The sequence below is a fragment of the Chenopodium album genome, chromosome 27 (assembly GCF_948465745.1).
Source record: "Chenopodium album chromosome 27, dcCheAlbu1.1, whole genome shotgun sequence".
Taxonomy (NCBI): domain Eukaryota; kingdom Viridiplantae; phylum Streptophyta; class Magnoliopsida; order Caryophyllales; family Amaranthaceae; genus Chenopodium; species Chenopodium album.
This window is the reverse complement of record NC_137860.1, coordinates 4385141-4529319: the sequence shown is the minus strand read 5'-3', so window position 1 is coordinate 4529319 and position 144179 is coordinate 4385141. Positions and strand designations below refer to the sequence as shown.

At 34.1% G+C, this 144179-nt stretch overlaps 6 protein-coding genes and 2 pseudogenes across 16 annotated transcripts; 5 read left to right on the top strand and 3 right to left on the bottom strand.

Annotated features, from left to right (window-relative positions):
* Positions 1 to 25868: 25868 nt before the first annotated feature.
* Positions 25869 to 30858, bottom strand: LOC145620438 (ribosome biogenesis protein WDR12 homolog). The gene is made up of 13 exons (XM_081675114.1): positions 30655 to 30858; positions 30428 to 30528; positions 29834 to 29940; positions 29437 to 29472; positions 29248 to 29333; positions 28905 to 28972; positions 28668 to 28778; positions 28460 to 28585; positions 26786 to 26929; positions 26579 to 26687; positions 26330 to 26466; positions 26208 to 26243; positions 25869 to 26122 (listed from the first exon to the last, which is right to left on the bottom strand). The coding sequence occupies exons 1-13, from the start codon at positions 30809 to 30811 to the stop codon at positions 26030 to 26032; spliced, it is 1311 nt and encodes a 436-aa protein (XP_081531240.1). The 5' UTR covers positions 30812 to 30858; the 3' UTR covers positions 25869 to 26029.
* A 25011-nt stretch (positions 30859 to 55869) lies between these two features.
* Positions 55870 to 79688, top strand: LOC145621383 (E3 ubiquitin-protein ligase PRT6-like). 9 transcript variants are annotated; one of them, XM_081676123.1, is made up of 19 exons: positions 55870 to 56269; positions 57706 to 58815; positions 63757 to 64865; positions 65069 to 65209; positions 67038 to 67281; positions 67374 to 68075; positions 68590 to 68784; positions 70451 to 71082; positions 72330 to 72381; positions 72456 to 73098; positions 74233 to 74441; positions 74524 to 75056; positions 75777 to 75881; positions 75983 to 76049; positions 76217 to 76294; positions 76519 to 76587; positions 76698 to 76783; positions 76903 to 77006; positions 79364 to 79688. In XM_081676123.1, exons 1-17 carry the CDS (start codon positions 56192 to 56194, stop codon positions 76770 to 76772), a joined length of 6042 nt encoding a protein of 2013 aa, XP_081532249.1. In that variant the 5' UTR covers positions 55870 to 56191; the 3' UTR covers positions 76773 to 76783; positions 76903 to 77006; positions 79364 to 79688. The 9 variants fall into 9 exon arrangements, with proteins under 9 accessions (XP_081532249.1, XP_081532247.1, XP_081532246.1 ...); XM_081676121.1 differs by having other exon boundaries at positions 79301 to 79688; XM_081676120.1 differs by having other exon boundaries at positions 76893 to 77006; positions 79301 to 79688.
* Positions 79689 to 81039: 1351 nt separating this feature from the next.
* LOC145619581 (pentatricopeptide repeat-containing protein At2g03880, mitochondrial pseudogene) lies at positions 81040 to 84282 on the top strand (annotated as a pseudogene).
* A 347-nt stretch (positions 84283 to 84629) lies between these two features.
* Positions 84630 to 101906, top strand: LOC145620837 (E3 ubiquitin-protein ligase PRT6-like). 2 transcript variants are annotated; one of them, XM_081675553.1, is made up of 18 exons: positions 84630 to 85271; positions 87172 to 88257; positions 89451 to 90526; positions 90713 to 90853; positions 91068 to 91311; positions 91406 to 92146; positions 92431 to 92616; positions 94897 to 95531; positions 96787 to 96841; positions 96916 to 97558; positions 98597 to 98805; positions 98893 to 99425; positions 99723 to 99827; positions 99929 to 99995; positions 100131 to 100208; positions 100456 to 100524; positions 100805 to 101124; positions 101679 to 101906. In XM_081675553.1, the coding sequence occupies exons 1-17, from the start codon at positions 85218 to 85220 to the stop codon at positions 100877 to 100879; spliced, it is 5997 nt and encodes a 1998-aa protein (XP_081531679.1). In that variant the 5' UTR covers positions 84630 to 85217; the 3' UTR covers positions 100880 to 101124; positions 101679 to 101906. The 2 variants fall into 2 exon arrangements, with proteins under 2 accessions (XP_081531679.1, XP_081531680.1); XM_081675554.1 differs by having other exon boundaries at positions 101676 to 101906.
* A 6975-nt stretch (positions 101907 to 108881) lies between these two features.
* Positions 108882 to 114825, top strand: LOC145620652 (xyloglucan endotransglucosylase/hydrolase protein 31-like). Its single transcript, XM_081675356.1, has 4 exons — positions 108882 to 109200; positions 109910 to 110010; positions 110665 to 110882; positions 114224 to 114825. Exons 1-4 carry the CDS (start codon positions 109008 to 109010, stop codon positions 114582 to 114584), a joined length of 873 nt encoding a protein of 290 aa, XP_081531482.1. The 5' UTR covers positions 108882 to 109007; the 3' UTR covers positions 114585 to 114825.
* A 4562-nt stretch (positions 114826 to 119387) lies between these two features.
* Positions 119388 to 123748, bottom strand: LOC145620394 (UDP-galactose/UDP-glucose transporter 5-like). The gene is made up of 11 exons (XM_081675068.1): positions 123494 to 123748; positions 122893 to 123006; positions 122622 to 122714; positions 122446 to 122511; positions 122210 to 122308; positions 121458 to 121537; positions 120695 to 120807; positions 120315 to 120403; positions 120082 to 120168; positions 119923 to 119991; positions 119388 to 119846 (listed from the first exon to the last, which is right to left on the bottom strand). Exons 1-11 carry the CDS (start codon positions 123593 to 123595, stop codon positions 119730 to 119732), a joined length of 1029 nt encoding a protein of 342 aa, XP_081531194.1. The 5' UTR covers positions 123596 to 123748; the 3' UTR covers positions 119388 to 119729.
* A 2473-nt stretch (positions 123749 to 126221) lies between these two features.
* LOC145619580 (putative methionine--tRNA ligase) lies at positions 126222 to 133597 on the top strand (annotated as a pseudogene). Its single transcript, XR_014108169.1, has 16 exons — positions 126222 to 126372; positions 127582 to 128077; positions 128931 to 129308; positions 129408 to 129551; positions 129649 to 129739; positions 129834 to 129940; positions 130022 to 130136; positions 130602 to 130720; positions 130826 to 130891; positions 130989 to 131117; positions 131217 to 131351; positions 131445 to 131534; positions 132737 to 132774; positions 132886 to 132948; positions 133262 to 133382; positions 133451 to 133597. The product of XR_014108169.1 is annotated as a putative methionine--tRNA ligase (transcript).
* A 4920-nt stretch (positions 133598 to 138517) lies between these two features.
* On the bottom strand, positions 138518 to 141636 carry LOC145620560 (putative glucuronoxylan glucuronosyltransferase F8H). The gene is made up of 3 exons (XM_081675253.1): positions 140725 to 141636; positions 140313 to 140563; positions 138518 to 139465 (listed from the first exon to the last, which is right to left on the bottom strand). Exons 1-3 carry the CDS (start codon positions 141403 to 141405, stop codon positions 139006 to 139008), a joined length of 1392 nt encoding a protein of 463 aa, XP_081531379.1. The 5' UTR covers positions 141406 to 141636; the 3' UTR covers positions 138518 to 139005.
* Between the last annotated feature and the right edge of the window lie 2543 nt (positions 141637 to 144179).

The following is a 144179-nucleotide window of genomic DNA, read 5'->3' as shown; positions in this document are numbered from 1 at the left end:
ATATGACGGCCACAAAACCTGAATCAGTGCTATTCCCATCATCTTCCTTGTCATTCTTCTTTTCACTTTGTTGCTTTTTCTCGGACGTGTTGTCTGTCCGCTTGAAGGTGAATTTGGACTTTGTCACATAGGGTTTCAGCAGACCTTTGTCGGCCAACTTATCCAACAGTCTCTTCAAGTTGATACACTCATTCGTGTCATGACCCACATCCTTGTGGTAATGACAATACTTGTTCTTGTTTCTGTACTGGGCCGAGCCTCTCAAAGGCTGAGGCTTCTCAAACTCAAACTTGTCTTTTATCTCCATCAAAATGGAGTAACCATCCTTGTTGAACTCATACTGAGGCTCGTACGTCTTGCTTTTCTTTGACTTGGGTTGCTTGTCATCAGCTACCCAGATTTCTTTTCTTTTGTTTCCTTCTTTCTTTCGACCGGCCGAGTCTTGCTGAGAAGATTGCTTCTTCTCAGCCCCCTTGGCCGGCTGTTCGTATTTGGTGAGCGAACAAAAATCCGCAGCCTCAATATAGGCTTCGGCCTCCCGCAATACACCTGCGTATGACCGAATCTTTTTTCTTACCAAATCAAACTTAAAACCATTATGCCTTAATCCCCGGAGAAATTCTGAGTAAGCCATTTCGTCCGGAAGATTATGAATTTGGGCTTTTTCTTGGTTAAACCTTTGGACGTACGAGCGTAGTCCTTCATTCTTTCCTTGGACAATTGTAGCCAAGTTGAGACTTGTCTTTCTTGGTGGGATGTTGTATGAGAAGTTTCCCACAAACAACAAACTGAGGGTGGTAAAGCAATTGATGCATCCGGCTGGAAGGCTGTTAAACCAGTCCTGGGCCACCCCTTTGAGAGTGGCCGGGAAGCATCTACACCATGTAGCATCATCTACACTTTGCAAGTACATCAAGTTCCTGTACGAGGTAACATGCTCTTCTGGGTTGCCCGTACCATCATAGGCACCCACTAGTACACTCTTCACTTTTGCTGGTTGAGGGGATGCTAGTATGTCTTGCGAAAACGGAGGCGGCTTATCTCCCAAATTCAACAAACGCATTTGCCAATCAATAGGCTGAGGCTGAGCGGACGTTCCAGCCAGGTAGGGAGTCTGGCCGAACATCTGACCATACGGCCCATATTGCCCAAAAACTTGGGGAGTTGGTTGTATCAACCCATTGAGTACTTGAGGGGGCTGATATTGCAATGGCTGAATTGGACGGGGAGTAATAGTATGGCTCTTGCTGGAAGCAGCCGTGTTGGTGTATTGGGAGAAAGATTGGTTGGAGACTTCATCCGGCATGGTTGGGGTAGAGGCCGTGTCAGAGTATGCGGCCCTCTCCCTTTGCCTGTGCCGAATGTAATCCCTTGCGTCTTTGAAACGCTGTGACGGCTCAGTCTCAACTCTTTTTGGCTGTCTGCCCCTCCCCCCAGCCGACTGTGTTTTCGCCAGCAGGCTTGAGAAGTTGGTCCGTGGGACTCGGGGAGACCTTCCATGCGGACGGCGGAATGGGGTGTTACCAGCATCAGTTGCGTTGGTCTTGTTGTTGGCTTTCTTGGAAGTGCCTCCTCTCCCCTTTTGCTGGGTAGCCCCCAACTCCTTGTGAAGCCTAGTAAGCTCGGCCATTAGGGTAGCTGGGGTGACAGGAGGTTGTTCGGCCTCTTCAAATGAGGCAGTCAAAGGATTGTTTGAATGTATGGTAGTACGTATGTCCTCTACATATCCATCCTCGCCTAGACGAGGTCCAGAATTAGGTGTCTGACCATCTATTGCCATAACGGACGAGTATCCCCACTGACGGCGCCAAATGTTTCGGGGTTTTTTGTGATTCCCTCGGATACTGGTCACGCTCTGCTGACAAAGACTCGGACACCTGCAAAATAACGAATATTCCGGTGATCGGAATATTCGCCTCCGACGCTCAAGTTAGTGAACGGAAACGAAAAAGGCTAGAGAGAGAAAGTAGAGAGAAGTTGGAGCTCTTTAGTGCTCTTGTATTAATGTCACCTCAAAATCCACCCCTCCCATCATAAATGATTGGGGTATATATAGGGGTGAGAGAATGTGCCCCCTAGGGTTTATGCCCTTAAATCTCGTGACATGATTGGCTGCGCAATCAGAGGTCGCCACGTGTCGTGGGGGGCGCCGTTTTACGGCTTTCAAGGTTTTCTCGGGATTTGGGCCTGAGGTCATCAGGGCCCTTTTCTCTTTCTGATTGCAGTATTGGGGCATTTAGAGATGGCTGACAGGTGTCACCATGACAGGTGGACACGTGTCTCACTCTCATAGGGCCACGTGTCGCCTGTTTATTGGGCCACGTGTCACTATAAGATTGGGCCACGTACCTGGGGTATTTTTACCCTAAACACAACCTGTCGAAAGATCTTATGATTACGAGCCAGCCAAACAGCCTAGAAGAAAGACAAAAGAGAAACTAAACCTCCTAATTTTTGGAATGCCGTTAGGCCAAAACCAGAACTACAGATCCATCAGTAAAAGGCTTGTCATGCTGAACTGAAAAACCTTAATAAACTTCTCAAAAACATGAAAGATGAGTGAGAAAGGAAGAGTCAAGGTGGAGGTATACAAGTAAGAATTGACTACAAAATTTGCAATTTTATAGAGGGAGAAAGAGATCAATTTCAAGAGAACGCGATATTAGGAAAGAGTATGAGAACACTTACAGAGAATCAAAGTGAGGAGCAATTAAGGGTAGGATTAGTAAAAACTTCCAAACCATAAAAAAGAGTTGGCTGAAAAAGGGCATATTAAGATGGAACCAAGATGGCTATGAAGAGAAAATGATCGATATAGGAGAGAGAGAAAAATAACAAAGAAGTTACATAACATTAAGGACAAAGGAAGAGAATTTTAAGATGAATAAATGAGGGAGGGGGTGCAAGCGAGAATTGACATTAAAATACTAACAAAACCATTAAAATGGGAGATAGTGTGATAAAGTGAAAAACACTTTTACAATCAATTTGAAAGTAAAAACGAGAAAGAGTTATTGAGTCTTATTTAAAAACATTTATTAGAATATGGTTTATTATTTCATGAAATAACAAATTCAAAAGCAAAAAAACAATTAAAGATTTTGGAATAAACAAAACTGTAATAGGCGACTCATATAGGGGGTGAAAGGAGGTAGGAATCAATTTAATTAGACGTTTTCAAATTTGCAAAATCTTAGAAAGGGGGAGATAAGTTATGTGAGCTAGAAAGCGAATCATATAGGGGGTGAAAGGAGGTAGGGACAATTACTTATATAAAGGTTGGCACGTGTGACTTGTGTGAATTGTGAGTACTAGCAGCGAGCCAAATCTTTCCAAAATTGGGCCGCCCTACAGAAAAATATTGTGTATTAGCCTTGTTAAAAAGTTTGTGAATAAATGTACCCGATAATTAAATTAATCCCTTTCTCCTATAATACTTAAGGTTGGCATGAGTTGACTCGACCTGAAAACTTCACCCGAATCTAATCTTAAAATAATGATTTTGTGTTTACATTTTTGACCCGATATATATTAAATAGGTTGACACGAACCCAACCTGAAATTTTTTCTTGAAACAAAACAATTTATTGATAAAAAATTATACGGCATGAACAAATGAAATCTAAATCAACAAATGCATAAATTGAATCAAATAAGAGTTTCCTAAAAATTAATTGAGTTAGATTAAGGGCTTCTTCTGATTTACTAAACTAAGTTAAGCTAAATTAAACTGAATTGATTGGAGCTGAACTGAACTGAACGGAACTGAATTGTTTGTGATAGAAGAAAATTAAAAATTAAATTGAACTGAACTCATTGAAGCTGTATTGTACTGAAATTAAGCTGAAGAGAACGACCCTAAACTGAGAATTTTAACACGAAAAAAACCCGAATTGACCCCAAAAAAATTAGAACATGTTTAGTTTATGGGCCAGATCCACATGTGACTAAAATGTTTGGACCCATTATGCCTCATATGTTATTATACTTCGTATATAACAGCTCTAGTGACCAAAACCTTTATTTTCATTTCTCTTGTTTTTGATCAATACGGCGTTGCGCTGATGAGTCTAATTTATATATATTTTATTCCCCGTCCTACGGTCATATTTGTGCTTATTTTAGCTCTACGGAGCTATTTTTTATTACTAATATACGTTTTCTAGTGTTTTTGTAGAGTTGGTATTATTTTGCAGGAATTTGCAGAATTATGACAATTCCCGAGCTTATTAAACCAGTACGAAGATATTGGAGTCGGATCGTATTTTATGACTGTATATTTTAAGTCCAAGGCCGAGTTAAAGAAATTTAATCCGGTGATTAAGGGCTCGATATATGAAGTGGTCCAAGATTTTACTAAGCTATTATTACGGGCCAACCAAGGAAGGAGAATTGAGCCTAAATTAGAAGCCCAACCTCAAGTCTACGCCAAAGCTCCTATCGACAATGGGGCGGATAGCTTCAGTAGTAGCATTAAGTCATTTCAGTTATTGGGCCTACACAATTGGGCCGCTGATTGGATTTACTTGCTAATGAGTGATTATTTGATTAAGCGGCTTTTGTTTACTTTAGTTGATAGGAGTTTTAGTTGGAAAAGGATTCTTTTTCTTGCTTATAATAAGGAAGTAGTACGTAGGTGTTAGGGGGAAGGCTTTCATTAGGTAGTTTTAGTTTATCTTTTCTTTTAGTTTTAGTTTAGTTTTTCTCTCTTTCTCTCTCTAACTTTTCTCTTTTTCTCTCCTCTTAAACTTTTAGTATTAGTTTCTCTCTCTACAACTCTTGGTTTAATTTCAGTTATTTATTTTCTTTCCTTCATCATGTCTCCTTTAATTGCTTTGTTTAGTTTAGATTTAATTATGTGTGAGTAGTTTTCTTTCTAGGGTTTATGGGGATCCAAATAATTAATATGAAGGGTTAATTTATTATTGTTAATTATCAATGCTAGACTAATTTCCTATTGATTGACTTAATGCTCTGTGACTAGATTAGGCCTGATCTTTTATGCATGAGTTTGACAATATTGATTCGAGATTCGAGATATGAGAATTGATATTTAGGTCTAGTTTCAATAGGTAGGTTAATTTATAAATGGTTAAGTCGAGATTCGAGAGATGAGATTTAATACCGGTAAATTAATTCTGTGATTGTAATACGTAGCGAAAGCCCTTTATAATCTGGTTAATTGATGCATTGATGATTGATTATTATGTTTTACCCTGGATTATTATTTATTGGTGAACATATGCCCTAGGTCTTTAATTTACTCTTCCCTACTTTTACCCTTCGTAGTATAGTTATCCCTTTTACAATAATATTTTGGTTACTTAATAATTTAGATTATAATAATTAATTAGGAATAGAAAGACCAGTTTCCCTGTAGAGAGTATATTTCAGTTTATGAGCTTAGGTACGGTTGAAAATGAAGAATTTTAGTTATTTTTGGCACAAGACATTTTTTGTTCAATTATAAGGTAATTTTAGTTTGGGGCATTTCTAGTATTGGGTCTGTTCGGGTCAATATCGGGTCTGTTCGATTCAATTTCAGGTATTGGTCGATTCGGGTCAAACACTTTGGGTCAATTACAGGTCGGGTCAACTTTGGGTCGGGTCAGTTAGGTTGTCGGGGCAGGATCGGGTCAACTTTGGGTCGGGTCAGTTCGGTTGTCGGGGCAGGATCGGGTCAACTCCATTTTCGAGTCGGGTCAATTTCGGGTCATTTTAATTTTGTGTCAATGTTTTTGGGTCAATTTCGGGTCATGGGGCTACATCATTTCATTTCAATTTATCCAGTTTCATATATTTAGTGTAAGATTTTTTTTTCTTTCTCTAAATAAAATTCGTTCTTCCAATTTTACTGGAACAAATTCTTTTGTGTATTGAAACTTTTATAAAATCAAAGATTTGATCAATTTTACTTTATTTGTTACAATTTTTGGTAAATTTTTATCAAATTGGGCTAAATCGTTAACCTAGGTTTTAGATAGTTAATTTTTTGGAGATTTGATCGATTGATGATAATTTTATTTCAAGAAATGGCGGCATTGGTTAGAGCAACAATTATGCGTAGGTTATGGTCAGATTATTAAAATCAATAAGATTAACATTTTACAAATATAAATAAATTTATTAATGTAAATCATTATATATATATATATATATATATATATATATATATATATATATATATATATATATATATATATATATATATATATATATATATATATATAAGAGCACATGCAATGATAATACATATGAAGCATTTTAAGTTATACTAAATAATTAATAAATTAACAAATTACGTGAAAATATATATAAAGGCTAATTTGAATATAATGACCTTTATAAACCACTATTTGATAACCATCTAAATTTTGGGTAATGATAATTATGTTTGGTATTTGATTTAATTATTGTTTGTTTTTAATAATTACCAAATCCGTACATTAACGCAAAAGATGTTAAGACCGATGATGATTATTGTGTGTTTGGAAGGTTTTGGGGTTGGGGAATACGAAGTATCATGAAGACAATATTCAGGTTTTGGGATACTTGTTCAACCCTATCAAATTCTTAGTAAAGTACTACGTATAATACTTTGTTTCATTTATATTGACACTGTTATTATAAAGTTGTGTTTACACAAAAATTTATGAAATAAGTGTTAATGTACATATTAATAATAAATCATTTTTTTATTATTTGCTAGCGAAGTGGATGAATTTCTAAAGCATTCGTATCTTTAATTTTTTGGACGAAGTGTATCAAAATTAGTGTTGTTTTTAAGCTCGAAATAGTAGTTGTAGGTATAAGCGGATACTTTGGCAACATTTTAAAAAACACCGAACTTTTGTTGCAATTTCGAAATTCACTTCTAAATGATCCGCAGTTGAGGAATTTTCAAGTTTCAGTGAACAACAAAAACACACAACACCCACTTTATAAACCTACGAAAATGGATTGTTGCATCAAGTTTTTGGGAGATACATTAGCACATTTCGATAGAATGTGCAGGATATGTTTAAAACCCATTAGATTACTTTCTAGGTTTTACAAATTGGAACATTTTTGTTGATTTTTTATCTTTTTAATCATGTGCTCTTTTACAGAGACATAGAAGTTTGAGAGACCGAGTTGAACTGATCGAGTATTATGATGACCATTATACAGAATTGATGCATCAAAATGTATAAAGGTTTCAATGACTCTAACAAAAATCTTATAATTGCTATATGAAATTATTTGAGGTATGCAATTGTAGAATTTAAGGGATTTTTTTTAGGTCACTGAAGTTATTCATGTTGGGGTTTTTTGAGATTTGATTTGCATGCTGGGTTTTATGTGAGGTGATTGTGTTCATGTACGGTTACTGTTGAATTTTAGTTTTAGAAATATAATTTGTTAGAATTATATGTCCTGGTAAAATTTTAAATAGTATAATGAAAAGTGTATGATTATATAGCTCATATGTTGAAAATTAAAATGTGTTTATTAAATTGAATTTAGCAGGCCGGGTGGTGTGTTATCTGAAGTTTCTCTCTAATTTGAAGTTTGAACTAAAGTAAGGTGTTAGCAATTATCTGATATATAATTATTAGTTGTACAACTTGAAATGTGAATTTTCATGTAGCACGGAGCACCCAAGACAAATTAGCCACTCATTGTTGATTCTTAATAAATTTCTTTTACTTGTATGATACTTTGTCAGCAACATTCTCTTGATCACTAGATTGTAATACTTGTCATTGCGGTGCTTGTGTTGTTGTTACCATCCTATCTTATGTATCTTGATCTATTGATTTACTAAACTTGTGTTGGATATTATTTTCTATAGATATGCATAGATATAGATAAATTGCATTTGTAAAGTTGTTTTGCATTGTTGTTCAAGGTTTTTGCGTATTTCTATCATATGACTAATTCTTTTAATTAGATAAAAATCGTTAATATCTCACTCTTTTTCAAGTTGATAATTGAATATATCTTGTTATCTAACGTAATGATAATAAAATAGTGTTCTCGTATCAACTTTTTATATAATGCTTGTCTTGTTTGCTTTTAAAGGTTTTGGAGAGATGACATCATTTCGAAGATTAGTAGTTGCATAATCTAATCAAGAAAGCTCATTGGATAAACTTAGACTCATTTTGTATATGAAAAACTTCAATGTTAGAGCTATTTTGTATAAGAAAAAGTACTATGTTTTAATTTGAAGGTACGGTATTGACAAGCAAGCTCGTGTATGAATGATTATATATCAATCAATTGAAATATTTCATGATTGATGAATTAGTAGTTGCATAAGCTAATCAAGAGACCTCATTGGATAAATTTAGGCTCATTTTGTATACAAAAAACTTCAATATTAGAGCTATTTTGTATAAGAAAAAATACTATGTTTTGAAGGTATTGACAAGCTTATATATGAATGATTATATATCAGTCAAATGAAATATTTCAAATTTATTGCACCTAATGAATTCTATATTAATAATGTCTAAAATAGATGTTATCTAATGGCCAAAGTCTATAATTATAATAATAAAAAAAAGCCACATAGTAGTATTTTGAAAAATAAATGTTACATAAGGTAATTTTTTGAAAGAAATATTTTATAAGGTAGTAATTTTTTGAAAATATTATGCTATGAAAGGTATTTTTTGAAATTTTACTAAATTTAAAATTGGTACGCTAAAATGCATTAAGGCTATTCGATAATGTCCTCAATAATAATATACTAAGGCTACTCAATCATGTACTAAGACTGTTTGATTATGTCCTACAACACCAAAGGAGAATAATGTTTAAAATGTATAGTTTAGGCCCTAAAACCTAATACAAGTATCTAAGTTGTGTATGTACTTATACTCTCAATTAATTACATCAACAAGAGGTTAATACCAACCCGCAATGATTTTATTGTCAATTGTTTAAAAATTCGAACAATTTGTAAAATTTTATAAATGGAACATGTTAGATGTTTATTATCGAAAATGAATAAATTAAAAGACAATAAAGATAAAATTGTTAAGATACAATGAAGTGAATGTTTAAATATCAATCACATCCACAACAAAAACCTAAATATATACCATACCAAGAAAATCTAGTAATGTATAAAGTCAAGTATTAGCCCTCTAGCTTTTTTTTTTTTTAGTAGTGTAAAAACAATGACAAGTACAATGACCCGCCCCTCCACATATCTTGCAGAATTTAAAAATTCCATGATACCTAAAATTAACCCAAACGGTATATCTCGTTGAGGTAGGAAGAAAACAACCTGGGATAATCGAGCGAGAAGGATCCAAGAGCATTTGAATTCTAATATCTGGCTGACCGGCTCTGAAGGAACATCATCATTTTGGAAATCCATTGATTGAATAGATCCTACATGGCAAAGAGCTTCCACCCCCAATTTATGGTGGAGATGGCTCAGAGGAAGACCTTGTACACATACCCAAAGCTTGTCCATGTTGAAATTGAGATCATTAAGTACTAAACCCATACATCCCTTGCGAAAAGTAATAACCCTCCCTTCCATGGTTGCAATATGGTGCTGAAGTATAGCGAGAAAATCCGTGTCATTAGAGCATAGGAAAGCATAATACTTACCAATCTTTTTCATCTTGATTGGTCCTCGTTTGACCCACCTATGATTAACAAGATCTTGTACTACAAGTAACGATGAGGAGGAGAAACCAAAGAAACAACCAATAGCAGACCAATCCCAATTAACATACTCACCGAGCCTAACAGGTGCTGGACTGTTTCTCAAAATACCCATGTTTAAAGTACATAAACTTGCATCTAAATACCAAGAAGAACGAAGTTTGTGTTTGGCTAATACTCCAAAAAAATGCAAGAACAAAGACCACTTACCACTCGATATCCTAGTAAAAAGGATAGCACACATGGTCGGTAAAGAACTAAGTAGAATAGGTCACCTGCTTGCTTTCCGTTTCGCACCAGCTTGCTTGCCGCTTCGCCGTCGCCAAGGATGTAAACAGGGGAATGACAACTATTGTGAGAAAGCTTGTACGAAGAGGAGGAAACCAAATCCTTTTAATAAACAACAGAGAAGGTGAATTAATGGGGATGGATCTTGTAGATCGAAACAAAATTTTTTGAATAAATGAGGAACCCTAGAAAATCACTAATCGTGAGAGAAGAACTCTAAATTTAGAGAGAAAAAATCAGCTGCTTGCTTAAATGTTTAGAACTATAAAAGAATATTGAATTTATGGTGCATGCTTTAGGTAAGTTAGTTCTCCTTTAGTAGTTGTATATTTATATGTGAGGTATAAGTGTATTACTATAAATAGACATGCTCATTTGTGAACTAATCATCTCATGAAATAGTAATAATAATATCATCCTTCACTATCTCTCTAATATTGTTCTACATTTACTTTACTAGTGAAGTGTCATTATTTAATTTCTTGTTACTACATTACCATATTTCATAATACAATATTAGCACTAGCATCCTGACAGGTATATTTATATTTGTTTTGAAATTAGCCAAGTGATAATTATTTCAATAAAATTATATTTGAGAAGTATGCTCTATAGTTGTCCAAAAATGGGAACCTCTATATTAGAAACTCATTAAAGAAATTTTTATCACATGATTACCCTCTTCTAAATTGAAAGTTTTATTAATTTCCTTAATAACATCTACTTTACTTTACTTTGTTCGTTGACCTCATATATAAGAAAAAATAGTAGTAATTTTTTTTAATAACTAACATTTTTTTTTTTAATGTTGCATGACAACTTAGCACTACATGTGGTTCTTACATTTTGTACATACATAGTTAGTTTCAAACATAAAGCAATACTATTCCTAATAGCATTACTCGTAATTTCTGCTGTCAAATTTCAAACCGAAATCGTTTAACTGCCCGAAACAAACCGACCCAAACGAGAATCGAACCGATTAAAAATCGTTTTTTTGAAATCGAAAACCGACCCGAACCATATGTGAATGAACCCAAAACCAAACTGATCCGAATAACGTTACCGAACCCGTTAGTGAACCGAACCAGATCTAAACCGAACTGAAATCAAACCGAACCGAAAAGGAATCGAACTGTGTCTAACCCGAAACCGCTTTCAACCCGGAACCGTTTGAACCGGGATACAAAACCGTTTACACCAAACCGTTAACAACCCGCAACTCGTTTGCACCGAACTGTATATTAAACGAACCGTTTATAAACCGAACTGCTTGCAAACCGAATCGTTTATCAACTGGATCGCTTATAAACGAATCGGCTACAAACTGCTTACTATGAAGAGAATATTAAAATCAAGTAAATAGGTCCTTTAAATGAAATTAAATTATGCACACATGTTTACTACCGATCGAGCATTAAATAACCAAACTAGTTATAAAGTGAACCGAAAATGAACCGAACTAGTTATTAACTAAACCGAAAAAGAACCAAACCACTTATAAACTGAACCGAAAAAGAACCGAACTAGTTATAAACTGAACCGAAAAAGAATCGAACTATTTCTAACCCAAAACCGTTCCCAACCCGAAACTTTTTGAACCAGGATAAAAACCGTTTACACCGAATCGTTATCAAACCGCAACCCGTCTGCACCGAGCCGTTTACTGCCCAAACTGTTTACAACCCGAACAGAATTTAAACCGCTCAAGAATAAACCGAAACCAAATCGAACCGATAACTATTTAAACCGAACTGAAACCGACTCGCGAAATACTTAAATTGATTTCAAACCGACCCGATTTAATACTGAACCGATTTCAAACCGAACCGAACCCGAACTGGCAAACCGTTTTGACAGTGCTAGACTCGTAATAGTTTACATGAACAACAATATTGTATAAACTTATGAGATTAATATTATACTAACTTTGCATGCTCATCATATCACTTGGTAAGACATACTAGCAACAATATATTAGACTCCACCAATTCAAATTACTTTATTCATTATATTTAAGTGATTATCTTATTACCTGGTAACATCCAAGTATGATGTTTATAAAATATATTTTTTTGATAACTAATGTCATTTTACTTTGCAATAAACATTTCCACTAGTAATCCACCCAAATCCCAACAACAAAACTTAAATTAAAGAAAATGATGTATCATTTTATTTCAACGATATATTATATTTATATTCAAACCCTCGTCCTTTTAGATATGTCAAGGGTTTTCGGACCACTGTAGCTTACCTTTCAGTGTGATTTGTTTAGACTTATAATCTATAAACTCCTGATTTTTAACGTGATAAATTTCTTACCAATATTAAATTATAAACAATATATAGTAAAATGATGTATAATACATTGGTTCTATCCTCTATAAAAGGAGGATTACCCAACCCATTCTACCACATAATCCTTATCGTATCTTTCATTTCCCAAACACTTAAATAAATAAATAAAAACACCTGAACAATTACAACATATGTATCAATCGGTTTTTTCCGTACATATGATTGCTTTTAGAGAAGAGCAAATTTAGAGTGTTCAATTTTATGCTGAAGGCCATGCTCAATCACACTTGAGGACTGAAGCAATGGAAAGAGATCAACTGGCTTAGCAAATAAGGTATGATACAGTTGGTTTTAATAAAGTAAGACTTTACAATTCAACCGGTATGTATGTGTTTCAAGAATGGGTAGGTTGAATATCTTGACATAATTTGTTTTGTTCTAAATTGGTAAGATACAATGTTAAAATTGTGTATCATCCATCTTTTGAAAATTTGTCTTCCTTCCTCCCTTGTGTAGACACCCAAATGTGTCTCCCCAAAACCAAACCCAGTGATGAGTACCTTTCACGTCGAATCATAATCGAATGAAGCGAAAGTGCAATTAGTCTAAGGTGCACCCTTGTGCACCTTAGATAGGTGCAACAACGTAAAAAAAATTAACACTACGCTTTACAAAATGAACATTTAGTAAACAAATATGAACTTTTAGTAAAAAAAAAAGTATGAACATGAAAAAAAATGAACATTTAATAATAAAAAATGAACACATAAAAAAAATGAACATTTAATACTTTTAATGCATATGTTTCATAATCATATTATTTTTTATTTCTTTAAATTTTATGTTCATAATTAAATGCATTATATTCATAATAATATTTTATATGTTCATATATAATTTCAAATATTCATAATGTAAAATATGTAGTGTTGTTCATGATATATTAATTAAATCTGTTTATGCATATGTTGTCTTTCTTAAATGTTTATGTTCATATTTTTTTTACGTATATGTTCACCTTTGGAATGCTTATATTCACTTTAAGAAAATCAATGCTTATATTCATATTTTGAAATGTTATGTTCACTTTCTGAAATGTATAAGTTCATATTTTTTTATGCCTATGTTCACTTTTTGAAAAGCTAATGTTCACATTTATGGAAACCTATGCATATGTTCATATTTTGCATGATTATGTTCAAATAAAAAAAAATGCTGAAAAATTATATAAAATTCAATTCGTTAGAATTAAGAAAATCATATACTACCTCCGTTAACATTTAGTTGCAACTTTGGAATATTTTATGTCTCTCAAATAATACCCCAAAGTTACAACTAAATGTTAACGAAGGTAGTATAACCTAATCAATCGAAGTTAATCACAAAGTCACCACATAAGAAATCGAAAATCACACATTTTTATGCCTATGTTCACTTTCTGAAAAGCTAATGTTCATATTTTTTATACCTATGTTCACTTTCTGAAAAGCTAATGTTCATATTTTGCCGTTGTTACACCTATTTCTAGGTGCATGAGTGTGCACCTAAGAATATGCGGCGAAACTGTGAAAGTTCTAGTGTTGCAGTTAGTTTTTATTAAATTTCTCTCTTTCTATTTTTGAAAACCTGCTCTCTTTTATGAAAATAGCCGATCCAGTTTAAATTGGTCCATGATAAGGGTCCAATAATAGTGTAGTTGGGTCGGGCTCGAAAAGATATTTCCAACGATATATTATAAGCCCAATTCCGATAAATAAAGAGGAAGTTATGGCCAAAATACTAAATTGGGCCCGATTTTTGAACTAATGTACGACCCCATGATCTAGAGGAGGGCCCAATGCTGATTATCATTCCTAAAGCAATTAGGATTGATTATAGTCTTCTAGAATGTTCTAGAAGGTTCTTTTCAATCCTAAATGAATTAGAATTGATAATTAGGTTTTAGAGTTTTACTTGGAATAAAAGTGTGTTTTTCTTTTAGGAAAAATTGCCCGGAATAATCCGACCTTTGGCTCATCCGCTTAAAATAATCCCACCTATTGATTATTTTTTAAAAAAATCTGAATTTTATACCCAATCCGCTCAAAATGGTCCCAACCGGTCATGTAACATGTAATAACAAGTTACTTGACACGTGTCGCCCTATGATTTGTCAAAAAAATAAAAATAAAATAAAATAAATTTTAAAATAAGTTAAATGTTCTTTTTATTAAAAAAAAATAAAAATAAGATTAAGTTATTTAAATACCACCACCAGCCCAAGCCTTCCCTGGCACCCCTAACACCCCTAGCTCCGGTCACCCAGACCCAAGCCTTCCCTACCACCCCTGGATCCGGTCACCCAGACCCCCGGCGCCGGAAGTGTGCCTAAACCCCCTCCCCTGACCCGCAACACTGACCATCCAGACCGCCTCCCTCAGAGCTGACGCCCCCCTTCATCCTCCACCGAACCACCAACCCCCTCCCACCGTCACGATAACAACCACTTCTCCATTAAAACCATCCCCAAACCCTCGAAAACCCCATACCCACCCCAATCCTGGCTGCCCTCTCCTTCCCCTGTTCCGATTCCGCCAGATTTCTCCTTCCCCCGTTTCAATTATGACCTCCCCGGCGCGATTTCGACATTCCTCACATTGCCCCGCCAAGATTTCAGCCTCCCACACTTTCCCCTGCCTCAATGTCGCGCCGCTCGACCTCAACACATCTAGCGTGGTGGGTTTCGATTTTCGAAAGGATTTTGGGGTATTAGTCGGTTTCAGGCGGCGGTGGATTCGAGTTTGGGTGGAGCGGTGGTTTCTGGTGTGGGTGGGGTGGTAGTTCTAGGGTCTGGGTTTTGGTGGTGGTGGGATGGTGGTGGCTGTGGTGTGGCTTAGATGGTTGTTTTTTTTTTATTATTTTTTTTTAATTTTTGTATATGATTTTAATTTTTTATTGTTAATTTTTTTTTATTTTATTTTGGACGAATCAAGTTATGACACGTGTATATTAAACTTAATAAAAAATAATAATTTACCTCTTCAACCGGTTTCTGGTCACCCGGGACCATTTTGAGCGGATTGGTTATAAAGGTCGGATTATTTAAAAATAATCAATAGGTGGGATTATTTTGGGCGGATGAGCCAAAGGTCGGATTATTCCGGGCAATTTTCCTTTCTTTTATTATTGAAGTAATTTAGAATTGAAAGTTAATTAATAGTTTACTATTCAAATTTAATATTGGCTAAAAGGTTTTTTTTTTTTTAAAAAAAAAATAATGATTAGAGAGTTAGAGTAAGATTATAATCATCACCCGCTAAGCATCTGATCCACTCGTTTCACCCGCGGATGACGGATGGATCGGGTGGAGCGGACGGTGGATTCGAGTGGAGCTCCATCCGACCCGAATCTAGCTAATCCATTGCCATTCCTAGTAGCTTCATGATGGCACGGTGGAGAAAGGGAAGAAAGAGAATGGCAGTAAAGAAGGAGGAGAAAGATGAGTTTAGTTTTTTTTTTTTATAGAAAAATTAAATACAAAATCACAAACCAATTAAATAGTGATACGTGTTACTTTTAACTTGCTAAACCGGTAAATAACAGGTCATAACTTGTTTTGAGAAGATATCGCATAAAGGTTGTATTATTCTGAAATAATCAAAAGTTTAACTTGTTTTTAGCATATCGCTCAAAGTTTGTATTACACTTGACAATTTGTCCATGTTTAATTAGAGGAGTTGATGAATCAATAATTAATTGTGATGAATCGCTCTTTTTTTGGTATATAGTTGAATTTATGTTTGGTTTTTTTTTTTCACAATTTAAGTGATAATTTTTAGGTGCTCCTACCTAGTACCTACTTAGTTCAATAAAATGCCTAAGTGAAAGTTAATTGCATGATTGTTTGTATATGTTTACGGAATTTGTTCTTGTATTGATAAAATTTAAGTAGAACACATTGTTTAATTCAATTGATTTGTTAGTGAATTTATGACAATAACACTAGGTTGATGAATATGGCACCGTGAGCATCAATTGTCGTCGGCTCTTAAAACATATGAATCAGTTGTGTTAGCTAGTCAAGTATCACAAGACTTTTATGTGGTTGATAATTCTAATGAGGGTTCTCATGTATGCTGTGAAGATACAACCTAGAGACTTTTCTTAAATAATATCAAAGCTAAATGACGACACAGTAGAGATAGATGATGAAAATGAGAATTTTCAATTAAACTAGGGCAGCCAAAGCACATGTTGCGCGCGGGGTGGCCAGCCCTTTCGGCTTAATTTTTCTTGGCTTATGTTTACACTTGACATGGAGTTATTGGACTGATAAAAGAATATCTTTGTCGAGGGATCTTGTTTTGATGTTGAAGGATATTTTGGAAAATCTTATACAATAGGCTGCACCTTTATTCTAGTAGAGGAAAAAAATAACGTGCTAACACTTTATATAGGAATCTATGATACTAATATATCTTTTGAGCTCATTCACCTAATTAGAAACAAGGTACATCATATAGCAGTACATGGTACATCACAATACATTGTAGTGGCATTAATATATAATAGTATTCAGATACACATGATTTCACAATGCTCAAAACTTAATAGATAATCGGAAATGAACTTGGACAAAATAATGATTCTAACAATTTGGTTTTGCAATATAATAAGCTTTATGCAGCCTCATAATTCCTTTGATAATTCCCTTAAATTCCTTCTTGTTTTCATCCTTTTTTCACCGTAGTCAGTTTGGTTTCCTTTCTTACAAGTATATCTATTTCGGCACACTCATAGATTAATTTTATTAGTTTCAATGTTTTTTTAAACACAATTATGTATTAGTCGTTAATTTTGACCTTCACAAAATAAAGAAAATAAAAACCTACCACATAAAGCAACAACCTTTCGTTGTCCCATGATTAATATTGTCATGTAATTATACCATAATCCCAAGAGATTAAATATAGAAAATTTTAAACTTTATTATTCAATTCTCCATTTAATTTCTAACTAATCGATGGGTCTTAAGAAAAATTACAAAATTATACATGGAGGTAAAAAGGTAAACAAATATTTTGAGGGGTATAATGGTGCATACACTATTCATAAGAACAATATCCTACTTTTTATAAGGCAGGGATGAGCCTGAGCGATTTCTTCCAGATTACTTTCGTTATGATTCATTTGCCAAAGGTGGTACGAGTTATGGCAGAATTTGAGAAGGAGAGATCATGATAGTTGATAAAATTGAAATTAAAAAGAGGGGAAAACTTAAAATGGGAAAAAGTTCCAAGAGAAGAAGAACCTAATAATGATCAACGATATTGCCTTTCCACCAATCAACGGATAATACCTGTATTAGAAGACCAAGCACATTTCAACAAACTTAAAATGATAATAAGTAAAGATTGTTGTAATAAAGTATGAGATCTTAATACTTTCCCATCATTTATACGGTACACCCGGAAGATTGATATATACTCCCGGGTGTACCGTATAAATGAAAAACAATCATCAAAATAAAATCAAAATATATATGAGTGTATGATACACCCGGGTGAATATAACAAATTCCACTACAGCAGAGCTAAATTTCTACCGAGACAAATAATAAAATAGCTAGATTTCAACCACCAGACAAATAATAAAATAGCAAAATTTTTACCATTAGAAGTTTAGAACCATCAGGACAAAAAATAAAATAGCTAAATTTCCCTGTCCTCTCCTCCAACATCAATAAAATTAAGAACCTTGCCTTAGAACTGTAATGCAGAATTAACTAAAAATCCATTAACAGATAGGTTCGGAAAATGAAAAAACTAAAGTATTTAGAGTAATAGAGATTAGAGAGAACAGTGAGGACAGTGACACACCATGCTCCATGTTGCATTTCCTGTTACAAGATCCCAAATTATAAAAAATCAAGGCACACATACAATACTATGAATAACCAAGATATGTTTTGAGAGTTTTGCAAGGGAAATTCCCTGAAACGATTAATTTCTCATAGTGTGAGGAACAAATTTTGTTTCTCGCCATGAGAAACTAGAGCATCCTTTTTTCAAACGACAAAAAAAGAAATGTTTTGAGCGTAAACATACAAGAAACTTAGGTCCTTTTCACTAAAATAAAATTATTTAATCTGATTATGTTGATTTTTTTACTAATTAAAGATGAATTTTGGACGGGGAAACCCAAAAAAGTACTTGATCCCTTTTCCAGTTGGGATTTCTTTCCTTTAAATCTGCATCAAGAGGGTATGCTGGAGTATACGAACATGAAATAGGCTCAATTGTGTTATTTTCCAAATTGAAGATGCCGCGATCATTATGCCAAATGTCTCCTTCCCAGTAACTCTTAGAAGGATCAATGAAGTAGATGAAATTAGGGTGTAAACCTGGGTACTTACTAGCACGTAGAGAAAAGGACTGATCGTGACCAATAAACACACAACGGTCTTCTAGTGCTGTCAAACGTACTAGCTCCCTCTCAGCAAATCGAACTTTGAAAATGTCGAAGTGCATAGTCTTTATAGGGGATTCCCGCCCCTTTGGAGTATTATTGACTAATAAATGCCTGAGAATGAGCACGACATCACTAGAATCGCTATCATCAAACGTTGTCAAGGTATAAACTGTATGACAATTCATTCTCAAGTCATTGAGCTCTTTGCTCTTCTCTTGTTTAAAATGATCCTCAAGTTGAGTTACAAGATCATCATAGGAGAAATCACACACTTTTTGCCTCTCATCACGAACAAAGTCGTACACCTCAAGCCCAGACTTATTCAAAACATAGAACAAGTTAGTAGTATTGGAGGAATCCAGCCGTAAATTAATCCTCTGCGGGAAATAGTCGTCTCGTACTTCAATCCAATCTTTATTAGACTCGGGAGCATCCCAAATGCGTAAGCAAGCCAGAATTGAATAGAGGCTGTTCCATCCAAGAGCGGTGATCACACAATCCACATGGCGTGGGTCTGAATGTGAGAGGGCCAGATGACGAACTTGTGAAATTCCCGTATAACTCTTGATCAAGGAAGGAAGACGGATGGCGTTCATATCCTTATCACTGTAATAGGGATTTGTTAGATAGATGGGGTGACAATTGTCCTGGGGATCCTCGAAGGCCAACCATTCCCCGATGGATGCAAGGCACTTAGCTGTGTCGGGTATACCAAGACACTCCCTTCGATTTAGTCTCACCACTTGATTCACTACAGGGCTATAGAACGAGTCCACAATACACCCGGTCTTGTCATCTAGTTCTGGAGTGAGTTTTAGCCATGGAATTCTCGGGTTTGGCAGACAGTTTTTACCATCCACCACCTCTAGTGATGATGATGACAAGATGCTCAGATTGGCTAGTTGTTGATGTTGAGATAAAAAATGTTTGGTTCTTGCTACTCCTGATATTGGTGTAATCAAACGATGACAACCAAGTGATGTTGTCAACTTCCTCAACATTCTGACATGACAAAAATAGGGAGTTAGAAATCAGTTCAATCCAGAGCTAATAATAATAACCAAGAAAAAATAAAACTTGGATACCTTATTGCCATTTCAATTTCCAAAAGCCTGCAAAACAAAAACCCAACCAACAATATCACTCATAAAAATCATGTTTAAGTCTGACATTATAAACCCTAAAGAAAAACTTTTGTATACTTTTGTCACTTTTAGTGTCACTTTTGTCAAATTTATCAATGAAGCATAAATAACTCATATATATAAGGATAACTTTTATGCATTTTAGTGTAATTTTTACGTATTTTATCGTCACTTTATAACGGATGTTCAGTATCCGTTTTATTTAAAAGTTTGTGAACCCTAAAACACTGTAACACGTTAGCAACCAACGCGACTTGACACAATAATCTCTAAAAATTCTTCTTTCTTAAGAATACGAATAGCAAAATTCTAGTACTTGACAGCTCGTTATATAATGCTTGATAAATTGAATGAGGCATGGGATTTTCCCGAGGACCGTTTTGCCCCTCTTTCGCCGGTGATTTCTCTGACCACCATTAAGACGGCCCTCAAACCGACAAATATAACTGATATTTCTTCATTATTACTACTCCGTATTTAAGTACTACTCCATACTACGTACGACAAGTAGCACTGTCAAAACGGTTTGACAGTTCGGTTTCGGTTCGGTTTGAAATCGGTTCGGTATTTAATCGGGTCGGTTTGGAATCGGTTTAATTGTCTCACGGGTCGGTTTTGGTTCGGTTTAAATAGTTATCGGTTCGATTCGGTTTCGGTTTATTCTTAAGCGGTTTTAATTCGGTTCGGGTTGTAAACAGTCCGGGTAGTAAACGGTTCGGTGCAGGCGGGTTGCGGTTTGTTAACGGTGCGGTGTAAACGGTTTTTATCCCGGTTCAAACAGTTTCGGGTTGGAAACGGTTTCGGGTTAGAAACAGTTCGGTTCTTTTTTGGTTCAGTTTATAACTGGTTCGGTTCTTTTTCGGTTCAGTTTTTAACTGGTTCGGTTCTTTTTCGGTTCAGTTTTTAACTGGTTCGGTTCTTTGATTGTTTAACCACTTTAACGTTATTCATATCGGTTCCATTTCAAGTTTACTAAATTACGGTTCGGGTCGGTTTTCGGTTTCAAAAAATAAATTGTTTATCGAGTTGTTTGGATTCGGGCAGTTAAATGGTTTTGGTTTGAAATTTGATAGTACTTGCTAACCTTTTGTGTTCACAAGTTTTATATAAAGTCGCGAATCATTTCATATTTAGGCATCATATTATAAACAAATTCTCATTGATTTTATAAATACATATTATGTTCTATTTCAAGTTTAGTCATACTGATCTTACTAGTTTATTACGAAGTAGATTATAAGAGTTAGTGTATTAATGTATTATTGTTTTACAATTAGGTTATTATATGCTTCTTATTTAATCATTTTTATACTACGCATAGTATCATAATCATGATTTGATGAGTTCTTGTGAAATGGAAGTTTGCAATTTGGTAATTCGATACTTGACTAGTCAACAAGACTGATAATTATGACTCGTTTATCATTATATATTTTCTTGAAATTATGAAGATATTACAAAGTGCTTTGATTTGTATAATGAAAGAAAACACTAATGATTGATTAACAAGGTAATATTGATTAGTTCAATCGATCATATGTACACATTATTAACACATGGCATCTAACCATCTCATAGTTAAATATTCGTATCATCGTTATTCATATGTATTAGTACAAAGTTATAGACTCATTACTTCATTAGTGATCTTTTTAAATTTATCTATTTATACATTTCATTAATATAACGTTTTTATAATTTTTACGTGTATGAAAATAAAGATATACTAGTAGTCTAGTAGATGTTTTAATACGTGTCTTGGGCACTGATCCCGATCAAATGGGGCAAAAAAATACTAAAGAATTGAGGGAATAATATTTTTGTAGATGAATGTACAACACACAAACACACACGGATCACCACTCTCAACCATAGATTAAAAAATCAATGGTTAGATTCTTTCTCCTACAACACACACGGATCACCACTCTCAACCATAGATTAAAAAAATCAATGGTTAGATTCTTTCTCCTACAACACACACGGATCACCACTCTCAACCATAGATTAAAAAAATCAACGGTTAGATTCTTTCTCCTACAACACACACGGATCACCACTCTCAACCATAGATTAAAAAAATCAATGGTTAAATTCTTTCTCCCACAACACACACAAATCATTCTGAACCATAGATTAAAAAATCAATGGTTAGATTTACATGAAACCCTTTTGAAACCCTTTCACTCTCACTCTCACTTTACCACTCACGGGCTCACGACGCCTCTCATTCTCATGGGCTCAGCGCCTCTCCGTCTCCCTCATTCACGGCGGACCTTAAAGCTGTCCTGATTCTGCCTCTCTCCCACTCTGCTCAACACTCTCTGTCTCTCCCACTCTCTATCCTCCATTGAAGCAGCTTCTGAGGTAAGATCGTTTTTCATAATCTAGGGTTTAATCAAACTATCATTGATTTAATTTTCAGTATTGTCAATTTAGGGTTCAAATTAGGAGGGGTTCGTGAAGTATTGTTTATAATTACTGAAGCTATGAAATAGTACAATGAATAATTTTGTTTCTAGGATTTTACTGTGTTTAATTTAGATTGATATACTTAATCCAGAAGTATTTTATGTGAATTTTATTTAGCCTAATTTGATTCGTAATTGAGTCAAATTTGATTGTTATTGACTTGCATTATTTTTTGGGCCCTAATCGAGCCATTTTAATTAATTTGAATTCAGCCATTTTAATTAATTTGATTTCAGCCATTTTCTAAATAAAAATAAAAAATCCAAAAAAACTTACAAAAAATTGGTTCAAGGAAATTACTATGAAAATGGATCTTTTCTCCTTGTAACATGGCTCAGGGATGGAAATGTATGAATTTGAATTAACAAAATTAAATAATTGACGTCCTTTAATCTTTTTTTTTTTAAATAGCTTTTTTTCCTCCTGCCTCCCTTCTGCTCACATATAGCTTTTCTTTTTCCTCAAGCCTAGGCGATGCTACATTGGGGTGAACGTCTGCTGATTGCTTATTGCTGTTCTGATGTCCGCTGACTGCTCTTCCATTATACTGACTGTTCTTTGCTGTTCTGAAGTATGCTGACTGCTGCTCTTCTATACTGCTCCTGATTGCTTCTGCTCTTCTATTCTGCTGCTCTCTGCTAGCTGCTGTTCTTCTATTCTGCTGCTCTCTGCTGCTGTTCAGCCATGTATGCTGTTCTGTCTGCTGTGTTCTGCCATCTCATCTTGTTTAATTTCATCTGTAATGTTCCTGTGGAAAAAAATTGCTAATGGACTTTGCTTGGTTTTGGGATTGTTATATTGAAGTGTTGTGTATTGAAGTGTTGTGTTGTTTCTTCTATTGCTTCAAATTACTTTTGCTGTTCTGATTTGCATTTTACTTCTTGTAATGGAGATACATGCAAATGGAGGAGGCAGCAGTTGTATATGTAATTTGAGAATAAAATTAGTTGAGTTGCAATCTGAATGTTCAGTAAACAATTTGTGCAAATTAGTCAATCTCCTGTTTTCTTTGTGTCCCAAGAAATGTGCGATGGTATGTAGCAGCTAGCTTGATTTGCGTCCTTTATTGTCTTTGTGTAATATTCAGCTAGCTCGCAACTGATGAAGATTATTATTTCTGTTGATTGAAGAGTCTTAGGCCATATAGCATGATTTTAGGGTGTGTAATTGCTTCAACCCGAAATAGAAAGACCAAGAGGAAAGGTTGAAGCTTTCATTGATAACAAATGATTTTTTACAAGTTAGCAGCTTTAGGCTGCAAGTCTCCACACTCACTTTAGCTCACAACTCTTAAAACACAAACATCACCATTCTACTGCTATACTACTTCCTTTTTATAATCAATCAAACCTACTGTACATTCAGTTCCATGCTGTCACACACTCACACCTCTTAGTAATCTTTTAATTAGTTTTGTCTTCTTTTGCTTAAGGATAATCATATGTACACAAGTGTTGCTAATCAAGTAATCAGTGATTATCCTTAAGACCTTAATGAATGATTTGCCTTGCTATTTAAAAAAAAATATTCTAAAATTTCTAATATTTAATCCATTTAATTATATCCCTGTCAAAAAAAAAAAAAAAATTAAAAAAAAAAAAAATCCATTTAATTATATAAAAAAGTTTGTAAACGGTTCGATTTAGAAGCGGTTTGGTTCATAAACGGTTCGGTTTATAACCAGTTCGGTTTACAATCAGTTCGGTTTTTAAATGGTTCGGTGCAAACGGGTAGCAGTTTGCTAACGGTTCGGTGTAAGTGGTTTTTTTGCCAGTTTAAACGGTTTCGGGTTGGAACCGGTTTCGGGTTAGATACGGTTCGGTTCTTTTTTGGTTCGGTTTTCTTTCAGTTCGGTTTATATTCGGTTCGGTTTGTTAACGGGTTCGGTTCTTATACGGTTTAACATTATTCGGGTCGATTCGGTTTCGGGTTTACTAAAATACGGTTCGGGTCGGTTTTCGGTTTCAAAAAAATCGGTTTTTAATCGGTTCGGTTCTCATTTGGGTTGGTCGGTTTCGGACAGTTAAACGGTTTCGGTTTGAAATTTGACAGCACTAACGACAAGTATATACCTTTTCTTCTTCTTCTTCTCCTTTTCACTCTAAAAAAAAAAAAAAAAAAACCAATATTACAATAGTCTGAAGCCTAAATTGATTATACCGACAATTAAATTAACGATTAACACTAGATTGTGAAATTGATATTCAGTCATTAATAAGAAATATCTTACCTGCTTCAATGGAGGAGATTGGAGAGTTGCTTAGAGAGAGGGGGAAGGGTGCAGGTGCAGGTGCAGGTGCAGGTGCAGCGAGGGCAACGTAAACGTGAAAAAGTTCTCTAGGGAAAAAAAAAAGAAATTTATAAAGGAGTGCCAATTTAATTTTTTCGACCAATATTAAAACAAATTTATTCTCCGTTTTATTTTTCAGCTAGAATATCATATCATCACCTATGTAAAAATACCAAATAATAAATAATACTCTCGTCAAATAAAAATTGTTATTTACTAAACTAGATGAAATACAATTAATCTATGACCTATTTTGTCACGAAACTTGTGATAGAATATTGCGTGCACTTGATTGATCACAGAAAATTATCTAGCTCGTTGTTTTATATCACAAATACTAAATAATACCTCTTGTCAATAAAATAAATAAACAATTCTTTATACTATCTCCATAAATAGTTATTTGCAACAAACGAAGTCTATCTGCGTAGACACTTAGGCAAAAGTTTAAAGCATGAATGTTGAAAATTAAGGGCATGTGGTTAACTATTAATCATACCAAAATAAAACATAATTAAACAAAAATCCAAACCACCGAAACCCAAAACCACCACCAAAACACAAAACTTAAAAATTTAAAGCATGATTACTGAAAATTTAGGGCATGTGGTTAATTATTAATCCTACCAAAACAACAATTAAACAAAAACCCAAACCACCGAAACCCAAAACCACCAGAACCACCATTATACGATAAATTGTGAGCTCTATCCGTCTATAAAAACAAAGGAAACGCTCAATCGAGGGATCAATTTCTATGTTAATTACATCACTTGGAGTCATCATTATAATACTTCAGTAAGTAAAAAGTAAAATTATAATTTGAAGGTCACCTTGGATAATATTGATTGATGCTAGATGATTGAAAGATCAGACACTTGTTAAGGCAAAAGTGGGTGGTGATGCTGACATAGAGCGCATGGAGTATGCTATTTTTGACTTATTATTATTTGCTTACAACTTAACCTTATACAAGCATAGCCTGATCTAATTAAGGTGATGAATTGTGTGTAATGTTGTTGAATTTTGAACTTCCAGAAATTTTTCATTTCATCTTCCAGCCCCCAATAGTGGAGGAACTACCTTATGTATCTCTGTATCTTGTTTTTGCTGAAGTTAATATACTCCATAGCAATCTCCTTGTGCTAATACTACGAAAGATTTTGACTTTTTAACCTTGGCCAAGTAATGCTATCAAGTACGAAGTATTTAAGAACAATGAATCTTTGATTGCCAAACCTGGTGCTGATCAATTCATAGCAAACTAAAATTTCATAGCAAACTATTAAGTCTTCAACAAAATAGTATCAAATAAAATGGATTCTTGATGTTATGTGAAAAGTTCCTTGCATTGATTGTAACTACATTGAGGACTGGTTACAATTAATTACCAGAGGGAACTAGTACAAATCATCTACATCACTGGAATTTCTGAAGAGATACACATCTTAGAATCTGCTCCCCCACTGACAACGCTATTGCCTTTCCACCAATCAACGGATAATACCTGAATTGGAAGACCAAGCATATTTCAGCAAACTTAAAATGAAAATAAGTAAAGATTGATGTAATAAAGTGCGAGGTCTTATTACCTTATCATTGTGTGAGTCAATCACGGACAGAGGCCACTGCATGACAGAATATGTTACTTGGTAAGAACATATCAAAGGAAACAAACATGTGTAATGCATGATAGAAGAATAAGTAGAAATACCGCTGTCCTCAGATCCCATAGCATTACTTTCCCATCATATGATGCGGAAACTAAATGAAACCAAGATTTTTTGTGCCATTTGCAAGAAGAAATCCAATTAGTATGCGATGAAAACTGATACACAGGAGCTAATGTCCCTGCAAAAATAGATCTCAAGCTGAAACCAGAGAACGGGAAGAGAAGACAGATATGGACACATACACAGTACACAGTATGATTCGCGAACAAACAATTGATCAAGCATTAAACCTGGTCTGCGAGGATCCCATATCCTTAATGTGCCATCAGAACCACCAGCTGATACTAAAGCCGAGCTCTCCCCTCCAGCATCAATACAATTAAGAACCTTGCCTGAGAACTGTAATGGAGAGTTAATTTAAAAGCTTTTAACAGATAGTCGAAGCATATAGTGCAGAAAACTAATGTTTTAGAGTAATAAAGAGAACAGTGACACACCATGCTCCATGTTGCATTCCCTGTTTCAACATCCCAAATTCGGATGGAATGGTCCCAGGATGCAGAATAGATAGTTTCATCATGTGCCCAAAGAACAGAAGATACACAATTAGTGTGTCCTACCAATGTAGATACAGCTTGACCCTGAAATCAATATAAACTATGAAAATGTGCACTTTTGCTATTTTACAGGCAAATACTCTTTTGTTGGTAACATCAATGCACAAAAACCGATGAGCTAGTATCATAACAAGGTATGACTCTTTCTCAATAGACGTCGGAATTATTTTTTTCAGCCATGTCGCAATTGAAATTTGTCTTAATACAATCTTATGTATAATGCAATTATCCATCATATACAAATCAATAACCAGAGCTTCAGCCATTAGTCATTTTACAATACTAAATAAAGCACAAAAAAAAAAAAAAAAAAAAAAAAAAAAAAAAAAAAAAATTCTCAATTGTTTATACAAGATCTAAAAATTGTCTTTAGATCAAATTTCAAATAATTGACAAAAGTCTCTCGTAACAGAAGAGGGAGTACCAACAGAAGCTGAAGAAAAATGAAACTTTACCCCACTTTACCCCAAAGGAAGACTTGAGCTAAACATTAAGAACATCCCCCTGCACCATCCCACCCCAACTTTTTGGCAAGTATTATTTTGAAAATTATAAATAAACCCTTAATTCCTTAAATGGTGATACAGCCAGCCAACCCCTTACATCCTCCTAGATAAAATAAAGTTGTGTTCTACTATTAATTCATAAGGGCTTTTACAAGCCATAGACAATGTGACGAACACTAGATACCGCATACTTAGTGTTTCCAGTGATGAGGAGGATTCACGAGATCTCAAGTAGCCCGATGCTAAAATCAAAAGCACCTACTGAAATATTTAACATCATAATTCAAACATTGAACACAAGGATACAAGCATATACTACCAGTTGCAAAATTGTCAGCAGAGAGAGAGTGAACGTATATGGGTGTAAGAGTTCAATTAGGAATAAAATAAGGCGAAGGAGCAGAGCATTTAGTGATCTTTAATAGGGCCCAAAAAGGCACATACTTTGAATCCATACCCAATTCACCAAGGTATCATTCTGAGCATCCGATATCGTACTCGACATAGAATCAGATCATGTAGCATTATAACCCGCCTAAAGTCCTAAAGTAGTCTCTGAATCTTGGATCATTGCCTAACCCATGTTCCAAAATTTAGATGGCAAGTCATCAATGAATGAGAATAACACTAATTTTAGGAATGTATAAAGTTGACGCATTGCACCTATAGTTTCCATATGATGAAATAAAGAATAAATAATAGCTACATATTGAGGTCACCAAATTACCCATTCAAACTCTAGAATGATGTGGAGCGAAGTGTCAAGGTACTTCCCTCTCAAAATGTAGCCTTTTAGCCCGCTTAGAATGATTTCAAGTTCTTCAAAGGGAAGTCAAAAGAAACACTATGATTCAAAGAATCCAATGAGTTTTTGCAACAACCCCCATTACATAATAAAAACAACATTTTCCTAATCCTTAAAGCAGTGATAATTAACCAGTGCATCATAATGAAGAAAGAAAACACCCAATGAGATGAAAATTAAAAATCCATTGCCAAAACATTCTATACAAAGTCACAACTGTGATACACTGAAAACATTGTTTACCTCTGATAATGATTCATTTACAACACCGCTCTTTTTCCTCTTTTTAATAGAAGCAAGATCATCATCAGCATCAGAAAGATTTGCCTGCCACAGATTAATTGTAGAGTCCCAGGAACCAGAACACACCTAAATTTGCAGCAAGCAAAAATAAGCATCGATGTCATTCATACACCTGTCAATAGTTTGTATACATCAAAGACAGAAATACCATATTTCCAGATTGCTGCGATGAGACACATTCAACAGCTGCACTATGCCCTCGTAAAACTTTTGATGCAGTAATGGTTGCAGGATTATTTGTGGCATTTTCTGCATCAAACTTTTTAGGAAAAGAAATAAAATAGTTAACAAGGAATCTTTATTAAGTTTCTACGAATTCTTAGTTTACAAATAAATAAAATTAATAATAAAAAATAAAAAAACAGAGCAGCACTGTCTATATTACCTGCCAAAGCCTGAGCGATTGATCCTTTGAAGCAGTAGCCACACAGATGTTATTACCATTATCAGAACCTGAGAAAAGCACACTGATGATTACTAGATGTACCCAAAGATAATGAGACTGCATACACAGAAATTCATAGACCAGTAAGTTGGTGTTTTTTATAAAGCCCCAAAAGCATATATTGATCTAGTATTATGACAAAAACCTTTCTCTAGAGAATTACTTTTAACATAGTCATATGAAAAAAAAAAAAAAAAAAAAAAAAAAAAACCCAATGATAATCAGATTATCACACCATGTAACAAAGGTTCACGAGTAAAAGGAAAAAATTTCAGTCACTTGCCCTTTCCATTGATAATACAAAGAGAAGTTAGGGCACCAGTGTGTCCTTTTAACTTATGAGTACATGTCTCAGCACCCGTCCATAGTCTGAAAAAAAAAATAATAAAAAAAATCCACAATCAATTTTTAATACAAAAATGCATGGAAAAAAATTAGAAACTAAATCAACAGCTGCTTCCAACAATAGTACCTTCCAAGACCATCATAACATCCTGTCAAAACAAACCTGCCTCAGAAAAAAAAAAAAATGAACACAAAATCAGGAATTGAATTATAATAATCAACAAGGCACTCATACAATACTTTTTATTAGATTACAATACAACAACAAAGTGAAAACTGAAAAATATCGCAGAGTGTAACTGGTCTTAAGAAGTTAAAAACACGAGCATAGCTAGCATGACAAGAGAAAAGGCGAAAGGCAACATTTTCTTTGTTTTGGAATGTCTATATGATACATCCTCTTTAACTATAGCCAAGATACCACCAAAATTTAAATAGCACATATGAAATCTAGTAATAGGGCACCTAGCTGCCACAGGGGCAATGCAATAACCCAGACAAACACTATGAATCCGCATATCTACCTAGAATCGGAGCCATCAATTGCACTGACCCAATCATCATGTAAGCATGGCTCTTCTTGTTTGCGTGGTACAACAGCCCTAATGTATTCTATCTCCACAACTTTTTCCTGCAAAAGAAGAAAGAATACTAGTAAACACGACATAATAGACATAGCAATTCGCTAACAAACAACACCTTTCAGCTCCCATGAAACATATTTTCTACCTTTCAGCTCCCATGAAACAAATTTTCTACCTTTCAGCTCCCATCAAACATATATTCAACCCCATGTACACTAAATTTATATAAACTAATCAAATTCCACCATAACAAAGAGGCATTACTGGACTCGATTTATGAAACCCATCACCGAAAAGCAACCAAAACAGAGACAAACTATATTTATATGAATCTATTCTAGTCCTTCTATCTTTTCTTTCTTTGCTTTATTCTTCCTGTATTACAAATTGACGAAGAATGTATTTTGTTGTTTTTAGAATAAATTAAGAAAAATTAAAGTATACTCATATAATTCAATAACCACTTAACCCTGCAACCCTGCACAAACGAAAATAAAAATAGTTTATAACTGAAATGAAATTAAAATTTCTCACCGCAGAAATGCGCTTAGCAAGAAGAAACTCTTCAAGCGACAATCGAACCAACTCGCCATCAATTAAAAAATCGAAAGGTTCCGGCTCCCAATCAGAATCAACTATTAAAATTCATCACAAATTAAGCTAAAATCAACAATCATACCAACTAAAATCACACATTAAGCGACTGAAAACCTTCAATTAAACGAAGAAACAGCAGAAAAATGGAACAGAGGAGTAATTACCGGCTTTGAGAAGATTATTGACGATAGAAGAGAGACCGAAACGAGTAAGGTCAGAAGGAATAGCAATGGCGTTTGAAGGAACTTTGAAGTGTTGTTCGAGGTGAGTTACGAACCGAACTTGCACTCTCTTCACGGTTTCGTCTGTCTCCATATCCATGGCTGCCTGAGTTCTGGAAGAGAGAGAAAGAGGGGTTTTAATTAGGGTTTTAGCCTTTTTCTTACATTGTTTTATTTGGGGTTTAACCTTATTAATTGAAGTAACGGTGAAATACCGTATCTGCCCTTTTGTAAAAAAGTAAGAAATAAATAATTCTTTCTTGTACAAATGATTTCATAGAGATCAAAAGAAAGCTTTTGGGTACTCCGATAATTGTTGTGTATATTTCCTTCAGATTATGCGGGAATTTATAGTACCCTGTATGAATAGTGTTTGCTCGATATATTAAACATGCAGTGAAATGTCTAATCGAGCATGAGATTCTGAGCGGCAATATTTACTCTTGCATGGGAAACTAAGCACTGATATTTGGCGATATCATTAATCTGTTCATATTACGCATACGATGCGTGTTACAACATTTCTTAGTTTTTCCTAATTTTTCTCTCATCTATGTGTAATTGTCACTCTTACCGCCATTTTCATTCCCTTTTCTTTGATTTTTTATGTTATGTGAAAAAGAATGGATTTTTATCATCTAGGTTACTTGATTACTGATTGTTTTTTTAGAAAAAAAATGGGTATTTGATTTGATTATTTCGTAGGAAACTAAATTGGTTTTGTTGGATTTTACTTTTTTGGGATTTTTTCAGTTTAGGTTTATGTATGATAGTGAGGTTGAACTGATCTTTTGGGGTTTTAATTTGTGTTATTAGGGTTTTGTAAAATGGGTGTAATCTCTAGTATTTATAAATATATTATAAATGAATTTTTTTTATTTTATTTATAATATTTATGTGTGTTTTTCCGGGATTTAAGTATTAAAGTTCCAAATTATTTTTGGGTTGATAATTGATTTTGTTATAAAAGGATTTTTAATTGTCCATTCTACAATTTATGCCATACATATTAAACAAAGCTAGCCCATTTCATTTATCTAATTGGCCCATTATTTTTTTTATGAGGCCCAATACTCCTACTTACCCTACAACCCTCTCTCCTATAAATACCCCATACATCCCCAAATTTTTCCCCACACAAAAGGTTAGTCTTATTTTTTTCCTCCTCTTTATTTTCTTTATTTTATTTTTCCTTTATTTTCTTTTTCCTTTTTCTTTTTTTTCTTCCTTTCTTTTCCTTTTCTTTTTTTTTTCTTTCTTTTCTTTTCCTCCTCCTTCCTACGTGAGTTTGCACTCACCTTGCTGCCACCCTTATGCCGCCAGCCACCACCGCCGCGCCCCCCCTGCCGGCCCAGTCGTGGCCCACCTCACTGCCCCCTTTCCTCCTCCTTTATTTTCTTATTTTTTGTTTAATCTTCATATAATTAGTTTTGGGTTTTGATTTCTTAGTGTAAAGATTATATTTTTAGTATTAAAATCATGTTTTTGATAGCTTAAACCTATAATTTCAGATTTTAATTGTGTTATATATTTTCAAATTTTATAATTTATAAACCTAGGGTTTTAATTTAATCAAATTGGGATTTTAGGGTTCTAGTGAGCAATTAATTTGGGGCTTTTGTTCCTATTGGATTTCTAATGCATAATTAACCATAAAAACATGTTTTAAAGGAAGTTTTAAGGACTTTTAATGTAAATTATATTGCTGGAAATTTTTGTAAGTATTAATTTGTGATTATTGGTTGTTTTCTAGGAAGTGATTTTTCTCTAGGAGACTTTTAAGTAATTAAAAGTGGCGTAAAGGATTGTTTATACGAGGTACGTACATGTCTACTTCGTTGCAAGTAGTATGATGTTTAGGTACCAAAGAAAAGAACTTAGTTTCATGATTAGAGAACACTTGGATGGAAATTATTTGGTTATACATTTGATTAATTCATGTGTTTATGTTTATGAGGCATGTTTTGGTGAATCAATTATGCTTGTATGGAATTATGGATGCAAGTATGTGGAATTATATTGGATTAATTGTTTGTATGGAATGTTGATACAAACATATTTTATTGGATTGGTTTGTTAACCACATTTGGATGATTAAAGGATTGGAATTTAATGGTTTAAGTGGAATGAATTTATTAATTATTCCACAAAGTTATTATTTATTTATTTATTACTCAATCATGACTTATTAGTATGTTGAGTAAAGGTGGATTAAGCCGAAATGGCTAGGTGAGTTGACTATGTTCAACAATTTTGGATAATTTGGAAGTTTAATGGAATTAAAGGTCAATTTGTGATGTGATCACCATTGTCCTAAATAAGATTAAAAGTGAATTGATGTATGATTGTTATGTATGGTCTACTTGAATGAGTCGGATATTAATTAAAATTGTAATCACGTAAAGTGAAACATGGATGAGCAATAAAACTCTAGAAATCGTGCACTTTTAGAGTATTGACAATTATGGGTTGGGGTACACGGTGGTAGCCCGTGGCTTTTCGAGGCTTGTTTGATCAACATGTCCTCTTCTCTTTTGGTATTTACATTTTATTTTATAATGAAAGTTAGATGGGATCCTAGACTAACTTTGTGAGAATGGAGTTGCGCCCATTCTTGCATCGCGCTAAACTTTTATTTCAAAGGGTCATTTGGGACCAAAATGATTTGGTGGATTGGACAACCTCGTCTATTGCTTACTCCAAACTAAATTAATTAAATTAAATATAAAGAGTCAAGTGTTTGGAATTAGTTAGTAAGTATGTTGAGTCAATTGAATTGTTTAAGTGTGGAGTCTTGATTATTGAATTCACATTGTATGTTTATTTACTTTAATTAATTGAGCATGCTAGGTTTGGTACGTTGTAGCTTGTATGTACTCAGCTTTGCTGATTGCGTGCTTTTGTGTGTGTCTTTCTTTTGGTCATGGCCTTCGCCTTTCAATGACCCTGTGATGTTCCAATTATTACACTTGTATTATTAGGGAGCAGTATTGCACAAGTTAGCTTGATGATGTGAAGTTCGGGGATTTGACATACGCATTGTCAAGGGATTGGTGTGATTGAGAGTATTCGAACTTTGTGTTGAACTTATTTATGCTTTGCTATTTCGTTTATGTTTTGGGATTTTGAATATTGGTTTGGTTTTAAATAAGGGTCTTATATGGTTCCAATTTGTAAGCTTTGACTTATTGATTTCCTAAACTATGTTATTTTAAAGACTTATGTTTGGTTTTCCGCTGCAATACTTTGATAAAGCCTTAACGTTTTAACACGTGGCGGTAGCATGCCAATGGTTCTCCACTATTTTATTTAAATTAAGTGGCTTGGAAAAGGGAGAATTATTGGGGTGTTACAATGGGTGATACAGAAAGGGGTAATATTGATTTGATGGGCAATTTGTTTGGTTGCTCTGCCTCTGGTGAGCGGCTGGTGCCTGCGGCGCGAGACGGGAGGGTCATGTAGGTGTAGGTATGTATTTTTTTATGTAATTTCTTTACATATTTTCCAGAAGTTTACAACACCGAAGTTTAGTTTATACGACGTAATTAGACTACGAATAATATAATTGCTTCGTTTGGCTGATTTTCTTCTAAAGTTTCTTTTGAATCATCTTTTTTAACAGTTATTATTAATGCTAGTAATTTACAGAAAATTGTTGTATAGGATAGCTCCCGCTGAACTATCGCCCAGCTCCCAAGGTGCGCACTCATCGCCGAGAGACAACTAAGAGGGGCTCACCAGCCCGATGGAATCAGCCCGAAGAGCTAACCAGGGCGAACTCTCCACAAAGGAGATCGTACACCTATAAATAGAGGGAAAAGTACAACGGAAAGGTGGTGAGACACACAAGTTATTACACTCTCTACATCTCTCTAAGTACATTTTCTCTCTCTAAACACTCTTTAACTTAGGCATCGGAGGGGGGTTCCTCGAGCAACCCCCGAGGGCAGTTTACGTGTGTTGTCTTGTGTAGGTTGTCAACGGGACCCAGCTCACCCAGCAGAACTCTTGGATCCACACCTGGAACAAGTGTGGTCATTGAAGATTTATCATTAAGGTAAGACTTACAAGCTACAAGAGACCTTGATCATTTTCTAATTTTAGGTATTGTTATGTTTTTATATTTTTTCTTTCATTAAACGTTATAAAAAATGTAAAATAAACAAACTTTTTAAAAAAATGTCACAGCTTGATTATGAAAGAAATGGCTAATAATTTGTTTTTTGGGTCTATATAGAATCAATTTGAGTTGAAGCTGATTTATTCTTTTGGGAATTCGGAATAAAAGGCATTATTTTTTTCGTTTTTATCATCATCTTGGGTATTTTCTCATTTATTTTCTTCTGTAATGTCTTTTTTGTTATCTACTTCACCTTTTTTAGGGTAATTTTTTCTTAGAATAATTCATTTGGTTTAGGGGTTTTAATGGAGGTTTGATTTGGAGAATTTTGGTTAGAAATCAGTTTGATCTGAGGTAATGTTGATTTTTGATTTTGAATGTGATTTTATGGAAAGATTTGAGTTTTATCATAAGCTGTGATATTTATAGTGATTTCTAAGGTTGGAAATTCTAAATTTTTTTGCAGAAAATTTGGTGGTAAACTGGAATATCTTGAATTCTAAAAATGTTCTTGTGAAACTTTGAATACTATATGGTGATACATTGTACATTTGAAATTAAAGTTGTTGTCTCTTGTATTTGAAAGTGAAGAGGTCAGTAATGCTATTAGTTAATTTGTGTAAATTTATAGATTTAGTTTTTTTTTTTTTTTTGACAAGAAGTTCTAACAAAGCAAAAACAAACAAACAAAAACTTAAAGACTAAAAAGACCATAATAGCACACGCCGACGACGAGCCTCAACCGCCAACCAGTGGGCTGGAATAATCCACTGACGAGGAACTTTGGGAAGCTCACAAGCAGAGAATCGTGAAAGCAAAGTCCTAATATCCTGGGGAGCCATAGGCAGGAAATATTTCGATCACTTCTATCCCGAAGAAGAGTAAATTAAATCGAGCAATTAGTGTAGATTAGCAACCGCCTAAAACCACGATGGTCTGCAGCTCGAAGAGCCCATAAACAAGCTTGTAACTCGGAATGGAGAGCTGAAGAACAAATTAAAGCCCGAGAACCTCCGCCTATCACAAAGTCCGAACCAACATCTCGATAGATCCAACCTACCCCTGCACTATTGTCCTGAACATCCCAGGCCCCATAAAAAATTAAGCAGGCGTCGAAAGTAGATGCGAGGGATCCTTGTAGACAACAAGAAACAGAGTTTACCAAGGCTCCATGATGAGGTCTCACAGAAGAATAAATAAGAGAACAAAATTCCCGAGCCGAAATACTCCTAGAAATCCAGTCTTGCATCATATGAAAGATCACAGCTGGAGACAACACAGCTTGGCGAAATATTTTATGGTTACGAGCCAACCAAACAGCCCAGCACAAGGAAACAAATGAGACCAAACCCTCCCAATTTTTATCACAATGAAAGTCTTGAAATAGTTATCTACCTATTTTAGATCTACATTGTCAAACTATCACTCTCTATTGATGTTGGTGCATTTTTGTGGTACTACCCACGTAGAGTGGTTCCATTAGTTTTTCTTTTATCATCTTATCACCTTGTCACTCTTTCATTCGGATAAGGGAGGTTGGGTGGTTGTGGCTCATATTCCTTTCTGTTTTTTTTCTTTATTTTCACTTTTGAGCTACATCAAGGGTACTGATGTCTTTTTATAGGTTCCATATGTTGTGACTGTTTTTGAAAGTGTTAACGATGATGGACTGCAATTAGTCCTGGCCCTTCAGTTTGAGCATTCGGATATATCACGCCTATCTTATTTCCTTGTGCAATACTGTACTATCTTGCCCTCTTTTTTCTTCAATGGATTATGTTGTTTGGTTAACTTTTGGTATTACGTTATACATGCTATTTTGTAATAAGATATGTGAAATTGAAAAGTATGGTAGTGAGACATGCTTTTGGATGATTGCATTGTTGGTATAAATAATAAATGCCTATGTAATACTTATGTTAGAAGCATTTACTTTAGTGCTATTAGCTTTATTATTTATCTCTTGATCTAAATTTGTCACCTAATGATACATAGCTGAATTCTTTTCATGGTGGTTTTCATTAATATACCATACTTTAAGCAATTTCACTAAGTTCGATTTTTCTATTATAGATCTGGAATGCGAATAATCTATGTAGGATAAGGTAAAGATGAGTTATATGACTAACTCTTGGAATGCGTTCTTATAGGACCTATCGATTTCGGTAACTATAGCTTTGATCACTACAAGAAAATTGTCTTTCCGTAACGATTACTTTATAGCGATTGTACATTCGCTACGATATGCACATTTATTTGTGAAATGGTAGAGGAATCTGTGTCATTTTACAATCGACATAGTAAACCCAAATGAAATCGATACAAAAAACATAATAATATATATTCACCTTTTTATGCACTTTCATAAAATTGTGGAAAAGTGCATCGTTTACAATCGCCACTAAAATCCATTAAGTGATACGAAAAGCCTTTTTTTACACTATATTTTATAATTTTATTTGGCAAAGAGAACATAAATTATGTCATATCTTATTGAAAAAACATTTAATATTAGAGCTTGAGGTTGCATGTTCGAATCTTGTATAGATCATGTGTTGAGATTTTTTTTAAAGAAAATGAGTTCAACATTTGTAATGATTATAACTGCTACAATAATCACCACGATTGATAGTAGTCTTCCGTAGCGATTAATGAGGACAACCCCAGCAAATTAAAAGTGAAAAACACTATTGAAGGCTATGGCAATGGCAGATGTTGAATAGAAAGGCTATTCGTTGGGATTATAGCAATTACAATCAATACCAAATGTTAAAATAATCGCTACGAAAAGGTAATTTTCTTGCAGTGGATCTTTTGGTCATTTCTAAACTTCTCATTCTTATTCTTAGACTTTATGAATTTTAATCCTTGGTGGTTTGTTGTAACTAAGAAACCCTGTTTGTTTGAAGTTAAAATGATTGATTAACGAAATAACAAAAACTCTCTCTATTACGTAATAATTGCAATAGTGAGGTAAGAATATAGTTTTAAAAACCTTAGGGGACTAGTTTCTATAATATAAAGTCCGATCTCTAGTTTTGATGTACACCTAATGTGGGTGACTGACAGGATATATAAAAAGGAGATCATCAAGTTTTGTATTTGTATTACCAACAAAATATAGCATCAAATAATAAAGTATAATCGTTTATATTAATAGTTTGCTCATAATGAACATTAGAGTGATTACTGTAACGATTAAATTGTTGGAGCAGATTCAACCAAAATTGCCAAAATAAAATAATGAGTAATTATAAAATAAGAATATGTATAGTTGTTAGGTTGATTTATCTACGAGTTTGCCTTTAATAGTTTGTTGATAGTAAACATTAGACTGATGACCGTAACTATAATTTTTAAGGAGTGGATTCTGTATAGTTGTTGTTGGGAATCGAACCACTGTCTCCCGTAAAATGCTTTAAATCCCTAATAAACCACACTAAGCCATAGTTAGCATGTATCTATATTTGTTGCAGTATATATTACTTATGAAATATTTATTTGTAAATTTGAGGCCCCAACCAAACTTGGGCCCTGTGCGGAAGCTGCACAGGGTAAGGCCCGACCATGGTAGTATGTATATTTAAGGGGGAAATAAGTAGAAGTTTAAGTTCTAAAAAGTCTTTTGTTTGTGTTAATTTGTGAGAGGTGGAAGTTATTTGTACGTTATTAAAAAAATACACAAAATTGAAGGAATGAAGATTTGGAGTGTTAGATAATATAAAATAGGTATACTTTTGTTAAAAAGAATATATTTTTTAACATTAATGGGTCGTTTGGTTAGGGGTATTTATCAAAGTGAATGAGAATCAATTGCCCCTTTTTCTCTTTGTTGTTATTTGTTTGGCATTTTTCATCATTCCCTTCACTCTCTCTATTTCCCTAAATCATTTCAACTTGATTCCTACGACTCTGTTATCCCACATAAAGATGAAACATGTTGCAAAGAATTCTGAATGTTTGTACTTAAACATTCTTGGTAAGTAAATGTCTAACATGAACCTAGACTTGATATTAGACACACGATCAATAAGCTCCCGAGTTGATATAAGTTTCACGTAATTTGTTAATTTATAACTAATTTAATAAAATATATTTTATTAATTTTTGATGTTTTAATGACTAATTTTATTTCAACTTGCAAACATGAAGCATCCTGAATTATAGAATGAATTTTTTAGTTTGTTTGCTAGATGGTAATGAATTAGTATATAAATTTACAAAAAAAATTAGGGTTTGTTCTCATGGTAATACTAACTTATATCAAATTTAACATTTTTCTAAAATTCTCATTTCCCTTAATATCTCTTTTCACAAATTTTGTATGTGTCACATACACCATGTGGCCAGCCACAATTTTATTAAAGAATACATAAGTGTTCTCTTTCATTTATCTCTCTCCTCTTTTCTTAACTTTTTCTCCAAGCCAAACCACACATCACCAACAAACATATTTCTACTCCACCCATTTTCTCTCTCCTCTTTTCTTAGTTTCTTCTTCAAATCAGACCACACATCACCAACAAGCATATTCTACTCAACCCATTTTTTCTCTCCTCTTTGCCAAATTGATGCAATTAAAGCCCGAAATTGTAGAATTTGGGTGTTAAATTGCTGTGAAAATTGCGATTAATTAAGCTTAAGAACATCAACAACATTTGAAGTAGTGAAATCAATGAGAACCAGAGAAATTTGAGCTCGTTTTCTTCGTGGAATCTTCGATCGAACATTCTTCGTCAAAAAATCAGCAACATAAACAACAACAGTAGTATGAGCAGATTATAGAGTGTTACTTGTCCAAAAAAAAAAAGTGTTACTTGTAGGGTGTTACTGGTTTAGTTAGGAGTTACTTGTACGGTGTTACTGGTTTGGTCAGGGGTTACTTGTAGGTGTTACTGGTTTGGTCAGGGGTTACTTGTACGGTGTTACTGGTTTTGGTCAGGGGTTACTTGTAGGGTGTTACTAGTTTGGTATGGGGCCTACAAGCAACTCTTGAATAAGTAACTCATACAAGTAACCTTGAATAAGTAACTCATACAAGTAACCTCTAAAGTAACCCATACAACTATACAAGTAACCCTTGAATAAGTAATCATACAAGTAGCCCTTTAATTAACCCATTCAAGTAACCTCTGAATAAGTAATCCATACAAGTAACCCCTGAAGAAGAAAAAAAAAACAAGTAACCCCTAAAAAATACAAGTAACCCCTAAATAAGTAATCCATAAAAGTAACCCTTGAAAAAAAAAAAAGTAACCCTTGAAAAATACAAGTAACCCCTGAATAAGTAATCTATACAAGTAACTCTTGAAAAAAAAAAAAAAAAACAAGTAACCCCTAAATAAGTAATTATACAAGTAACTCCTGGAAAAAAAAAAAAAACAAAAAAGTAACACCTGAAAAACACAAGTAACCCTGACAATACCAGTAACTCCTACATGCGCGTGAATAGTAACCTCTAGGTCAGTTATTTTTGCTGAATTGGCAGCAGGCCACATGGTGTGGGCTGCTGCACCAAAAAGGCACCGATCTCTTTTAAGTACAATACAAAAAAGAAATGTTTTCTTAAAAAAAAACCTTAATTAATAATCGTCTGTAATGCCCCGTATTTTTAAGTCGTTTAATAATTATTAAATATGGATTTTCCGGTATATTTTATCATACAAAATATTTATATGATAGTTTTATACCTATATTTTATGATGATTTTAATTATACGAGTGAAGTTAAAACTTGTCGTACCCAAATCAAATTTTCAACCGTTAATAATTTGTACCCGATTCAGACGGCAAAATACCAAATTTATCATTTCAATTCATATATGTAGTACACTAGTACTACACAAAATAGTGCCAAGAATGCTCTATAAATAGCCATGGTGATCAAGCTACTCCACTCCACTCCCTTGTTCAAGTTCCTCTTCATACCTTTTCTCACTAGCCCCAAATCTTTCCTCCAAAACCACTACCACCATCGCTGCCATCATCTGTTGCCCTCGGTCGCCGACCACCGCAATCCCTCCTTCCATTCTCTTTCCTCGGCCTAGCCGCAGCCGAAGCCGCCTATAACGTTGTTGTTGTTGTTGTTGCTTCTTTCCTTGTTTTTCTTGCTCACTATAAACTTCTTCCTCCCTATTTTCTTGTTATTTAATTGGGGTTATGGTTTAATTACATGACAACATTAGTCGCTCGACAATGAAAGGTTGTTGCTTTATGTGGGAGTTGTTCTTTTTCTTTATTTTGTGAAGGTTAAAATAACGACTTATACATAATTGTATTATATATTTTTTTAGCATATTGGATTAATTAGAGAAGGTATTTTTGTAAGTTCATTTACAATCTAATTTTTAAGGTTTGGAAATGATTTTCTTAATTTAGTTATTGTTATTTTTTAATCATAGGGTAATTACATTCATGCAATCATGTGGCAATTAAAACAGATCCAGACATTATGACAGGGTAAAGTCGTATCCCCTAATCAAAAATAATTACCTAATTCACTAACTAAAGTAGATAGGGAAGTAGGGTCGATCTCCACAGGGAAACAAGTCTTTTTACTCCTAATTAAATATTATAATCTAAATTATTTAAGTAACCAATATTAAAAGTTGAATATGAAACTAAACTAAAAAGAGTAGGAAAAGGGAGAAAATAATATATAAAAGGATCTAGGGTATAGGTTCACCAATAAATAATATTCTGGGGCAAAATAGGGTAATCAATCATTGACATTGCACAAATAACATGATTAACAGGCTCTCGCAATTTATTAACCAACATAGACCTAACAGGCTCTCGCAATTTACTAGATCTAAGTTCTTATTGAAAATAGTCTTTAATATCAAATTAACATCTGCTCGATTCATCAATTTAATATTGCTATACTTTTACAAGCCGCAATTGTAAAACATTAAAACAATCCAATAAGAAATTATCATGCAAAACCAACAATCAATAATAGTCAATCATCAATGCATCAATTAACCAGATTGTAAAGGGCTCTCGCTACTTATTACAACCACATGATTAATTTATCGGTATTAAATCTCATCTCTCGAATCTTGACTTAACCATTTATAAATTAACTTGCCTATTGAAACTAGACCTAAACATTAATTCTCATCTCTCGATTCTTGAATCAATATTGTCAAACTCATGCATAAAAGATAGGCCTAATCTAGTCACAGAGCATTAAATCAATCAATAGGAAATTAATCTAGCATTAATAATCAACAACAATAATTCACCCCTTCATATCATTTATTAGATCCCCATGAACCCTAGAAATTAAACTACTCACACATTATTAAATATAGACTAAGCAAAGCAATAAAATAAATCATGATCAAAGGAATAAAATAAATAACTAAATTTAAGGGAAGAGAAATCGTCACCAAAGTAAATCTGGAATTAATCAAAGAAATAAGAACAAAAGTTTAGAGAGAGATTAAGAGAGAGAAAACTAAGTAGAGAGAGAAAGTCTAGGAGAAAGGATTAAGAGAAGAAGAAGAAGATCCCCCCAAAAGAAGAGACAATCTAAAAACGTATTACGGAGGAGTATTTATACTCCGTACAAAAATCCTAAACTGAAACAAATTAAAACGACGTTAATCGTCTCCTAAATAAACACGCGCCCGATCGGGCGAGGCACCGCCCGATCGGGCGAGGCACCGCCCGATCGGGCGCGCCTTTTTATCTTTAATAGCTATCTCGCGCCCGGCCGGGCGCGTCACCGGGCGCTCCTCCCGCCCGGCCGGGCGCGCCTCCGGGCGCCAGCCTTTTTGGCCGGGCGGATCATTTGGGCCAATATTTGGACTTCGATTGGGCTCCAATTCTTCGGGCCAATCTGGGTTTCCTCTTTGGGTCTTGAATACTCGGTCCAAATGCCCCGGTATCACCTCTACCGAGCCCTTAATCACCGGTTCGATGTCTCTAACCGGCCCTGGGCTATAAACTCTGGTCGTGCTTCTCCAATGTTCGTGATTGCTCCAAAATATCTCGGGAAAATACTCCAAAAGCATAAATCCCTGCAAAAGTCAACCAAATCTACGAAAACACTAGAAAACACCAATTAGTAATAAAAGTGGCTCTAAAGAGCCAAAAACACTACTAATTATGACCAAGGGACGGGGGTAAAATACAATATAAAATAGACACATCAAACTCCCCCAAGCCAAACCTTTGCTTGTCCCTAAGCAAAGATCTCATCAATGAATCAATAAATATGCTTCACCCCAAAAAGTAAAAATCAAGCACAAACGATCCAAGGTAAATCAAATAAACACGCTTCAGAGTCAACCAATCAAATCCATCCAATTACCTTTCTTCCCTAACAATTGTCAAACAAAGCAAACCACAAGAGCATATAGAATTCAAGACTAGTGCTCACACACTCGACTCTCATTTATGTGGCGAGTAAAAGATGTACTCGATCGCTCTCCATCCAACCTTTTATGTGAACAATGCCCTCCCAAACTCACACACTCGTGTGTTTAAAAAGATAAGCACTCAACCTAATAGTCGACTCGGAATATGTCAAGTCATAACTCGCATTGATAAACAACACTTTCACATCCACACAACTCTATGCACAAGGTCAAAAGGTCTTTTAAAGCTTGTAATGTAAGGCTAGGGTAAAGGGTAGGATAAATTTGGGAATATGTGAGAGAAAAGCCTTGCTACAAGGGAGCCATATCCTAATAAACCCATGACCAAATATAATGATCATACACATCTCCAACAAAACTAACTCCAACACAAATCCACCAAATACTACTCCAAACAACATAAACAATCCCAACACTCACAATTTCACTCATAAAAATATGATAATATGGAACTAGAGTGAATAAACAAATTTTGAACTCAAAACTCAATTATTTACACTGAAACTCAACTTCTTTCTTTCTTTTCTTTTGATAAACCTTCACTTAGACAATTTGTACATTAAACACTTTTTTTTTCTTTTCATTTTTTTTCTAGAAGTTCACTTTCTTTTTTTTTCACTTTTTTTTTTCTTGAACTTCTCTTTTTTTTTCTTTTTCCATCACACTTTTATTTTTTCAAATATATACACAATAAAACTCATCAAAACAAAAATATGATCAAGAACAAATAACTTCTCAAACCCACCCAAACTGTGCAAATAATGTGCACACTACAAACTCCCTCACCTCACTCACTAATAGCTCCCCCAAGCCAAGCTTGGGACTAGTAACCAACGGGGCAAACATGGCTTGTAATGTGGCTAAAAACAATAAAAGGGCACAAGCAACAACATGGGTAGCAAGAAGGGAACAAATGTATCTAAATAAATCTGAAGGCTACCTAAAAGAACAAATGCCTTCGTCCTCCACATGTGCATAATATTGAGTCATGAAACACTACTCATAGTTGCAAATCAATACTCAAATTCATTGACATACCAGGAACTAAACACACATTCCTAACCAAATCAACTAGTCAAGCACTATATTCACAAGTAGTTGGACAAAATTGACGCATGTTTAGGCATCCAAGCAATTAAACTTCAAATCATGACCAACAAGTCCACAATGCTTATCATCAATAACCAAGAATCAAAACAAATTTTCTCAAGTATGGGGGCATAGAGAAGCATGATTTACAATTCATTGGAACGTATTTTTGGATTTTTTTATTTTTTCAATTTTTTTTTGTATTTTTCTTATAGGAAAGCAATAAAACTACACTAGGAAAGCAGTAAAACTACACTAAGCATACCAAGAGAGAGACTAGGAAAGCAGTAAAACTACACTAAGCATACCAAGAGAGAGAGTGAAAGATATACCATATGAACACGAGAACCTCCCCCCAAGCTAAATCAGACAATGTCCTCATTGTCTTAAGGGGAAGCAAGTATTCAAGGTGACTACTCTTCATCATCACCACATCAATGTCACCAAAGCCTCAATATCGCAATGCATCTTTTTAGAACAAAGTTGGGCAAGAAAGAAACAAAGTGTTAGTGGAAAAAAGATAAAAATTGAATCAGGCGCACTATTCTGATCATAACTTTTGATGTATAATTGATAATTCAATGATTCCAATTGAATTGGAAAGTAGACTTGAAGAGCTTTCCAACGATAGGTTACACGCCAAAAACGGATAAGAAACGCAAAAGTTATGGCCTGTCAAAGTGGAGCAGTTTTGCTGATCCGCTCTCGCGCCCGGTCGGGCGCCACTCCGCCCGGTAGGGCGCCACACCGCCCGGTAGGGCGGTATAAACCCTCTAAATTCTCTTCATTCTCGCGCCCGGTCGGGCGCCGTACCGCCCGGTCGGGCGGTCGAAATATCCGTACTCGTCAACTCTCGCGCCCGGTCGGGCGGTCCTTCGCCCGGTCGGGCCCGAGGCAATGTTTGGTACGAGAGACTCCTTCTCTTTTTTTCAAATTTGACTAACTCTTTTCCTTCTAACCTGTACAACTCAATAAACTCATTAAACTCTCTCCTCTCTCCTCTCACAGGAAATAGAAAGAAGACTAAAAAAAAACAAGAAAAATACGGGTTGCCTCCCGCAAAGCGCTGGTTTATTTAGGTCCCGCACGACCATACTCCTTCTCTCAATCGGAAGAATTCAATGCCTTGAGTAACTTATCAAACGCTCCTGCAAACATTTCATTAAGCACTATATAGGGCTTAATAGCAAGCACATTTATCCCTATAAAGAAAAAGTTAGGAGCACATAAAGAGAACTCAAGGTAGAAAGAAAAATCAAAAGAGGGAGATAAAAATACACCACAACCTTCTACTTCCTCCGCTAAAAATTTAGAATTAATAGAACGAACATGGAGGTAGTCATTGTCTTTATCATCCGATAATGACTTTAAAATTTTACCCTCACAAATAACCTCATCATCAACAAAGGAATTATCAACCACCGTTTCTACAACTAATGATTTTTCAATCACCGATTCGTCAACCAATGATTTTTCAACCACAAATTCTATAACCGATGGTTCTTCATCCTCAATAACATTCATATTATTATAGTGTACATAGACTTTTTCATCAAGAGCCTTCCAATAACTTTCATTAGCAACTAATCGTTTCCGAATATGATCATATGTATACGGAAAGACTCTAAAATCATCCGGAGCACGCACAAAAAACTCACTATAAGGGCATTCAGGATTTTCATGACAAAGACGTTGACAACTACAGTAGTTAGGTGCTGCATAAAAATTATATAATTCTTGTAGTGACATAAGCATGGATATTTTCAACTCATAAAAAAAAAAAAAAATTAAAATTAAAATAATAATAATAATAATAAATTAAAAATAATCTAGACTCTAATATTAACTAGAAATAAAAATAAAACCGTTTCCCCGGCAACGGCGCCAAATTTTGACAGGGTAAAGTCGTATCCCCTAATCAAAAATAATTACCTAATTCACTAACTAAAGTAGATAGGGAAGTAGGGTCGATCTCCACAGGGAAACAAGTCTTTTTACTCCTAATTAAATATTATAATCTAAATTATTTAAGTAACCAATATTAAAAGTTGAATATGAAACTAAACTAAAAAGAGTAGGAAAAGGGAGAAAATAATATATAAAAGGATCTAGGGTATAGGTTCACCAATAAATAATATTCTGGGGCAAAATAGGGTAATCAATCATTGACATTGCACAAATAACATGATTAACAGGCTCTCGCAATTTATTAACCAACATAGACCTAACAGGCTCTCGCAATTTACTAGATCTAAGTTCTTATTGAAAATAGCCTTTAATATCAAATTAACATCTGCTCGATTCATCAATTTAATATTGCTATACTTTTACAAGCCGCAATTGTAAAACATTAAAACAATCCAATAAGAAATTATCATGCAAAACCAACAATCAATAATAGTCAATCATCAATGCATCAATTAACCAGATTGTAAAGGGCTCTCGCTACTTATTACAACCACATGATTAATTTATCGGTATTAAATCTCATCTCTCGAATCTTGACTTAACCATTTATAAATTAACTTGCCTATTGAAACTAGACCTAAACATTAATTCTCATCTCTCGATTCTTGAATCAATATTGTCAAACTCATGCATAAAAGATAGGCCTAATCTAGTCACAGAGCATTAAATCAATCAATAGGAAATTAATCTAGCATTAATAATCAACAACAATAATTCACCCCTTCATATCATTTATTAGATCCCCATGAACCCTAGAAATTAAACTACTCACACATTATTAAATATAGACTAAGCAAAGCAATAAAATAAATCATGATCAAAGGAATAAAATAAATAACTAAATTTAAGGGAAGAGAAATCGTCACCAAAGTAAATCTGGAATTAATCAAAGAAATAAGAACAAAAGTTTAGAGAGAGATTAAGAGAGAGAAAACTAAGTAGAGAGAGAAAGTCTAGGAGAAAGGATTAAGAGAAGAAGAAGAAGATCCCCCCAAAAGAAGAGACAATCTAAAAACGTATTACGGAGGAGTATTTATACTCCGTACAAAAATCCTAAACTGAAACAAATTAAAACGACGTTAATCGTCTCCTAAATAAACACGCGCCCGATCGGGCGAGGCACCGCCCGATCGGGCGCGCCTTTTTATCTTTAATAGCTATCTCGCGCCCGGCCGGGCGCGTCACCGGGCGCTCCTCCCGCCCGGCCGGGCGCGCCTCCGGGCGCCAGCCTTTTTGGCCGGGCGGATCATTTGGGCCAATATTTGGACTTCGATTGGGCTCCAATTCTTCGGGCCAATCTGGGTTTCCTCTTTGGGTCTTGAATACTCGGTCCAAATGCCCCGGTATCACCTCTACCGAGCCCTTAATCACCGGTTCGATGTCTCTAACCGGCCCTGGGCTATAAACTCTGGTCGTGCTTCTCCAATGTTCGTGATTGCTCCAAAATATCTCGGGAAAATACTCCAAAAGCATAAATCCCTGCAAAAGTCAACCAAATCTACGAAAACACTAGAAAACACCAATTAGTAATAAAAGTGGCTCTAAAGAGCCAAAAACACTACTAATTATGACCAAGGGACGGGGGTAAAATACAATATAAAATAGACACATCAAACTCCCCCAAGCCAAACCTTTGCTTGTCCCTAAGCAAAGATCTCATCAATGAATCAATAAATATGCTTCACCCCAAAAAGTAAAAATCAAGCACAAACGATCCAAGGTAAATCAAATAAACACGCTTCAGAGTCAACCAATCAAATCCATCCAATTACCTTTCTTCCCTAACAATTGTCAAACAAAGCAAACCACAAGAGCATATAGAATTCAAGACTAGTGCTCACACACTCGACTCTCATTTATGTGGCGAGTAAAAGATGTACTCGATCGCTCTCCATCCAACCTTTTATGTGAACAATGCCCTCCCAAACTCACACACTCGTGTGTTTAAAAAGATAAGCACTCAACCTAATAGTCGACTCGGAATATGTCAAGTCATAACTCGCATTGATAAACAACACTTTCACATCCACACAACTCTATGCACAAGGTCAAAAGGTCTTTTAAAGCTTGTAATGTAAGGCTAGGGTAAAGGGTAGGATAAATTTGGGAATATGTGAGAGAAAAGCCTTGCTACAAGGGAGCCATATCCTAATAAACCCATGACCAAATATAATGATCATACACATCTCCAACAAAACTAACTCCAACACAAATCCACCAAATACTACTCCAAACAACATAAACAATCCCAACACTCACAATTTCACTCATAAAAATATGATAATATGGAACTAGAGTGAATAAACAAATTTTGAACTCAAAACTCAATTATTTACACTGAAACTCAACTTCTTTCTTTCTTTTCTTTTGATAAACCTTCACTTAGACAATTTGTACATTAAACACTTTTTTTTTCTTTTGCTTTTTCTTTTCATTTTTTTTCTAGAAGTTCACTTTCTTTTTTTTTTCACTTTTTTTTTTCTTGAACTTCTCTTTTTTTTTCTTTTTCCATCACACTTTTATTTTTTCAAATATATACACAATAAAACTCATCAAAACAAAAATATGATCAAGAACAAATAACTTCTCAAACCCACCCAAACTGTGCAAATAATGTGCACACTACAAACTCCCTCACCTCACTCACTAATAGCTCCCCCAAGCCAAGCTTGGGACTAGTAACCAACGGGGCAAACATGGCTTGTAATGTGGCTAAAAACAATAAAAGGGCACAAGCAACAACATGGGTAGCAAGAAGGGAACAAATGTATCTAAATAAATCTGAAGGCTACCTAAAAGAACAAATGCCTTCGTCCTCCACATGTGCATAATATTGAGTCATGAAACACTACTCATAGTTGCAAATCAATACTCAAATTCATTGACATACCAGGAACTAAACACACATTCCTAACCAAATCAACTAGTCAAGCACTATATTCACAAGTAGTTGGACAAAATTGACGCATGTTTAGGCATCCAAGCAATTAAACTTCAAATCATGACCAACAAGTCCACAATGCTTATCATCAATAACCAAGAATCAAAACAAATTTTCTCAAGTATGGGGGCATAGAGAAGCATGATTTACAATTCATTGGAACGTATTTTTGGATTTTTTTATTTTTTCAATTTTTTTTTGTATTTTTCTTATAGGAAAGCAATAAAACTACACTAGGAAAGCAGTAAAACTACACTAAGCATACCAAGAGAGAGACTAGGAAAGCAGTAAAACTACACTAAGCATACCAAGAGAGAGAGTGAAAGATATACCATATGAACACGAGAACCTCCCCCCAAGCTAAATCAGACAATGTCCTCATTGTCTTAAGGGGAAGCAAGTATTCAAGGTGACTACTCTTCATCATCACCACATCAATGTCACCAAAGCCTCAATATCGCAATGCATCTTTTTAGAACAAATTTGGGCAAGAAAGAAACAAAGTGTTAGTGGAAAAAAGATAAAAATTGAATCAGGCGCACTATTCTGATCATAACTTTTGATGTATAATTGATAATTCAATGATTCCAATTGAATTGGAAAGTAGACTTGAAGAGCTTTCCAACGATAGGTTACACGCCAAAAACGGATAAGAAACGCAAAAGTTATGGCCTGTCAAAGTGGAGCAGTTTTGCTGATCCGCTCTCGCGCCCGGTCGGGCGCCACTCCGCCCGGTAGGGCGCCACACCGCCCGGTAGGGCGGTATAAACCCTCTAAATTCTCTTCATTCTCGCGCCCGGTCGGGCGCCGTACCGCCCGGTCGGGCGGTCGAAATATCCGTACTCGTCAACTCTCGCGCCCGGTCGGGCGGTCCTTCGCCCGGTCGGGCCCGAGGCAATGTTTGGTACGAGAGACTCCTTCTCTTTTTTTCAAATTTGACTAACTCTTTTCCTTCTAACCTGTACAACTCAATAAACTCATTAAACTCTCTCCTCTCTCCTCTCACAGGAAATAGAAAGAAGACTTAAAAAAAACAAGAAAAATACGGGTTGCCTCCCGCAAAGCGCTGGTTTATTTAGGTCCCGCACGACCATACTCCTTCTCTCAATCGGAAGAATTCAATGCCTTGAGTAACTTATCAAACGCTCCTGCAAACATTTCATTAAGCACTATATAGGGCTTAATAGCAAGCACATTTATCCCTATAAAGAAAAAGTTAGGAGCACATAAAGAGAACTCAAGGTAGAAAGAAAAATCAAAAGAGGGAGATAAAAATACACCACAACCTTCTACTTCCTCCGCTAAAAATTTAGAATTAATAGAACGAACATGGAGGTAGTCATTGTCTTTATCATCCGATAATGACTTTAAAATTTTACCCTCACAAATAACCTCATCATCAACAAAGGAATTATCAACCACCGTTTCTACAACTAATGATTTTTCAATCACCGATTCGTCAACCAATGATTTTTCAACCACAAATTCTATAACCGATGGTTCTTCATCCTCAATAACATTCATATTATTATAGTGTACATAGACTTTTTCATCAAGAGCCTTCCAATAACTTTCATTAGCAACTAATCGTTTCCGAATATGATCATATGTATACGGAAAGACTCTAAAATCATCCGGAGCACGCACAAAAAACTCACTATAAGGGCATTCAGGATTTTCATGACAAAGACGTTGACAAGTACAGTAGTTAGGTGCTGCATAAAAATTATATAATTCTTGTAGTGACATAAGCATGGATATTTTCAACTCATAAAAAAAAAAAAAATTAAAATTAAAATAATAATAATAATAATAAATTAAAAATAATCTAGACTCTAATATTAACTAGAAATAAAAATAAAACCGTTTCCCCGGCAACGGCGCCAAATTTTGACAGGGTAAAGTCGTATCCCCTAATCAAAAATAATTACCTAATTCACTAACTAAAGTAGATAGGGAAGTAGGGTCGATCTCCACAGGGAAACAAGTCTTTTTACTCCTAATTAAATATTATAATCTAAATTATTTAAGTAACCAATATTAAAAGTTGAATATGAAACTAAACTAAAAAGAGTAGGAAAAGGGAGAAAATAATATATAAAAGGATCTAGGGTATAGGTTCACCAATAAATAATATTCTGGGGCAAAATAGGGTAATCAATCATTGACATTGCACAAATAACATGATTAACAGGCTCTCGCAATTTATTAACCAACATAGACCTAACAGGCTCTCGCAATTTACTAGATCTAAGTTCTTATTGAAAATAGCCTTTAATATCAAATTAACATCTGCTCGATTCATCAATTTAATATTGCTATACTTTTACAAGCCGCAATTGTAAAACATTAAAACAATCCAATAAGAAATTATCATGCAAAACCAACAATCAATAATAGTCAATCATCAATGCATCAATTAACCAGATTGTAAAGGGCTCTCGCTACTTATTACAACCACATGATTAATTTATCGGTATTAAATCTCATCTCTCGAATCTTGACTTAACCATTTATAAATTAACTTGCCTATTGAAACTAGACCTAAACATTAATTCTCATCTCTCGATTCTTGAATCAATATTGTCAAACTCATGCATAAAAGATAGGCCTAATCTAGTCACAGAGCATTAAATCAATCAATAGGAAATTAATCTAGCATTAATAATCAACAACAATAATTCACCCCTTCATATCATTTATTAGATCCCCATGAACCCTAGAAATTAAACTACTCACACATTATTAAATATAGACTAAGCAAAGCAATAAAATAAATCATGATCAAAGGAATAAAATAAATAACTAAATTTAAGGGAAGAGAAATCGTCACCAAAGTAAATCTGGAATTAATCAAAGAAATAAGAACAAAAGTTTAGAGAGAGATTAAGAGAGAGAAAACTAAGTAGAGAGAGAAAGTCTAGGAGAAAGGATTAAGAGAAGAAGAAGAAGATCCCCCCAAAAGAAGAGACAATCTAAAAACGTATTACGGAGGAGTATTTATACTCCGTACAAAAATCCTAAACTGAAACAAATTAAAACGACGTTAATCGTCTCCTAAATAAACACGCGCCCGATCGGGCGAGGCACCGCCCGATCGGGCGCGCCTTTTTATCTTTAATAGCTATCTCGCGCCCGGCCGGGCGCGTCACCGGGCGCTCCTCCCGCCCGGCCGGGCGCGCCTCCGGGCGCCAGCCTTTTTGGCCGGGCGGATCATTTGGGCCAATATTTGGACTTCGATTGGGCTCCAATTCTTCGGGCCAATCTGGGTTTCCTCTTTGGGTCTTGAATACTCGGTCCAAATGCCCCGGTATCACCTCTACCGAGCCCTTAATCACCGGTTCGATGTCTCTAACCGGCCCTGGGCTATAAACTCTGGTCGTGCTTCTCCAATGTTCGTGATTGCTCCAAAATATCTCGGGAAAATACTCCAAAAGCATAAATCCCTGCAAAAGTCAACCAAATCTACGAAAACACTAGAAAACACCAATTAGTAATAAAAGTGGCTCTAAAGAGCCAAAAACACTACTAATTATGACCAAGGGACGGGGGTAAAATACAATATAAAATAGACACATCACATTACTATCAAACATATTGGACATCAATGATATCAGAGTGCGCCTCTTAACGAAGGTGATTTAAGTGCGAAATGCATTAAAGTGGAATATAGTTCGCAAAACATATAGCTTACTAACAATCTCTCTCTCCCATAGCCGAGAGACTTTTCTAACTATTACATGCATTGAGGTGGGAAAACTCTGCTCTATTTGATACACTTAATTTAAAAAAAAAAAAACTTAGCTTGCATCCCATATGGTTCGGGCTTCATAAGAATATTAGGTTTTATATGTACTGTTACAATTTTTAGATCAATTCCGTAATATAATTTTCATGGGTATATTTGCCTTTTACTTTTTAATATTAACATATAAATTTATTTTACATAAATATGTTTAGATTTATTATTTGTCAATTTTATTCCTATCTTTATGTGTATTTTTTAATTTTTTTATTCTTATTCTTATTCTTATTTTAAGCATTTTTCGTTGTTATGTCAATGATTGTAACACGAGCTTGAGAATAAAACTATCGAGTTTTATTATATTGTTATGTATGATTTTATTAATTTTAACATGCCAATTGTTTTTGGATTAATAGTTTTATTGTTAGATTTATCTAAAAAAAATTAAAATAGCAAAAAATAATGATAAAGATCACGTTATAAAAACCGTGCATCGCACAAGCTTACATCTAGTAATTATTGTTTTTGGGCAAAAAACCTTGATTATCTAATTAATATTAGTAGGTCTCACACGAATGAAAAAATAGAAAAAAAAAGTTACAGAGTAGTTGATGATAATTTCACAATATTTTAGTTAACGAAAAATTATAAGGTGATAACCAATAGATATCAAAGTTACATTAAAAAAAATTCTTAAACATGGTACATGTACATTACAGATTAGATTTTAATGTTGACTGAAAAATGTATTTACAATTTTGTAGGCACGAAAAAATTATATAAGTGCCACATTGGATATTATATGGGTCAAAAGTCAATTTATTGACTAGATGCTAAATTGACTATTAATTAAAATTAATTAAATTGGGTGAATAAATTTAATTGGCCCATTTTAGTTATTTTAATTAAATTATTTATATAATAGTTAAAACCCAATAAAAATGGATTATGATAATCAAGCAGGCTCACCTCCATTGTACATCAAACCCTAACCCTAAGAGTCACTCACTCTATAAATAGAGCTCTCTCTATTTTAATTGGGGAGGGGGGAAAAACCTAGAGGAAAAATAAGGAGAATCAAAATACAGAGAAATTCTCTCAAATACTCTAAACCTCTCCGGAGAAAACCTCTCAAACCTAGAAGAACAACAAGCATTCGACGTGCCGTTTTACTCTAGAAGATCACCCGTGGAAGAGATCAAGCCTCGACAACCCTCAACACGAAGGAAAGAAGGAATTCAAATCTTTAAGAACACCAGTTCAACCTCTACATCAAATAGTCATTGATCGAGGTTAAGCCTCGTTGTCTCTCAATAAAGAATTCAAGTCGAAGGTCTACATCAACATAAGTCAAGGTTCTGCATCAACTGTCTTCGATCGAGATCAAGCCTCGACGACCCTCGATCAGGAGTCAAGTCAGCCCGTGAAACACGTTCAAAGTCAAAGTGGAGATCGAATTAGAGGATCTAATTAGAGATTGTACCCCAAAATTATCAAATTAATAAAATTAACACTTTGTTGCATTTGTTTTGAATCTATATTTTGCAGATTTAAAATTTGTGTTTACAAGTTTAAATCCGATTTTAGCTTCAACCTCTACTTTTGTGTATCTTTAATGATATTCAAATTAATATTCACATAAATGCAAAATATGGACAAATGATGTTAAGTTGTTAACCATTGATTTTTTGGTCTTGAAAGAATGTTAACCATTGATTATATCACACGAATGTAAAGATAGACAAAAGTGAAAACCGATAGATTTAAAAGATTCATAGTCTCATAAATAACAAAATCCTTAAACACATTGAACGTACATTATAGATTATATTTTAGCGGTGATTGAAGATAAACACGGTGTGTTTACAGTTTAAATCAAGTATTAACTTCAACCTCTAGTATATGTATCTTTATTGATATTCTAATAAATACTAGTAGGCCGCCTCACATGAATGCAAAAATGGATAAATGATGTTAACAATTGATAATCTCACAACATTTTGAAAAACATACTCCCTCCGTCCACGAAAGAACGACCCATTTGGGTTGATTACACGGGTATTAAGAAAGTTAAATAAAAATAAGTAAAAGTATATTAGAAAGATAAATTTACATGACGTTGAAAAAAAAATAGAGAGAGAAATTAATAAAATTACATGAAAAATCAAATTTTTATATGGGGAAGCTAATTTTGCACAAATATTGTTGCAAATTGGTGGGTGTTTTAATGTAAATGGGTCATTCTTTTTGGGACTAAAATTAGGCCAAATGGGTCGTTCTTTCGGGGTCGGAGGTAGTACTACGTAAACTGAGATATCAAACGCTAACAAGAAGTCCTTATACAAAGTGCATGTACGTTATAAACCATGTTTTAGCCTTGAGAAAAGATAGACATAACATGTTCACATTTTAAACCAAGTTTTAGCCTCGAGAGAAGATTATTCATCTATTCCCTCCATCCCTTTATTTTGTGCCTACTTCTCAAAAAACACGATAATTAAGGAGAATGGTGGAAGTTGTAGAATATTCTATTGGAAAGATAAAAAAGTAGAAAATATTGTATGAGAAAGATAAAAAGTACCCCCTCCGTCCCTAAATTACATTCCTCTATCGCTCTATTATGTGAGGAATAAATGCTAGAAAGAGGAATGTAATTTAGGAACGGAGGGAGTAGAGAATATTGTATGAAAAAAAAAGAAAAAGTAAGTAATGATCTTTTGACTTTTGGGTATATGTGTATTTTGTATGAAAAAGATAAAAAGTTAGTATTGACTATGTGCTATTTTTAGAAATAGGCATAACATTTTGGAACACCCAAAAAGAAATATTATTGGACTAGTACTTAATTTTAACTCTCTAAAACCTACAAAAATCCTCCTAGAAGGACCCAACCCACCACAACCCACAAATACAAAAATCCAGAGAAACCCGAAAATGAAGATTCGTTCAACTCCCACAAACATTTCTCTCTTTCCTTAGTTTCTCTTAACCTGCAAAAATATCATCATCAATAACATCAACATCATCATTATCAATCCATCTTCATTTTTACTACAACCACCGCATACGGTTGTTGTTGTTGTCGGCGACAATCTCTGTCACCGGCGAATCTTGTCGGAAATTGGATGTTTGGAGTAAAAGCAATCATCAATACTGGGTAGTGACGGCTCCGAAACTTGTCGATCCGGCAACTGTTGTCGCTGTGTTGATTGGCTACTTAAGCTTCTCAAAATGGACATCGATTCGCCTTCGCCGTCTTCGTCTTCGTCTTCGTCGCCGTCTCTTTCTCCTCGTCATCGGATTATTCAGGTATTGCTTTTTCTTCCACTTTTTGTATTTTTGGTTTTATTAATTGGATGAATTGGTTCAAAAATTCAATTATTTTTGTAAATGGTATGATAATGTTGCGCTTTTTTGGTCAGACTTTGGGGTATTTTTTAAATTTGTATTATTAAAGTACATTTTGGAATAATTCTATAGTTAGTCATACCTAATTTAATTAATTATGGAATTTGAAGTTGATTTTATTATTGAATTTGAGGAGTGATTTTGTAATTAATTAGCATATATTTAGCTGTTTTGCTGGCTGCAAGTATCGTGCTGAACCGTCATTTATTGGCGTCAAAGGTTGTGGCTTTCAGTTTCACTGACATTTGTTGATATAATGGAAAGTATTTTTTTAGCTTGCTTACATAATTGCCATTGGATTCTCTACTCGACACGTCTGTTGACATAAGTTAGAGTTTGTATCAATAAGTAAGGAATCAAGGCGGTGTAGTTGATATGTAGGGCTGATTGTAATCGTGCACTTGCTTACGAACATGATCTAACATTCTGGCAGTCAATGATGTTGTAGTGAGATTTTAGAATGAAACGCGGTCTGGTTGTTTTATGTACCATGATCAGCGACAATGCTGAGGATATTTTTACTGAAATGATGTGGCAGTTTGTCTTGTGTCCAAATTTTGGTGCTTTTCGGTGCATGTTTCTTCTCACGCATTTTAGATAGAACCTTGGGATTGATTCTTAGGTATGTTAGACATAATTTCATATGCTAGTCATGTTTGACACTTGGACACACTTTAATGTCCTACACAATAGATGCAAAAAGCTCTATGTGGGTACTAAAGCTAAATTTGCAATTAGAATGGGGCGGAGCTTGGAGATGTTAGGAAAGAGTGTCTTCCATAAAACCTTTTATCAAAAATATATTTGTTTAAACAAAGATAGTGAAAAGATTTCCCCTAAGCGATGATGTAGTAATGTTACCTTAAAGAGGATTAGGTAAGAGTGAAAGGGGGAGTGCTAATCGCACTATGATGAGAAAGTCTTTGATGCATGAGAACTTCAAAGAAACCAAATAGGCAACTATATCCCATGAGTGTCAACATGAAATTCTTGTGCTTTGAATTTCTCTCTATCAAGCCATTGGCACAACACTCAATAATGATCCACAAACGCCGAGTGTCATAGGTTTTATGCAACACATGCATACCTATACCTAAGCTGGTATTTGCTCGTGCTCGTCAAATTTGAAGAACATCAATTGAACTACTATTTCTGTATTTCACACCCAAGAAAGATGTGCTATTGTGACATATTCAGCTCTGTTTAAAAGAAAACATCAAATTATCTCTGGCACAATTACTTGCACACAATTGCTCACACACAACTTCCTGTCTAGTATTTTTGTACGCTCATCTCGATTTTGCATTCTTTAAAATTGTTATTGTCTTCTGTGACAGAGACTGGCAACAATTGGAATTCCTGATGAGTATCTTAAAGATCTTCAGCCTGGTTTGGTTCGTTTTATAAAATTCAACAAGCACCTGTTGCCTGATATAGTCTCAGCCATTTTGCCTACTGACACAGATATTGAAGGAGTGGTTGGTGAAAAGAAATTTGGGTCTAAGAAGGCTCTGGATCATCCCAATTTGAAAGATGTCTATTACGAAAGCATGATTTGGCTAAAATGGTTGATGTTTGAGCATGAACCGAGTATTGTTCTGAAAAACCTGGCTAGTTTGAATGTTGGTCAGCGTGGTGTGTGTGGTTCTGTTTGGGGGAGGAATGATCTAGCATTTCGTTGCAAAACATGTGAGCATGATCCAACCTGTGCCATCTGTGTTCCATGTTTCCAGAATGGAAATCATGAGAATCATGACTATTCAATCATATATACTGGAGGGGGTTGCTGTGATTGTGGTGATGAGACTGCCTGGAAACGAGAGGGCTTCTGTTCAAAGCACAAAGGCGCAGAACAAATACAACCTCTCCCAGATGAGATTGGCAATTTAGTTGGACCAGCATTAGATCTTCTTCTCAGGTGTTGGAAAGGTAAATTATCAGTTGTCGAAAACATGTTGAGAGGGGATTCAGTCAGCAAACATGACACCGAGCCAAGAATAGTAGCTAATGCGTTTTCCTATGTTGTGGTGGAGATGCTTCTTGATTTTTGCAATCAAAGTGAAAGTTTGCTGAGTTTTGTTTCTAAGAGGTTGAGTGACACAGTTGATTTACTATATATGTTGGCAAGAGCTGAAAGGTTCTTAGGTGTTGATGCCACAAAGAAGTTGCATGAGTTGCTATTGAAACTTCTGGCTGAACCTATATTTAAGCTTGAGTTTGCTAAGGCATTCGTTGATTATTACCCTGCTCCCGTGGCCGAGGTTCTAAGGACATCGAGTGATAATGTTCTTAAGAAATACCCTCTGATCTCAACATTTTCTGTGCAAATTTTAACTGTGCCAACGCTAATACCATACCTTGTTAGAGAACGGAATCTTTTGGCTATGCTTCTGGAATGTCTGGGTGAAATTGTCTTTTCTTGCTGTGGAGAAGATGGTCAGTTTCAGGTAATTTGCCTTTAGTATATTAGATTTTTTGAGTTTTGTGCCAGCCTTAGCGTCCGATTACCTCCCGCTACGACTGCGGGGGTGTATTAGCTATGTAATTATTATGATGCATTTACTATCTTTAGTATAGTCCTTCCCTAGGTTTAGGTATATTTCACTAGGTGCTTTGTATATAAACTATGGCAATCATAATGGAAAGGCAGTATATTCCTACAATATGCATCGTCATATTAGCCTGGTTTATTTAGTGTAGAATAATGGCCATGCTAGCTTTTTTGTATAATTAGATTTAAACTCTTTTATTTTTGGGGACAGGGGAAGTTAAGCATTGAAAGCTCATCAGGATATGTTTCATTAAATGTATCTTGTGCCAATAGATTCCTATGTTTGGTATAAAGCCATTATTATTAAATCTTATTAGCTAAATCTTCTAATAAAGTAATATGATATTGAAAATTAAATTATTAAAATTTAAAACTACTTACAAGTTGAAAAACCCTTAGTTCCTCTAGATAGTAGCACTACAAGTGAGGCTAAGAACTTTCATGGAATAAATTTTGTGGCTGCGAGTTAAAGAGTAAGAGATCCAAAGCAAGATCACCAATTTGCTTTTGAAAATAAAATAGGAAAAATTGACGAATATTATAATCTTTGCTGGGTTTGTCATAAATAAAACCACCTTTTGATAATCCCCAATAAAATGACCTTTGCACATCATCTTCAAAAAATAGGATAAAAAACCGGTAACTTTTTTAATAGGTTAAGGAAAGACACATGTCACATTATGATTGGTTAGATTTTTAATTTCAATTTTAACATATTTCTTTTTTAAAAAATAATTTTAATTTTAACAATTTTAACTTGTTTAATAGTTTAGTAGATCTTGTTGGCTTGTTGCTTGCTTCCTTATTTACACCTCTAGCTCATCAGAAACCCTTTGAAACACGGCGTGTAAGAGGAGAAAAGGATGAACCTAATGAACAACAAAGTCATCGGCAACCAAATACTAATTTGGTGTTTTATCCATTCAGATTGAAGCTCATAGAGAGAGGGAGAGAGAGAGAGGTTACGTGAGATCACAGGGGAGAAATAGTGAGAGAGGAGAGAAGAGTGAGGAAGTGGAGTATGAGTGTATGACTGATAGAGGAGAGAGAGACTAAGAATGGGGGTTAGGGTTGTATTTAGTTTATATATTAAAGGCTTGAAGGGTCTATGTGAAAGGGTGAGATGAGCTTATATATTTGGCCCTAAAATTCGGTTTGGCCAAAATCGAATCCAAACCGAAAATCTAAGGGCTTGTTTGGCATTGTTTTTTGTTTTTATTTTTATTTATTTATTTTTTTTATATATATATTTTTTTTATATATATTTATATGTATAACACAAAAAACCAAAAACAGGAAACAAGAAAAAGGTGTTTTCACTTTTCTATTATCAGTTTTCAAAATTTTATGATTTTAATAAGTTAGACTAATTTTTGATTCATTATATGACATATATCATATGATTTTAAAATACAAGAAACCAAAAAACAAAAGATCACAGTGATGCCAAACGAACCATAACTTTAATTTTTCCAATATGATCCAAACTGTTTTTTTTTTATAAAAATTCTAATTTGTTCATTGAATACTATTACAGTATTACCCTTACTCATCATGTTATACATAGAACTATTGCTATATATATACTCTCAATATAAGGTTGCTACTTTGTTCCCCTACACTTCATTTGGCCAATTGAAAGCATCCCGCTTATGTTCTCAAGCCTTTCTTCTTTCAAGCCTTTTTGACCTTTGGAAGTAATCCAATGTTCTCAAACATCAAGCCAAAGTTGAGAAAGTTTAAAATATCTTTTTGGACTATCTAATTACATCATTTGTCGTTTAAATTTTACAACCAGTTGTTGCCCACTATTTTTGCTCCTCTAGTTGTTTTTAGTGTCATCTATATTTTAACATTAGAAAATTTCTTAACTCATGCGTACTTATTGGCTTTAATCTGGGACCATATTATCATTTGTTTTGTTTATCGCTCCAAAAATATCAGAAGTAGCTGCATTAAATGCAAAAACCAGCAAACTACCATTTTTAATTTAAGTGGTTATCACATACTCCAAAGATGCCATTTCTTTTCTTTCTTTGTATCAATGTATCTTTGGGATTAGTAACAAATTCACGGCTCTAAGCCCCTTTACATCCAACGGGTTTGCCTCTTATTTGACCCAAGCTACCCCCTCTGTCGAGTTCAATGTTACACAATCCACCTCTTCCTCATCAAATGTCATCAACATCATATTTTTATATCTTGGCATTATTAAGAATTAACTTTAGCTTAAGCCGTTAAGCATTTTAAAACATAAAGAATTTCACCTCCTCCCTCACATGCTCGGGATATGAAACCTTCTAGGCTTCTACAAAGAATTGCTTTAATAGATGTGCCCCTCCCTTTGTCACATCAACACAAGTTCTATAATGCCAAATTATCTTTTTCTATGTTGTGGCTTGACTTCCCACTTGCTAGCCGGATTCAAATCTGATAAATTGTGGAAGATGTTTTGGATTCGTCATGCATCTTAATAAATCAATAGGATTTAAGCTAATACAAAGGAACTTTTGTATTTTACCACTCCTCATAATACCACCATTTGATTTATCCACCTGTATTTATTTATTTATTTATTTTAATACCTCCCTTTCAATTAAAAAAGTTACATTTCATCATCATTTGTAAAATTCCGGTCATGTTTCCGGCTGTGGGGCCCACTTTTATAAAAACTGTCCCTTTTTCCACTATTTCCACTTTCCGCTAGCAAAATTGCCAAACACTGATTAAACATATAAAACCTAATAAATATTATTACTTTGCAGTAATAGTTGAACTTTAAGAAATCCCCAATTTCATTTACATAAACCCTAATTTCTCTTACCACTCAAATTGACTACTTCACTCAACAACTAAGCAATTAAAGGAGCAATTCACCACATTTTCAATAACAATTAAACTAGGGTTCGTTTGGCATTGCTCTGGTTTTTTGTTTTTCAAAATCATATGATACATGTCATATAATGAATTAAAAATTAATCAAACTTATTAAAATTATGATAAAACAGAAAAGTGAAAAAACCTTTTTCTTGTTTCTTGTTTTTGGTTTTTGGTTTCAATAAAACTGAAAACGAAAAACGATGCCAAACAAGGCCCTTATAATTGGATTGCACATGATTCTCCAACAATGAATACAAACTCAAACTCCCTGCAATGCGTGCTGCCAATGAATCACCTCTACTACCATTGCCGCTGCCGTACACCCCAAATTTCTGTCGCCGCTCTAATGTTGCAATTACTGATTATTGCAGTTCTAATGATGATGATGATGCTGTCAGCTGTCCTAATTTATCTTCTCTCTGTTGCTTCTGCTTCAACACACAAAAGTTCCCTGAAACATCCAAACCATCACAACCCAAAATATCACACTTCCTATTTCTCCCATTTAAAATAAAATTACTTTTAGCGCTTTTGTTCTTTGACATTTCTAGAGTTTTGATGAGATTAAATCTCCCCGTCTTAGGTTAGTGAGAGAGAGAGAGAGAGAGAGAGAGAGAGAGAGAGAGAGAGATCAATTTCATTAATGTATGGGAGATTGAAGGAATTGACAAGAAGATCTAATGTTGGAGGTTGAGTGAATTCCATGGAGGTTAAAGTAGGGGGATTTAGTAGTGAATTAAGGAGAAATCATGGAAATAGAGGTGTAAAGAGGTGAGAAAATTTTTAAAAAGGGCTAGGCAATGGGTGTTCAAATCGACTTTTTTAATTGTATTGGTGATAATTTTTTTAAAAAAGAAACGTGTGGTTAAATCTAAAATAGGTGTTTAAACGGGTGGCTATGTACAATTTTTCTTGATATAAATTGCGGAAAAGAAAAAGAGAAGTAGTGGCAAAAAAGAAAAAAAGTACTACCACTTGATTATTTCGTTTGACTAATTTACTGTAGATAAGTAGTTTAAAAAACCTATGAAAATGATGAGTGGTCGTTAGAAAAAGTTAGAGAGTGAAAATTCGGTGGGTATAAGATAAAGTAAGAAATAGAGTGTAAAAAGTAAGGCCCTGTTCTTCTTCACCTTATTTTGCTAAATAGAAATTATTTTTACTGAATTGAAATTAATTTTATTAAACTTAAATTATTTTTACCGATTTCTATTATTTTTCTTCGTTAGAGTTATTTATTTTACTAAACTGAAATGATTTTACCGAACTTAAATTATTTTTAGTGAACCTCCCTTATTTTTTCAGAAGTGAAATTGTTTTCTTGAATATTTTTTTTAAGGTGAAGTGAATGGAGCCTAAGAAGGAGAGGGTGTAAAATGGTGGGTTAGTGTTAGATAAAGTAAGAGAGTAAGTTTGAGAAGGTGTAATTATTGAGGTGTAAGATGGGTATGATGGTGAAAGAAGTGTGCCAGCGATGGGATAAAGTAAAGTGAGTAGAACTTAAAAAACAATAACCATAAATGGAAAGCGAGTAGGACAAAAAAAGGTAGTAAAATATACAAATAGAAGTAGAAGCAGGAAAGAAGATAAAAACTGGAAAACAGAAGAGAGGAGAAGCAAAATCGGAAAAGTTAAGGAGAAGAAAATAGGCTGATAAGAAGAAAGAAATGATATAAAAATCTAGAGAAAAAAAAAAAAAAAAGACAGGAGATGAAGAAAGGAAAAATATGCCTGGAATCTCTGTCTTTAAAGGATGGGGTTTTGCTTAGCTGGGTGAGTATATGGCTTTTTAAAAGTAATAATGTGTTTTTTTGTCAGTTAATTGCCTGAATGTTCTGCATCTCTCAATATCTTTGTTTTCTTGAGGGATGTTATATATATATATATATTATAAAAACCAGCTAGTAGACATTGCTTTACATTTTTGCATTCTCATGCGTTTGGAAATTTTATGCAGTTTAACAAGTGGGTTGGTGTGTTTGATACATTTAGCCGTGTGATGGATGACATAAAGTTTGTTGTAAGTCATTCTGTGGTAGCCAAGTATGTGACACATGAACGACCAGACATTGTCAAAGTTTGGTTGCAGATCTTGTCTTTAATGCAAGGCATGAACCCTCAAAAGCGAGAGACTAGCATCCACATTGAAGAAGATCCTGATAATACACACCTGCCTTTTATTGTGTGCAACTCTATTGCTAGCATTCATTTGCTTCTAGTGAAGAGTGCTTTCTCTGCTGCTGATAGTGAAGATATGGATAAGGAGGCTTCTGTTGATAAAGAAAAATTAGATACTGATGATGGATATAGTCAGAGACATGCTAAAGTTGGTAGACTTTCTGAAGAAAGCTCCATCTGCAGCTCAGCAGCTGACAATAGTACATCAGAATCTTCATCACAGAAGTTTGATGTTACTCGTAATTTTGTAGTCATACCTGCTGTCTTGCAGTTGACATGTGAATCAACAAAGGCTATTGACGGTTGGTTGGCAGGGAGTAGTGTTGTATCTCATGTTAGCAGTGACATTTCATGTTGCAAATTATCAGCGTTCAAGGAAGCCTTGTTGAGTATCAAGAGGGGAACATTTGTTTCAGGCCTATCTGAAGGCCCCTCGGTGATAAGTGCCTGTCCAATGGACACTGGGGATATTGAAAAGGATGTGAGTAATATGGAAACAGGAACATCTGTTGATAAAGATGCCTTGTCTTTGTTGAGTTTATCTGATTGGCCAGATATTGATTATGATGTAAGTTCACAAGAGATATCATTACATATGCCCTTGCATGGATTACTGTCTTTAATTTTGAAGGAGGCTCTTAGGCACTATTATGGTGAATTTGTACTGACAGATAAGGGTGACTTCAGTTATCTGAATCCTTTATCATCTGATCACCTTGATTTCTTCCGAAAATTACTTAGAGGCTGTCATCCCTATGGATTTTCTTCTTTCATGATGGAGCATCCACTGCAAAGCAGGGTATTTTGTTCCCAGGTTCGTGCTGGGATGTGGAGGAAAAATGGTGATGCTGCAATATTGTGTTTCAACTGGTATCGTTCTATTCGCTGGTATGTTTTATAGTTATCAAGCTATCTAACACTATACATTAATTCTTGATACGGTGTTTCCTTGCATAAGTTGCTGGGTTTGGCTGTGAGAGTGTATGCATATCAGTATATAGGCAGACAAGTATTGTGCATGTATATGTAGGAATTGTGTGTTGCCACTGCTTGCTCATTTGTTTGTCAAAAATTCCCTTCTTTGTTTGCAGGTCTGATCATGAGCTGGAGCTTGATCTATTTTTACTGCAGCTATGTGCTGCATTTGCTCCAGCTGATCTATATGTAAGAAGAATCTTAGAACGGTTTCATCTGTCCAATTACCTCGCCTTGGATCTCAAGCGTTCTAGTGAGTATGTCATCTCCTCAAACCTCGTAGAGATTTTTTTTATTTTCTGAAGCACTTCTTTGGAAATGTTAATGAACTTGTGCTTTTTAATTATCCCTTTATGTCTAGAGATTCTTCTTATACAACTAAATGATAAAGGCCTTTTTCTTTTCATCTGATAAATAAAGTTTCATGAAATAATTTTAGAACCTAGGTAATTCCAGACAAGGTGTTTTCAGGTGAAATGAACACAGCCTGTGTGGCTAAGCCTGCTATAATTATATGACGTTTGGTGCAATTGCTTGCATACCCCTTTTGTTGTATACGTAATTGTAAAAATGAGCTGAGAGCTCAAAACTCTTAGCGAATGCTTGAGTTCAGCTAAATCTTGATGTTTGTTTATCTAGTAAACAAAAATTTGGTCTTTTGTGTTGACGAACTATATTACTGTTTAAGGATTATCTGATTATCTCTGTTAACATGGGGGGTGTAAATGAGCTGATAGCTAGTCTCAAAACTCTTAGTGAACAACATGAGTTCAGCTAAATCTTGTTTATGTTCGTTTATCTAGTAAGCGCGCTGAACTTGAACATATTAAAAGCTCGTCTAATAACGGGTTCTGTAGGCTAATTTTGCCTACTTTGGCCTTGGGACCCCGTAAACTAAGAAATACTTGTTTATATATGTTCATGAACAACTTGTTTTAATATGCGTTCATGAACTATTCGTTTGTTAATGTTTATGAAATAGCTTGTTTACTTTTGTTAAGAGAGTTCATTAGTTTTCAATAAAAAAATAAAATTGAATGATTATACTACTATCATTTTTAGATATAATCATATGTAGATGTGTTTTTCCATAATATATTTGCATCAAAGGAAATTTTCCAAAATTAAATGAGCAGTAGGATAAAGATCTTGTTATAAATAAAAATAAATACCTGATTATTGTATATATGTGTTAAATAACTTTTGAGGCATGAAACACAATGTTTGTTTATGAATAATACTTTTTTTTTTTTTTTTTACTAAACAAAGCATGTTTAGGAACTAAGCTCATTTGTGATCTCAACTCAATTAATAAAGGAGATGTTTATGAGCATAATAGTTACTAAACAAACCGATCTTGAGCAAAACTTTAGCTCTGGCTTATGCTCCGTTAATTCAAATGAATATGAGCATGAGTAGGATATTACTTGTTTCGTTTATACCACATAAGTTATTATGAAGAAACTAAACGACATGTTGAGTGAAAAGTTTTGTTCTTTGTGTTGCCATAATTTGTCATTACTGAATACCAATAATGAGGCTTCTGCCTGGGAAGAGTGAGGGAAGCTAGTCATTAATGTGTGCATTTTTACCTGTACAGCTGGATCTTGAATTTATTTATTTTTTTTTTTTTTTTTTTTTTTTTTTTTTTTTCCGGGTAGATCCTTAATCCCAAAGGCAGCTGACCAACCTATTGTATAATGACCTTTAAAATGGAAGGAAATATAGGTTAATTCTGTGAGACATTTGATTTAAGCCATTGTAATCTTGAGCTAATTTATTGCTTGTTCAATACTCTTTTCAACTTTGTTAGAATATGTGTTTTATTCGTTGTCTGTCTAAGCCTTTATTCAAGTATCACTAAGGCTTTCAAAAGTAATACTGCAGTGATAAATCAGATTAGCACATTTTTATACCTCTTAACTTCAAAATGATTTATTATTCTTGACTTACATCATGTATGACTCCACTTGGGTCTTTTGCTTCAGTTTAGGCTTGTTTTGTTCCCATGCTTTGTTGCTTAATAATGATGCTTATCTTCTCTTATTAATCAAATTGGCTTACTTTTTACTGCCATATTTGCAGGTATGAGCCTGTTTTAATGCAAGAGTTGCTCACCCTAATAATACAGATAGTCAAAGAGAGGCGATTTTGTGGACTGACGGCATCTCAGAGTCTGCAAAGAGAATTGGTTTGCAAGCTTGCAACTGGCGATGCTACTCACAGTGAACTTGTGAAGTCTCTACCTAAGGACCTATCAAAACTGGATCAATTACAAGGGGTCTTAGATAGAATTGCTCAATACTCTAATCCATCAGGACTAAATCAGGTTTGCCTTTTCTTCCTGTTCTTTTCCCCTTTCTATTTCTGTTTTGTGTCTATATATTTGACGCATCCTTGCTCATAATCTATGTATTTCAGGGAAAGTACTCTCTGCGAATGCCATATTGGAAAGAACTAGATCTGTACCATCCATGTTGGAACCCTAGAGACTTGCAGGTTGCTGAGGAAAGATACTCTCGTTTTTGTGGGGTTTCTGCCCTTAGTGCTCAATTGCCTAAGTGGACCAATATTTATCAACCATTGATTGGAATAGCTAGAGTAGCTACCTGCAAGACTATTCTCCAGCTCATTCGGGCTGTCCTCTTTTATGCTGTCTGTACAGATAGATCAACAGAATCACGTGCTCCTGATGGAGTACTTATAACTGCGCTGCACTTGCTTTCTCTAGCACTGGATATTTGTTCTTTAGAGAGAAATTCTGGCCATCAATCTACTCAATGTGGGGAGTGCAGTCTGTTTGTAGATGTTGCAACTGAGGAAATTGAAGTGGATTTGCATGATGTATTTAGTCATCAGAGTTTACTGTCACTTCTGGTCATGTTGATGAGGATGCACAAGAAAGAAAACACGGTCAGCTCAATAGAAGCAGGGAACTTCAAAATTTCTTCCCTAGTAGAAATTCTGCTGAAGAAATTGGCTGACCTAGACTATAAATGCGTATCGAAACTTCAGCAGTTTGCTCCTGAAATCGTTAATAAAGCTGATGACACAGTGAGCAATTTAGCTTCTGACGCTGAGAAGAGGAAGATGAAAGCCAAAGAACGACAGGCTGCCATATTGGTTAGACATCATGTCTCTTCTTCCTTTTCCCCTTAAATAAACTTGCACTTTTCTTCTGGTTAGGCACTGAGATGAAGTTAATCATGAACTAAGTTTAATTATGGTCAGAGAGAGGTTAAATACAAGACAAATGTAAGAAAGGGAAAAATTTACTACATTGAGATATGTGGAGTTTGTTTTGGGACCTTTTAAAAAAAAATTGTGTAGTTTATTTAGGGAAGAAGAGGGGGGGGGGGGGAGAGCAGTAAAAGTTCAATTTCAGCACTTTTGCATGTTAAGATGCTGATTGCTGAAATTGGGCGATTAAGTAGTGCAGGAAACAAAAGTCAGCTTTATCAACAATTTTAATTTGTACAACTTTCAGTTTTAACGTTTATTTTCACAAACTTCACTTGGATACATCATTGTATAGACCTACATACTCTCTTGACTTTTTTGTATCACTTTACAATAAAAGTCTCTGGTGAGTTGTGATTGTTTTTCATAATATGATTTGCCTTGGTTTGCTGCGCAGGCAAAAATGAAAGCTGAGCAATCTAAATTTCTGGCGACCTTGAAGTCTTCAGCTGATGCTGGGTCAGATGATGCCAGTTTCGAGAAAGATGAGCATGCTTCTAATGTACCACAAGATTCCGAAGAAACACATGTCTGTTGTCTTTGTCATGATCCTAATTCTAGAAACCCAGTATCTTTTCTTATTTTGCTTCAGGTATGCTGATTTCATCCTCTTTTATTCCTTTAAGTGTAATAGAAGTATTTTATTTATATCTTGACGGGATTATTTAAAAATCAAATTAATTAATTTAATTTAACAAAAGGGCTTGCTTGGGTGGGTCAAAAATCCTGTTGGAAAATTAACTCCAAATTACTTCTCCCTCTTTTGGCTTCTTTTTGGGGTTGAGGACGTTGGAGTATCTGTCAAGTCCTCCTTAATTATAAAACGAGGAAGAAAGAGACAGTCGTTACATGTTTTTGGGTCAATTCTGTAAGCTGTGCCTTTTAAGCATTATGGCCACCCTACCCCACATTTATACCACTAACGTTGGGCATATCAAGAGAGAGGCGGGTTTTATCTACTTATTCGTTTTCCTCTTCTGGGGTGAGGGAATATTTATAGGATACACCCTGTCAGATTAATTGATACTGAAATCTTTCTAGCGAGATTCTTTTATTTTTGTCACAGCTCCATTTCCAATGTGTTATTATAGATCACTCTTTGTTTTATTTTTCCTGCCAGAGATGCATTAGCCCCAAAACTTTCTCTTTATCCTTCCAGGAAATAATTTATTTGTTAAACCCAAGCTAAGCAATTGTCTAGTTCTAGTGGATGTCCTCCTAATCAATGATGCCAGTTAATCTCGAAGAATCCATATTGATTGCTGATTATTTGTCTAGGGAACTCATTAGTCAAGGGCCATTTAAACATTCCTCAGCAGACCCGGTTTTTTCCCTTGACCTTAGCAAACTTGTTTCAAATCCAGGACTACAGTCTTTTATTGCATATCCTAATAAGTTTTTGGGAAAATCTCATTGGCAGCCCCTTAAAAACAAAGGTAACTTATGCTACTGCAGCTGGTGTTTCTACCTTTCTGGTGACAGAGGAGAGTGGAATGATGGTGAGTGGCAGAGAAAATGGTTGGTGAATTTGGGTAAGGCAGAAAAGAAATTCACTGTTTTTGGGAAAGTAACATCCTCACCATCTCCTGTGGCTACATTATCAGAGGCTGCGTGGGGTGGGCGGGATGGGCATGGAGGAGGCAACTGTGGTGGTGGTGGTGAAGTTGATGGCGTAGGGTTGAGAAGAAATTGAAGACATGGGGGTGGTGGCATATGGAGAGGAGATAAAAGGGAGGAGAGGTGGCTGGTCAGGTGGGGCAGTGTGGTGGGTTAACTGTTAATGGTAGTGGGGATGGGGTGGGGATAAAGGAGAGAGAAGGGGTGCTGGGTGGGGTGATGGTTGTTTGCATTGAGGAATTGTTTTCTATCTACAAATATGATAAAAAGCCATATTAATGTCTTGTGTGACATTAAACAAAAGCACAAGGCCATTTCACATTATATTATTGTTATTATCATTATTATTATTGTTATTGTTATTGTTATTATTATTATTATTGGGGGGCGGGGGTCGTGTGCTATCTAAATTAATGTCCAGAAAATAAGGGGATATGAAAGAGAATTTCCCTGAGTTTTTTTTTATCATGACAATTTCTAGACACCTGCATTAGATTTTTTATTTTAGTTTTTTTCCCTTTTTTCTAATTGGTTGCTGGCTACAGTATTAGATATTGGATATTGTCATCTATAATCTTCCATATAATGGTGAAAACACTAATACTTAGGTTTCCTTTTTTTTTTTGGGCAAAATTTAACAGAAATCTAGGATTGTAAACTTTGTTGATAGAGGTCCTCCTTCATGGGAACAAGGCCGGCAGTCTGATGGGCTGGATACGGCTAGGGTTGCTAATACTAGCTCTGTGGATAGTTTACCATCTTCTCAGTTGGCACAGTTAGTAGAAGGTGCTGTAGATGAGTTTGCTGCTCAGGCTCACCCTGAAGAACTTCATGCCTTTACAGATTACCTCAAGTCTCAATTTCCCGATCTTCGAAAAATAAAAAACCCTGGCAAATCTACTGAGAAGAAGGATAACACTGTATATTCCCTTGAATCATTGGAGAAAGATTTATTTTGTACTATTCACAAAGAGATTAGTATTATTCATGATTCTGATTTTATAAGGGATGGTGACGGATCCTCTTCGGGTAAGGATGCTGCAAACTCATCTTACCGGGACTCCCCATTGGTAGCAAAATATATAGCTTCTCTTACAAAAGAGTCTAGGGATCCTTTGCAAAACAACACTTCCCGTAGAGTGGAGCCTGCTGTGCAGATTTCATCTTATGATGAATTTCGCCCCTTGGATTGTGATGGGATTCATGTTTCCTCCTGTGGCCATGCAGTTCATCAAGGATGTCTTGATCGTTATTTGTCATCATTAAAAGAAAGGTGAGTTCTGCTGACAGTTCAACTATCTGAGTGATTACTTTTTTCCCCTTCTGTTTCATTTTTCTGGTAATATTCTAACTCATGCATAATATACCTTTTGCTGTGTTTTTTCTTATTCACTTGTTAGAAATTTTATATCTAAGACGTGTTTAAAAATGCTTTTGTGTAAGAACAACAAAATTAATATAGGAAAAATGATTTATTATACTTTCTCGTAATTTAGCTGCATCACTTTGCAAACTGCGGACTCTTAGGCAACTTTTGGAGATGAGAGATAAAGAGTGAAAAAACGGACCCATGTGACAGGAGAGAGATAGAGTTTATTCACTAAAAAGGAAAGTGATGCAAATAATTTGAAACTTCCGTTTTAGGAAAGTGATGCAACTATAAAGAAACAGAGGAATTATATTTATATTAGGACAGTTACAATGAGAGCATCCATTGTTGCTCAAGGCATTAGTACAATGAACATAAATTATGTCAGCACAATTGGAAAAGTTCCTTCTAGATGAGACGAACCCACACTTCATGTTAGGAGAAAGTGGACCTCAGCTCCTGCCTCATTATAGCTGATTCGCTGCCATTACAACAGTGGGTGACTCATAATGGACTGTTTGCACTCTGCAATGGATTGACTATCCCTCTGTCTGAGGTATACAATATTGGTGATCCTCTAGATGGTGACAACCAATCTAGATGAGACGAACCCGCACTTGCTTCTTTTGGTGGTCAATTTTTATCCTCTGATTTCTTTTGGGGGTTTGTGATATGATTTATGGATCTGGTTTGAAAAATCTCTGTAGTATGTAGCTGTATTACCTGGCCACATGAAGGTTATATCTACTATGTATATTGGGAGACAACTTCAGTTGGTTTTCCTTATTTTGTACTGAACTCATGTTTGTATATCTGTATATGTCAATGGTTGGCTATAGTAGCAAATACACATACACACACATGTGCACGCACGCACACACACTCACACATTCACATTTCAACTCCTCTTTACCTGTATTTATTAGTGAAGTGCTTTAAATGTACGTTTCATTGTTCTCTTTCTTTACTCGTTTTTTGTCCCTTATGGTTTGTGCATTGCACAACCAATTTTAGTTCATGGAAACAGTTGGTGAGAGTATGGTATATTTGTGTGGTGACAGTTTTCTTCTCTTTAATATCTGGTCATCTTCTTATTCTATTAGTCAAGTCTATTTAGTATTTACAGCTATTTTGATTATTTTGTAATGCAGACTTATCAGAAGAATGGTATTTGAAGGCGGGCATATTGTTGATCCAGATCAAGTACAGTTTTATAAGATCTTCTGTACTGTTTTTCTCCAGATTTCTGTTATCTTTCACTTATCGCTTTTTTACAGGGTGAGTTTCTCTGTCCAGTATGTCGTCGCCTTGCAAATTCTACGCTACCTGCTGTGCCAAGTGATTCTCATAAACTTTGGGAGCAGCCTGCGAATTTCAACATCTCGACAGTGCATCCATTTGGTTCTTTGACTGAGTCAAAGAAGGAGAATGGTTCCTTGCAGCTTCAATACACCTTGTCTATTTTACAAACTGCCGCTTCTGCTGTTTCAAAGGGTGAAATACTTAAGGCTTTGCCGATGCAGAGAAACCGAAGGATTAGGCCTAATCTTGAACCTGTCTTTCAATTGTTAAGTGGAATGTATTTTCCAGATAAGCAGGATACAGTTTCAAGGTCGGGGAGGGTGAGCCCTTCTGTTCTTATGTGGGCCACTCTCAAATATTCTCTTATCTCAACAGAAATTGCTGCTCGCTGTGGAAAGAGCTCTCTTAATGCACGAAATGGTCTAAGCTCTCTGTATGATGAATTTAATTCATCTGGTGGGTTTATACTTCCGTTGCTGCTTAAAATCATCCAGAGTACTAGAAGCAAAAATTTGCCTGATTTACTATTAAGATTTAGAGGTCTTCAACTCTTTTCAGAATCCATTTGCTGTGGCCCAATCCATGGTAAGGGCTGCAGGGAAGGTATTAGTGGAGAAGGTAAGAGAATTCCTTTCAAATTATATGTATATTTCTTTCATTTCCGTATTCATCTTAAAACTTGAGTGCATTCCCCTTGCCTTTTTGGAATTTTATCTGATATAAATCATATCATCAGTGAATACTTGTCCCCCCCCCCCCCCCCCCCCCCTCTTACATCATAAAACTGTATCTGGAATCAAGTGCATTGCTCTTGTGTTATTCTGAAGAATCAGCGCTGGCGTGGTGCCTAGTGTTGTGTGTTCATGTGAATTAAGGATGTCGTAAAATAAAAGGGGTATAACCTTGTAAGTGTTAAAATTCTTGGAAGAACCAAAGCTTACAATTCATGTAGTTGGACTTTGCATATCTTGCAGACCTACCTGCAAGTTTGTGCTTCCCTTGTTGGAGATTTAGGTCTGATTTTTGATGTTTTATCTGGCTTCTGCTTATTTTTAGTTTAGAAAGTACTTTTTCTTTGAATCCTATTGATGATCTTCCCAAAAGGATGTTTGATTTTGTACTTCTGTTATTCCCTGAGGTAGAGGGAGCTCTCTCTCTCTCTCTGATCTGCTTGGTGGGTTGGGGGGGGGGGGGGGGGGGGTGGGGTGCAGGTATGGTTGTGGCAGAAGTGGTTCTTACACGGTTCCGTTATTATCTTATGGACATATATTTTTTTTTCCCAGGACATTTCAATAACTTAAAAAAAAGTGTCAACCCATTTTAGGGTGGTATTGTATAATTTTAAATTTTAATTAAGCCTACTCATTACTTCTGACCCATGGCCCTTCTTTGCTTGCATTCTGCCTTCATTGATTTTAAACTTGTAGCTTTAGAACCAATTAGGATATTGACCCTGGGGCAGGGGTAATGTTTCTTGATACTGGTAACTTTGAAGATTTTTCACTAATGATTCGTTTTGTACTGTGTAAAAGCTAAAAGTTGACGCCTTCTGATGGTGAGAGGCATTGTACATGGTACTTGATGTGGTCAATTTGTCTCTTGTGACAGTGTATTAAAATATCTATATAACTCTTTACTAAAACTCTCTTGCTCTTTTATGAAAAGTTAACTGCTCTCATTTTCTCAACCTGGTTCTTAAATTACTGAGCTAATGTCATGAACATGCTTCATCTGATTTGTTTGATTTTGCAGGGAAACTTTTGCATTTATTAAAACATACGAATGGGGAGATGGAATATCCTGACATGCAATTTTGGGACCAGGCTTCACATCCTGTTCTTATCCATGATCCTTTCTCAACATTGATGTGGATTTTATTTTGCCTGCCCTATCCATTCTTGTCATCAAAAGAGTGTTTCTTATCTCTTGTGCATACCTTTTATGGTGTTTCTATCATTCAGGTAAGATATTTTAAATTAACAATATAGGTGCTGCAACCTTTGATTCAGCATGTTCATCTCTGAATACTTTTAATCTCTGCAGGCTATAATCACTTACTGCTCGTATTCACAATGCAACGTTACTGATTTAGGCTTCCATGATTGCCTGGTTGCTGATATTGCCAAGTTAGCTGGAAAATCTGCCGCTGCAAAGAAATTTTTTGTTTCAAAATATGTTGATCCTTCTTGTCATGTCAAAGACGTGATTGATAATTTAAGCTTACCATATCTACGAAGATGTCTGTTGTTATGGAAACTTCTGAAGTGTTCTGCACTTTCACCTTCCCTTTCAAGGGTTGGCGACTTTGATAAATCATTAGATATCTCTGATTGTCAGGAGGCCACTGGTATTGTGGGGGATAGGGATGAGATTAATGAATTACGCAACATGTTTGGAATTCCTCCGATGGATATTGTTCTTAAAGATGGAGGTTTACGTTCTATGATGTTAAAATGGTTTCATCATTTTTCTAAAGAGTTTGAAGATCAATGTTTTCAGCGTGTTCTGCATTCAACTCCAGCTGTTCCATTTCAGCTGATGCGTCTTCCTGTTGTTTATCAAGATCTTGTGCAGAGGTACCCTTTCTTTTTGTTGCTTTATTATAGTTTTCTTTTGCTGTTTTTATTTACAAACCCCTGCTTACTCGTACTCATGGAAATATTGAAGTAAACTCGTGTCGTTCTGTAGCGGATTTTGGAGATGCCATTCCTTGAACTTCTGCAATAAAACACGTCTTTCTTGCTGTGTGTCCCATCATATAGTGGTGACTTGCCGTGTCAGAATGTTTTTTCCCCTGATATGTCTATTCTTTTGTCAACATTGGCCAAAATTACATAACTAATTATGTAAGTAATAAATAATTACCAAAATAAATTAACCACTCATATAGTGATAGGTTTGGTTATATTATGTTGTTAGAATACAATGTAGTATGAGGCTATAACCCATCATTGTGAAAATTTTCACACACCATGTTGGCCGCATCCGTTACAAGCCACTTCTACTACAAAACTGTTACCGTGATCGTGACTGCATCTTCAACTCTTTCCTTGCTATTACTATTATGCTAGTATTATGCCGTTATGTAGTTATTTTCTACTAGTATTTTACTTTTATCATAATCGGTGATCCTGTTGAATCCAGCTGTTGAATTAGCATTAAGTATTTATGTAATTTTTTAATTTATTTTATCATAGTTGTTTTTCCTGTTGAATCCAACTGTTGTTTATGCCAATGTGTATGTTTACCTCTGCTTTATGCTAAAGATCTTAATCAATTGACGCCTTCTCATTCAGGTACATAAAAGTTCGATGCCCTAATTGTGAAACTGTGCAAGAGGAACCTGCTTTATGCCTTTTGTGTGGTAGACTGTGCTCTCCAGCCTGGAAGTCCTGCTGCAGGTCCAGTATTTATTTTTCATTCTTACTGAATCAGTAGTCTTGAGTTTTATATATCAAACTGTTATGTTATGGCTGCTTTCTGATATTATTGCTCCCTATAGTGAAAGTGGATGTCAAGCTCATGCAGCATCCTGTGGTGCTGGGACTGGGGTGTTCCTCTTAATCAGGGTAGGGGTTCCATGACTTTTCTACGCTATGACATATTCATTGTTAAAGTTGTCTTCCTATTTTCGAATTGCTCCTTTTTATATGGACTCCATGCCTATCCACCCCCCCGCCCAATTTTTTTTTGTGCCGTGTAGGCTGCTAACTTATTTTCTTACCTATGTGAATAGAAAACGACGATATTGCTTCAGAGAAATGCACGCCAAGCTCCTTGGCCCTCGCCTTACCTTGATGCTTATGGTGAAGAGGTACTGGAGATTTATTTGCTCAAGTTGCTCATATAGTTTCTCTTTGTGGAATACATTCACTCACTTTATGTTGATGTTTGGATTAAACAAATGTTATCTTGGGCACATTTAGTTCAGATAAATAGGCTGTAATAAGCTGTATGTATTATAAATCAAGAAATTTGCAATGTAGAGGACTTTTGGGTGATCATTATCTTAGCTCTTTGAACTATTTTACTTTGCAGGATGTTGAAATGCATCGAGGCAAGCCGTTGTTCCTGAATGAAGAACGTTATGCAGCTTTGACATACATGGTGAGGGATGAAAGTCTACTATATATTATTTGATCTTTGATAGTTTTCCATCATGCCTTATTACAACAATTCAATATCAACTTTTGGCACACTAACACTTTTTCATTTAGGTGGCTTCTCATGGCCTCGATCGAAGTTCTAAAGTTCTTCGTCAAACCACAATTGGCACCTTCTTCATGGTTTAACTCTCAAAATGGTACTTCAAAACTCTAGGTGTGATTACTATCCTGATTTGTGTAATTTTTGAGTTATATTTGTTTACTGAAATTCATGATTAATGTCAGACATGTGTCGTGTTCTGCAAGAGCATTGTAGATGATATGATATTAAAGAGTAGGAGAACAGGAGATGTAAAGATTCCGCAGGGTCCTTATCTACTCAAACCCTTGACTTGCAGAGCCCTCGTGCTGGTCAATCATGTAAAGTTCTTCCATTTTTTTCATTTCCGTATCTTGTATTGTTTATTGTTTATCTTGAGTAGTAGTTGTCGTAATTGCCCGTAAATCATTTGCTATGTTTCATGGGAGCAGATGTTCCAAATGCCCTAATGCACGAGTCTTGGGAATAGCAATCATTAGTGTTTCGAGTCCAACAACTACAAAAGGTGTAGTTGTAATCTGTTAGTTAAGATGATGATGAGCTAGTTTACTACTTGCAAAAATGACACATAAGCTTGCCTTGGGGTGTGGTATGAGGCAACCCTCTTCACTGAATGCTAGTTTCAAGAGAGAAGGTAAAAATGAGGAAATACAAGTTAATCTTTATGATTGACATAATATGTTAATCATAAAGGTAAAATTGACAATTCAATGAATTAATTGGGATATGTTTGTAAATTTGCTAGGATGTCTGTTAGTTTAGCTTCTTCCTTCCCTTTTCCTCTTTTCTAGTACTTTCTCTCTCCTCGCTCCTCTAACTCACATCAACAATGGTTCAGCTCCAAAATTTTCAACCTCATTTCTTCACCACCACAACCACCATCATAACCACTGACATTTGCTATCTTATCTCCTTTCGCCGCCGACATCACTTTTTTTCTACATTTTCAAAAATCAAGCTCAATTGATGGTGCTTCTATGGAGGACATAGTCACCCTTACCCTTTGGGGTTGACCATGCCCTTCATTTCATCTTTCATTCATAGGGTTTTCGTTTAAAATCAGGGAAGGTGGGTGTAGATTGGGGAAGCTTCAACGGTGGTCGAGGTTGGGGAAGCTTTAATTTAATGGTGGTTAAGGTCAGGAAGCTTCAATGGTGGTCGAGGTCGGGGAAGCTTTAATGGAGGAAGAAGCAGAAAGCTTTTTAATGGAGGGAATTTTAATGGTGGTGTTGGTGAAGTAACGACAAACGGTCGTTAAATTAGCGTTATCTTCACTCATAAGGTGACATGGAAACTGTTCTTCAATATTACAATTATGCCATTAGATTGACGAATTTCGTCAATCATAAAGATTAACTGAGGCTGGCTCGATAAAAATGAGCATGTTAAGCTCACATTGAGATGGTTGACTAATTTCTGTCATGGTGAGGAACTGCTGATTATGAATAGGGTGTGATTTAGGCTTATGGCCTGTAGCCAAGGGTGTGTGATTGCGTTCTCCTCACTTGAATTTTACTTATCAGTACTTATAAGCCCTTGGTATAGCTTAACCTATTGGCTCTAGACTTTACTTACGTGAACTTGTAATTGTCAATTGACATTGGGTAGTTAGATTGTAATTCTTACACGTTATAGTTAGATTGTTTTCCAATTGTTAAAGCGAATCCAAACATCAAACTACCAGTTTGGTGGGAGGTAATGATAATGAGATATGAGTTATTTTGTTGATATGTTTGGTAATGATTCTTCAAGTCTCATACTTTTCTTTTTATCATATACACTTCATCCTCTTTTATTTTATTTTATTTTTTATTTTTTTTTTTTTTTTTTTTTGGAAATAATTGCACCATTAGAGTTTCTAGCTTGCTTATGCAAGAGTTTAGCCATTACAATCTTTAATTATATCATTGTAAAAATTATATTAACTTGCTATATTATGACTATTTGTTCTTACATAATCACAAAAAGATTGGTATGTGTGAATTGTGTAAATGTCCAAGGAGGAAGTATGTATTTTCCCTCACTTCTAGTCACACATCTCTAAATGCTATAAACGGTGATGAAAATTTATGAAGACACATACTGGGGAAAATTTTGTTCACACTAATATTGCATTAAGTTTTTAAACAGACAAATTGAGATATTTAGTTAACTCTGTAATGGAGGGAGTTTTATTTTTTCCCTTTTGATGCTCGATTCGACTGTTATTGAGGATGGCCTGCTAGTCTGGGATTTTGGAGTTTTATTTAGTGCTCTTTCAATTTCGGTTTCTGCAATGAGCGTATGCTACCTCATATCTTCTTCTTCTTCTTCTTCTTTTTTAGTTATTTATTTATTTATTATTTTTTTTTTTATTTTAATTTATTTATTTTTATATTTATTTTTATTATTGTTATTTTTTAAATTTGTATCAACTATTGATCTATGAGTATTATGGTGCTGCACGCATTCAATATTTTTTATTATTATTTATTTATTTATTTATTTATATCAATCAACCTTCATTTTTAGCTTAGAAGATGTTTGTTGTTACTGTTCTATTTGTCTTTCCTTTTACAGGGACCTTCTGCTTATTTGTAGTTTTTTTTTTTTTTTTTTTCATCATCTATTGCAGTATTTATGCAACTCGTAAGCTTGACTTTTATGGATGCTGATGGATGATTCAACGATGTGGCAGGGCTTAGGAAGTTAGGATTACAGCAAGTGAAGAGATGTTAGATTTAATGTCTCATATATGCCACTGTTGGTTTGTTGTAAAAAATGACTTGTTACATATGCTAGCTTTTATGCTCCCATATAAAGTTATCTCATTTTTTTTTTAATATTATTTTGTTCATTTTTAATTGATGTTAATCTTGGCTTCTATGTAAATAATTGTGCATAAGAGGATCTGCTTGGCTGCTTGCTGTCGAGTATGTTATTTTAGTCACAACTTTCAGTATGTTCATGTATAAGGATCTCTAACCTCTTCGATTCTTTAAGCGCGCTTTATTTTCTTTATCTATTTGAAATGTCCCATCTTATTAGAACTTGCTGTAGTTATAAATTGAATTTCACTAATTCTTATTGACTCTTGTCGGAATTTATTTTCCTGGAACTTGCGGTAATAAGGTGAATAGAGTAGGGCCTTAAAAGAATCCTACTTTTAATTTCTAGCAATTCGCTAGTCACTCCTATAGTCCTATTGTTCCAAGTATTGGTATTATTAATCTTTCCTTCGCAATTAATTTTGGAAATCAGCATAGTTATACTATTCTTAAAATTAGAAGGACAATATATGTTATTGATATGTGTCACCCTTGACACTCTTCATTATGACTTGGTGCCACATGAGTAATGAACTAATGACATGGTAAGTCTACGAAACCTTGTTTAAAACTTGAATACTTACCATCTAAGCTCTATTAATAATGTGTCTTTTTAATCTTCTTAACAACAATTATCTTATTATTAGCAATAATTATGTTATATGCACTAATAATTTATCATTAATTTCATTACAGCCATTACATGTTACAGTATTTCTTATCGTTTTATAATTTCACTAACCATATAAAAAGTTTCTATTTATAGCTTGGTTTGTGCGATTGCTTGATTTTGTTGTATTGTTACAGTTTCAAACTAATATATATTTTTAACCAATTTAAACTTAAATAATGTTTACTAACAATAGCAATTTTATAACGATCAGGACGTCATCCGGGCCAAAAGCTAACTATATTAATTCTTGTCATAATTGCTGATATTATGTACTTGTATTTATGTATTAAAAGACATTCCTAAGAAATTTAGGTGTCACGTGGCACCTTCCTCAATCAATCGAGTGTTTCATTTACGTGCTTAAAAATATAGCTCTCACAAAATTTGAACTCACGAACTTAAGTTTTAAAGTATATTGTTAACCACTAAGCTATTACCATATTATATGTCATTCTAATATTATTAAATTAAATATAATTAAGGATTTTAATCATGAAATTAATGCAAAACTTTAAAATTTTGAAAAAGTATTAGTACAAACCTGTTATGTGTTTGTAAACATATACTGTAGTATAATAGTTATTTGTTAGCTGTTTCAGTGCATTCAATAGCTAAAAAGCTAATTATTGAATGATTTAATGTCAAAAAACTCATAAGTGCTTTTGAACAGAAAAACCTTACCAAACCCCCAAATTAGCTAAATTGGTCGAACACTTTTTTTTTTTTTTTTTTTTTAAACACCATGATCAAACCTCTAATAAAGGCTGAATAAGCTAAAAACTCTTTAAATGAGTAGTGACCAGTGATTAATACTTCCCGCCAAACAACAAAAAATTACACCTTATTTTATAAACCTCAATCATACATTTGCCAATGAATTGTTATAGAACAAGATCAGTTGTATCACTTCTTCATCCCCAACTTCAATCCTCTGTATTTTCGATATATAAGCGTGCATTTCATACATACTTAGACCAACATACAGGAGATAAATTCAACAATACAGATTTACTTTCATGGCTTTCTTATCACCCAAACCCAGAAATTTCTCAATTTTATACCAAAGGGTTCTCAAATATTACCAACCAATTCATTGGGAAGGCTTTGCATTGTATTTGCTTCAAGGGTTTGATCCCTTTTAGCATATTTCATTCAAATACTTTGATTGGTATGTATTCGAGATTCGGGTGTATTGATGCTGCCCACCATGTGTTCGATAAAATGCCGCTTAGAAATGAGGCTTCTTGGAATACTATGATTTCTGGGTTTGTGAGAGTTGGTTTGTATGTGAAGGCTTTTGAGTTATTTTGTGAAATGAGAAGTTTTTCTGACTTTGCTTCAAATGGGTTTGTAATATCGAGTTTGATCACTGGTTGTAGTAGGTCGAATAATAATATGATTTCTCAAGCATTTCAATTACATGGTTTTGTTGTTAAGTCAGGATTATTGGATGATGTCTTTGTTGTTACTTCTATGCTGCATTTTTATGGAACTAATGGGTTTTTGATGGAGGCTAAGACTCTTTATCAGGGCATGCCATATAAGAGTGTAGTTACTCGAACTGCGCTGATGGTTGTGTATTCTGATAGTGGACAACCTCAGGAAGTTATTGATCTGTATCAGCAGATGAGGGAAGAAGGGGTAGGCTTCAATAAGAATACATTTACTGTGGTGATCAGTTCTTGTGGGATGCTTCAGAATCCAAATTTGGGTCTGCAAGTTCTTGCACATGTTATAAAGTTTGGGTTTGAGTCAAATTTATCGGTTTCTAATTCTCTTATATCGATGTTTGATAGCTTTGGAAATTTGGATGAGGCATCATATGTGTTTGATTTGATGAAGCAACGTGATACAATCTCTTGGAATTCAATAATTACAGCATATGGTCATCACAAGCTTTGTGAAGAATCCCTAGGATACTTCAGGCAGATGAGTTTTGTTCATGATGAGGTGAACTCGGTTACACTTTCCAGCTTGTTATTGGCTTGTGATACTGTTGATTTCGTAAAATGGGGCAGGGGAATTCATGGTCTTGTAGTCAAATATGGATTTCATACAGATGTTTGTGTGTGCAATACTCTTCTTACCATGTACTCTGGAGCTGGACAGCTTAATGATGCCGAGTTGATATTTACTACAATGCCAGAGAAAGATTTAATCTCATGGAATTCAATGATTACATGTTATACCCAAAATGGAAAATCCATGGATGCCTTTCGATTTTTGAGTAGGCTTTTGAAGGCAAGGGCATCAATAAACCAAGTCAGTATTGCTAGTGTGTTAGGAGCATGTACCAGCCAAGAGTTCCTTCCTGAAGGCAATATTGTCCATGCTATTGCTGTCAGTTCTGGCCTTGCCAATAATTTGATTGTTGGTAATTCATTGGTTACCATGTATGCAAATTTTGGTTTGACAATTGAAGCCCAAAAAGTTTTTGAGACGATGCCTGATCAAGACACTGTCACATGGAATGCTTTGATTGGAGGATATGCTGAAAATGAAGAAGCTGATGAAGCATTTATATCCTATAAGTTAATGAGAAGAAGAGGCTTGCAAGAAAATTACATAACCATAGTGAATCTTCTTTCTTCGTTTTCTTCTTCCAGTAGTCTGTTGATGCGTGGAATGTCTGTTCATGCACATATTGTTTGTACAGGTTTTGAATCAGACGAGTATGTGAAGAATTCTCTTCTTACTATGTATGCCAAATGTGGTGATCTTGACTCAAGCAGTGTACTATTCAGTATATCCAGGAACGTAACTCCTGTCACTTACAATGCCATAGTTTCTGCTAATGCACGTCATGGCCGGGGAGAAGACGCATTGGAACTGTTCAAAAATATGTACAATCTGAGGATGGATTTAGATCAATTTACCTTTTCCAGTGCTTTTGCTGCTGCAGCCAACTTGGCAATTCTGGAAGAGGGTAAAATGCTCCACGGACTGACTGTTAAAATTGGGTTGGACATAGATTTGCATGTAATAAATGCTGCAATGGATATGTATGGGAAATGCGGGGAATTGGATGATGTCTTGAATTTACTTCCAGAACCATTTAACAGGTCAAGGTTATCATGGAACATTTTAATTTCAACTTACTCAAGGCATGGGCTTTTTCAACAAGCAAGAGACACTTTCCATGAAATGCTTGATGTAGGGATAAGACCTGATTATGTGACTTTTGTCTGCCTTCTAAGTGCGTGTAGTCATGGGGGCCTTATTGATGAGGGTCTTGAATATTACTCTTCCATGACAAGGGATTTTGGAATTCCACCTGGAATTGAGCATTGTGTATGTGTGGTTGATTTGCTTGGGCGATCAGGAAGATTCGCTGAGGCTGAGAAATTTCTGATTGAAATGCCAGTATCTCCCAATGGATTTATTTGGCGGAGCTTATTGGCTGCTTGTAGAGTTCATGGTAATGTCGAACTTGGTAAAAAAGCTGCACAGCAGCTTATACAAATGGGACCTGATGATGACTCTGTATATGTTTTGTATTCTAACGTATGTGCATCAAGTGGGAACTGGGAGGATGTGGAGAGTATCAGAAATCAAATGCAATTGGGTAATGTAAAGAAAAAGCCTGCATGTAGCTGGGTCAAGTTGAAGAACAAGGTCAGCTCTTTTGGAATGGGAGACAAAACCCACTCTCAGACAAAGCTAATAGATGCAAAGCTCAAAGAAGTCAAGAAGCTGATTACTGAAGCAGGTTATGTCCCTGATACAAGCTTTGCTTTGCATGATACGGATGAAGAGCAGAAGGAACACAATTTATGGAACCACAGTGAGAGACTTGCTCTTGCATACGGGTTAATTAACTCCCCAGAAGGCTCAATCCTCAGAGTATTCAAGAACCTTCGTGTCTGTGGTGATTGCCACACTGTTTTTAAGTTTGTTAGTGCAGCAGTTGGCAGGGAAATTCTGTTGAAGGATCCCTACCGGTTTCATCACTTCAAATGTGGCAAGTGTTCATGTGGGGATTTTTGGTAGCCGGGATGCCATTGTATAGCTGCATAGTAGCAAATACACACACACACACACACAAACATTTAAACTCCTCTTTACCTGTACTTATAAGTGAAGTGTGCAATGAACTGGTGTTAGGGAAGAGGGGCAATTTAGGGAGTAGCTTGAAGGAGAACTTAGTTAGTTTGTTAGGGAAATGCTCTGTAAATATACCTAATTAGAGAGAGATAATCATGTCGAAATGTTGAAAGCTTTGGGTTAGCTTAAAAGGCTAAATTGGGAAAGAATCTACCTCTCAAAAGTGGAATTATCATCTTCTACCTATGTTCTACCATTTATGATGCCCAAGCTATGGTAATTCACAGCAGTCTATTAAATGTACTTTTTGTTGTTCACTAATTCACTTTCTTTACTTTGTTTTCTCTTTTTAGCTCATTTTAATGTTATGTACTTATGTGCATTGCACAATCAACTTTTAATTTTTTATTCATGGCAAACAGTTGGTGAGAGTATGGTATATCTTTGTGGTGAATTTTTTTGCTTTATTTTTATTAAACTGAACTTTTTTTTTTCTTTTTTTTTTTTGCTGAATTTAACTAATTTATGCTAAATTGGATTTATTTTTATTTAATTTAAATCATTTTTGCTAAATATTGTTTAAATTATGACATGTAGTCTATAGTTCTATACACACCCATAAGTTTGTTTGTTTGTTTATTTATTTATTTATTTTTTCTAATTTTTTAAAATTTTTTTTATAGAAATGTTAAAAAAAGAAAAAGGAGTAAAAGTCTTCTCCCCGCCAAATAAACATTCCAACTCTCTTGTACCGTCTTTTAGTCTCTTTCATTAGTCATTAGCTCATTACAGTGATTCAGGTCATATATTATCATCACCAATATTCTTGTTCATCAATTTGGTCGTCAACTCATATATAGTTGTGGTATTATCATCTGAATCTGTTCATAACTTCATTCCCTTCAATTCTACTGCGATTATCATCGGAGGTTGAACTTACTATCAATTGCCATTGATGACCAACTGACGCCGGAATATCTTCGATTGAGGAACTTTGAATTATTATAATGGACATCGCTTCGCAGTCGTCCACTCTCTCTCCTCGTCATCGTATCATTCAGGTCATGCTCTTCTTCTATTTGTCTTTTTGGATTTTGGATTCTTGGTGGTAGAGATAGTCGCAAAGGGCAAATGATGTAGACGGAATTTGATTTTAGGTTTTCCGAGACTTAAATCAATTAAGATATTTGATATTCCCTGATTAACCTTTCAATTTCTGCTACTAACAAATTAACAATTAGCAATTATATTTGTAAAATTCTAAACAAAATCCGGATTCTTTATTATTTGTTTTTTGATTAGTAGGTTTTTTTGGGTATGCTAGTGTTGCTGAATAAACTTAATCAAGGTAGATTGTCATAATTTGTTAACGATTAGAAAGTTTGATTTTTGGCCGGAATTAATGCAAAATTTGCCCTTTTTTTTACACAATTTAGGGTAATTATTAGAATGTCTACAAGAATTAAGGTTGTATTGTTCACAATACACCCTAATTATACATGTAAACTAGGAAATTACTAATTTATTGTTTGAAAGAAGGTTTATATCTTGATGAATCTGCACATGATGACCCTAGTAATGTAGTCGACATCACGATTAGCTTTGCTACAGATTATGCATGCCTTTACATGCTATAATTTCATATTACACTCAAGTTTGAGACACGTAGTCGTGTTCTACAAAAGTAGTCAACCGTCAAGCCTGAGTAGAACTCGACGCCAAAGCTCAAATGTGCAACTTAGAAGTGAGTGGGGGCTTAGAGACATTAGGGAGGCATTGTAAGTTGTGGGTTATAAATTATGTTCTTTTGTTAAATGATCTTTATAGAGCCATGAAGCCTGAATAAAAAAAGTGATATCATAGTATGGGAATTCTTATTAGATGTCTATGCTATATTTTCAGTTATGCTATCAACCATAATGTTCTGAAATCCTTCAAAAATGATTTCCATTATCAGTTGAATAAATTGAGTTGTGCATTTTAGTGGAGATTTGTTTTTAAGAAGGTTTATCAATGAGGATCTTTTTAATATAAAGAAATCTATATTAAGATTTGTACAATTATCTTTAATACATGTGTTGGAAATATTTAGGCCTCTTTAGAGGCTTTTGATTTGAAGTATATGATAGTATACACATCTGCTTGTATCGTTGTCTAATACTACAACTAAAAGTTAACGAAGGTAGTATGATATACATTCTGTATAGGGTAGAATTCACATGGTTGCATAAATGCATCATTGTGTCTCACAAGGTTCCTTTCCTAAGAAAGGAGGGGAGTTATAGTATGTCCCTTCCAGAACAAGCATATTTATGATAAAGTTATGCTCTTATAAAACCCAAAAAAAAAAAAAAAAAAAAAAAAAAAAAAAAAAAAAAGGAAATGTTAACTTAAAATGATATACTTCCTCCGTTAACTATTATTTGCAACAAAGGGGGTGTTTGCGGACTCTTAGGCAAAATTTGTTTGTGAGAGTAAAATGGAGAGAGAAAAAGTTGGGTGCATGTGATGAGGAGAGAGATAGAGAGAAGTAATTACCTAAAATAGAAAAAAAAACATTTGTTGCACATAATAGTTAGCATTCATTTATAGTATATGTTGCAAATAACCGTTAACGGAGATAGTATTTAAAAGCAGAAAACATTAACCTGGATGTGTTGGGATATTGGGATTTATGGAGAAACCAAGGAGACATGTACAGTGTGCCAAGGATTTTGTGCATGTCTCCTTTGGCGCTTTGTGCGTGCCTACGTGTATACATATTGCTTTGACGTTGATTCTCTCTCAAAAAAAAAAAAGGGTCAAAACAAGAACATTTAGAAACAGAGGGAGCAGTATTTTTTATGTCGAATGATGACATGCACACAATGGCCCACACACAATTGACAACCCCTTTGTAATATGTACATACAATTATCTTGGCATTATACTTTGCTAAATGGTGATTGTCTTCTTTGGCAGGGACTATCCATGATTGGTGTTCCCGAGGAGTACCTAAGAGATCTCCAGCCTGGTTTGGTGTGTTTTATTAAAAACAACAAACCCTTGTTGTCTGAAATAGTCTCAGTCATTTTACCTACAGACCTAGGTATTGCAGGGGTGGTTTGTGAAAGGAAATTTGGGTCTAAAAAAGCATTGGACCATATGAACTTGAAAGATGTCTATCATGAAAGTATGTATTGGTTAAAGTGGTTGATGTTTGGGCACGAACCAAATATCGCACTGAATAACCTGGCTAATTTAAATGTTGGTCAGCGTGGTGTGTGTGGTGTTATTTGGAGGAAAAATGATTTAGCATTTCGCTGTAATACCTGTGGACATGACCCAGCTTGTGCAATCTGTCTTCCTTGTTTCCAGAAAGGAAATCACGAGAATCATGACTTTTTTACCACAACTCCTGGTGAGGGATGCTGTGATTGTGGCGATGAGTCTGCATGGAAACGAGAGGGCTTTTGTTCAGAGCACAAAGGCGCAGAACAGATACAGCCTCTTCCAGATGAGATAGCCAGTTCAGTGGAACCAGTCTTGGACCTGCTTCTCAAGTTCTGGAAAGACAACATGTTAAGAAGAGAGTCAACCTATAAACATGGTACTGAGCTGAGAAAAGTTGTTAATGAGCTTTCCTACAGTGTGGTGGAGATGCTTCTGGACTTCTGCAATCACAGTGAAAGTTTGCTGAGTTTTGTTTCTAAGAGGTTGATTCACACAGTTGATTTACTGAAATTGTTGGTAAGATCTGAGAGGTTCTTAAGTTCTGATGTCACAAAGAAGTTGCATGAGTTGCTACTGAAGCTTCTGTGTGAACCTATATTTAAGCAAGATTTTGCGGAAGTATTCACAGAGTATTACTCTGTTACTGTTTCTGAGCTTCTTAAGACATCTAGCTATGACTTTCATAATTCTCTAGTGATGAAGTTTTCTGTGCACATTTTTACTGTGCCAACACTGGCCCCACATCTTGTAAAGGAGCGTAATCTCTTGGCTGTGCTGTTAAGATGTCTGGGGGAGATTCTCTTTTCTTGTTGCGGAAATGATGGCCGTATTCAGGTAATTTTTATTTATTTATTTTTAATTATTATTAGTTCTGTTTATTTGTTGTGAGCTTGTAATTACGCTTATGTAATATGAGCCTTGGTTATAAAGCGTAACGTAATGGACTTGCCCACAATATCGTGTATTAGTTAGGTTTGATCTCTGATGTATTGTGGGATGGGAGGGGGGTTAAGTGATGATATGTTTTGAGAGCTATGCCTTTCTATTTAGAGCAAGATCACAAGTGCTTCTGTGAGAGTTGTTGGGTAACTTATGTAATTTTGTTTCTCAATTTTCTATAGTATTTCTGTACAAAGGCAAGGGCAAGTATGCTGATGATTCATGTGGTACTCCCTCTGTTTTAATATAAGTGCTACACTTCGTCTAGCATGGAATTTAGGTGGCTGAGTTAAATTTGTTAAAATATTGTGTAATTGGGGTTTGCAGGGAAATTATAAATTAAAGAGAGTGGTTTCATATTTTATTCTAAAGTTAAAGATGTGAGAGGAAATAACATAAGAAGAAATGTGAGTGTGGACCGTGGGAGGAAAGATATTGTACCATAATGGAGAATATTATACATTAGGTATTGTTCACTTCACTTGAAATTTCACTTATCTTATTTTATTAGCCCTAAACTTTTCTTTTCTGAACTTATTACTTTATTAGCCCTTATGTTATTTCAACTTATTAGCCATTTTCTTATCTGATCTTATGTTACCTCACATTATTGGACCTTTTTTTTTTTTTTTAAATGTTCGAACCTTGACTTTATTGGACCTTATTATAAGGTCTTGTTAGACTCTATTGGAACGTATTAACCCTATCTTATCTTTTGTGAACTTATCAGCCCTTATTTAATCTTATGTGAACGCGCCCTTATATGAACTTATTATATCGTAAATAAATTGAGGAGAGTAGAGGCTAATGGAGGATTTGCTCTTTAAAAATATTGGCCGTTTTTGGAAATTGTTGCTCTTAAATAAGGTAGGGATTAGAGTATTTGATATGACTTTATTAACTATTTATTCCTTTTTTTTTTCAAATGATTATTTCCTGTATCAGGCTCGTACTCTAGATTTATTATGTGTTTCATTTTTTTTTTTTTCATCTTCGAAGAATGCTACCATTTTTTATTTGAATAAATTACTATTAGTAGGCATTCCATATCTTATGCCTTGATATGCTGTTTGGAAATTACTATGCAGTTTAGCATGTGGCCAGCTGTACACAATCTATGTATCCGTGTCGTGAAAGACATTAATCATGTTCTAAGCCATTCTGATCTACTAAAGTATGTGACACATGAACGATTCGACATTGTCAAAGATTGGTTGCAAATTATGTCTTTAGTGCAAGGCATGAATCCTCAACAACGAGAAAGAACCAACTTTAGAGAAGATGTAAATGCTGAGCTACCTTTTGATATGTGCAATAATATTGCCAAAATTCATTTTCTTTTAGTAAAGGGTGCTTTCTCTGGTTCTGACTATGGTAGTAAAGAGATGGATGAGGCTTCTTCTGAGAGAGAGAAAAAAGACACTGATGATGAATATAGTAAAAAACTAGCTGAAGTTGGAAGGCTTTCTGGTGAAGTTTCATCACAGAAGTTGGGCGCAAATCAAGATTTTGTAGTTTTGCCTTCTGTCTTACAGTTGGCTTTTGAGACAACAAAGGCTATAGACTGTTGGTTGGCAGATAGTAATCTTGTTTCTCATGTCACTAGCGACATTTCATATTGCATATCCGCATTCAAGGAGGCCTCATTTAGTGTCAAAAAAGGGGTGTACACTTCAAACTCATCTGATGTCTCCTCAGGGAGTACACTTCAGACACTGACACATGCCTGCCCAGTTAATACTGGGGATGTGGATAAGGATGTGAATTTCTTGGAATCAGAAACATCTGTTGATAAAGATGCCTTGTCTTTGTTGAGTATATCTGTTTGGCCAGATATTGACTACGATGTAAGCTCACAGGGGATATCATTACATACGCCCTTTCATGGATTGCTGTCTTTAATTTTGAAGCAGGCTCTTAGGCACTATTATGGAGACTTTGTACTGACAAATAAGGATGATTTCACCTATCTGAATCCTTTATCCGACCACCTTGATTTTTTTCAAAAAGTACTTAGAGGCTGCCACCCATACGGATTTTCTTCATTCATGATGGAGCATCCTCTTCAAAGCAGGGTATTTTGTTCCCAGGTTCGTGCTGGGATGTGGCGGAAAAATGGCGATTCTGCTATATTAATGTATCATCGATATCACGTTATTCGCTGGTATGTAGAAAGAGTTTGTAAATCTGAATATATCTACCCATTTATTTATCGCTATGCATCAATCTGTAAATTGTGCTTGTGTGCAAGTAGAACGGGATGTGGCTGTGAATATGGGCACATATCAAGGTATTGTTCATTACTGCCACTTGCTCATTTAGTTTTTATAACTTTTTTTCTTTTTTGCAGGTCTAATCAAGAGTCAGAGCTTGATCTATTTTTGCTGCAGCTATGTGCTGCTTTTGCTCCAGCTGACCTATATGTAAAAAGAATTTTAGAACGTTTTCAATTGTCCAATTACCTTGCTTTGGATCTCATGCATGTTAGTGAGTATGTCATCTCTTCAAACTTCATAACTAACACTTGTTAATTTATTTCCTGAAGATCTCCTTATGAAATATGAATCAACTTGCTTTTGTCTACTAATTCTATTTTTATTTTATTTTTTATTTTTGTGCTGAACTTGGGCTTTATGGCTCATTAATGATGCTTATTGTCTCTTTTTCTATCACAATTGGTTTACTTTTTACTTCCATATCTGCAGGTATGAATCTGTTTTAATGCAAGAAATGCTCACTCTAATAATACAGATAGTCAAAGAAAGGCAATTGTGTGGACTAACAACATCTCAGAGTCTGCAAAGAGAACTGATCTGCAAGCTTGCAGCAGGTGATGCTACACATAGTGAGCTTGTCAAGGGTCTACCTAAGGAACTATGCAAACTGGATCTGCTACAGGAGGTCTTAGATAAAATTGCTTCATACTCCAGTCCATCAGGATTAAATCAGGTTTGCCTTTTATCTGCCTGTTCTTTTCTCCTTTCTTTTCCATTCTGTGTCTGGCTCATTCATTCATTCTGTCTCATAATTTTTTTTACTTCAGGGGAAGTACTCCCTGCGAACGCCATATTGGAAAGAACTGGATCTGTATCATCCATATTGGAAACCGAGAGACTTGCAGGTTGCTGAAGAAAGATACTCTCGATTTTGTGGGGTTTCAGCCCTGAGTACTCAGTTGCCAAAGTGGACAAACGTCTATCAACCATTAGTTGGAATAGCTAGAGTAGCTACTTGCAAGACTACCCTCCAGGTTATTCAGGCTGTCCTCTATTATGCTGTCTTTACAGATAGATCAGCAAAATCCTCTGTCGTTGAAGAAAACAGATCAGCAGAGTCACGTGCTCCTGATGGGGTACTTATAACTGCGCTGCACTTGCTTTCGCTAGCTTTAGATATTTGCTCTTTAGAGAAAAAATCTGGCCGTATATCTACTCATGATGGGGATTGCTTTCCGTTGCTGTTTGTTGCAACGGAGGAAAGTGAAGTGGGGTTGCATGATGAATCTGGTTGCCCGAGCTTACTATTACTTCTGGTCATGTTGATGAGGATGCACAGGAAAGAAAACATGGTCAGCTCAACGGAAGCAGGGAACTTCAATATTTCTTCCCTTGTAGAAATTCTGCTAAAGAAGTTAGCTGAATTAGACTCGAAATGCATGGTGAAACTGCAGCAGTTTGCTCCTGAAATTGTTAATTACAGAACTGATGATATAGTGGATCTAAGTTCAGCTTCTGATACAAAGAAGCGGAAGATGAAAGCCAGGGAAAGACAAGCTGCCATTTTGGTAAGACACCACGGCTATACTATGCGTAAAAAACCTGATTACTGACATTAGGACTTGAAAGAGTGCAGGAGGGCAGAATTCAGCTATTCAATGATAGGATTCTTACCTCAATTGAATAGTTAAATATTTTATTTATGTTTTCATTTCATACAGTTTTCTATAATCTCCCCTTGGATGTGGCTATATAACTCTTTAGAATGGTCACTTTCTTGACATATTTGGCTTTAAAGTGTTGTGAATTGTGATAATTGTTTATGATATGATTTTTTTCTTGCATTGTACAGGCAAAAATGAAAGCTGAGCAATCTAAATTTCTAGCAAACTTTAAGGGTTCAGCTGAAACTGAGTCTGATCATTCTGGCTTTGGGAATGTGAAACATGCTTCTAATGTACTGCAAGAGACACATGTTTGTTGTCTTTGCCATGATTCCAATTCTACAAACCCAATATCTTTCCTTATTTTACTTCAGGTATGCCGATTTCATTCTTCGTTCCTAGTGTAATAGGCGTATTTTTATCTCCATTTTATTGGCGTTTCTTTTTGGGGAACTTTTTTTTCCTTCCATTTTTAAGATAGGCGAAGGCATCAAGGCAAAAGAAAAGAATGGATGAAAAGCCCTATTGGGGAAAAACAACACTGCATGAATTATCTTTCTCTTTTGGCTTCTTGCCAGCTTGGGGTGGTGGTGGCCTAGTGGGATTGGTTTAGATTTTTTCGAAATTTCCTTTTGTCTGAAATGGAAAATAGAGAGTTTCCCGTTACTTGTGTCAAGGCTGATCCTCAAAGCTTTGACTTCTCTAAGAGTCAAAGTATTATAGCCAGCCTGCAATTCAATTATACAACAATCCTTGGGCATATCAAGAGTGGGTTTTTTCCTCCTGTGGGATGGGATAATCTAAACTGAATACATCCTTCTAAAGATATTGATATCAAACTCTTTCTAGTGGGATTCCACAGCAGCTCCATTGTTTATGTAACCTCAAAGAATACATCTTATTAGAAATTTTTATCCTATCAGCAATGAATTCTATTGGATTATCAGCCCTTTAAAACTAATTCTTGTTCCTGCCAGGATTTATTGTATTTGCGGTTGTAGGCTGTAGTTTTGGATGGAAAATTGTATATGGTGGTTATTACAACATAGTTCTTTCATGGGTTGGAATGTGAGGCATTTAGGAAGGATTAAGTTTAGAAGATGGGTGTACCAAAAATGTGCTTGATGAGATGGATGTTGTGGAATCATCATTAAAAATGTAATTAGGATGTTCAGTCAGGTAGGAGCTGTATGCATTAAGGATTAAATAAAGGAGTACCAATTACATTGGATTGGGCATGTGCAACAGAGGCCAGTAGATGCTCTAGAAAGGAAATCTGAGAGGTCAATCAATCAATCAAACAAAGCCTTAATCCCATAAGTGGGGTCAGCTACATGAACCAAATTTGATTATTCCTTAACACCTACCACACCTACCTTTTTGCGAATAACCTCATTTCTGATTCTATTTTTTTATAGTGTTTCCGTACATCCACCTTAACATTCGTATTTCTGTAACCTCCATCTTTTTAATGTGCTTCTTCTTAGAAACCCAACATTCAGTACCATAGAGCAACACTGGTCTTATGGCAGTGTAGAATTTTCCCTTCAACTGTGAGGGAATGCTTCGGTCACATAACACCACGACTTAATCCTGTGGGCCACGTCTTGATCAGATTTTAGAAGAAGCCAAGGGTGGCCGAAGATGACATGGAGGGATTTAAAAACGATATGAAATATATTGGATTTGCAAAAGCATTTATTACTGGATAATAGCGAATAAGGGAGAAAAGATAAATCTGTGGATGACCAAAAGAAATTAATTCTTGATTCGTGCAGCCGACCCCATCCTTTTGGGATTAAGGCTTTGTAATTGTTATTGCAGCTTGAACCTTGTCATTTCTGAATATATAGGTCAGTTCATCCCCTATGACCCGATTTAGTTACCTATCTGGTCCACATTTTGTGGTTCAAGAGGCGGAATAACAAACCAACAAAATACCAATAACTGCATTTCGTTGTGTAATTCTAAAAAAATAAATCTTTTTTCTAGCTTGCTAGGAATTAGCATGGTTTCTGGCATAATTACAGCTTAACAATGGCAGAAATTAGGGACTGAAAATGATAATTGTATTGATAATATGTGAATTACACTAATCAAACGATAATTCCACTTTCGAGAGGTGGATGCTCTCCTAACATGAGCTTTCGAGAGGCTCACTCTCTCCCAATAAGAATCCTCACAATATTCAACATGATCCTTACTCCTCCTAATGAGGTCTATTTATAGAAAAAGTCTCATAACTAACTCTAACTTATTCCTCAAGACACTACTAATAGGCTATGACTAATGTGCCCCTCCCTCAAATACTGATTCCTTGCATAGCTCTAGAGGAGAAATTCCAAATTCACTTATTCCACTTAATAAGTCTTTATAAGGTGCATCCTTAGAAACCCACTGGTTTTCAAGCTTTCTAGCATATCTCAATAGACCAAGCTTTTCTTATCAGCTTAATTAATCCGCTTTCAAATCCAAGAATGGAGTATTTTTTGTTTTTTTTTTTTTATTCATTTTTGCTACTTTGGTAATTATTCTTTAGACAACCTCATCAGTGTTGTTTTGTTGGCTAATAGATATTGTCTACAATAATCTTCCGAATATTGCTTAAAACACTAATTTATTTAATTTTATTATTCGTTTTGAAAAATAAACAGAAATCCAGGATTGTAAACTTTGTTGACAGAGTTTATTCTGCATGGGACCAAGGCTGGCATTCTGATGGGTTGGAGAGCTCTGTAAAAGCATGTACGGAAAAGGATCCTCTTGCTAGTGGTTCTAATGCCATATCTGTGGAGAGTTTACCATCTTCTGAGTTGTTGCCGTTAGTTGAAGGTGCAATAGATGAGTTTGCTGCTCAGGCTCACCCTGAAGAACTTACTAATTTTATAGTTTTTTGTAAGTCTAAGTTTCCCGAGCTTCAAAAAACAAAAAAACCTGGAAAAACTGCTGAGATGAGGAATAAGACTGCATACTCCCTTGAGTCTTTAGAGCAAGATCTATTTTTATCTATTTACAAAGAGATGAGTTTTAATCACAACTCTGGTTTTACGAGCAATGGTGAAGGAATCTCTACTGCAGAGGATACTACTAGTTCATCAAACCAGGCCTCTCTGTTGCTTGGAAAATACATAGCTGCTCTCACAAAACAGTATAAGGATACTTCACAAAACAACATATTTCCTCCTTATGATGGGTTTGACCCCTCAAATTGTGATGGGATTTATATTTCCTCTTGTGGCCATGCAGTTCATCAGGGTTGTCTTGATAGTTATTTGTCATCAAATGAAAGGTGAGTTTTGTTTGGTGATTCAATTTTCTGTGACTTCTACTCTAGATAAACAAAGGTATTCCACTTTGGGTACCTCTCCCTTTCAGTATTAATTTTTGGTTTAATTGATGATCTGAAACTGATAAACGTTAGAAAAAGTCTCCAAAAGGTAAAAAAAAAAAATCAAAAATTCATAAAGAAATTCTGAAATATTAGAAAAAGAAATAAAGCTATTTTGGGAGAATTCGTGAGTAGTTTCTTTTTTTTTTTTTTTTTTTTTTTGGTGCACTGATTTGGAAATATTGATAAAAAGACATGAAAAAAATGCAACTTCAAACTTTAGGGATGACTGGATGATTGGAGATGGAAATCCCATTGGAAAATCCTAGGAAAAACAAAGTTTAAAGAAACATTTTTTGCATTTAAAGGTACAAAATAGTACTACCTCCGTTTCATATTAGTTGCAACTTTGGGGTATTATTTGTGAGATATAAAATATTTCAAAGTTGCAACTAATATGAAACGGATGTAGTACATGCATTTCCTTAATTTGAGTCCGTTATCGTTTTAATCCTCCTTTCACCATTAGGCTCTGTTTTTTTTTATTTCCCCAACTTAAACCGATAATATTCTGTAAAAATCATACTTTAATTTGATCAGGAAAAAAAAAAGAGAGAGAGAGAGAGATTATATAAAAAAAATTAGTAGTACGAGAGTACTAATCTTACCAGAGTTACCACACTTGATAACATTGCTACAAATAAATGTTTAAGATGTAAAATCAATTTATCATCCTTATGTGAAAGTTTTATTTATAGGCTTCATACTAATTTTACCAGAGTTACCACGTTGTTGACAATCTTGACATTAGTGCTTTCAGTATAGTGGTGGCTATTAGCAAATAGCAATTGACCAATGCAATTTTTCAAGGAATGAATGGATTGAAGCATCTTTCTGTTTAAGCTATATAATTTTGGTTATCATGTAGGTGATGACAGATTCAACTTAGTGTGCTAGTTTGAAGGAGAAAATAAATAAATAATTAACATAAACAGCTGCCCTACCTGTACACATTTAAGTTGAATACTTATGCCTTCTCATACAACACCTTATTTTTTTATTTCAAATGTCCTTTGCATTGCACAATCAAGTGTAATTCTTGACAATTAGTTAATGAGAGCATGGTATATCTCTATGGTAATAGCTTTCTTGTCTTGTTATATCTGGTCTTCTTACTCTAGAAGTCGTTTACAGTTATTGATGATATAAATTGCAGACTTATCAGTAGACGAATGGTATCTGAAGGCGGACTTATTGATGATTCAGATCAAGTACAGTTCTATAAGATCTTTAGTGCTGTTTCTTTCCAATTTTTTGTTATATTTCACATATTACTTCTTTACAGGGTAAGTTTCTCTGTCCTGTATGTCGCCGCCTTGCAGATTCTACACTACCTGTTGTACCAGGTGATTCTCGTAATGTTTGGGAGCAGCCTACAAATTTCAATATCCCTTCAATGCATTCTCTTGGCTCTTTGACTGCATCGAAGGAGGAATATGGTTCATTGCGGCTTCAGTATGCCTTGTCTATGTTACGCACTGCAGCTTCTACTGTTTCAAGAAGTGAAATGCTGAAGGCTTTGCCTATTCAGAGAAATACAAGGATCAGCCCTAATCTTGAACCTGTCTTCCAATTGCTAAGTGAAATGTATTTTCCAGGGAAACAAGATGTTTTCTTAAGATCAGGGAGAGTGAGCCCTTCTTTTCTTATGTGGGCCACTCTCAAGCATTCACTTGTATCAACAGAAATTGCAGCTCGTTGCGAAAAGAGCTCTCTAAGTGCAAGAAAAGGCCTTAGTTCTTTGTATGATGAATATAGGTCATCTTGTGGGTTTATACTGCCAATGTTGTTAAAAGCCATCCAAAGCACTAGAAGCACACACTTGCCTGATTTGCTTGTAAGGTTTAGAGGCCTTCAACTCTTTTCAGCATCCATTTGCTCTGGCATTAACAACGATAAGTGCCCAGAGGGAGCAATCAGTGGAGAAGGTAGGAGATTTTTTTTTTTTTTTTTTAATTGTTTATGTTTATATCCTTTATTACTATATCCATCACAAAACTATGTTTCTGACCGAGTGCAATTCACTTGTCTTTGGGAAAATCTGTTTGATGTCTGTATATTCCCTCTATGTTATTACTTTTATGTATCCATCTTGAAACAGTATTTGTAGTTGACTGAATTGCTCTTCTCTTATTGAAAAGAATTAGTGGTGGACAGGTGAGAAAAATATATTCATTTTAGGTAAGTTGTAGTAAAATCTAAGTTATATGCTATTGGCCAATTTCTGGAAAGTGTGAATAGCTGAAATTCCACATGGGTGGAATAGATTTTCCTGCAGATATTGAGGTCTCCTAGTTTGAGTTTCATGTCTGTCTTTGCAGTTTTTGCTGCATTTTGCAGATATTTTAACTTTTGCTCTTTAGTTCTATTGAGTATTGACGATCTTCAAAAAAGGTTTTGATTAATATAGTGTGTACCTCTGCTTTCCCTTGTAAAAGGTGATTTTTTTTTTTTCTTTTTTTTTTCTTTTTTTTCCCCTTTGGGTGGGTAAATTGGGGAGTGTTTAAGTGTATGACAGAAGTGGTTTAATTATTTATGTTTTGTAATGAGACAATTCACTAGCTTCAGGGAAAAAAAATGTGTGAAAAAATGCTTGGATCGATATATGATCAATTTTTCCATCTTTTTCTTTTATATTAATGCATTGCACTTCAGCATTCTATGAGAATCATAAAGTTACACACCGTATAATATAATGTTTATTCTACAATGGTGTAGTATGCTCTTCATCTAATAAAGTATATTTGGCTAAATGATGCTTTTATTTTTTGGAGGCACGGTACATGGACAGTACTCAATATGATCTATGGTGCCAATCTTGTCTATACATATTCTTAAATTTTGATTTTAGTTTGATGGCAGTTCTATATAAATCTTTAACTGTCGTCATTTTCTCTCATATTGACTCTTAAATTTGCTGAGCTTATTTCATAAACGCGTTGCATCTGATTAGTTTAATTTTTCAGGAAAATTATTGTGGATATTAAAACATGCAAATGGGGAGATAGTGTATCCTGATATGCACTTTTGGGATCAAGCTTCAGACCCTGTTCTTATCCATGATCCTTTTGCAACATTGATGTGGGTTCTATTTTGCCTTCCCTCTCCATTCCTGTCAACAAGAGACTCTTTCTTATCTCTTGTGCATGTCTTTTATGGTGTCTCTATCATTCAGGTGTGTTAGAATTTCTTAAATATTACTTTATTGGTGCTGCAACTATGTGTTGATTCATCATCTCTGTATGCTTTTAAAACTTTTCAGGCTATATTCACATACTGTTCATACGCACACCGCGACGTGAATGATTTAGGATTCCATGATTGCCTGATTGCTGATATAGCCAAGCTAGCCGAAAATTCTGCCATTACAAAGCAGATTTTCGTTTCAAATCATGTCGACCCGTCTTGTCATGTCAAAGATGTGGTTGATAATTTAACCTTACCATATCTCCGAAGATGTCTGTTGTTACAGAAACTTCTCAAGTGTTCTGAAATTTTACCTTCCCCTTTGAGGGTTGATGACTTTGATAAATCAATAGGTACCTCTGATTTCCAGGAGGATGCTGGTATGCTGGGAAATAGGGATGAGACAAATGAATTACGCAACATTTTTAGAATTCCTCCACTGGATATTCTTCTTAAAGATGGAGGTCTACGTTCAATGATGTTAAAATGGTTTCATCATTTTTCTAAGGACTTTGAGGATCAATGTGCTCACCGTACTCTGTATTCAACTCCAGCTGTTCCATTTCAGCTGATACGTCTTCCTGCTGTTTATCAGGATCTTGTGCAGAGGTTTTTGTTTTGCTTTGTTTCACTTTTCTCTTTACTTTATAACTTTTATAAATTTATTTATTTTCAAACGTTGAGTGGGTGATTTTAGAATTGATTTTAGTATGCTAATTCTACCCAAAAAAATGAAAAAAAAAATCTCTAGAAGCTAGTTAGCTAGGTTAAGTTCAAGCTTTAGTGTCATGATTAGGATGGGCTATTGTCATTGTTGCTGTTAAATTTAACTGAAACAGATTTTTATGTGTATTGCTTAAATTATGATAAAATTCTCTATGAAATGATGCTGTTTAATTAATTCAGGTATATAAAAGTTCCATGTCCAATCTGTGAGACTGTGCAAAATGAACCTGCCTTGTGCCTTTTGTGTGGTAGCTTATGCTCTCCAGCCTGGAATTCTTGCTGCAGGTTAGTATCACTTTTTCCATTCTTATTGAATCAATAGAGAATAATGATTTTTTTTTTTTTTTTTTTTTGGTACTGCTTTCTGATATTATCATTGTATCTAGTGGAAGCGAATGCCAAGCTCATGCAACGTCATGTGGTGCTGCGACTGGGGTGTTCCTTTTGATTAGGGTAAGGATTCCATGGCCTCTTGCAGGCTATTATTTTCATTGATTTCACTTTTTCTTGAGACTATATGCCTACCCCCTCCGCCTTTTTTTTCGTGTGGATTTTCACCATTTTTTTTTTCTTGACCCTTGTGATTAGAAAACAACAATTTTACTTCAGCGAAATGCACGCAAAGCTCTTTGGCCTTCACCTTACCTTGATGCATATGGTGAAGAGGTAACAGTAAAATATCAGAAGATTTCTTTTGCAAGTTACTTTTGTTCTGTCAAAGTCCAGTGAAGTATAGCTAATGGTTTACTCACTGTATGTCTACAATCGGATTAAGTCAACATGCTCATGTTTCAGTTAATCCATAGGGTGGACTGATAGACTGGTTATTTTGTTATATGTCAGAAAATTACAAAGTTGAATTAGGTTTCCATCATCTAAGTTTTATTTTCCATTACTCATATTTTATTCACAGGATCCTCAAATGCGTAGGGGCAAGCCACTGTATCTAAATGAGGAGCGATATGCAGCTTTGACGTACATGGTGAGGGCTGAAATGTTAACATCATTTTGTTGCTTTCTTTTTAGCAATTTTGTTGCTCCATTGTCATACGGTTTTTTTTTTTGGGTTTTGGACATAGCCAGTGTCATACATTAGTACTACTACTAACACTTTTTCAAGTTCTTGTACGCTAGCTCTTTTCATTTCTATTTTAAGCTCTTGTACAGTTGTACACTAACACTTTTTCAAGTTCTTGTACGCTAGCACTTTTCATTTCTATTTTAAGCTCTTGTACAGTTGTACACTAACACTTTTTATTCAGGTGGCTTCTCATGGCTTTGATCAAAGCTCCGAAGTTCTTCGTCAAACCACAATCGGTCCCTACTCCTTGGTTTAATTCTCAGAAAAAGCTCTGGTTGTGTGGTACACAACTGTCCTTGTGTATTTTCATTGTGTGTCCGTAGTTCATGAAGAACGTCAGATGCATAGTTGTGACCTACAAGCGAGCATTGCAGATGAGTTGACATGAAAAGTGACAACGATATATATAGGAGATGAACCCTTGTCCACACCTCAAACCCTGATGACCACATACATAGTTTTGACCTGCTGCGCCCTTGTAAATTTCAAGTATTCAACCATGTAAGCTTTCTTCACAAACTGCTTTTGTTTGATTGCAACATTTGCCATTTTTAGAAGCATAAAGATAATATATTGTTTCTTGCAATTTGAGGTTTTGTAGTTGTGATTTTATGCTGAACTTATATGTGTAGGGTTGTAGAACAACTATTATTTGTGAAAAATCTCATATATTGTTATCCTTGTGGTTACCTATGATGCAATGGTTAGATCCAACTATCCAAAACATGATAGGTATGATGCTCCAGAAATAACAAACAGTTCTAATAAACCAACATAAAGTTCAAACAAAAATTACATAGAGAAAAGGACATTTAATGTGATTAAAGAACATGACATTGTGCTAAAAAATATGGAATTTGAAGAAGCAGAATTTCTTTATATATTTTGAATTTGTTCTTTTAAGAGGATCTACATCATAGCAGGATCTAATTTGTGTCAATGATATTTTGTGATGCTTTACGTACTCCACAGATCTATTTATAAGTTTACATTATTTTCAAAACGTTTCATATAAATATTATTATTATTTTTTTTTTTTTTTTTTAATGAAGCAGGATTACAACCATTGAAGGAAGGGAAATTCTTTTAAGATATATACCTATACGAAGTTGTACATATTATTGACAAACTTGCAAATAATTGTAAAGTTTTTGATTTTTGTTACTTTGTGATTTTTGATATACCACAATTGTGATTTTATGTACAAAATTGATGCTTGGCACAACATTTGATTTGAAACATACAGCATATTAATCCTTGAATTTTTTTTTTTTTCTGAACTAATCAAATTAAACTTTGACTATGATTTAGACTAATGTAGTAAAAATTATTTCTTTTTCAAGAATAGTAAACACAGATTTTATTATGAAATATGTTGGTAAATAATACGAAGTATAAAGTTTCATAATATTAATTTTTTTTGGGTGTATTGATAAGTATGTTAAGTATGGAATCATGTAAATCATGTAAATGACTCACAAATGTTCACAATTTTTTGTATGCAACCTGATGTATCGTGCGGCCAGTGGCGGAGCTTATAGGGTGGGCTGGCAAAGGCCGGCCCAAACCCGCGGCCCTTAATTCTATTAATCGGCTCCTATAGTTTTTCAGTATATATGCAAATAATTTCATATACTTCTTGTTAAAATTTTGGTGGCTTAGTGGTAATTGGGCTTGCAATAGCTCCTCTAGGTTCAAGGTTTGACTCTACTTATAATCATGAAATAAGAAGCTCTTAATTTTTTAAGTGAGTGGTTGATAGTCAACAAGTGCAATTACACCGGTTTTATACATAGGAAAATAAATTGAAAATAAGATAATACATCCGGGGTGCACCATGTGCATGGTACACCCGGGTAAATTAAAAAAAAAAAAAAAAAAAGGATATTTGATAAAGAACATACATGTGTTTAACAAAGAACATACCTTTAATATGTTCTTTAAGTGTGATCAGTGTGTTCTTTGGTTATAACTATATGTTATTTACATTATAACCTTTGTTATTTAACATATGTTGATTAAATATTCATGGTTTTTGGATTTTAATAATACAAAGTTTGTTCTTTGAATTTGGCTCTATGTTCTTTAAGGTAGTGACGCACAAATTCTATTTTTATTATCATGTCATATTTAAAATACTTTTATTATCATATATTCTTTGAGTTTGATCCGTGTGTTCTGTAGGTATGAACTATATGTTCTTTACTGAAATTCTTTTAACATTTGTTATTTTGATATTTGAAAATAAAATCTTAAATTGTTTTTAATTGAAAATAATATTAGAGAGAAAAAACTAAAAGTATTATGAGAAGTCGAATTTTTGGAGAGAGAAAACTTTTATTGGGGAAATGATATTTTTGATAAAGATTTTTTTAGATGTGATCAACATTAGCCTGGCTCGTTCCTTCCTAAAAATAGAATGGGTTTAGTTAAAATCCGAACCCGGCCCGCAAAAAACCCAAAGCCCGTTACGTTTTTAAGGGTTGGGCACAAGAAATTATGTTAAGGCCCGATCCGACCCGATTTTTTATCACCACTAGATTTTTTTCGTTAATGTACAATTTTTTAGGAAATTTTAAAAAAGTTTTTATCACGTTCTTTTAGTTATATCTTTATGTTCTTTGGTACTGCATTTTTTTGTCAAATACAAACATGCTCTTTGTCAAACACATGTATGTTCTTTATGAAACACAAGATGTTCTTTCTGCCTTTTTTTTTTATTTAACCGGGTGCACCATGCTCATGGTACACCCGGGAGTAATGATCAAGCATTGAAAATAAATTGCCAATAATTTTAACATGTAATCTATTATTCACAAAACTCAAAAATTGTGATTCAAAAAAAATTGCTATAATAATAAGCTAAGCCATATATTTATACATTGATTCAACCATCGACCCACCTAGCTTCAAGATCCTGGCTACGTCGCTACGTGCGGCAGGGGTTACTCGAATTACTTGGTCAGAGGTTACTCGAGTTGTTGGGGTTACTCGAGTTTTCGGTCAGGGATTACTTGAGTTATTCGGTCAGAGGTTACTCGAGTTACTCGGTCAAGGTTTACTCGAGTTGTTGGGGTGATCAAGTTTGTCAAAGATTACTTGAGTTACTCCTGACTAAGTAACCCCTCGAAAAACCCCTGACTGACATGATCGGACCCCTTGAGTAACCCCTAACTGAGTAACTCCTGAAGTAACCCCTCACTAAACCCTCAAATAACCCTTGATTGAGTAACCCTTGACCGAACTCCTTAAGTAACCCTTGACCGAAATACTCCCTAACCGAACTCCTTAAATGACTCCTGACCGCTTAACTCGAGTAACCCCTGACCGAGTAACTCGAGCAACCCCTCAAGTAACCCTAGACCGAGTGAATCCCTGTAGTATTCCCTAACCGAGTAAATCAAGTAGCCCATAACTGAATAACTCGGGTAACCCCTAAGAAAATAACTCGGATAACTCTTGACACACGGTGTGACCTGCTACACCAAAAAGTTTCTTACAACTGTTTTAATGAGTCAACTAACGATGCCGTTTTAATAATCATGGATATTCAAGGGGGGAAGGTGTCTAAGTTACAAATTAAGGCTTATCCAAATCATCAACAATAATTATTGCATACTCCCAACCGGAGTAGCAAATTTTCTTGTCACCCCATCCGAAAGTTTTCTTTTGAGTATGGAGTACAATTGATGCATGTATTATTATGCATGTCAACTCTCAAAATGATGGGAGTAGTTAAAATTAAGTCTTTTGTTTAAAATTATTTTATCTAAAATTTTTATTTTTTAATTTTATATTGTTTCCTAATTCCTACTACGTATTGCAACACTAGTGTATTACTAGAAATCAAAAGAATACAACAATCATCTATCAACTTAAGAGTCAACAACTGTGGCTGAGGCTGCAAGCCCAATTTTAATTGCTGAAAAAGTGGGCTTTTAAGAATTTGGAAAAAATTTAATGTCATTTTCATGTTGATTTCTCTATGTATTCAAGATTTTGCAATATAATTCGTACATAATTAGATGATCATATGAGACATAATTGCATGATTATCGGCTTATCGCCTACGTAAGGTATTTTAATTTGTTGTCCAAAGCAAGAGAACTTAATTGCTTGAAGATTTAATTAAACAAATATGAAATTCTGAGAATTAAAAGAGGATGTTGTGTTTCATTATTGGCCTTAAATACTTTGGTTTAGGGGATTGTCGGTAAGATTATTAAAGGTGGCCCCTTAATTGAATGCGACTAATCATTAAGATTTAAATCTAATGAGCCGATGCACAATGACGATGTTTGAAAGTAATTGTACAACAAACAACTGATAACCAATTAACGGATTCTCTAACGAATGTTCATAAGCACTTGTTAAATTTTAAATAAAATTTACTATGATTGAAACTCGTGTGACGTGACGCGATACTTTATATTAGTGCGTATATATGTATATGATTTTTTGACATTATTAGGTGTTAATGTGTTATCATTACTTATAGCTATACCAACTTTAATTGATTTTTATTTTGTTAGATTTATCATATCAGTTTGTTTTTCTACCCTGAAGTAACTCCAATGGTTGATTGGCTGTAGCTAGATACTTGCTTGCGAATTTCAAAAGTCCCTATTTTCTAGCTACCATTGGAGCTAAAATAAAATTTGCTTGAGAAAAAGTTTTCAACATATGGGAGATTAATAAATTGACATTTAAAAACCTAATAGAGAAAGCAAAGTTCATTTAAATAGCAAGCTAGTAGCTAATCAGTGTGGCAGAAATTAGCTACAATTAGGGTTAGCTTGAGATTAAATCTTAAGTGACATGAGAAGTCAATTTGGCAATCAGCGAGCTCATCATTGGAGATTATTGATAATGTATTTGTGGTTATTGAGTGAGGTTTAATACTGTGTAATATATACAATTGAAGTTTCGGATTTTTAGATCTCAATTATTAAAATATTATCATATATATTAAAATGTTGATATATATAAGATATTTAAGTGTTGATATCAAATATTGAAATATTGATTTATAGAAGTCGTTAGTTGTATTATATCAATAATTCACTTGCTTGTATCAATATTAAAGTGTTGATATTGGATATTGAAAAATCAATAAAACTAAATGAATTATTGATTTAATTTATTAAATTTGTTTACTTTTATAATCTTTGTTGATAATACATAATCAAAGAGAAGCTATAAGCTTAGGACAGTCCAGTAGCTATTTAGATGATATCATTCATTGTTTGGATGATATCTTTTATAGCTTCATGAGGCTAGCCCAAAATAAGGAAAGTTCAACCTAGCTTCATAAATCCTAAATCAATTATAATGATATCATCTAAATATATAGTTACTGATATCATCCAACTAATTAATCATATCAAGACAATTAAAGATGTTATCCAAGTAGTTATTGATATCATCCAGCTTATTAACCATGTCATTCAACTAATAATCATATCATCCAGTCTAGACACGTACTAGCTTAAAGATATCATCAAAATAAATAATCATATCATCCAACATTCCAATCTAGAAATTAAAGGTATCATCCAACATTCCAACTTAGAAATTATCATCCAAAAATGAATAATAGCATCTATCTAACCTAGAAATTAAAGATATCATCCAAACAATTAATCATATCATTTAAACAATGAATGACATCATCCAACCTAGAAATAAAAGATATATTATCCAAATAATTAATCATATTATCCAAACAATGAATATATATATATATATATATCATCCAACCTAGAAATTAAAAATATCATTCAAACAATTAATCATATAATTCAAAACAATGAAAGATTATCATCTAACCAAGTCAATTAATTAATCATATCATCAGTTGATATCATCCAAACAATTAATCATATTATCCATCCTAAAATTTATTATATTGTCGATTTAAGCTATAAACTTGACGATGTATTAATTTCTATAGGTAAGTTATTAAATTGTTGCTATTAGTGATAGGACTTGTGCTGAGTCCGATTTCACATAATGCATTCTAACTAATTTTATATATATTCAACAATAGTGGTTAATTATTATATGAAACTCTTAACTTTGTCAATAATGGTTTATTGCTCTCTAAACACAAATATGTTAATAATGGTTTATTGCTCTCCAAAATCAAACATGTTAGTAATTATAGATAAACAAACTGTATTGTCATTTTTTTAAACTTGATTTTATTTATTCACACACACACACAAAAAAAAGTTGTGCTTGGGACTAAGAAAGGTAAGATAAATGTATGGGGCATGCATGCAAAGATAAACTAGGCTTTAAATAATTTGCAACTTCAATTCAATTTAACTTTCTGTAAAAGTTACAACAAATAGGGAAGAGAAAAGGGGAAAGACCCAAAAAAAAAAAAAAAAAGTGCAAATAACTTCGATTCAACTTTTGAATCGTACAACATCGTGGTACTCTCCTTCAAAATCAAATTCCTTTACAACTTTGTAACTGTTCACCATCAATGAAAAAAAGCAAAGTTGGATTGTCACATATTCATTAAGAAAATTGTCATGACCAGCAAATAATTTGAAAAGCATAATACATACATGCAATATTTTTTCTTTTTTTTTTTTTGGAAATAAATACATGCAATATGATTTCCTAAGTACCAACATGCACCACGTACTCAAATAAAAATGAAAGGGTAGCATAGGAAAAAAAAAAATTAAAAAAATATACTTTAGCCCATTTGAAATAAAATTTACTTAGAAAGTGAGGCATAGCTCAAGTGGTTAGAGCTCCCTCCCAATTTCAGGAGATCTTGGGATCGATTCTCACCTCCGCCCTTGTGGCTCTCTAAACACCAAAAAAAAAAAAAAAAAATTTACTTAAACTTTAAGATACGGAGTATCAATAACTCCATCCATTCCAAATTACTCGCATCAATTTCTTTGCAAAGTTGTCTCAAGTTAGTTGCAACAATTCTATAAAAGGCATGAAGCTTAAATCTCATTTTTATTCCATATGTCTCACTTACTTTACTTATGAGAAAAAACAAGTTAATCTAGTGGCAAAAATGTAAATAACTCAACAACTTTTGTAAAATTTGGGCCCATAATTGTTGATTTATTTACAAAAATATCATGTTGACTAGACAAAAGTATTGATTTATTTACAAATTTGTTACTTGATAAAATATCATGTTGACTAGACAAAAGTGTTGATTTATTTACAAATATGCCACTTGATATACAAATTTTGTTTATCAAGAAGAAAAATTGGGGCTTCCTCCTTTACTTACATTTGAAGGGTAAGGGATCACGTCTCCAAGCTAAGCACACATGTAGTTAGAAAAACTTGAATTAATCTCAAAGGTATAAGATAAATTTCCAATCAAATACACACACCAAACCTTGCTTAGGGCCTGTTCACATTTACTGAACTGAGCTGAACTGAACTGATTGGAGCTGAACTCAACTGAACTGATTGGAGCTGAACTGAACTGAACATAACTGAATTGAGCTGAAATGAATATTTATGAGAGAGAGAAATTAGAAGCTGAACTGAAATGAACTGATTGGAGCTGAACTAAACTGAACTGAACTGATTAGAGCTGAACTGAATTGAAATTAAGTAAATGTGAACTGACCCTTAGTATACTTAGTTAAATATAAGTATGTAGAATAATTCTCATTTAAAGTTACCTTAGATTATAAATCTGATAACGTTTGTACATCTAACTATATTTTGATCGTTTTATATTGCATTCGAAAACGGTTACGAGTTAGAATTTGATTTGGACGGAAGAGTATGGACATTGGAAGATTTGGAACCCATAATTGATATTTAGCCACATGACTTATAAGTGTGTAACTTATAGTTTAATACAATAATGTTGCGTACTTGTAGAAACCGATTACCTACCAAATCACCTAAATTTCACAATGTAATGAAAATAGTAGCCAATTTGAGCGCAAAATCAGTGAAACTACATACCCACACCTTTTGGATTCACATGACCCTAAGATAATGTCATATAACTAATTCCAATAACCAAGTGTCCAAGTGTCTTAGTCCAACTATAATATTTTCCATAAATAATCTTTAAAAAGGGCACAAAATAAAAGTGCCAATTATGTAGAGTATAAGAGAAAGAAAATTTGTGTATTATTTATTCACAAGATGTTGCTATTTTTGTCTTTATTTGTAACTTCCAAATCAACTTCTTTTCATAGGGTCATTTAATACTTCCTATTTATACCCACTTCAATTAGCACACTCTTCAATATATACTCATTTCTCTTGATCCCTAAACACTAAGCATTAGTACAATTTCTTTTAAATATTACTATTTCCTTTTCCCCACAAAATATAGAAAAAAATAGTGTTCTTTTCTTTTTTGTTGAATTATAATGGCCCCTTTTGTGTGTCTCATTACTCTTCTTCTTGTGTCTCATTTATGCAATGCACAACCTTCCCCTGGCTACTACCCTAGTTCCCAAGTTGCTCCTTTGAGTTTCAATCAAGGGTATAGAACTCTATGGGGTCCTCAACACCAGACGTTCCAACAAGGCACTGTCACAGTCTGGCTCGACCGTAGTACTGGTAATCAATCATTTTTTTTCTTTTACTTTAGCCAAGAGTTATCTGATTTGTCTCGTTGATATGCATATCACTCTCATAAAATTATGAATTACGGTTTTTAATCCTCATTAACAAAATTGTAGTGACTTTTTATTTTTTTTTAAATTAAAAATTAGCATGGGTGATAACCTGATAATTTATGTATTGAGGGTATAAACTTGACTTTTTTTTTTTATAATTAAGCCTACTAAACAATAGTTTACTATACATAAATTTTATTTTTGTAATAGTATGTACTCATGGTTTTCTTTTTTATTTGTCGTACCATAAGTAGTAGTGCACCATAATTTTGGACTTACTATTTACGGAATTTAAGGAATTATTTCAGGTGCTATTTCAAGTGGTTAAATTTATAATCAAAACCTCCACATGATAGCTCAATGGCTTGACTGAGACATATAACTATTCATATGAACTATAAACCTACTTATTATCAATATTTTTAATGTCAAAACTCCATTACACAACATTATATATTAATTCAAGCCAAAGAAGAAATAATAAAATTGCAATCCATCTAACAATAATTAAAAATAAATTGCCAATATATCTAACATTTTTTTCTCTCTACCCACTTTTAATTATTGTTACATTTATGAATTTTGTTAAATATTCAATTTTATAAAGTATGTTTAACTTGAATTAAATGGTTATTTTCTGTTAATAATAGGTAGTGGATTCAAGTCCTTGAAGCGATATCAATCGGGTTACTTCAGTGCCGCAATGAAGCTCCAACCCGGCTTCACTGCCGGAGTGATCACATCATTCTACGTAAGAAAATTATTTTTTACAATTCCGACTGAATGCATTTGACTTTAATTTTATTCAATTAGTTTTGTTAAATGCATTTAAATTACTCGCATTTTATTTTCTACAATAAAATCAAATACTTCTGTACAAATATAATATAATATTACCTCCTATTTTTATTATTTGTAACTTTTGGGTATTATTTGTGAGATATAACCATATACGCTCATAATAAAACAAGTATAACTAAGGGCCTGTTCACATTTACTTAATTTCAGTTCAGTTCAGTTCAGTTCAGCTCTAATCAGTTCAGTTCAGTTCAGTTCCAATCAGTTCAGTTCCAATCAGTTCATTTCAGTTCAGCTCTTAATTTCCCTCTCACATAAAATATTCATTTCAGCTCAATTCAGTTCAGTTCAGTTCAGTTCAGTTCAGTTCCAATCAGTTCAGTTCAGTTCAGTTTAGCTTCAATCAGTTCAGTTCAGTTCAGCTCAGTTAAGTAAATATGAACAGGCCCTAAGACTGTAGTAGAGTGGCGGAGTGAGTATGGAGACTATAGACACTCCATCCATTTAATTTTCAAAAAGTAATTTAATTAAACAAAATTTTAAATTAGGTGGTGATTACCTACTAATTAAATAATTATTAATATAAAATTGTAACTAATTTTGGCAGCTTTCAAATCAAGAAGATTTTCCTGGTCATCATGATGAAGTTGATATTGAATTTCTTGGGACAACCCCTGGAAAACCATATGTATTACAAACAAATGTTTATGTAGAAGGAAGTGGAGATGGAAGACTTATTGGAAGAGAAATGAAATTTCATTTATGGTTTGATCCTACAAAAGATTTTCACAACTATGCCATATTTTGGTCACAAAATGACATAATGTACGTATCACTTTCTCTATTCCTCCTTTTAGTTATTCGATTTTTATATATCCTGGTATAATATCTAGCGGCTAATTTACTACCCCCGGTCCAATTTACTCGCAACAAAGGAATATTTTATGTCTCACAAATAATACTCCTTTGTTGCGAGTAAATTGGACCGGAGGTAGTATATCACATACATATGGCTTATGGCATTTTTATTAAAAAAAAAATAAAAAAAAAAAAAAATCAATACATTATTAATTGTCGGTTTTATCATCAATGTAATTTGATACGTGGCAAATTTCTTCTCAATATATAATTACATATAACCTTAAAAGAGTATTGCTTACTTGAGAGCTAAAGGTGCAAATTTTGTCCTATAATCGATCTTTAACAAGATCAAGGATGTTTCGTCCTTTGAAATTAGTATTGCCATTTTCTATTATCAATTAAAATTTAGTTTGTTTTTTTTCTTTTTTCATTGTTTTTGTATGTTAGTTTGTATGATTGCAAAGTGGACGTGAAAAAAATGGGATTTTCCTTTTGTTAACATGACGTCGATTTCATAAGCTAACAGCAAGGCGTATCTTTTTTAGATTTATTCATGGCATAATTAATTATTGATAGAAAAGATTTATAGAGATTGATGGGATATCCTAACAAGAGAGTAAGTCCATAATAGTGTAACCACATAAACTAGGCCTTGCTAGAAAGATTTAGGGAAGCGTATAAACGTTGTACTTAAGCTAAATTTGATGTGTAAGAGAGAAGTCCTGGGCTTTAGGAGAGACACGACGTCGCTACTTTGCCATACATGTAAGCCGATAAAAATTATATGTATCGAGGATTTATATATAGGTGAAGAACGATGTGTAAGCAGAAAATTCTAAGAGTCGATGCTTGTTTATAGTCTGTTACTAAAATTTATTTACGAGTAAAATGATAGTACACAGTAACGCAATGATTTCATATGCGACCAACCCCAAAAACGACCCCCGGCCCTAGTTCCCCTCAATGGTCACAACCATAAATCATGAAGCCTAATTAAGATCCCATAATAAGAGAATGGACCATGGACGTACAATATTGTAAAAAAGAGGGGGACAAGAAGTAAACCCTTGAAAAAAAGATGAACCGACACCTCACCAAAACATTGACATTAGCATGCACAAACTTAAGGAAGAGTAGTACGCCATAACTTAATTTAGATCACCTTTGTCGGAATTAATAATGGAGGTTGACAACCAATTATATAAATATATTTTGGCCGTACTATTTTAGGTTCAATTATTGGTACCTTTACTAAAAAGTGACCAAATCCGTATTTGTATCAGGGCAGTTGATTAATTTAATGTTCAACATTCAATTTCTTTTGACAATTTTATATGACTAATTTGATTTCTTTGAACGAATGTAATTGCTTTATTTTGTCAAATTTTAATTAGTTTTTTATGTAGAATTTATTGTAACTTAAAATAATTAAATCATGTTGTAGTAGTGAATTAACCTTGTGATAATTAATTACTTCGTACGGAGTATAATTTATTTTTTTAAATTGAATCAAAATAAGTTAAATAGAATATAATCTAGATAGTACACTACAACTCTAAGCTAGTATGTCCATACATAATTACAATAAATATACGAGTATAATTTTCAATTTAATTTTTTCATGTCACAAACAACGATATCGTAACAAATAATTTCAATGATTAAATGGTATATACGATGGAGAATTAAAGGTTTGTAAATTAAAAGAGTAAAGGATGATGATATTGATATAATAGTAGAATTCCTTAGAAATGATTTAGATCATATGTGAGTATAGACGTATAGTATTATTTTTGGGATGAACTGAATTTTATTAAAAAAAAAAAAAAAAAAAAAAAAAAAAAAAAAAACATGATTTTCTACTTTCTAGAACATAAGATACTCCCTCCGTGTTTTTTTAAGTGATATACTTTGACCGGCACATAGTTTTAGGCAATTTAATTGACTTAAATAAAATAAGAGGTAAGTGGGGTAGTGGAGTATTAAAAAATTGTTAAAGAAAGATAGTGGGGTTAATAGTTTATTAAAAAGTAATGAATGTGAGAGAAAAGATATAATAAAAAAAGTAGTAGTGGGTTTAGGTGGGGACCATGAGAGTAGTGAGATATAATATTTTAATGTATTTTTTTTGCCAAAAAAAGAAGTGTATCACTTAAAATAACACGGCCGGAAATGAAAAGTGTATCACTTAAAAAAACACGAAGGGAGTATTAGAATTGATGGTTAATATATAAAATAAAAAAATTTAAGTCATAAAATGAACTGAAAGAGTAATTAACTACCAGTACTTGTGTGACAAGTCATGAACAATAATTGTGGATACTATTCTAGGAAAGATCACGTTCAATCAATAACAATTTAAAAATTAAGATAATGATGTTAATAATGATTATTGATCACGGATTGCTAAGCTAGTGCTTGGCTTATTTTTATTGGTGAAGAAATATAAAGTAACTTAATTGAATGATTCGTTAATTTTTAAGATCATTGCTTTATCAGACAAATAATTAGTTTTATACTCCAACACTCTTCCAATGGAAAATTATGGTACAATATCACATATATGAATTTGACTACCAATTAAGAATTTTAATACAACCAAAAATTAAGCTAACCAATAAAAATAAGTTAATAACATTCGTAAAGTTTTCTTTTATTACATAATGTAATTGAAAAGCTTCTAACATTTTATTACAATTGAATTTTCCTTTCAAAATAAGCTATAGTAGAATTTTAACTTTATCTAATGACTACTACTTGTATGATTTATGGTTTCTTTGTTGCGAAAAATATATAATCGCCTCAAACTCGAGAACATATATATCTCTACCTAGATGCCTAATTCATTACTAACTCCTCCCCATACCTTCTACTAATATGAAAACTCAACCCGTCGACGTACTACACCGTCCTAATCAGGGTGTCCACCTCCACCACCTCCTCCAAATGAAAAAGATGTAACATCATGAAAATTTACAAAAACTCATCAAAATAGAAACCTAAGTATCTTAAATGGTCCCTTTGATGTAAAATGTAGGGATGATAATAGCCCTATCTATACATGAAAAGGAATGTTATAAAGTGACCAATTAAGCCAAATAATAAACGGGTCATAATTATAAGGATGTCACAAATCAAAGTCTTGTTATCTAAGACAAATGGCATAATCACATTTGTCCTATTTTCTCAAAAATCAATACAACTATTATTATTATTATAACTATGATAATCAATCATTTTTAATATTAATTTATATATTATACAATAATGTTGAAATTAATGAAATTTAATGTGCCACGTTGCAGATTCTTAGTGGATGATGTGCCTATAAGAAGATACCCTAGAAAAAGTGATGCCACGTTTCCACAAAGGCCCATGTACATGTATGGATCAATTTGGGATGCTTCATCTTGGGCCACTGAAGATGGTAAAATCAAAGCTAATTACAATTATCAACCTTTTGTGGGGCAATATCGTAATTTCAAGATTGCGGGCTGTGAATTTGGTGGGCCCAAAGGATCATGTCATCTTCCAAAAATGTCACCTTCTGGGCCCAATCTCAGCCCACAACAAGTCGCTGCGATGATGTGGGCCCAAAGAAACTACTTGGTTTATGATTATTGCAAGGATTCTAAGAGAGATCATACCCTTACACCTGAGTGTTGATGATTCGATTATACTTTTGTACTTCGTTTTATGTTATTGTTGGTATGCAGTGTGTCGTTTTGATTTTTTTTAAAAAAAAATGTTATGATTGAGATATTGTTGATGTTTTACTTTTATTTTACCTGTAAAGGTTTAAAAGTGTGGTGTCTAAGATGTAAATTATGAGAAGGCGAATGGTCTTCCATTAAAGGATTGAAATAAAGGCATTATACTTTATATATACAAGTACATTTTCTAGATATATTTTGATTTTATAATCATTATATGTTATTGAGAATGATTTATGATTTATTTCTCACCTACTGTATTTAATTAAGTAAGTTGAGTCAAACAAGTTAGTTTATTTTTACTCACTCATTTACTTAAGATTGAGTCAAGGAAGGTTTATTTAAAAAAAATAAAAAAAATAAAAAAAAAAAAAAAAAAAAAAAAAAAAAAAAAAAAAGAAAAAAGAAAGGTTTATTAGTGCTATTTATGCATCAAGGTAGTAATAGTGCAATGTTGTGCATAAAAGTAGGCAAGGAAGATTAATAAAAATAAATTGTATGTAATCACTACTTAATTCAAGAAATAAATTGAGATACATGTGGTAAATTATTGTATTGATTATTTGATTTGTCATGTGGAGTCATCCCATGTTTAAAATGTTAATCACATAAAGTGTAAGAGGATATCCACCAAAACTTTTAGAACACAAATGCCTAAATCCAAAAGGAACACCATGATGGGAATGGCATTGAATTTGTGAGAAACCTTCATTGGATGTTGACATTAAGGAAAGTTGATCGTCTTGAACACCAAGAACTTGCCCATGGTGGGTGAGGTAGGCCTTGGGGCCGACCATGTTAGGCTCAATGGAATAGCTATGTGCTCTCCAAGGTTCTCTTGTGACTCTGCCTACCAGGTGACTTAAATCGTCAGAGGTAGTGGTCGAGTTGAAGTAGTCGGGGATGGGATTGATGGTAAGAGGGTGTTGGAGACCACGATCACAGCAGGCAATCTGTTCATTGTGCCCCGGTTTTTTGTTGTTTCAAAGATTGCTGATGATGATGGCTTGGAGTGGTTTTCTATCATCTCCACTCCGAAGTAAGAAACAGACTCCTTTGTTTTGCATTGGTGTATTTGGTTTTTGTTATTTAGACTAAAGATTGATTCTAACATAACTTTTCGCGGTGTTTGCAGTCCTGTTTTTACACACTTAGCAGGGAAGACTTTAGTCTGGAAGGCATTATCGCCACAAGTGCTGGAAGCCACCTTCAAGGTGCCTTCTGAGATCAAGTAGCAATTCTGCTCAACAAGGACTTCTGATGAAATTTTCTTCCCTCCAAATTAAGAAAATGAATGTTGAATACTTGCCAGAAATTGACACTGTGGTTGGACTATTTGAATAAGCAATTTTCGCATATAGGATGCTTGAGATTTCATAATTATGAATTCTGTTTTGAATGTTCAGTGACAATATATAGACGTTTATTTCGTGAATTTTCTTTCTTTTTTTTTAAAAAAAAAAAAAAAAAAAAAAAAAAAAAAAAAAAAAAAAAAAAGGGATAACTCACTTAAAATACCTCATGTCAGGTGAATAAAATGCGAAGGAAAAAAAAAAAAAAACCCACATTAATTTAAAACATCTCTTTGATTATATAATTATACTAGTTTTAAGTCCCGTGCCATGCACGATTATAAATTTTTTAAAAAATCATTTTACATTAATTATGTGTAACAAATAAATTCAAAAAAAAAAAGTAAAGCAATAGTTCAATATATAACCTTACTCAGTTTTAGACATATTGGAGCATTCACATTGTATCTCTTTCATTCCCTTTGGTTTTTTTATCATCTTAAAATATTAGCCCTATATCGAGCTTTATCCAAAGCCTCTTTTTTATTTCTTCTTCTTCTTCTTCTTCTTATTTGATCTATGAAACTATTAATTATTTTATATGTAAAGACAAAGTTATATTTAGCTAGTATTGATGTAGTATGTAAAATGTTTAGTATAACACAATTTTTGTCAAGCTTTGATTTAAATTTAAAATATTTAATATTTTGTACAGATTTGTGAATCGTATGGTTGACTTATTTATATTACTTATATAATATGTTATTAACTTAATATGTTCCACCTTCCAATTGTTTTCTTTAATTTCCTTAAATAAAAGATAGGAGAAGAAAAAAGGGAAAAAAACAAAAAGGCGGGAAAAATTTTCATAAAGTAGTGACAAGTGTCATTACTTATTTGCTTTTAGTATAGGTTTATAGATACTCCTAGACTCTAGTGTAGCTATCTATCCCTACACCCTCATCCCTAAATAATACATAAACAAACCCAACAACCTCATTTTCTGTACACACTTTTTACCCACCTATAGATTAAAAAAAAAATATATATATATATATATATATATATATTCAAATCATCATTTCATTTCATTTCATTTTCTCTCTCCTTACCCATTTTCTCTCTCTACACCCATTTTCTCTCTCTAAACACATTGATCTACTTTTTCAAACCCAAAATTTCTACGAATTTGAGACAAATTATCAATAAAAATTGTTCAATCACTACAAAATTCAACAAAACAAGATTGAAATTCGAAAGAATAAGTGGTTTTGTTCATATTTGGTTCAAAAAAGAGTATGAAACCTAGGTTTTACTAAAAAAAATTTTGTTGTGATTGTATTTCAAAACAATTATTGAAACATCAACTGCGGAAAATGCATCATGTAAGTATTTACTATAGTTTTAGTAATTTTTGTTCAAAAACTAGTAAATCAAATCATTACATTCTTCATTTTTTTTTTTTTTGTACAACAAAGAAAATAGTTCCAGAAAAGGAAAACAAAGATTCTGAAAGAATGTAAGTATTAATAAAATTAATTCGTAGTGAAATTTTTCTTTTGATGAATGTTCATTTCCATTTTGATAAATGCTCATTTATACATTAGTATACTATCATTCACATGTTTTCTTTTCGAAAAACTCTCATTTAATTAATACAAATGCTCATTCAATTCATATGTATTTAATAATTTATAGTCATTCGTGTAATAATGTTCATTTTTTCATAGTTTGAAGTGGAGAATTATTTTGATGAATGTTCGTTTTTATTTTGATAAATGTTCAATCACATAATAATACATGGTCATTCAAAATTTCACATATTAACATACGATTATTAGAACATCAAAGGTGTTTGATGAATGTTCATTTTTATTGCAGTACGAAGGAAATAGTTTTAGAGACGAACATAAAAAATCCTGAGAAAAGTAAGCATTAATTAAACTAGTTCGTAGTGGGTTTTTTATTTAATAAATTTTCTTTTCCATTTTGATAGATGTTCATTTGTATATTAGTATACAATCATTCACATGTTAATTAATTAAACATGTAACAAATGAACTCATGTAATGGCAATAATGGTCAGTCACAATAATGCATTTGATCAATTACAGTTAAATTACCATATGTAAAAATATATTTGATCATCTATAGTTACATAACTGAACATTATTTATGAAACTACAAAACATTGATAATCAATAAAAGTCACATGTACAACTTATAATCCCATAAACACAAATATATATATATATATATATATATATATATATATATATATATATATACACACACACACACACACACACACACTATTATAAATAGACAAAATAACAAATTTTAAAATATGTTCACTAGTTAAAATATATATGAGCGTCTTTAAAAGAATAAAAATCATTGAAATTCACGTGTACAACATTTATATTCAAATACAACTACAATAAACCTATAGTTAACTACTGAAAACAAACATTAAACATAAATGAACATTGGATGATAGAAATGTTCACTTTCGTGTTTATGAAACAATTACATGTAATAGTATAGCTGTATGGAAATGCATTATTATTGTAATTAAATTGAATTTATTTTATATTGGAAATTATTTTTAACAACTCTTTATTTATATAAATACAATTCTAAGACGTATGTATTTTTATACATCTTACTATAAAACTTACACATGGCTCTTGAAATGAACATTTAATGATACAAAAATGAACATATGTTGAAACACGAATAAACAAAAATGTACATTGGATGATGCAATACTTCTAATAATAAAAATAATTTGAACGCAGCAATCCATATAAATAAATAAATTTGCTCTCATTTTTATTGATAAAAAATTCTTAAAATGCAATTCATGAAATGTACTTCGTATTAGTTTGAACAAAAACTCCTTATTATAAAAATGAACATCTAATGATTTATAAATGAACATTTACCAATATAGAAATGAACATATTATAAAAATTTACAGAAAATTCATAAATGAAAAGGGGCGGGAGCGGGGCACGCGCGGAGGGTGGGGGGTGCAGGCAGTTTTTCCTACCGTAGAGTCTAGGTAAAAATTTGTATTGATTATATGTACTTAGGAAATTAAAGAATACTAGTCTACTTTTGTAATTAAAAAAAAAAAAAAACATGGAAGGCATACTCAAGAGTAAAACCCTCAAGTATCATCTGTACATTTATATTAAGAGTTCAACACAAGTAAGCATTCTGCATTCCCCTGTGTACTCTACCAATTCGACCTTCATTAGTACATTATGCTTAGTTCAATCAAGGGGCATTGCTTGGTGGTGTGCTAGGAAGTGCATTTTGAAGGCACAAGAGTGTGGTGCCGATGTGCCACTGGAAAAGCCAGCTTGTCGAGTGATGCACAATGCATGACTAGTGCATAGTCAACACGTGATATACACTTGGTGCTTTTTTTTTTGGGGGGGTGGGGGGGGATATTTCACATAAATTAGCTGAATGCCTGAATTGCCAAAAAAAAAAATTTTGAAAAAAGTTTACAATGTAATACATGCTGAACTGCCGACTTGCTTAACAATAACATAACCTATTCATCTTCCCGTTTAGAAAATATAGGAGAGAAAAGCCATATTACCAACCCGGTCATGTTCCCTACGACTATTAAACTAACTATCCATTTTCACTATAAAAATTCCTAGTACTATAATATTATCTACCCGTTATCGCCAAAATCCCCTTTTACAAGATCAAGTGTAAGAAAATGGGGTCACTTAGCAACCTCAACATGGGGCAAAACTACGACGATGGAAAAAATTGCTTTTGACTTACGGATTGCCCTTTAGTGGAGCCAATTCTTTATCTTGCTCGTCTGTTGGAGGAGGGGATTTTTGGGTGCTGCCCCTCAAGAAGCTTTTCGCATATAGTGAACCAAAGACAATAACCTGGTGGAGGATAATGCATTATTAAACAATATCACTGCACTTTTGGACAAAAATACCAAAAGGTCAAAGGTCTTACTGCTCCAAGCCATTGCAATGGGCTTAAAGGATGAGCAAACCACAGGCATGAGAGTAGGATGCTGATAAGCTGCATTTACAGAGGACATTTGTTTCATCAAGTTACTCTTTGTAGCATCAAACAAAGAAACAAAAACGAAACATATAGAGCAAAACTCACCTGTCTTGTAGTCATTATGGTCGCAAAAGTGAGAGCACCAAAGGTCCGAATTGTATAAGAAATGAAGAACTGACTAGCAGTAGCTACCTGTACAAGCTCCAATATAAGCTACTATGATGCACCACCAAATAACATGAAAAATAGAAGATTAAGACATGTTGCGAATTGAGTTTCCCAAGATTTGCATATGAACTGTTGGAATAATAGATTAAGAGAAGAGATAAGCATCTTACAATAGAAAGCAATACAATATCGTATAAACAATCATTGTGTCTATGAATAAAATCTATAGCTGCCAGAAGTTGCCCCTGTAATACAAGTCCTGTCAAGCAAAAGAACAAATTCATCAAAATATGTGCAAAAGTCCCCATTCCACAGGTGGTTGTGTTTATGAAATCAATCCGATCCAAAGCAAACACGTCAAAGGTATTAGAGATTTTGGTTACAGTAATTTCAACACATGTCAGGTGACTTACAGTTCAAATTACCAGTAACATGGCATGCATCTTATGTAAATTCAATATGTTAATATCCATCCTCACACATCAGAATAAAACAAATAGATCAACTTGAAATGCATGAAGCAATAGAATAATAAAGATTGTATACCTACCAGTCAAACTTAGCACACAGGAGCACAATGTTGTATAAAATATTTGGTTGTGTATTTCCATATTGTAACCTTTGAATAATTTGTCTTGGAATGTGCTTGTAAAGCCATCAAATCTGCACCACAAGGAAACAATGACACTTGTGATGTTTAAGCTATTTGAGACACTGAATTCAGGAAAGAAGAATGCAAAGTATGCTATTTTACCAAATAAACAAGACTTTATAACAGGATAGGGAAATACGTACATAATCAAAACGTTGTGACAATCCCAAGATGTCTCAAATTGCCAAAAATGGAAACAAGTCCACAGAAACATAAGGTGAAATAGAGTGCTTTGTATAGTTTCTCATTCCCAGATCAAGTGCAAAGAAAAAGAGTGCTCCGACACCCTATCCTTTTTCAAATATAGGATGCAAATGATATCATTTATAAATTTAGCAATATTGTATCTCCCTCACTTTATCGTATCCAGTCTAAGCAAGACCTATAGAGAATATCTCTGCTTCAAGTGTAAACATATTGACCTCCTCTTTAACTAAAGAGAGGAGTAGAGGGGATGATTAGGATGTTACTGCTTAAGAGAGGGACAGGGTAACAATTTGGCAGAAAAATCCCAGATAGTAAGTTAGGGTAAACTATAGACCTTCCTCACACACTGCTAAACTCATAGGAAAGGAAGATGCTGCATCAAGTCAACCAGTATGTGAAACTCAAAGCAGCACAACACGAGATAAAATAGTGAGTTAAAGTGCAAGACTAATACCCCAGATAGCCGGCCATGAGGGACATACCCCAAACCGTGCTCTCTCTCCCTTTCTTGTAGGGGCTGATATCATCTCCTGCCTGTATTGAAGAGGCAACAACAACAACAACAAAAGGGTCATGACTCCCACAGAGAGAAAGGGAGGGGGGGGGGGGGGACTACCCAATCATGATGACCAATGATAAGAAGACTTTCAACTAATACAGTTAAAGATAAATACTTCATTTTTTATTTTTATTTTTAATTGCACCATTATCCTTTTTGGGAAGTTGCATATAAATTGCACCATTTCCTTATTTGGTATGTTTTTTTTTTAAAACTTTTCAGTCGTGTTCACACACAAAATACCCAACTTAGCCTTGTGCACATGTCATAACAACCAATATTACCCCACCTACTCTCTCTCTCTCTCATTTGTTTTTGTCACATTGACATACTCCAACTTTTACACTTTTTCTTAATTTTGTGCCATACCAAATGGTGCAATAAAAAAGAATAGAGGAAGTGTAAAGCAAGCAATTCCTTCTACAAGACATATTTACATTGAATATGAGCATTAGCAAGCTACCACTAGATGATTAGATGCTGACGCCTAAAAATCCAAGAGAAATGATAGGAAAATAATCTATGAAGAATACTCTAGCTACAATGAACAACAAAACACCAATTCAAATGCATGAAGATGATTACAACAGCATTAACAATCACAATCTCAAGCTGCACAAAAATTTAAACAAAACCATAATACTAACCGGATACAGAATAAACACAGAACATCCAACGGTTACAAGGACAGCCCACAAATAATCGAGCCCCTTGTATCTTTTCTGCATGATTATAGAACCCCAAATCTGCAAATGCAAGGAAATAAGAGTGGATCAAACGTCTAGCAAAGAAAGCTAATAAATAAGATATGCAGAAATATCGCTAGCCTTGGCCCTTTGGATATTTTTGAAACAAGCTATTAACATTAGGCTTTTCCACTTACCATGACTGGTATCATTTTGGCACATTTTGCAAGAGTCTGGACAGGAAAACTGACATATTTAAGCGCCTGAAAGAAAGCAAGAAGGTTGGTTTAAAATCTGATCCCAAACTTCCAGCATTAACGAATTGACCATGGTTTTCATCAAATTCACTTCCATCTCAGGAGCATTTACTTACTTCATACTGGCATGTTGTGGTTAGAATATTTGTTACAGACACCAAGCAGTACTTATAAACAGGGGCAACAGGATCCAAAGCTTTCTTACTCGCCTAAAGAAACAAATCGACGAATGGCAAGAGTCAAAACCACGACACAATTAACGCATAATTTCATACACAACATAGTAGATATATCAGCATTACAGCAAAACAGTATATATGCAATGTCGAGTATATTACAGCCAAATCAGTTCACAACATATCTAGACCAATTCAATAACAATTTTACCACTAAGGAAGCAGCAGATACAGCTGAGGTCGTAAGACGATTGCAGAAGACTAGAAACAGAGAGTATGTGAAAAATTCTTTGTTTTGCCCATACGGAATTCTCATGAGCTTTTCCTGCAAGATCACAAAATCTTCAGCTCAGTACACCACAGAAATAAGCAAAACGTAACATTCTTCAACTCAATTAACAAGTACAATAAGCATATAATTCAACATTCATCACACCAAATGCTGCCTTCAAATCTTCAATCTTAATCATGTCGCCGCGATTTTTGATGATTTCAAATCAAAAACCACTAATTTCTGCACAAATTAATCGCATTTCCACTGTTCTTTACAACTTAAATTTCACAAAATATAAGTTGCAAATTAATCAACAACAATTTCTTTTTAAATGTTCCACTATTATTACTGAGCTCGCAACTTATCTTCATATATTTCAGTTAATCAATATTATCCAAAAATAACATTAATAACTGTTGAAAAATCAACCCAGATAACAACAAAGTCATTACAGACAAAAATAAATAACAATAAAGACGAAAATCATCAAGTTTGATTGTTTTACAAATTAATCGGCCATAATTAGGGTTTAAATTACCTGCAAAACACCATAGATTACGAGAGTAACCATGATTCCGCCGACAGCAAAAGCTCCTTTTAATAGCTTGTTATCTTTCACAGCTACCACCGGAGAATCCATTGTTAAGATTTTTTCTGTAAAATTAATCAATTCATCTTCAAAACAATCTCCAGAAATTTCGAAAACGAAGAAGATTTAACTCGATTTAGATCCAAGAAATTGAAAAACTTCGAATTTTTGCCCCAATTTTAAACCCTAAATCCCTAATTAGAAAATTTGTACGGAGTAATAAACAGTTTTACCTTTTTCGAAGAAGAAACCCAGCTAAGAGAGGAAAAAAATGTCTGTTTGTTTGCCACGTAGGATTTCAATTGACCAACGTGGACCCCTGATCGTTTTTTTTAGTTGGTTCAATTTGGTTGGGTCCACTTTTGATCATGAAGGGTCAAGTTAGTCACTCACGCATGCACCGTGGTGGTCTACTTTAAGTGACCTTGTTTTCTCTAAGGCCCTTAATTTTAGCCTATTCTCCGTTTTTTTATAATTGCAACACACACTTTATTACGATATTTAAGAAAAGTGGATCTCAGATGTTACCCTATACTTAAAATGAGATTAAAAGGTTGTTAGGAGTAAAGTCAAGTGGGTCATGTACTTTGATTAAAGGTAATAGTACAAATGTACAAATATTACCATAAAAACATTCCTTTTATGGTATGTTATAACTATTGAGACATTTCCATTTTAGAAAAATGTTGCAACTATAAAAAAAACACGGAGGAAATACTAAATAAGGAAATGGTGTAATTAATATGAAAATTCTCAAAGAAAATTAAACACTTGCTAAGGGGCCGGGCTACTTCTCCTATCGACATATGGTTTTGGGATGGACCTCCTTTAAACTATTAAAGTGGACTCTCTCTCTCTCGGTTTGCGGATGCGGCCCAGACCCTTATTTGACAAACCTTTATTAAAACTTGTGTGACCTTTAGTATTATTATAAACCTGAAATACGACGTTTTGTTAAACATAGTGACCCTAATTCGAATATAGTGACCTTTAGGGCCTGTTCACATTTATTTAATTTCAGTTCAATTCATTTCAGCTCTAATCAGTTTAGTTTAGTTCAGTTCATTTTCAGTCAGTTCAGTTCAGCTTCAATCAGTTCAGTTCAGTTCAGCTCCTAATTTTCCTCTCTAATAAAATATTCATTTCAGCTCAGTTAAGTTAAGTTAAGTTAAGTTCAGCTCCAATCAGTTCAGTTTGGTAAATATAATTAGGCCCTTATTATTCATTTTTTTTTTTTTTTTTTTGAGAAAAGATCTTTATTATTCATATTGACCCGTATATAAAAGTATTTCATTTAAAAAAATTTAACCTCTTACCGCCTTTATATTACGAAGTACCAAAATGACTTTTATATTAACAGAATAATCTACGGAGTATATTTTAATATAGTAATTTTTATTAATAAAACAAGTATATAATCTCTAATGTAAGTTATCCATAATATATAGATTAGTGTGAAACAATCTTATTTATAAGCGCTTACAAGATTAGGTCCAGTGCCATGCACGGTACTTTTAGTTTGACACTATATTTAATTTTACTAAATTATACAATTGCAAACGAAAATTAAATTATATAAAATAAAATAATAAGGTATTCCCATATTGTAATATATAGAAGGAAAAAATCATTTTAAGCAAATAATATTAATATTAGTAATAAGAATATGTTATTTCAATTATAATTTCGAACCACCATCGAAGATTCGAAATTTCTGGGCATTTTGTACTTCGGTTGTGCGAAAAAAAATGGGCCCAAAGATGCGATTAAATACTGATCTTCCCCAAATTGCAATATCTTCCACCAGCAATTAAAGTGTTCAATTAAAGTTATCCCCCAAATTGCAAACTTCCACCAGCAAGTCAAACATTGATCTTCCAAAATGTATACTTCTTACGCCCAGGTTTTATGTTATTTTTGTAGTTAGTATTGTTTTGTTTTTTTTTTGACGGGATAGTTAGTATTGTTATTACAGTATTATTATACATATTGGTGTTGTTAGTAGTATTATTATAATTAGTAATATTATTGTTTTAGTTAGTATTATTGTCATTATTAATATTATTGATTTTGTAAAATTGAAATTATTTGGTTGATTTGCTTTTTATATGGTGGTTGACCGGTGGTTGTTGGTGGCTAGTGACCACGAGAGAGGACATTCAAAACGTATAATGTAAATTTTATTAGTTTTATAATAAGGGTAGGAAATTTTAATTATAAATGCGGGCGTTACTTGAAGATTCGAGGGCGACGTTTAGCGTTTCACATAAATAAGATACAAAAAGAAAATCAAGTTAGAATATTTTATTTTTGGAAAATAGTTTTTGAAAAGAATAAACGACACCAAGAGGTGAGTGTCTGTTTTAATATTGATGTTATTGATTGATTAGCTTTTTCCATATTTTATTAAATTATAAACTATTAATTTGACATATTTAACTTGTCCAAAAAAAAAAAAACATACATGGTAAGGTCACCAGATCTATTTAAGAATAGGAGTAGTACGGTACGTCGGTACATCTCTGTCCCTATTTTTTTTCTCCATTTGACCGTAATATTTAAATTTCAAACATTACAGAGAGCTTTGCCTTGTAAGCTACTCGTACCTTTTTGCCTTGCCAATCAAGGCACCCAAATAGTTGTCCAAGTAACATACGAAATTGGATAGTAGTTTTTTTTATTTATTTTTTATACTCTTAAAAACCCTATTTTCGTTTTGTCAACAAAACTACAAAAAAACAAAAAATAGAGCAGTGATCAATTCGTAGCACTCCGGACATCCGGTATCCACCAACGACAACGGCGACCACTAGCTTCTCACGGTTGAGGTTAGCCCTAATTATCCCTTAAATAACTTTATCATTCATCGTTTATAGTACTATATTGTGTTTGAAATCCTAAATTAATTTGAAATTAGGCTAATAATATATGGGCTTATAGTTTTAAATTCCATGTTTAATAACTTTATGGGTGTTAATTGGTGAAAATTTGTCCATCTCTGTTCTAGTAATTTGGCTTCTCCAAACCATATCATTGCATGCAGTAATAATTATTAATCTGTTCATCAATTTTAAATTTAATTTTCAAGGCATAATGCAATAATTGTAGTATGAATTTCTTCGCTATCGCCTTTTCTTACCTTCAATGGTATGGTTTGTTACAAGTTAATATATCCTATGCCTATAGGATAAAACTGCAAACAATATTCTACTGAAGATATAATCGTGATCCTTATAGCCGTAAAACCGCTGGCACTGATACCGGTTATAAACCATAAAAATGTTACGTAGTATTATGTATTAATGTATCATTGGTAGCTATTCTATGTTGCAAAAATGGAGCTATTAACAAGCCTTGTGCCCTTGTGATTGTGGACAATACTCCGGGAATCAGTTTATAAACCAATGCAAACCGGGAATTAAATTTGTTTTATACTTTTATGCAATTTTCAGGGAAAAGGAAAAGTCGGAAAACGTTCCATTTTACAACCTACTAAATAAAATATAATTTCAAATTAAATGAAAAAAATAATAAAAAAAATTAACTGTATTTTTTTTTTGCAGCCGTTAAATCCTTAATTATATACCCTCTATTAGGATTAGAAAAACCCATTATTTAATTAGGTTTTAAGGATATAAAAGGGATACCCTTAATAAGGATATAAAATTAATCCATTATTTAATAATAAAAGGGAAGGTATTAAAGTGTTGTTTAATTAGATTTTAAAGGTTTTAAAGTGAGTTAGTATTGGTATAAATTTGGTTGTTTGGGTATTGATTGAAATCTTATTGTTTGGTTTAAGAGTGAACTTTTTTTTTTTTTTTTTTTTTTGAATGGAGGAGTGGATTTTATAGAAGGTAATTTTTAGTTGATTAAGTGGCTAACCAATTCGTTTACCGAAGGTACGAAAACCTTTTGTAGAGCATCGACTAAAACAACCTGGCTAAATAAAAAAATATATTAAAAATTAAATAAATAAAAAATTAAAAATTGATCATATTCCTTCTTTTTTTTTTTTTTTTTTTTTTTTTTTTCAGCCGTTAACTATAAAAGCCAGTTCCAGTTTCAGCTCATAACTCCAAAGCTCATCTTCTCCTTCTCCTTCTCCTTCCTCTGCCTCTTGATATGGAGGGATCACCGGTTAAGCTCCCGAATGCCGGGGAGCGAAACATCCTAGTGACAAGCGCGCTACCATATGTCAACAACTTGCCTCACCTAGGAAACATAATCGGATCAGTGCTGAGCGCCGACGTCTTCGCTAGGTTCTGCCGGCTAAGGGGCTACAATGTGTTGTTCGTTTGCGGTACCGATGAATACGGTACCAGTACCGAGGTTAGGGCAGCTAAGGAGAATGTATTACCTCGAGAGATTTGTGATAAGTACCATCCTTTGCATAAGGAGGTTTATGAATGGTTTGATATAAGTTTTGATCAGTTTGGTCGTACTTCTACTGATCAACACACTGTTGTTTGTCATCAAGTGTTCAATTCACTCTTTCAGAATCATCTTTTGGCGGAAGATACAATTGAACAGGTTTAATTATTTCTTCTTAATAAATTATTTTTATTTAGGGTTTAGTTGTGTTGAATTTTGCTTAATTTTTGTGTTAGTTGTTGTCTGTAATTGATGGTTGCTTTAGTCTATAATTACCTCGTATTTTTTGTGAGTGAGTAATAATTGTGTTGTACTTCGTAATTTATGGTTGCTTTAAATCTTTAATCGATAACTTTTTTTTTTTTTTTTTTTTAAGTTTTGCTTAATTTGCTTCATTTTTGAGTTATTTTTCGTAAATCATAATTCATGGATGCTTTAACCGATAATTTTTTTTTGAGGAAATAATATTTTGGCTTAATTTCTATGTGTTTATGGATTACTAATTACTAACTATATTTTTTGACAGTATCGATTACGAACTATATGTACGGAGTAGTAGCTTTTAGGGTTTCTATGTGATTTTTTTTTTTAATAACTGATTATATTATAATTAACCTAATTTAATAAATTAAGTATTTAGGGTTTTATGTACTTTTGATGTGTTTTGCTTGTTTTTGAGTTAGTCGATTTAGTTAAATCATGGTTGTCGTAGAAATCTATTCAGAGGTGTAATTAGATTTTTAAGACATTATAAGTTGTGCATTTTTGTATTTTGCTTGTTCGTGCGGTGTAATTATATTGGAGGAAGCAAGTAGTGTTTCTTTTAATTGCTAATTCAATAAGCTTAGAGTGCACCTGATAGATATAGTATATTGATCGAGTATTCCGAGTAATGTAGATCACTTATTCTACCCAAAAAAACAAAATGTTGGTCACATAGCTTGTTAGTTTAATGCATCATGTTTTATTGCCTAGATGACTCATTAGTTTTGTGATTTCTTTTCTTTTCCAGTTGTATTGTGAAAAGTGTTTGAAGTTTTTGGCGGATAGTTTTGTTGAAGGTCACTGCCCTCACTGCCGTGGGTCTTGTAAAGGTGATCAATGTGAGGATTGCAGTGCACATTTAAATGCTCGTGATCTATTAGACCCGATCTGCAAGATTTGTCAGAGTTCAAACCCAACACTCCGCTCCACAGACCATCTATTTCTACAACTAGCAACTGTGCAGCAGGATGTTCATGCTCTCTCTGAAAGAATTTACTTTTCGAATGAACAAGCATTGACCGATACTCAGAATCTTGTTTGTTTGGATAATAAACTCCCGCCAAAGTGCATAACTCGTGATCTTAAATGGGGGGTTCCTGTTCCAGTTGAAAAATTCAAAGACAAGGTAAAATATAGAAAATCTAGAAATTTGTTTGGCTTCAATTCCTTTTGTGTTGAAGATACTTGGCATGGTTTCTAACTGTTCCATGTTTCTTGGTACTAGGTGATGTATGTATGGTTTGATGCTCCCCTTGGTTATATATCTATCACAAAGTGTCACACATCCGAGTGGGAGCTGTGGTGGAAAAATCCACAGAATGTCGAGCTACACCAATTCATGGGAAAAGACAATGTTTCATTTCATTCGGTAATCATTTTAAATTTTGAAACCTTTTTTTCTTTTATTTTCATGCTTTCCCTTTTATTTATTAGAGCTAATCGCCTGAGTGTCACCCTTGCTTCAGGTTCATTTCCCTTCTTATCTGATAGGCACTGGGGAAAACTGGACCCTGCCTCATTCAATACATGCTACACACTTTCTTCTATTCGGAGCAGGTCCTTCCTAGCTCTTGCATTTTGTTCTTGCGTCATTTGCTTTCTATATCTTAAGATGATTTCAAACTAATTTTCAGTATTTATGTCTTTTCAGGGAAATTTTCAAAGAGCAGGGGTATTGGAATTTTTGGTGATGAAGTGAAAGACACAAATATACCTGTAGAAGTATGGAGATATTACCTAGTTAGTGTTAGGCCAGAGGTAAGCAGTTGAAGTCACTATCTCTTTTTTTTAACCTTATTTTTCCCCCCTCTTCTGAAACTATGTGTTTACATTTTGTAGACATCAGACTCAAGATTCTCTTGGGATGACTTGCAAGCAAAACTCAATAGCGAGCTTGCTGATAATTTGGGAAATTTCATGAATCGTGTGCTCACCTTTGTCGCTAAGCCCCCTGGTATTGATATCTTTCGTTTATGCCTGTGTTTCCTTAATCAATGATGCTATCTTTACTTTTTCTTTCCCTAAACATGAACATGCTAGTGCACTGACTGAATTGTCCATGGGGAAATCATGATGTTACTTTCTACTTATTTTGTACACATCAGATGCATCTCACCTTGTTATGTAAGTGATGGGATTTTATGTTTATCTAGGGGGTGATGAAAATAACTATGAATGTGACTATCGTCTTATTAAAACTATATAAAGTGTTGGTTCCCATAGTCTATAGATACTACTTGTATATTTATGGGTGGCTTCTCAATCTAGCACCATTCAAGTATTTAGATGATGAAAAAGGAGCATAGGTTACAATGTTCTCTTGTAATATAAAAACTTGTAATGTTCTCTTGTAATAAAAATAGCTTTTCCACTTTGTTTTATTATTATTATTATATTTTTTTTTCTTATTTCTCTGCAGGCAAAGGATATAACTCTATTGTCCCTGATGTACCTGATGCTGTGATTAGTGAGATAGATAACGAGTTTGGTGATTCCCTTAAAGATTGTGTGCAAGAATATATCAAGTATTTAGAGAAGGTAAACCTTGTTCTCCCATTTCCTAGAGTTGCTATCACTGCATGAGTGCATCTACTAGCTTGTCACCTAGTATACTGTTTTAAATATTTTGTGCTTTAATTGCAGGGTAAGTTGAAAGATGGTCTAAAGGCTGCAATGGCTATTGCTAGTAAGGGAAATCGACACTTCCAGGTAATTGTGATTTTTGGCATGGTCACACATTCAGTAATCATTTTCCCTTGCTTTTTATGTATGGCACTGACATTTTGTTTTCATGTTTTCGTTACAGAATACTGAAGTTTGGAAACTTTATGTTGAAGACAGATCAAGGTGTTCTTTTGTTGTCAAAACTTTAGTTGGAGTTCTTTGCATTCTTGCATGCCTGCTTCAGCCGTATATGCCATCATTCACCACAAAGGTATGTGTTTGTTGTGGCTTTAGTTCTTGAAATTTATTGTCTTCCCTTTCCCACTGATTGCTTTTCTGCTGTAATTTGAACTTGTGCTTGGCAATATAGGTATTGAAGCAGCTTAATCTGGAAGATTGTGTGTTTACTCTTCAAGATGAAGATATTGAAAGGGCTCAAAAGCCTTGGGAAATTGTTCCTGCTGGCCATAAAATAGGGAAGCCATGTCCTTTATTCAGGAAATTGGTATAATGCGATTACCCTTGCTAGCTCCTTCTCTGTTTAGACAATCTGAACCTCCATTAGACTTTCTCACTTCATTTATTTTTTATTCTTCAGAGCGATGATGATATCAATGAACTGGAGAAAGTATTTTGTGGAAGCCAGACAGAACGCCATGAGAATGTAGTTTAACTCAACAAAAGCGAGGTAATTTATCTTCCTTTTTTTTTTTTTTTTTGAAGCAAGGTAATTTATCTTTTAGATCATCTATTGTTGCCTAATGGTGTTACAACTATGTGTAATTAATCACTCAAGCTCTAGGAAGAAAACTGCTGGGGTTGAGATAGGTTCCTTATGTTATTTTAGTTATTTATGGAATTTTGGGTATCTAATTACGTCTGTTGGGAATTATTTATTTAGTTATTTGTGCATTAAATGTCTCTAATGACAAGTTATGTCGATGGTTATAGTTAAACTATAATTCACGTCAATGGGTGTAATTTTGCCTCTATTGGATCAATTTTTTAATGATTATTATACTGCTGGAGTGCTGGTTATAAATGTGTTTTCTTTTTTATTGTAATAACAGGTTGACGTTACAAAATAATGGGAGCTAAATATCTATGCAAGTGAAACAATAGCAAACGTTCAAAATTTCAAACTATCAATGATCCCACTATGGCTGCTAAATATTTTGTAGTGACTTAATTAGGATTTATTTTGTATCTGATATGAGATATGAATTGTAAGAGAAGGATCTGTAGGATTCCAGGGATTATAAACTCTACTCACATGAGTTTCTAAAGCATGATTTATAACAAAGTTCATAAAAACTTTCTTCTAAGCCTTTACAGTATCTACTGTCATAATTCATATCTATTCTAAAGGAAAGAGAGAAATTTCTGAGATTGTAGCTTGGATCTGGCACAGCGAGCTCCATTTAACACTGCACTTTGAGTGATACAGGGTGTTGTGGATCTATCATCTTCAAACAGACATTTTGGTATACATGTCTTCTTGCTAAATGTATTTGGTCTGCATATTAAGGGCACATGCCTGCGTGGAACAATTTAATATTGTGCTATTATGCCTTTATTTTTTGTCACCTTTAATGTCATACTGATGTAACAATCATGGAATCTTATTCTGTCTTAGAAAGCATACTATCTTTCACCATTTTTTTAGGACCGAAATTGGCTTGTGCCAGTGCCTGTCTTTAAAATCTAGAGCTTATTTTCGTTTGTGTAACACTCTATACTGCTGCCCTCATGATGGGCGATATCTCAAATTGGGTCAAGGACATTGTTATTACCTAGCAAAACTCATTCTGAGTTTCTAGAAAAACTCAGGTTCCCAAGGCAGCATAGTCTGTTAATATGATGTCATTATTTCAGTGCTTGTGTTTGTAGCCTTTCTATTTGTACGGTTTTGATTTCGGCTTGATTGGGTATGAGCTTTTTCAATTTTCTCTCGTAGAACTTGCTTAAAAGTTCTCCTTAAGTCCTTTATAATCTAATAACTTTGCTAGTGACTAGAGAACAATATGTGACTTGTGCAGTTGTAGCTGCTATACTTTGCTGGGAAGTAGGTTTGATGATGCTGATCCTGCTCTAGTTATTCTGTATAGGAATTTCGGCATCTCTTTTGGGTGCTAGCATGCACAAATCTTCTATGATGCTGAATATAAGGCATTTGTTGACTCTCCATTTGAAATTGCTGATAAATCATCAGAAAGTTCTGGTGCAACCTGATATTGTCGATACCATTGGGATTTGAGTACTGTGATGAATTTGTGGAGTAATCCATTTGATGATACCAGTACACAATTAAGTGGAAGTTACTCTGATGAATACTATGGATTCCCAAAAATTTTAAGGATACGAAGGTTATGACTTATGAGGCAAAGAGATCTGTGATCAAGATTGTATATGTAGAGGTTTGGAGGCAAAGAAATTGGAAGCTACTATCAGTCTATCACTGGTGATAGAGAAACCTATCAAGTTGAAGTCCGTGTGGAGTAGTAGGGTGTTGCCAGACACTGCAGGCTCTACTAGTGTTAGTACCACATTCTGCAGGATGGAACATTGTTCAGACATGTCATATGATTTCATCTAACAGTGTAGTTGAAAGATCATAGTGAATCTATTGGCCAACCAGTAGATTCTCAGCCTTCCAGCTCTGAAAATCTAACGGTGTTGTCGAAAGATCCTAGTGTTTTCAATAATTTCATTGCTCAAGAAAAGTCATATAGGGTTGCTGTCTATGGGTGATGACCAAGCCATATATGCAGTGTCTGCGAAAAATTTAAAAAAACCCTATTGTCACTGATGCCTGTGTAACTTACACCCTGAATAATCATGGATATGAAGCTCTTGTGCCTATAATGTTGGATCCTTGTGTTTCTGTTGATCCATACAGCAAACCTACCAGTGGCCATGTTGTTAACAAGTCTTTGGATGATTGTCATGCCTTGTGACTGAAAATTCTAGGACTGTTAGGGGATTGGAAGGATAATGAAGGTGAAAGTGAACATGTGTATTATGATTTTGTTTTATAAAGCTTCTAGTGATTCTGTCCAATTGTCAGGAGAAATTCTGGATGCAGAGTTGTCGATCTGATAGTTTTAGCTCAGCTGATGAACAGTTAAACTTGTGAACAGCGTTGAAGAACATTGCTCTCTACGGTTTCAGGGTTACTTGTCCACTGTGGACGCTGTGAAAATGGTTTGTACAAAGAGAAACTCAGCCCTGAAGGTATGTTTCGCAGCCAATAAATCTGAAAAGGTGGAGATGGATGACCAGGTCAAGTATAGAAGCTGATAGCATAGGAAAAGAATTGACTGTGATCTTCCACGCTATGCCACAGGCACCCTCTGTAAGCAGACGGGAATTGGAATTTTCAGACAGGTGTGCTGATTCCATGGGAAGAAGCAGGTAATTCCATCCCTACAAATTCCCTCTAAATTTAGTGAATATTTAATGAGTTAGATAGATTAATATTAAGACTTACATGTTTAAAACTAATATGAGAGCTTTAGAAAATGAGTTAGATAAGTTGATAAAATATCTTCATCTGCTTTTGTAGTCATTATTATTACTACTATATACTTTCTAAAATTGGATTATAGTGTCTTAAGCTGTATTTTATCCCTTTCCAATCAGCTTGCTGGACAATTACAACATCTTGTTGTGCGACAATTTATTTTTATAAGAATACAAATTACCTTTGTTATAAAAACAAAACTATGTGTAATTAAAGGTTTGTGTTTTTTTTGTTCTTAATTCACGTGTTCTGTTCGGAATTAGATCAATTTTTTGTGTTGTATTCTTCTGCTTTCTTTCATATGATGATTCAAATGCACCTTAAGTCATGGTAAAAGATACTGAATTGCAAGTTGCAACTGCTGGTGCTCGACGCTGCTGCTGCTGCTGCTCCTACTGCTGCTATGCTCAACATTGCTGCTGGGGCTGTAATAATGTGATGTACGCTGATGCCAGTGCTGTATTACTCAACGCTACTGGTGCTGAATTCCTCGCTGCTAATTAGCTGTTGTTGCTGCTGTGATACTGCTGCAGCTATACTTGATGTCTTTGATGTTGCTGCTGCAGTATTGCTGCTGTGATATTACAAGCTTTATTTAATGACATCATAAGCCTACTAAGTACTAACTATATTAAAAAGAATAAATTTTAGAATTCTGAACGTAATCACCTAGCATCATTACGAGTAAGATTATGTATAACTGTAGTACATGATATATACGTTATTCAAAGTCATTCAATCTAAGCCTTAATGTCTTTTTAACTCTTACCATAAAAAAAACATTTGAATAAATTTTAACTATAGAAAACAAGAGATCCTAATGAATGAAGCAATGTCATGTTATAGTAGAATCAGGCTTCAAAGTACTATAGCCATGTTATTTGTATTGGGCTTTGTATTTGCAGTCAATCGTCATTTGCTTTTGTGGAGGCCTCAATTGATGTAGTTGATGGACCAGGATTGTATAATTATGTCTTCTTTTAATAGACTTCAAAGTTTTTTTTTAAAAAAAAAAATAAATAAATAAATTGAATAAAATCAATTCATTAAAAAATAAATAAATATTTTCTCAAAAAAAAAATTTAAAATAAATTAAAATTTGTTTGACTTCAAAGTATTTCGGTCATAAACTGACTTTAATTTAAGAATAATTTGTTTGGATTTGGACAATGGACATGGGTGTTTGGATCCACCTGAGATATTCATCATTGAAGCTTAGGGCCTGTTCATTCAGCTTAAATCCAGTTCAGTTCAATTCCTAATTTTCTACTCTCATAAAATATTCATTTTTGCTCTATTCAGTTCAGCTCTAATCAGATCAATTTAGCTCAGTTCTATAAATGTAAACAGGACCTTATACTTACAGCTGAGTCAATTCGGGCCCAACTTGTGGAATTGTCAATGTCCGACCACAAAATATCCTTAGCATTGATTGTTCAAAATTAAAAGTGTTGTTTATTCACTTGAATTTTATTTATTTGAATCAATCCAAATTTATTTTAGTCGCTATTAATCATGAAAAGCCTTTATTAATATTTACCTGAAGTTAATTTGTTCAGAAATTATATCATACGAGATGAAAATAATAGGGCTTAAATATTTCATATTTCCTTCGTAAAATAATTGACTCGTGCTACTAATAATATATGAAAATTATGGTCAAAAGTAACAGAGATTATTACAAAAGGTCAAACTGTGTTAATTAATCTGAAACATACGTTGTATATGCGTTCAAAATACTCGTTATGTTTAATTTGGACACAGATCAAGAAAAAGAGTGTATAGGTTACACACTTACACATAAGGTGAGGATTAGGTAGTGTTCTCTTCACTTGCTTTTCATTGATTTCATTTTATTATTTGTGAACTTTTATTATCTGAACCTATCTAAACCTTTTACGGGTACTCCCTCCGTCCCTAAATTACATTCCTCTTTGGAAATTTACACGGGAATTAAGGAGGGAAGAATAAGACAAATAACAATAATTAGATAATGCAATGGGAAGTACAAAAATAGATTAGCTATTACTCATGACATGTCATCAATCCTTTGCAAAAAAAAAGGACCAATCACATGCTTCTAATTGAAAATTTTTAACCAATCATATTCATTGTAATTTGGCACAAGAATTATGATTGAGATTAGGTAATGATGAGTAAGAAAGCATTAAATATAAAACAGAAAAAGAGAGTTGATTTACTAAAAAAAAACTTACCAAAAATAGAAAGGAGGAATGTAATTTTGGAATACCAAAAATAGAAAGGAGGAATGTAATTTAGGGACGAAGGGAGTAGCTCTTATGTCATTTTATTTGAACTTATCAGCTTTTATTATTTTGTACTTCATATTATTATACATGTACCTTATATATTATATTCAAATAAGGAGAAAAAAACATAGCCTTATATAATGTCCACCAACTAAATAATACTCGTAGTTGCAATTGCCAATTGGTCTAAGTCGAGTGCATCTAGGCGCATAGACCTATGTATTTGGCATGCACATAGGAGGGTAATCTGGGATTCGGTGGTACATTTTCTTTCTTGTTTCGGTACAATGGTACATTTTTGTGTACTTCTATACATGCATAATGTGCCATTAAAGTATAAGTTGTTTGAATAGTACTTGTTATGTACTATTAATCTATTATGCATATAGTAGTACTTTTTGTCATCAAGTTTTCCACCCTCAAGTTCAAATTATTTAAAAAAAATGTCATTCTATTTGCATCCTAAGTATATAGGGCCTATGCGCTAATGCTTCTCCATCTAAGTCGAATGTTATTTAATCATCTCAAATATTTGGCTTTGTTGTTTTATTATTTTGGATCACTGCATTAGGCCATTCTAAAACATTAATAGATTGGGTCCATTGGGCCTCTACTGGCCCTAATAGAAAAGAATGTTAAGAACTTGCTCTCTTCTCAATTGTCACTTGTCAGATCCACAACAATTTGGCCTTTTGGTCTTGGTCAAAAATTATGATTCGATGAAATAGCAAAGTCAAAATTATGTCAATTTGAATTTAGGGAAATTTCAACTAAAAAATTCTCAAAATTCCTTCGTATTAAAATATGAGTTCGTAATGCAGCTTTCAAGCATAAATACTCTCAAATATGTAAGATAGAATTTTATTTTTAAATAAAAAAATTGATATTGTGAAACAAAACATTGAATCATACAAGATTTCACATGAATATTATATTTTTCTTGTAAATTTATTGAAAGATTATTAGATCTATTTTTCTTTTTCATTCATATCTACCGTATAATTGTTCCAAATGAAAATTCCAAACATGACTAGCAACTTGAAACAAATAGAATATCAATGTTTTGAATTAGATTATTAATGTCAAATATTGGATTATTAACGTCATATATTAGTTTATCAATGTCAAATATTATATTATCATTGTCAGATATATTGGACTCACCGTGAGTCCAATTTACCCAATTTTTTTAGATTATCAAGTTTTAGGTTGATTGTCATACTTTATATTATACTTGTACTTCTTATTATATATGATCATGTTTTGAATTAGCCATTTAGGTTTTGCTGATTGTTTCTTTTAACAACCGCTCCAATTGCACCAAACACTAGTCTAATAGTATAAATAAATACTTCCTCCGTTTTCTTTAACTTGCAACACACCTTTTAAGCACGCAGTTTTAGGAGATGATTAGTGAGGGTAAACGAGAGATTTTATCAATATAATTTTTACACGAAAATTAGAATAGGGTTAAGTATCATTTGTAAAAATTATAATGAAAAATTTGTCCGTTTACATTACATAAACCCGACCTCAAAACACGTGCCACAAAGCTGTGTTGCAAGTAAAAGAAAACGGAGGAAGTAAAACCAATCATATAAGGGCACACCATTAACATGCAAAAAAAATCATAGGTTATGAACTCGTTTTCTTAATCCACACGGCATGATATACAAATCAAGTATGCAAATATTTTAGTTAGACTTTGACATCATTCAAAGAAGGTTGCCCTCTTACTTTTATTATTTTAGAAACATTCAAACACATTATTTCACACACCATTAACCAAAACGACCTACCTATCCAAAATTAATTCAATTTCTAATACCTACAAAAGTAATTCAAAAATGGCACATATCACACGGCAAAATTGTCATATGACATAAAGATCTTTAAGTATGTCACTCTCTCTTCAAAATTTATCAATATTCAAGTATTCAACTGTACATTGTATATTCCCTAATTTTTAGAGGCTTGTTTCTGACATCATATCTATACAATAATAATTCCTCTGTATAAAAAGTATAAAACCCAAGAAAAAAAAAATTGTATTCTTTTCAAAAAATCTAGAAAATTTAAAAATTGAATTTTTTTTTCTCTTTCATCACATGAACCGTCTCCCAAATCCAACCAGAATCCGCCACGTCACCACAATAATATTGTGTCACCCAATCTTATCTTTCTTGTGTCAGAAAAATAATGGGGTGTAGTAAAAAACAGTGATCACAGCTTGTCACAACTCCCTAGAAAAACACTCCAACTGGCTTCCATTATCAAATTTCTCATGCAAATACCCAATATAAATCTTGAAATTCCAAGCTGGCAAACCTGACCCCACCAATGACTTTCTCCCACGTGTCATGTCCTTATTGGTCGGAAACCCTTGACCTATGGTGGGCCAGCTTAGTACTAAGAGTGCGTATCACCTGCCACGTGGCATCCCCTTTTTCGATGCGATCGTTGATAAGGAGGGCCCTACTTACGCTTGGGTCCCTCAGGTTTCTTTGGATGGCCGTGAGGTTGGTCCGGGACACGTGATCGAGGATTGAACCTAGCTTCGCGACGTCGCGCTCCGCCACGGTTAGGGATATGTTGGCCCATGGCACGACGTCTTCGAATGGCAACTTAATGTCATCTGCTATGATCACGGGTACGCACCCAAGTGCAACCGATTCGACTAGGCGTGGACTCCACGGAGCCCACCCTAGGGGACATAAACAAAACACGGACCGTGCAATTTCTGACTGGTAACCGGCGTACCTATGTCTCTTTAGGTAAAACCTCCGGTTATTGTTGAAATTCCGCCAAATGTGGGTCCTTACAGCCCTACAAAAGAACAACACAAACAACATCAATATAAAAGTGGAGTCATTGTTGTAAAAAGAACTTTTTTGGGTCACTATACCACTAATAACATGGTGTTAGGATTTAAAGCACTTGTTCCAATAATAATACCATTATTATTATTCCTATTTCTTAAAGTAATTTTACAATAAGATTCCTTAATAAAGAAGGTAATGTGTAAATTAATCATAATCTTCTATCGATGTGATAAAGACTGTTACATAATGCAAATTGATTTAGATATATCGTATCTTATAAGCTACAACATGTACTATAATGAATTAGCTAATACTCCGTAACCCATTAAATTTTATTTTTGACCAATTCAAATTCAAATGAAGAATGTACGTCTTTCTACTAGACGAAAAACAAGAATAGAACATCATTATCAATAAAACAATACAGTATAGTTTAAGTAGTCATAACTAAGCAAATATGAAACCAAAATCTACCCCGTAATTTTGTCCTAAGTTCAAATAATATTACGGCTTAGCAAAGTCCATAAATGTTTTGTGACATGCAAATACAAGTATAGGACAAGAATCTAATCAAAATTCCAAATTTAAGAAACACAAAGAAAAGGAAAGAAATTAAATAATGTCAATAAATTGGATATATTTAGTAGTGTTCATACTTTTAGCTTGTCAAAGGGGCAAATATTACCAAGAAGTTCATGAAAATTAGTTGTGAAAATTAATAACACATCAACCACTAAATTTAATGGAGTAACTTCTTGTTCGAACACTTGAATGGCAAGCATATAAAGAGGCACAAGGGTAAAATTGGAATTTCAAAAACAAAATTTAAAAAAGAGAGAAAATATATGTACTTGCTGTAAAAGCGACCGCTGACATTCTTAGGATTGACCTCCATTTTACCCCTGAAAAATGCAAAAATATCACGACGACCATCCAACGGCCACCTTTCAGCCGTCGCACGTACACTTTCCGGCGGTATGTACGGCGGCACCACCACACTCTCCGCCGCTTGACACGGGTGTTTGTATTTCACCCCGAACGTTTGTAGGATTATCGAACCTCTTAGTTCTTCCATTATACCATCTTCAATTGCCACATTCTCCTGTAACAACCATAAACAAAATAAATAAGACGATGAGGATTATTATTTTTTTTTTAATTAATTTGAACCCACTTATAAAAAATAATATGAGTCCGGCTGCATGAGCCGGAATAAAACGGTACGAGTATATAAACCAATTCTGGGCTTATAATCGCACATACCATGGTGTGAAAACAGGCGCCGAAGTCGTGGGAAGCGACGAAGATATGGTCGGCTCCGCGGCTTCGGTTCCAAAAAGGGAAGGCGGAGGAGACGTGAGTAACGGCGGAGGAAATGAGGGAGCGAGCATGTCCGATAGCAGGGAAGCCATTAATTGTGCTGAAATTACAAGAAACATAGACAGGAACAAAGAAGAAATCCGCTTGATTTGGGTCAAAAGTTCGAACATTACTTTCTAATAAAGCTCTATGAATAGCAACTTCAGATGCGAACAAATGTTTGGTGCATCTTTCGTTGTTTTGAACCCAATCTTGGTTGTATTTAGCTGGCAATTCGTAGACATAAATCTTGACATCATTAGCGTCCAACGATGAAGAACCCGCGTCTAGCATCTCGGCGAGAGCGCGGGGTTTAGCAGAAGAGGAAGACAATGGTGATGACGATGAAAGCGAGGGAGGTGGTGAATAATGGTTGTGTAAAGAAGGGAAGGAGATAAACAAATAGAAAGAAATGAACAACCAAACAAACCATTTAATTGCTCTGTAAAAGATTATAGAGTTTCTTTTGAAATTATGATTGTTGATGATTTCTTTGTTTCTACCATGTTTGTGATTTGAGTGTAAGAATTTCATCCTAACATAGAAACCTTTTCTTCCTTTGATGGGTATGTTAAAATCCACCATTTTTTTTAAATTAGGAGGCGATTTTTTAGGAATTGGGTGAAATGGGATTTTCTTGGTTTGGTGTTGGGGATCAAGTAGAGAGGAAGGAACAAAGACTAGCTTAGTTTAGAGAGAGGAAAAAAGAAAGAAAGAGAGTTTGTTGGGGGTTCGTTTTTGCTTAAAGATGATGAAATTTTTTTGTAAGTGTAGTTGGGAGAGATGCTTACTACTGTTGTATTGGATTTGGTTGATTTTCTGTTATGCTTTCAATTAATGGTGATGGTATTATTGGTGAACATTTTATTATTCAATTGGGTTGATAGGTTATTAATACTCTCTTCGTCTCTGATTGTTTGTCTCATTGCCATATTTTACTTTACTTGGGGCTTATTTTGATTTACTAAACAGAGCTGAATAGAACTGAATATTTTATGAGAGGAGGAAATTAAGAACTAGACTGAATTGAACTGAACTGAACTTAAGCTGAAGAGAACATGCCCTTAATCTGTATCAACTTTTGGTGCCACAAAATTAATAATAGAGAAATTAGTGGGAGCTAAAGTAACAGAGTAGGCCCTGGTCTTTTGAGCTTCAGATCTACTGAAAGTTGCTCTGTTCTGTTCCACCTTGTTTTGTTCTGCAGAGTATTATAGTATGCTTTGTCCTACTTTCTATTCTGCTATGCTAAGAAGCTCAAAAAAAAATGTTATAGTCTCGTGAAGACATATATGTTATGACTCCTGTGAGACAATCTCTTAAAGTAACGTTATGGTCTCTTGTAAACTTTTATGTTATTAGACAATCTTTTAAGGATGATCTAAAGACAAAATTGGAACAGAGACGGAGACGAAGGGAGTAACTACTCCCTCCTTTTTTTTTTTTTTTTAATTTTATTTGCATTACAAAAGTTTTAAGAAAGTAATAAAATGTTGTGAGTGAGTGAATAAATTATTTTAGTAAAAGTAAGATGGGGACAATGAAGAGAAAGCATGTGAAAGAGGATAAATATTTTTATTACTCCGTATTTAAGTGGGAGCCATGAAAGAAAGAGAAATGATAAAATGCTACACAATTTGAATAGGATTTAAAGTAAGAGAGAGAAATAATAAAATATAGTATGAAGTTACCAAATATAAAAGTGATGCATTTAAAAAAGAAATAAAAACCATAAAAGAAAAGTGATGCTAATATAAAAAATAAAAAAATAAAAAAATAAAATAAAAAAAAAAGCGGAGAAAATATTCATATAATGGAGTAGCTGAGATTAGATTAAGGTACATTAATCCCTCCAAAAAAAATAGATTAAAGTATATAAAGAAGTGAGGATATAATTTTGATTGGCTTTTTTATTTAAGTGGAGATCTTTTGTTGAGTAGAAAAATATTGGACTTTGGAAGAAGTTGGTTAGTTTAGTAGAGAGCTTCGGAAGTGGTTCTTGGAAATTGTGCAAAGCATATTAGTGTTTTTAATAATGACATAGTGTTGTAGTTACAATGACTAAAATGACCTTTATTAGCAAGTTTTGAATTTGTCCGTGATTTGGTCATGTACTGGACCTTCTTTGGCGGCTTTGTCTGTGGACAAGTCGGCCATTAATTAAAAGGGTATAAAAATAAATTTGGTTGTAACTTGTAATTATGGTTAAGTTAATATAATTAGATGATAAGCTTACATTGTCAGAATCTATAACCAAAACAGCTAATATAATGCAAGTACAATGGGGCCTTTGTTGCCTCTTTTGCTGGTCATGTGAGGATTATGAAAGAAGAGGTGCTCAATGCAAATACAGGGGATTAAAGATCAATAAATATGATATTATCCTCTTTTAAAATTGACTTTCCATTATTTTTTCCAAGGCTTGTCAATCTTAAGCTATAGTTTAATATGGGTAATTGTAGGGAATATTTCAAGCACTATAACCCCAAGCTTGAACCCCACTGTGATCATACACTAAAGTATGGTGGCGTTCAAAGGGAAGAAAGCTAGAGCAAAAGAGTCGCCAACAAGTTTTAGGAACTTGTAAACCCAAAAACGATCCAGGAGATCATCAACTCCATAAGGTCTTGAACCAAATAGGGTTCGGGGATGAGGGTACGAATCCAATCTACAAAAGAAAGGACCCGCCCTATAAAATAGGTCTCTACTTTGTTCTGCTCGTATTCATGTGCGCTTTTTGACTAACATGCAAACATTAGGTTAGACCTAAACCTGTTTATCTATGTTGGTTGAATATTAATGCACAAATAATTCTATTATTGGCGATCACTTGTATTAAAATCACATTAGCCTAAACCAAATTATTAATTATCTTATTAAGCGTGATTTCAAATACAAATTCCCTTTAACATGCATAAAAGGCGTGATCAAGCAATGACAATAAATATAAATAATATCAAGCAATATAGTAATAATCATAATCAAAATCATAATAATCATGTTAATAATAAAACTTAAATATAATAGCAGGATCCTAGGCATGGTACTAACAAGATTAATAACAAATCATAGCATGTCACTAAGTATTAAAGATCAAAGCTTTAAACCTAACATGGTACTAACATGATATTAGAAATAATAAGAGGCACCCTAAACATGATACTAGAAAGCAATAATAACATCCTAACATGATACTAGGAATTAATAAATAATAAACATGCTTTCTACATTGAAAGAGAGTAATTAGATTACATACTTTGAAGCCTCGTACCTCTTTCTAATAACAAAATACACGCGTTAGTAAACTTCAATGAAAATAATAAAATCAAAGAATTAAATTATAATCAAATAAAGTTTAA

Coding starts and splice junctions, on each gene's coding strand:
- LOC145620438 (XM_081675114.1), bottom strand. CDS start 30,811: ATGGATATGGAGACAGACGAAACCGTGAAGAGAGTGCAAGTTCGGTTC. Junction 29,473..29,833: donor ATTGATGGCTCCGATTCTAG/GTAGATATGCGG, acceptor TTTCTGAGGCAG/GTTTGTTTTGACAGGATGTT. Junction 26,244..26,329: donor TATGGGATCTGAGGACAGCG/GTATTTCTACTT, acceptor TCTGTCATGCAG/TGGCCTCTGTCCGTGATTGA.
- LOC145621383 (XM_081676123.1), top strand. CDS start 56,192: ATGGACATCGATTCGCCTTCGCCGTCTTCGTCTTCGTCTTCGTCGCCG. Junction 68,076..68,589: donor AACGACAGGCTGCCATATTG/GTTAGACATCAT, acceptor TTTGCTGCGCAG/GCAAAAATGAAAGCTGAGCA. Junction 74,442..74,523: donor ATGGTGTTTCTATCATTCAG/GTAAGATATTTT, acceptor TAATCTCTGCAG/GCTATAATCACTTACTGCTC.
- LOC145620837 (XM_081675553.1), top strand. CDS start 85,218: ATGGACATCGCTTCGCAGTCGTCCACTCTCTCTCCTCGTCATCGTATC. Junction 99,426..99,722: donor TATCAGGATCTTGTGCAGAG/GTTTTTGTTTTG, acceptor TAATTAATTCAG/GTATATAAAAGTTCCATGTC. Junction 100,209..100,455: donor TTGATGCATATGGTGAAGAG/GTAACAGTAAAA, acceptor TTTTATTCACAG/GATCCTCAAATGCGTAGGGG.
- LOC145620652 (XM_081675356.1), top strand. CDS start 109,008: ATGGCCCCTTTTGTGTGTCTCATTACTCTTCTTCTTGTGTCTCATTTA. Junction 109,201..109,909: donor CTGGCTCGACCGTAGTACTG/GTAATCAATCAT, acceptor TGTTAATAATAG/GTAGTGGATTCAAGTCCTTG. Junction 110,883..114,223: donor TGGTCACAAAATGACATAAT/GTACGTATCACT, acceptor GCCACGTTGCAG/ATTCTTAGTGGATGATGTGC.
- LOC145620394 (XM_081675068.1), bottom strand. CDS start 123,595: ATGGATTCTCCGGTGGTAGCTGTGAAAGATAACAAGCTATTAAAAGGA. Junction 122,715..122,892: donor TATCTGCTGCTTCCTTAGTG/GTAAAATTGTTA, acceptor TTGTTTCTTTAG/GCGAGTAAGAAAGCTTTGGA. Junction 122,309..122,445: donor CCAAAATGATACCAGTCATG/GTAAGTGGAAAA, acceptor TTGCATTTGCAG/ATTTGGGGTTCTATAATCAT.
- LOC145620560 (XM_081675253.1), bottom strand. CDS start 141,405: ATGGTGGATTTTAACATACCCATCAAAGGAAGAAAAGGTTTCTATGTT. Junction 140,564..140,724: donor GCGCCTGTTTTCACACCATG/GTATGTGCGATT, acceptor TGGTTGTTACAG/GAGAATGTGGCAATTGAAGA. Junction 139,466..140,312: donor AGCGGTCGCTTTTACAGCAA/GTACATATATTT, acceptor GTTCTTTTGTAG/GGCTGTAAGGACCCACATTT.